This window comes from Python bivittatus, unplaced genomic scaffold (genome assembly GCF_059951505.1).
Source record: "Python bivittatus isolate LINGU-HERP-01145 unplaced genomic scaffold, Pbiv_v1 ctg000350_np1212, whole genome shotgun sequence".
In the NCBI taxonomy this organism is placed as follows: Eukaryota; Metazoa; Chordata; class Lepidosauria; order Squamata; family Pythonidae; genus Python; species Python bivittatus.
Window position 1 is genome coordinate 22,257,078 of NW_028277074.1, and position 134,428 is coordinate 22,391,505.

General features: G+C 37.6%; 3 protein-coding genes across 6 annotated transcripts; all 3 read right to left on the reverse strand.

Annotated features, from left to right (window-relative positions):
- Window positions 1–4,480: 4,480 nt before the first annotated feature.
- Window positions 4,481–58,913, reverse strand: PRDM15 (PR/SET domain 15). Of its 4 annotated transcripts, none has more exons than XM_088144700.1 (24): window positions 58,827–58,913; window positions 48,146–48,182; window positions 44,620–44,713; window positions 40,358–40,511; window positions 39,125–39,371; window positions 37,180–37,293; window positions 36,357–36,584; window positions 34,957–35,101; window positions 34,380–34,558; window positions 33,803–33,897; window positions 33,087–33,174; window positions 31,596–31,763; window positions 29,844–29,938; window positions 26,670–26,801; window positions 24,959–25,093; window positions 23,358–23,521; window positions 22,355–22,434; window positions 19,505–19,624; window positions 14,185–14,316; window positions 11,634–11,717; window positions 10,937–11,112; window positions 10,015–10,095; window positions 8,693–8,902; window positions 4,481–6,890 (listed from the first exon to the last, which is right to left on the reverse strand). In XM_088144700.1, the coding sequence occupies exons 2-24, from the start codon at window positions 48,171–48,173 to the stop codon at window positions 6,411–6,413; spliced, it is 3,429 nt and encodes a 1,142-aa protein (XP_088000826.1). In that variant the 5' UTR covers window positions 48,174–48,182; window positions 58,827–58,913; the 3' UTR covers window positions 4,481–6,410. The 4 variants fall into 4 exon arrangements, with proteins under 4 accessions (XP_088000826.1, XP_015743913.2, XP_088000827.1 ...); XM_015888427.3 differs by having other exon boundaries at window positions 11,634–11,720; XM_088144701.1 differs by lacking the exon at window positions 58,827–58,913 and adding an exon at window positions 58,310–58,538 and having other exon boundaries at window positions 11,634–11,720.
- Window positions 58,914–66,821: 7,908 nt separating this feature from the next.
- C2CD2 (C2 calcium dependent domain containing 2) lies at window positions 66,822–101,473 on the reverse strand. The gene is made up of 14 exons (XM_007430234.4): window positions 100,974–101,473; window positions 97,664–97,762; window positions 92,526–92,645; window positions 90,837–90,941; window positions 85,321–85,443; window positions 84,966–85,086; window positions 82,990–83,098; window positions 79,466–79,527; window positions 77,649–77,776; window positions 77,188–77,359; window positions 74,513–74,626; window positions 72,989–73,116; window positions 71,565–71,877; window positions 66,822–67,840 (listed from the first exon to the last, which is right to left on the reverse strand). The coding sequence occupies exons 1-14, from the start codon at window positions 101,253–101,255 to the stop codon at window positions 67,620–67,622; spliced, it is 2,097 nt and encodes a 698-aa protein (XP_007430296.1). The 5' UTR covers window positions 101,256–101,473; the 3' UTR covers window positions 66,822–67,619.
- A 4,190-nt stretch (window positions 101,474–105,663) lies between these two features.
- ZBTB21 (zinc finger and BTB domain containing 21) lies at window positions 105,664–124,942 on the reverse strand. The gene is made up of 3 exons (XM_007430235.4): window positions 124,285–124,942; window positions 120,441–120,553; window positions 105,664–118,073 (listed from the first exon to the last, which is right to left on the reverse strand). The coding sequence occupies exon 3, from the start codon at window positions 118,059–118,061 to the stop codon at window positions 114,882–114,884; it is 3,180 nt and encodes a 1,059-aa protein (XP_007430297.1). The 5' UTR covers window positions 118,062–118,073; window positions 120,441–120,553; window positions 124,285–124,942; the 3' UTR covers window positions 105,664–114,881.
- Window positions 124,943–134,428: the final 9,486 nt, after the last annotated feature.

Sequence of the window (134,428 nt, forward strand, 5' to 3'; positions counted from 1 at the left end):
AAAGAGAAGGAAAGGCAGATACTGTAATATGTGTTGCTTTTCACATTTGCTAAATATGGTGTAGGAATGGGGCCCCAGAAGTTCCTGAAATCATCCCAGAATATATTGAAATTAAATCCAAATTTATTCTTGTTGAACAACTAACACAATATCTTGCTGACTTTTAGTAGGAAGCTAATAAGGAAACATGTAATGTATCAGGGATGCTAAAAACACCTACACCACCTTAAGCCATTAGAAACTACAACATTCCCAAGCAAACCTTTGGCCTCTAGCTGCTGAAAGTTTGGCTGCTCTGATACAGTGCAGCAAATACTTGTTTCAGGATAACTGTTTGTATTGTTCTGACACTCACAAATGAGGAACAGCTAATTTTTTGGGAAATGGCATTTAGTCATAAAGATCCATGCAATCTGTATGGGCAGGAGCCCATCATAACAAAGGCAGGTGTCATTGTGAGAAGTGCATTGTTAGTGATAACTTTGAAAGATGCCTCTTTGTGTACCAAAGGAATCTGAACTCATAAAAAGGCTGATGTTATATACTAAGTTGCAAAATATGTGTAAGTTATTTCTCTGCCTTATTCAAGGCCAAAGCAGCTTTTACAAAATGCTGAAGAAATGTTTCTTAGTCCTTTTTGCAGGGACAAGACCAGGGCAGCACCAAGATCTTTAAAATATTCCATTTTCAGAAACAAGAGTTCTTAATATTTTTAAATATTTCAGTGTGGTTTGGGTGAAGTCAGCTTTTCCTGGGGAATTAAATATTCTTTGGAACTGTTTTATAAGACAGAATTTTTATAAATGAATAACATGGAGATAATCCTTGCAATGGAAAAGATTCTTCATTCCTCTCTGATGCTGAACCGGAATGGCTCTCTGATATTCAGTGGCTAAATTCTAGGGGATTAGATGCATTCCATATTTTTGATAGATTTTTCATAGTTGCTGAAGTAGGTTTGGTTTAATATTTTCGTAAGTAATTGTTATTTAAATAATGGAATATTTAAAACAACAAGTGGCCACATTCATTTTCTTGAATGTCATAAAGATCCATGCAGTCAGTATGGGCAAGAGCCCATCAGAACAAATGGCGAGTGACATTGTGAGAAGTGCCTTGTTAATGGTAACTTTGATGAGCCAATGCTGATAAATTTAGATCAAATCAGAATTCAGCGTAAACTGCAGAGCCCTCATCCATGAAATGTAGGACTTCTAAAACAGCATCTGGCTGAACCTTGCTTGGTGACAAAATTGTAACTTACTTACGCTGCATGCCCCTTAGAGATTCTCGCTCTGTCCCTTGTAGTGAAAAGCCTTGTGGCATTCACAGGAATATCTTGGTCTCTGCTCCCAGCTATCTCCTGGTGCATTATAATTTTATTGTCGCATACATGTGTACATAGACATACCCATCCATCTTTCTATTCCATCTTATGGTAAGCAATTTGTGCAGAATGAAAGAAATAAGAAGTAAGCAATTTGTGCAGAAAGAAGTAAGATATGGACCTATATATATTAGCTTTACTACTCATTGTAGCTTTGATCAATCAAGGCTTTTATATAATTTTGTTTTAGTAAGATAGAAAAGGTGCAGCCTAGGTTACTATCTTTACCTGTACCATATGCAGTATTTCCTGTTAACCCTAAGAACTGTATTGGTCAATTCTGCCACATTTTGACCACTATGACATAAGTGCAACCAAAGCCCAGCTGTACTCCAAGCTTATGCTAATTTATGCCAGCTAAGACCTCTAATGTAGAGACTACCTTGCAAGCCAGCAGACTGTTGCCCACATCCCATTGACCAGGACTATACGCAGTGTACTGCCACATATGCAGGATGCTTTATTGCAGCTTTTTTCAGCACTTTTGGAAAGGTGTTGCAGGTAGTTAAAACTTTGTGATAGCCCAGTTTCTACTAAGAAATTAATGTAATGTATAATTTTCCTAATCATACAATGGAATCATTAATTGAGAAGCAGCCATTTAGGAACCAGATCCAACCTCTGCTCAGTACAGGAAACAAAATAAATAAAGCAGACCTGACCGACTGAAGTTCAGCCCTGCTTTAACATATCCAGCAAGGGGGAGCATCCTATCTCCCTTGGTAATTGAATTGTTTTTATTGATAGGAAGTCTTTCTTATATGCCTTCCTGTAACATGCTGTACAACTATTATTGCCATGTTCTGCAACATGTGTCCTTCTATCATGTTATAACCTTTTGAGTGGTGGAAGAATGCTATCTTGCATCTTCCCTGCTCAGTCTGATTTTCTCACCGTGAAATATTCTCAGTTCCTTGTCTTGCTTTATAAAATTTGATTTCTAGACCTTTGATCACCTTTGTTACTATTCTCTATGCCTGTTCCAGTTTTTCTGAATCTTTCTTAAAATGTAGTATCTGGGAATGGATGCAGTACTGAGGTTTGACTGAGGAAGAATATGGTAGAACTCTTACTTCCCATGATTTGGGAACTGTATTTCTGTTAGTTTAAAATTACATTTGCCTTTTTAGCACCCATGATACAGTTCTGATTCATATTTGCCATTCCTACAATTCCAAGATGCTTTTCACACATGCTAAATCCAGTGGTCCCCATCCTTTGCTTCTGCATTTGATTTTGTATTGTAAGTAAAATAAAATGCATTTGTCTGTGTTAAACTTCATTCTGCTATTTGACATATTTCTCTAACATGTCACAATCATTTTGCATCCTGTCTTTTAGGTATCCAATCCAGATGGTGATGTCTGCAAAATTGATATGGGTTCCCTCTACTTCTTTCAAGTAATTAATGGAAAAATTAAAGCATATTGATCCCCGAAATCTAATTGCACTTCACTTGATACTTCACACCAGTCTGATAAGGATCTATTGAACATTCTTTGAATACAGTTTCCAAGCCAACTGTGGATGCACCTAATAGACATACTTAAATAACTTGCTAATAAGGCTGTCATGAGATGCTTTGTCAGAAGCTTTGCCTTCAATGTTCCCAATGCCTTTCCTTCCCTTCGCTCTTTCCTGACACCACCACTGATGTTCCAATGCAGGATTCCCTAATGGCTTGCCTGCCCCAATCTTCCCAGCACTTTTACTCCCTCCCATCACTCACTCCCAATCCCTGCCAATTGCCATCACCAAGGAAACCTCTCAGCCTTCCATTTTTCTTGCTCTTACTGCCTAGTAGTGGTCAGCAGCATCTGCACTGAAACTGATTTTTTCTTTTTGCATACCTATTTCACATACTGTAGCTATATAATCCTATTATGGAATGAGATGGAAAATCTTTTGTTCATATTAATTTTGATCCTTTTCTGTATACCTTCCATAGGCTCTTTGATGACAGCTTTGGAGAACACTATTGGTTGCATGCATGCATGCGTGAAATGGTCTGTAAGGTATGTGCTGCCATTTTTGAAAATGGTTTCCACAGACTTATGCCAACATTATGTCTACTCATTCTTCCTTCCCTATTCCAAAACAGCTTTTATATGTCAACCAAGTGAAAATTGCCACTCACAACTACTTTCCTATTATTAAAGGAATAATTATTGTAAAGTATAATTATTTGAGACTCGATTGTCAGGTGATTGCTGTTATGTAACTATTTGATAAGGCAGTCATCTGTATAGCACATCATTTGCGTGCTAGGTAATTAAAGTTATAGCTGATTGGATTATCAACTGGTTATAAACAAAGTTCTTTGTATGCAAAGTACCACAGGGGATTAACTGATGGCAGTCATGTTCCAAATAAAATTAGCAATTAAGAATATGTGGTGTATATACATTGTTATGTTATCTATAAAAATTTGGATTGGATATGCATTTTCCAGATGTCTTTAGACACACTGGCATAGTACAGTTCTAAGAAACACAGAGTTGGAAGGGTCATTCCAGCTACTGAGTCCAAAATATATGCATTATAAAGATTGTAAGAATATTTTCATTTAGAAACTATAAATTTCTAAACTCTAGAAATATTTCAGGAGAAAACAGTGATCTGCATGGTTTGTGTGTTAAATAAATGCTGGATATAATTGTACAATGTGAGCTTGATTTTAATATCTTTTTATGTGAAATGTGAAACAGTCAGCCACCGTATCAAGAATCTGAGAGACTAGTGAGCTAATTAACTCTGTGATTTCCTGGCCTCAAGAAGGTCAGACAGTGGCTTGGAGGCAGGGTAGATAAAGAGAATTTGGAGCCCTGAGATGGAACACTGCTCCCGCTTCTAAGGTAGATCCGTATAGAGAATAAGGAAGGTAACCTTGATGGAGATCATATTAAGATCCGTTACCAAAACACTGAAGGGAAAAATATATCTCAAGTCCAAAACAAGCAGAAAGTATACGGAAGCAGCTCAGACAGATACCTCTGTAATTCACATGGGTATAAGAAGAGGAGGAGGTACAGCACAATCAGACTTACAAGATTCTGTTATTATAGCCAACCTCAATAAAAGTAGTCTTAGCCTTCCTGTGGAGTTGCCTCCTGGTCTGCTCTACCTGGTGGGTCTGCCATTAAGTGCTAAATATCAAGATCGTTGTCTACCCTGGAATGTGCATATTAGGAATAGCGAGCAAAGAAAATCTGGATGGGAAGTTGGAAAAGGAGAGGGGACACAACTTGAATTCTCTGACAATAACAAAACATTTTATATACTAGTACCAAATTTATTTTCCATGTATTGATTCTTTTGTAGCCAAAATGGCAGAAGAGGAAGGTATCAGTAGGCTTGGAGGAACTCCACATTTTTAGAATTTAAAAAAGAACGGGCAGGTAAAATTACTGGGCATAGAATAATGGAAGTAGAGTGGGGCAAGATAGAATGGAGTAAAAACAGGTATCACTGCTTAGTATTCTGAAGAGATTATTCCACACTATAATATTTAGCTGCCAGTTTCACTTGTATTTCCTTAGCATTGATTCTTAATTTTTATAATCCAGACATTTAACTAATGTACTAGGTTAGAAAATATTGTCAATAGCAAAATCCATTTATCAGAAATAGCTTTAAGAAAACCACTGGTCAACATATGGACAATAGTTCAAACATATGTTCCTCACCAACTGCCTAGAAAGAAGTGCTGTTCACAGATGCAAAGCCAAGATTTGTTCATTTTTTCCCATCAACCATTGGGCTACTCTCCTTTATTTTATGAGCATACACAGACAATATAGACTGAACTGGGATTTAACAACAATATGTCAGGCAGATACAACATGTAAGGGCTCAGAAATGTTCCCTTTAGTTTGAGTAGATAACACAAGTTTTCTACAAGTTTTCTACCATTTTTTGCTCAGGACAAATGTTATCTTTAGCATTAGTTCAGTCTGCCTCCTTGTGGTCAACATCACTTGTAATGGATATTATACTCTTACTTGCATCTGAGTAGTAAGCTGCTATGCATTTTTTTTTTTCCTGAAGCAGAACCCACATATCAGTTATTACAAATGATACAAGTGGATATGTGATGTCAGTTTAGAAAAGGTCCCTCAATTTGCAAATATCTGCCAGGAACACAGAATGAGGTACAAAGGGTATTATGGAAAAATGACCTTTCACCCACCCAGACCCAAATATTTATGACATGATAGAACAGATAAATTGGTGAATTAATGACCAACTGGCAAATCAATTTCAATGGGAAGAACTGCTTTCCATCTATTCGATAAGCATTATATTTAATCAGCAAGCAGTTTTATAAATATCTTATTACGGATTTAGATCACAACAAGATGGATTCAGGTTTTAATTTTACTAGGTAAGAGACCATAAATGTTGCTTTAACATCAGACTATCTAATTTCAGGTAACACCCCATGTTGCCTTATGCGTAGAATGGTTTCTCCGTCACTATAATGGAAATGATTCATGAAACGAGGCACATTTCACATCACAGACTATCCCCATCCTACTGCCACCCACTTTGTTCCATTAGATACAATGGATTGGTCTACGGAAGCAAAAACAAAACTTTTTAAAATCTTTTTTTTGCTCAATTAGGCTCTTGTACCCCCTGTCAGGCAGGCATATCCTAGCTTTATATTGAAGCATTCTTACTCTGCATTTTTAAAAACAATGTAATTGCATTTAACTATTTATTACCCTCACTTCTTTGTTAATTGATCTCAACTCTCCTGAAATCTGCCTCACATTTATTTCCTGTAGCTAATTAACAGCTGATAGTACCCATATTTTGCTGAAGTAGCAATGATTTCTCTAAGAGTATGAAATTCTCAAGGCCTCGGTATTTCCAGTTGCTGGGTTAATATCAGCATACATTTCATAGTGTAAGCCTTTTATTCCCCATATGTTTGGTTTCCAGCAATTGATTTAGGTTTAGTGTCCAATGGGCTTCTGCAAACCCATTCAGAGGTTGGTTGTCTTCTTTCAAGTATAAGTTAGTAGCTGTACATTTGCTGCTGCTGTTCAGGTTGAACCTGCTGCTGCCCTGTCTGTGGTTGGGATGGCTGGGCCTGAGTCTGCAGGACATCAGTTTGAGGCACTGCCCTCCATGTTAAGGGATGTTGTTCTGCTATTTGGCTCCCTAATGGAGCAATGGAGTTCACCAAAGTTGTTAGGTTTATAAAATGGGCTACTGATTGGGGGTTGGTTGCCTCAGGCTGTGACTGTATCTGGATATCATTTTGGCGGTTACCATGCAACATGGCAGAACCGGTGACTGTATCAAAGGTCACTGTGAGAATAGAATTGTCTAGCTGTAATTGGCGTTCAGGAGTGGCAAGGTGACCTACAGCCACAGGTTGTAGATTTGTAAATTGGGTTCCGGCAGCAGTAGTGATCGGAGTAACACTAATATTGGTCAGACCAACGGAGCTAGAAGGAGCTGACACATTCGGATCTCCAAGTGTCACCACCACCTGAAAAAAGAGAGATGAAAATTAGTACTGATAGGGCTGCAATTATCAATGTGATAATTAGAACCAGAAATATATGCCATAAACAGTATATCTTAGAATGGAATAATTTAATCCAGTGCTAAATTGGATTGTGTAAGTATGGTTACACAAGATCTTCTTTCTGACCTTTATTTATCACTACACTAAGGGCTGAAGGCATTATTGATTACTCAGTATGCTTCATTCTAATAAAATGTAGATTTAAAATGAATTTGCTTGGGAAGTATTCATCCTGTTAGCAGTTCATAAATGGACTCAGTCAAGTTTCCATAAAACTGAAGGCAAAATTCATGCTGATTATAATAGATTAAATAGGATCTTCTTCCCATTTCCCAAGTTCTCCTCTGACTGCAGCTGAAATGTAAACACTTTTCCACCCAGAATAATCTGATTATTTCTGGGTCAAGGTAACTTTATAAGTATGACATAAAATTACAATTACACTATAAGACAGTATGGCATTACCTTTAATTAACTATAAGTGTTAGAGAATGGATTAACACATCACATACAATGACAATGTGGCTTGTTTGATTTTGGATTAATATATTCTATGAACCCAACCACTATGCCTCCAGACAATGACAAAGTGCTTAGAAAGTTGTGTGAACTCACCTAATTGGGGTTTATTCAGCAAGTCATGGTTCCACAAACCATGGCTAAGTGCAATGAATAAACCCAGCTAGGAAGGAAGGAAGGAAGGAAGGAAGGAAGGAAGGAAGGAAGGAAGGAAGGAAGGAAGGAAGGAAGGAAGGAAGGAAGGAAGGAAGGAAGGAAGGAAGGCTTCCTAAGACTCAGCCCAATACTGGCATCCAAACTGAGGTGGATCCAATCAATTTTGTCTGCAAAGAATAATGAAAATTGCTCACAGCAAGACTCGGACTGTTCTGGCTCTCCTCCCCCCACATTATGATGGAAGTGATGCCTGGGTAAACATCACTAGCCTGTTCTGTGCAGAAACAATGAGAACAGAGAAATAAGCCCGCTTCTCTGCACCAACTGCCATGGAGGAGGGTTTCAAAGAGGTCTGAAAAAGAGCCTCATTCTGTTTTTGATTCAATTTGTTACGTGAGTTCTTCCATTTGCACTCCAATCCTCTCCTTATCCACTTCAACACCCAATAAACAAAAGTGCTGACTGAACTCTGCAAGGGGAAAGAGGTCATTTTGGTGCAGTAGTGTCAACCATCTGGCCTATTTCTGTATTCCAAACACTACCCAGAGCTTCAGCAGCATCACTGATAAAGTGGAAAAAAACCTAAGTGCATTAATAAAACCTGATCAGGTACCTGGTCAGCACCATTTTCAACAACCCTCCACCCCTGTAGAGATTTATGGCAGCTGCCAGTCTAAAACTTACTAGTGAGAGAACTGTCTGTGGCAACAGAATTACAGAAATCTTCTTTCATGTCAATACACAAACACCAGCTGAACAGTATATCAAATCCAGCATGTGTCCTACTGCATCTGCTGGTGACTATTTCAGCAGAGGGCGAGCTTTTTTCCTCCCAAAAAGAAGTATTATTTGCTCTGATTGGAGTGAATTCATCCACTGAGGGAGCTTATACGCAGTGACATCATACAATCCTAACATTCAATAATTTCCCCTTCCTCTCTCTCACGTACAATATGCACATTTTACAAATCCATTCATAAATTCTTAAACATCATTGTGCAAATGCCATGCATTAAAATATTTGATACCAGTCTCTATATTTTTAAGCACATTCCTATCACATTTTTTGGTTTGCAAACGCCACTCACTTGTTGAATGCTTTGCACTGCTGAATTAGTTTCATCTCCTACATTTCCTGTAAATTCCACTTCTTTTTCTGTATATTCAGTGAAGGCAGAATCCTCAGGCACTTGTGTTTCCTCGTCTTCACCAGGCTTGTGCTTCTGTTTATGACCTCGTTTATGAGCTTTTGTATGCTTCCCTTCTGGTAATTCACTCTGTTCCAGCGCTAGATCTGGCTATAGGAAGACATTTTAATGACATTCAATATCATCTTTCTCATTTACTTCAATACATTTATTTCAATTAATGAATGTCATGATAAACTCTAATTTGAAATGGGTAGATTAGAAAATTATAAATAATGTTGATTCTTCTTGTTTAGGACTCAACCAAGACATTTCTCATACTGAAACAGCACAAAAGCTAAGATCGTATTCTTGCTAACTACCTCTGCTATAAATGATCAGTGTATGTATCTTGCATATGTTTGAAATTGAATAGAAATATCTAGCAAATGTAATCATAGAAATCTAATAGAAAGAGAGCCAATGTGATGTAGTAGCTCAAGTGATGGACTAGGACCAAGCTAGAGTCCATCCTCAGCTAGAGAACCTCTACCTTCCAGGGTGGTGGTGGTTGTGGGGAAAATTTGGAGGGAGTGCTATGACTACCGCTTTGAACTCCTGAAGGGAAGGTGGAATATAAATCTAAGAAATAAACAAAAATAAAACAAATGACACCTCTTGCTTTTCCTACCCTTCTGCCCCCATTGTTTAGATTTTTTTCTTTGTTTAAATTAGCATTTGTGTGTATCTGCTAACCAAGGGAAATATTTAATGCATATGATAAAATATGCTCTAATCCTTGAACTATTACAAGAAAACTGTTGATGTTTGAGATACGACAGATTTGTGGTTTTCCTGTGACTGAATTCCATATGAATCTCATCGAAGACATGACTAAAATGTCTCTCATCTAAAACTGAAGTGATGTGAGAGTCTACATCTCTAGCAATCCTAGATCCATGGGCCTTAATTTAAATGTTGTTCATGTGCTGTATTAATATACAGGTATTCATATTCAACAAATAGTAAAACTGTATGCCATCAATACACAACTTGTATTGTATAAAACTAACGCATTTTGTTTTTGCTACTGAATTTTCAAAATCTCTATCCATAAGCTAAAAATCTGTGTTCTGAAATACATTCCTGATTAGGCTTCTGACAATCCCCAAGCATGCATGCTCGGCCAGTTCTTTTTGTAAACTATGGGCTTTTCCTTTGTAATACAATATGAAAATATGAGATTGAATACAACTTCCTATCTGGCTATGTGTGAACTTTACCTGCACAATTCCTATAGATGAAGCATCAACAGTTGTGGTCTCTGACAGTTGCTCCAAGTCATCAATCCTAACTGAAAGGACCTGGAAATAAAACACAACCAAAGCAGCATTATTCTGCAGTTATGTACAAAGGATAGTTACTCAATATGTAAGAATACCATGGAGATACAGGAAAGGTAGAAAAGCAGGACCAAATCTATTTTTCAACTGAAACCAATAGCCATGATTTCTTCTTTCTTCTAACATCTAGTAATAGCCATACCACTGTTCTGTAGCAAAGAAAGAAAGGGAAGGGTCTTTCCACTGGTCAACACAGCTATTTTTGAGGCCCTGTCCTCCCAGAACTGCTTCCATCCAAGCTGGCTGTAGAAGTCTAAGTAGATGCCTGTAGAAAAGTGTTCTATCTTTTGGCGCATTTGTTGCTGGAGCTTATGGATGAGGGCAGTGAAAATGCAAAGGAGAAAAAAAACCCTGCTCTAAGTTGGTTCTTTTTATGTATATATCTTAAATATTTTGTACATCCACCAGAGTATTGATTCTTTCTCTTCTTGTTAAAAAGTGACCTAAGACAAAATTTAAAATACTAGAATATTTAGACAAAAGAGCCCCAAATAAGGGTCTTCAAATACTGTATCAGGAAAAGTTAACTTTCTATTTTAAGTTAACTTGCTAATATTAGGAATTAGTCCTTTCCATTTCTGCCAAAATAGAAACCATGATCCATGTGGTCTTTAACCATGGACAGAGTACACTGCCTTAGGAATTAGCATTATTAAGATGAAAAGAGCAGATGTAAGCATCATAGGAAAACAAGCAAGTTATGGGACTGCTATTAGTGCCCCAGAACAAGAATCTATATTTGTTATGTATCTCATAGGAAGTCAGCAAAAATTCTTATCTGTTAACCTGTCACTATACTCACCTCTGGGTGTTTTCTTCTCATGTGACGACTCATTGAAGCTCTAGTAGAAACCTTTGTCCCACAGAGTTGACAATTCTGGGCTTCTACTTTATCATGAGTCAGCTGGATGTGCTTCTGAAGCATGTAATCTGTGACATACTTTTTATCACACACTGAGCATGTCCACTGCTTCCCCACTAGTAAAACAAAACATTTAACATTAATATTTAAGCACACTTCTTAACACTTAATTTCTGGGGACTTCAATTTCAGCATTTTTTAAAAGAGTTTCATGGTGAAAAAATGGAAGAGGGAACCTATGGCCCTGTAAACTATTCTGAACTACAAATTCTAGAAGCTTCGACTAGGATGGCAGTGATTAGTGATGCTGGGAATATTAATTTAACAACATCTGGAAAGCTATGGGTTTCCCATTCTTGGTGCAGAATAGCTTTCTCAACCTGGTATTTGCCTGATATTTGGGGACTAAATTTGCAGGACTCCTAGACAGAATAATCAACAGCAAAGCTGAACATTGCAGTACAACACTTCCCAAAAGCACCAGTTCAGGGAAGAAGGATGTAGAATGTAGACAAAACATGTTATATTTACACAAGAAGCAGGCATTTATCAACTGAAATCAAAAAAGACAGAAGAAGTAAAAGTAAAAGATGAGGAAGACCTACTTTGATTTTAGGATTAATATTCTAGTATTTACCTGTGTGAATTAGTTTATGGGTCTCCATTGTGTTCCTCTCACTAAAGGTCTTTCCGCAGAGCTCACACATGAAATCTTTGATCCCTGCTAATTAGAAACCTTGGTAAGTACCAAAATAATGATCTCTTTTAGCACTGTATATCAAATATTAAATCATATGTAACAAAAGATATGCCTTTCTTTAGTATTGAAAGAATTATGCAATTGTTTGCAAAGTAGCATTGTCAATGGTAACTGAGGAGGGAGGGAAGACACAAGAGTTCAGGGATGCAGTGCTGGTGAACAAGGTTGCTTGGGACTTGGGGTAAGCTGCTCTCAGTACCATACTAATGACATCCTGCTTTTGTTCTGTCATTGGCTTCAGGAGGAGCAAGTGTCACGACTGAACTGGAAATGTTAAATTTATATGATTAAGGACAATAAACCCAAACTCCAACTTGATAGGGTAGGAGTTTCTGCAGATAAGCAGCTTGTCTTTTGGACTGGAACTCTCCAAAGGAAGGATGGACAACCTTTTGTTGGCAGGGGAGCACATTTAACATTTTTGGGGAGGATTTGTGTCACTAGAAAGGACAGAGGGATAGTCCTATTTAGTTTAGTTTTAAGAGCATTGTGTCTGTTTTAAGAATTAATTACTTTTTATGTTTCCTTGCTCAAAATTACAGAAACCATCCTGGCAAGTTTTTGAAATTGTGGAAAAAAGAATTGGGGTGGGGAAGGACACAAAAAGGGGCTTCAGGAAGGCCATGCAAGCTTATCGCTGAAAGTCCAGATAGCCCATCAGGCTTTTGGCAGCTCCCTCAAATGAAACTAATTTTTCTCCAAGCACAAATTCACAGAATTCTCTTTAAGCAAGATGTATTAAGGTGAAAGAGTAATAGGACAAAATTCCAACAGAGCTAGGGTAGAGATTGTCTGGGACTTCTCATTGCCTTATAGGGGGGGAGGGAGCTTTCTTCACTGACAAGGGGAAATCTGCAGCTGGTTGGCTATACGACAGCTGCTTGAATCTTGATCTGTGAGAACCAACTGTTGCACAAAGCACTAATATCTAGGATGTATCCCCCTTGGGTCTGCCTGCCTCTAAGGGCTATTTTAAAAAATCCATTAAGTTGAAATTACACCTGCTGAGCTGATAACTGAGAGTATCAGCAAGAATATATCTTGCTGGTACTGAAACTTGCCATGCTTGTGATTTTTTCTGAGCACATTTCACAAGTGGCAGCCTTTCATTTAAATTCCCATACTTTCTACAGTAACTCTGATAAACAACCTGCTTATGAACTGAAAGCATCTTTCTAGGTACACCATTTGAGGTAAAATGGGGGCAACTAGATAGTGAGAGCAAGAGACCTTTATTAACAATGGCATTCCATTTACAGAACTCCTTCCTCAAAGCTGTATAACAGATACGTTATTATTGGTGTCAGGCAGATACATGGTTATCCCATAAAGCTTTTAAAGATATTTTAATATGTTTTCCATGTTAATATTGTTATACTCTAAGTATGATCTTGTTTTTGTAAACTACAGTGGAACCTCACCTGAAGGGAGAGCCAAATATTTTTAAACAAATAAACAGACGATATTGGAGTGAAAGCAAAGAATGAGAAACTCCAAAAAGAGACATCTACGTTCATGTGCATGCAAATCTTCTTCAAGCTGAGCCCAGTTCCTAGAAACTGTATGAGCATGTCCATGTTGCTTTCTTAGAAATAATATGAAAGTTTTTATTACTTCCAAGACATGTTTTCAAATTCCCAGTATAGCTTAAACCCTGGGATTTCTGGGTTTTCCATCCAAGGACAACCTGTTTTTAGGACGCCTTAAAGATTAAAATGTGAAGCCCATAAATCAGAGATAAGACAAATGAAATTTACTGACCAAGTGTTATTTTTCACTGCTTCACAGGGTGAAGACTTTGGTCTTCATCCTATTAGGCCATAGAATTCTCTTACATGTTTCAAAAATCCAAATATCATCCTTCAGCTTCTTCTCATTATCAATTGTTCCATTTATCTTAGCAATCCTTTTCACTCCTTCTTTCAATTTATTCTCTGGAGTTTAAAAAATATGCTAAAATGTATTGCTTTAAACTGGCTTTTATGTTATTGTTCTTCTGTTATCATTTATTGTGTTTTAGTGTGAATATATTATATATATTGTTAAATATTTCGATGCATCACTTTGCTGGCTGTATAGCAGGAAGATGGTATAGGAAAAATAATATTTATCTCCAGGAAGATGAAATATGTTAGGTAAAATTACTTTATATTTGGTTAAAGAATGCTAACCATAACCTTTACACCCTGTATAGATGTGTATATAGCAATATCAAAAATATAGCAATGTAAAATACAAAAGCTCAAACTCTTTGGACATTTCCTAGGAACAATTGTGTATACAGTTGTACCTATTTACTCCTAAAGATACATGGAGTATAAGTGCCATAAGAAAGAAGTGATATCACTTTAATTTAAAACTCAACAACCTCCAGGCAATTTGACTCACTCTGCGCAAGGTCCATTAAACTCCTATCAATGGGGCTCACCTGTGTGCCTTTTATAATGTTTAAGCATGTTGACTTTCTGTGCAAACTTCCGATGGCATTCCATGCATTCATACTCCTTTATCCCTTTATGAAGCTTCATGTGGTGCCGCAATGCATGCTTTGTTTTCATGCCTGCAAGGAATAAACTCTATGCTAAAACATGGTGGGCAAGCCATTTTAAGCTCCTTATTTAGTTGTGTTTAATTTATTGTTAGATTTATATCTTGCCTTCCTCCAGGAGCTCAAGATAGCATACACAGGACCCTCTCCTCCATTTTTTCCCACAGCAAACCTGGGAAGTAGGTCAGGCTGAGAATGAGTGATTGCCCCAAAGTTACCTAGTGAGCCTCTATTGCTGAGGATGGGTTTGACCCTGGGCCTCCCTGGTCTAGTTTAACACCTTAACCACTATGCCATACTGGCTCTCTTCATTCAAGAACATGCAAGAGAAACAGTAGTTGGACTTACCATGAACTGCCTTTCTGGTCACCAAAAGATGAACCTGATAGGAAAGGTTCAATTCCACCTCTTCTAGCTAGAAGGCATGGTTTAATGCTTCTTCCTGTATGTGGAAGAAACCCCTTTCCTTCATTCATGCACTGACTTCATCTTTTTTATTGTGTACTCCATTCTAACAACAAACTTGCAGCTGGTAAGACACACGGGAATGGAAGAACAATGGATAACAGCACTTGCATCTCTATCCTTGGGCCACCTGGATACTCTCTTAATCTATTTCCCCTTCTGAATAGGGTGGGACTGCTGGGCCCATCTTCTGAAGACCAGAAAGGTACTCCACAGTAGATTTAGTTACAGTTCTCACTCACTGGAGATGGAGCTGACAAGAAAGAGATCTACTAGAGCAGTATTCATGGGATGTATCTATCCCATACATTTATAGCACTCTGTGACCCAATGCAGCCAAAGTCTGTGTCTGAAGAAGCAAACTAAACTATTTTATAATGTTTTATAAAAGTGGTTTTAACCCAGAGTCACTCTATAAGTATCTATTAGCAGTAGACTGCCAGTAAGGCTCCTGACATAGTTGCCCTTCTATAGAGAATGCTGTGAAGCAGGAAATGGGAATGTGGCATCTTGCTAGTTGTGAATGCCAGGATAATGTATTTTCTAACCCATCTGTAAATTGTTGAATGGGAAATTCATCTCTCCTGACTTCTTGTTTGTAGTAATATGCATAGATCCCTCTGAGAATTCCCCAACTCTCCCACTATCAAAGATGAAAATAGGACTATCAGAGGCTGGTTTCTAGGAAAGAATGTGGGGGAGGGACACTTAGGGACTTCTGCTACTGGTGCCACAAATTTCTTCCCTTTTGCAGCACCATTCAAAGGTGTACCAAGTCAAGTGATAGATCTTGGTGGTGACTCGTCACTCAAAAAGGTCTCTACTACTGAAACTGTAAGATCCATGTAAGATCATTGTACAGTATGTATGCATGAATGTATGTAGGTATGACAAATGCTTTTATGCCTCTTCAACTTTATGACTCCAAATGGCTTACAGCATAACATACAATACATGTAATACATTACAAATACATAAAAAAATCACAATTATCAGACATGTTAAGAAAAATAGGAAGAATAAACCCTACTGTATTGGCATGAATTCAACCTAATTATAATCACCCTGCCTCAAGCAGTTTACCTTATGTAGCACCTTGGACAGCAATGGAAAAGATGAAAAGGGGTCAGAGCCATCCTTTTGCCCAGAGTACCACAAACATAACAATCCCCTCTGCTCTGTTGTCTTGGAACTAAGAGAAACTCACTGTCATGAGCAAGGTAACAGAAGGACATTGTTTTGTTGAGGTTTCATGAAAATCCTCCAGATGGAGAACCCATTCTGTAACAGATGTTGGTGATTTAGCTAGTCTGGAGGTGTGGTAAGCAATGCCTTTTGTATATTTCACGGATATGGACACTGAAGGCCCTTTGACTGAATTCATCCTAATTATTTCAATGGGTTTTAGTTGTAATGTTACCATTTTGCATCAGTTGGTGGTACCTATTCACCTGGCCCAATCCCACTTTTAGGATTAGGGTACTGCCCTCCACTCCAGTTGGGCAATCAGCAGTACTGACTCATAACAGGGGTTTGTTCCATGCCCAGCCCTGTTTTGTAAGTGGGCTGCCCACCCTACTAGACTGGCATATATGGCCACTTTCTATTCTCTAACTGGCCTCCTAACTGGCATTTCCTGTGCCAAATTGACTAGGGCTAACCAGCAGCACAGACTTTAAATTACCTTACTTGGCTTCATTATACACAACTGGGTTCTGCTACGAATCTGAACCTGAAACAGGAAAGGGAGCCATCTGCAATCTGCAGCAGAGGCAGGTCAATGGGACCAAGTCCAAAGTTATAAAAATCATGGCCTGCAAACTTGCCAGCTTCATAAGGACAACCTTCTGAATGCTAGGAATTCTTTCCTATTTTGAGAGTTTGTTCCTGGAACAGAAACAGCTTCCTTTCTTGTATGTCTATGGTGACTCAACTGTCAGAGTTTTCAACAAGAGGAGGGCAGATTTTGCAGAATCGACTTTAGTGGTGCCAGTGTGCTCTTGGATGTTGTTTAGCTTTCCTGTGAATTCTACCTAACTTTTGTGAAGTGTAGTATGTATCTCTGCTGGGCTATCTGTCCAACACTCCTATTCTGACAGATGCGCTTTGTGGTATGCCAGAATTTTTGCAGTTTGCATTGCCCACCTGGAAGACAATGCATCTTTCTGAGATGGTTGGGTTTTGCCTCAATAGCTTGGTTGTAGGGCAGGTTCTTTGGCTATTAAGGCTGAAAGATCCAGAAATGAGGATCCCTATGTGTTTCCTTGTCTGCTTTCTGTCCAAAAGAAGGTGGGAATTTTGGTCTCTGCTATGGAAAGACAATGTGGGACTTTTCTTCTGTTTTCTTCCTTCTTGTGGCTATAGGCAAGGATTTCTTTTTATCCAACCTGATTGCTTCTCCTACTGATATACTGATCAGCTGGTACACAGCTGCCAGGTGGCACTTTCATGTGACAGAGGGTGCACCGGTTTTCTTCTATGATTTTTTTTTAAAATCTTGACTCCTAAGACAGAGTTGATGAAAAGCCATTGGTTCATCTAGAACAATGCTTTTCTTTTCCCATTGACTCTATTTCTGCAGACTGAGAACAAGAATGTACTGTCCAAGGAACAGTTCCAAGGAAAAGAGTAAGACTACTGGAAGAATTGACTAAAAGTGAGAAAATAATTCTTACCAAAGTTAAAGAAAACCCATGAAAGTAAGCTCTGAAAGACTCAGCAACAGGCCTTTAAAACTGAATTGCAAAGCTTATCATGTACTTGCAATTGTGTTATTGAAAGAATTCTGGCCATTCAGCTGCTGTTTGAAAACACAATCTAGGATCAATAAGTTATTCATAATGTTCAATATCGTTCTACAGAATTCAAGGGAAGCAGGAAACAATATGACAATGGAGGTTAAGGCCTAACCTTAAGGGGCCCTTCAGAGTCACTCATGCCCTGATCATCTCACGGCTTGACTACTGCAATGTGCTCTACATGGGACTGCCCTTGAAGACCACTCAGAAGCTTCAGCTGGTCCAGAATGCAGTGGTGAAGACAGTGATGGGCATGCTTTGGTATGCCCATGTAACACCTCTGCTTTGCAAGTTGTTCTGGTTGCCAGTTTCTTTCTGGGTGCAATTCAAGCTGCTGGTCCCTACCTATGAAGCCCTACATAGCATAGGGCCTGGTTACTTGAGGGACTGCCTGTCTCCTATGGTATCTGCCTGGCCAGTTTGATCTGGTAGGGTTAGCATGCTCTGGGTTCCATCAATTAAAGAATGCCATCTATTGGGACCTCAAAAGCTTGCCTTCTCTGTAGCAGTGCCTGCCCTCTGGAATAAGGTTCCCCCTGAGATTTGAACAGCCTCTACCTTACTGGTATTTTGAAGGGCCCTGAAAATGTGGCTCTTCACCCAGGCCTTTGATGAAGATGGCCTTTTCTTCCTTTTCTTTGTGTTTTTTTGTATTGCTACTTGTTTTTGAATGTTTTAACAATTTGTAAACCACCCAGAGTCGCTGGGAGTCAGGCGGCATATAAATTTAATAAATTAAATTAAACAATACTGCAAAGTTGGAACCTACATATTTTAACTAAGACAATCAATGCTAAAATAGAGATGGAGATAGAGATAATAAAGACAGAGTAAATAGGTCTGTCCAGCAAATAGAAAACTCAAGGAATCAAGCTCATATCCTGGATGCAAATTACCAAAACATGTAAGTAGATAGAGAGAGATAACTCTCTTTAGCCTACGTCTTATCAGAATACTTAGTTATCTTTGGTACAATTCTTATGTGCAGTTTCTAAAAACCAATAGTATCATATATCTTGGCTGTGTAACTAAAATATCTGGAAGCCAAAATCAATGAGGCTTCCTCTGAAATAAATAGGAAGTGTTAAAAATGTTTAGGCCTCATACTGAAAACTAAATAATCAGTACATTATTGTTTGGATAATTTATGTTTCATCCAATGAGCTCTAGGTGATGAACAGTGTTCTTTACCCTGCTTTTATTTTTACAAATATCTTGAAGAGTGGGTTAGCCTAAATCATGAGGGCAACTATATTATAGAAGTAATGTATTTCTATAGCCCAAAATGCTCACAGATCCTGGCTGATACTAGTGATTTTATGTCAGACCTGTTCAGGGCCAACAAAATATTTTAATATTTAAGGTGCAGCAGCAATTAGTTTACCTCCATGTCCAAAACTGGCCATGTTATTTTATCCTCCACAGCAGAAAAATTCACAAATACCCATCTTTCTCCCAACTGCTAAAACACTAAATACAATATATGTATTAACAATCAGTAATGTTTTAATTATTAATAGCAATACTATTAATAGTAATTAATATTTCTCAATATTATTATTAATAATTATTTATTGATCATAACAATTAACAGTTGGCACTTTTTCATAATACCTAATGTCAGCTTTCTGAAGTGGCTACATCACTCTGTCTAATGGTAAGGCCAACTGTGTGGCTGAGATTCCAATAAGAGAAGGCCTGAACCATGAATGCATCAACATCAGCAGCCATAATACCTTAATCCATTTCAGAATCAGTAAGAATGTGCTTAGGACAACACATACAAACCCAACAGAAATGAGGCAGAATGTTACAGCATATGATCACATTTTCATATAAAATTAAATGCCTGATTCTAGTATTTTATGAGAAATTTAATTTAATTTAAATAGCCATAGAAATTCATATTTTCATGCCTTACAGATAAGATACTATACCTTTACCACATTCTGCACACAGATATTCTCGGATGTTATCATGGACTCTCATGTGTTCTTTTAACATGTCCTTCCTTGCAAATGACTTACCACATTGTTCACAGGCATGACTTTTCACACCTTCACCCAAAAAAAAAAAAAAGTTATTTAAACAGAAGAAAATATATATTTCAGACGCAAGTTAAAAAAAAAAAAAAGCAAACAAAAATATCCCCCTAAATAAAAAAACCTGAATGACTGAAGCAAATAATAAGATATTTTAAAACGCTGAATTATACTAAGTTGGAGGACAAAAAAGTGACCACAACAAGTTTCTACTCTAGATGGAATCCAGATGGAATATCCAACTAAAACAGGAGTTAGGGAAGGGAAAGCCAATTCTTCTCAGTTGTCCAGCTACAGTGGTTTCTCTCTGGACTGTTGTGAAACCATCTCACCACTCCACCTTGCAAGGATGAATTGAACAGAACAGAAGCAAGAACTGTGGGGAAATATTACCAATTTCAAACAAAATATTCAGCAAAATGTGAACCACCCCTCTGTTGTAATCTTTATAGGCTTTATCTAATAAATAAATATCCTTCTAATCACACCTCCAAAATGCAGGCATTTGGAAGATTTTCAGCAAAAAAACAAAACAAAACAAAATTAACTATTCATTGGTTTTTCTCAACTACAGAATTCTCAACTACATATATAGACCACAAAAGCTAGAATTATAGTGAATGGTGATCTAAAACCACTAAGCGACATTCAAAAAGGAACGAGACAAGGATGCCCTTTGTCTCCACTCCTATTTACATTGGTTCTGGAAGTTCTGAACATATAAGAAAAGAAGATGGGATAAAAGGAATTAAGATAAAAAGTGTGATACGTAAACTAAGAGCATTTGCTGATGATGTGGTATTGATGACACAAGACTTGCTGAAAGGAGCAGAGATATTAATGAATAAATTAAAGGAATTTGGCTCATTGGCGGGCTTCAGAGTTAATAAACATAGAACAAAAATGTTAACAAAAAATATAGGATCGCAAGACCAAACTGAACTGATGACTAAAACCAGTTTTAACATAGATTAAAAAGTGAAATATTTAGGTATTACAAATATGAATTGGATGTTGTATCAGAACAATTATGTAAAAACATGGAATGAAGTGAAAAAAGACCTTGTTAGATGGGAAAAATTACATCTATCTTTATTGGGGAGAACTGCTGTGGTAAAAATGAACATCCTACCAAGAATGTTATTCCAAACAATACCGGTACTAACCACAGAACTACTGTTTAAACAGTGGCAGCAGGAGATATCAAAATTTATTTGGCAAGGGAAAAAACCTAGAGTAAATTTAAAATTCTGTGTGATGCAAAAGAGAGGGGAGGTTCAGCCCTACTGAACTTAAAATTATATTTTGCAGCATCTTGCTTAGTTCAGGCAAAAAAATGGTTAACATCAAGAGACACAAGATTATTAAACTTAGAAGGCCATGACTTGAGATTTGGTGGCATACCTATCTGTGTTATAATATGGTTAAGACCAATGCGGACTTCAGAAATCATTATATTGGATGGGCCATCCTAAGAATATGGAATAAATATAAATCTAGAATATGTCCCAAGTATGGTTATCTCCACAAGAAACATATCATAGAACAGAGATGATGGGGAATTACAACTGGACAAAATATAAGGATTTGTTGGAATATCATCAATATTAGATTGAAAACTAGAGAAGATTTGACCTCATTAAGCTTCGAATGCCACTGGTTTTTATATATGCAATTATCAGAAAGATTCAAAGTTGATAAGAAATTATATGAATTCAAAAGTGATAAAACTATATTTGAGACTGAATTATGTTTAAATGATGATCATCTTATAACTAAAATGTATGAATTATTGTTAACTTTGGAAACAGAAGAAGAATTAGGAAAAGATTGTATGATAAAATGGGCAAAAGATTTCCAATATAATATCCAGATTGAACAATGGGAAAATATGTGGTTAAAGGGTCTAAAATTCAGAGTATGCTATAATCTTAAAGAAAATTTTTACAAGATGATATATAGATGGTATTTGACATCAGATAAACTCTTCAAAATGTACAAAGGAATATCGAATGCTTGTTGGAAATGCAAAAGACAGGAAGGAACCTTTATCATCTTTGGTGGTCCTGTAAAAAAGTAAAATAATATTGGGTGGATATACATACAGTCATGCAAAAAGTTTTGAAAATGGACATCCATTTGAAACCAGAAATCTTTTTATTGGGGATGATGGATACATATTTAGAAAAAGAACATGGGACTCTAATTCTTTACATGACAATGGCTAAGAGAATGCTTCTGGCTCAATACTGGAAAGATCAGGCATTATCTACAGTAGAAGAGTGGATAGTTAAGTTGTCAGAACTCGTGGCGATGGCAAAATTGACAGTGATCATAAAGAAAGAAACACTGAAAAAATCTAAGAAGGACTGGAAGCCTTTTACTGATTTCTTCTACGAAACTGACCATAATCAAATAGTGACATATGGGTTTGATGATTTGTTATAATAATAGACTATTGGGAAAAGTAGAAGTCTTATTATAAAGTTAAACAAGGTTGTATGAAAAGTTTTTTGTATATATCTTTCGCAAAGGAAGTCAGAAGTAATTTTGTTAAATGTTTGTATATGTATTACTTCTTCTATTGTTTTTCTTCAACTCTTTTAATCTTTGCCTTTTTTTCTTTTTCTTTTTTTCAATTTGTACATTATGAAAAATAAAAATAATTGGAACACAGAATTCATTTACAGAATTAAGATGAGCAAAATCTTTCTTATTCAGAAAGCAGAAATAGGAGAAGTTTACCTGTATGAATAAGTTTATGTCGTTCTAAATTCCCTATGCTGTTAAAAATCCTTCCACAGATTTCACAAGGATGGATATATCTAAAACAGGAAATAAAGATCAACTTGTAAGATTCTTTTTGTGATAATCTGAATCCCTATAATCTCAGGTATGAATTTTGAGAAAAATATTGGAAACAGCTTATTATAACAGTACCATAGCACCTGGAACTGTGGAAAAGCCTACTTGTACATTTCAGTACATATTTGCCTATCTAGCTCAGTCTTCCTTAACATAGTATTTGTTGGGATCTCAGTTCTTAGATTTTTCAAACAACATGACCTTCAGGAGTTGCAATCCCATCATATCTATCAAGATGTCAAACAGGAAAAGGTTGGTTTGATACTTTCAAGAATATACTTTCTGCATGGATTACTGCCCTGGAAGGTACACTCTAGTCACAATATCTTGATAGAATCAGTGAAGAAGCACTTTTAAACTTCTTTTGCTGCTATTGTTATGATTTTTTTGGGGGGGTGCCTTTGAGTTAGTGTTGACTGGACTAATCCCTGCAGTTTTCTTAGCAAGGTTTCAGAAGCAGTTGCCTCCTTCCTAGGGTTGAGAGAGAGTGACTGGCCCAAGGTCACGCAGCTGGCTTTGTACCTAAGGAGGGACTAGGGCTTAGTCTCCCAGTTTCTAGCCTAGTGCCTTGACCACTACACCAAACTGGCTCACATGATGATTTACTACCTTTAAAAACTATATCCTTTTCTATGACAAGGAAAATGGTTGCAACCAGGACAGCACACGTGCAAAATTCTTTTCCAGAGATAAATTCACTTTAAGTACTTTAAGTAAAAATAAAACCAGACCAGTTTCACAGTCCATCATTCCCCTCAAATTGTTTTACCTTGCTAAGGTTTCACCATTAAGATTATGAAACAGCTTGCATAGTTTCTCATGCAACATTTGCCCATGCATAACTGTTAAGAGTGTACTTAATGCGGCTTTATTTTTCACTTACTTCTGCACATTGGGATCTGGTAGGTTCTCCCGATGTATGACCATATGAGCATGGTAAGTTGCCTTCAAAGCAAAGCGTCTATTGCAGATGCTACAACCATAACCCTTCTCTTTGTGAACTTCCATGATGTGTTTCAAGTACTCTTTACCTCGGCCAAATGTCAGCTGAAAAATGAAACAGCAGTGAATACACAACACTGAAGGGAAGGGGATGATCCTTTAAAAATATATGTATCATTATCAGCTATGGATTCTAATTACTATGATAAAAACCAATCTCACGTCTAACTCATTTAGTTTGTTTTTTGGGTTGTTGTTGCAAAAACTCTTCCACAAAAATAAACATATTTTAAAAATATAGCAGAATATAACCAGAGTGGAATATATACAGACAGTCCTCACTTAACGACCATTTGTTCAGTGACTGAAGTTACGATGATGGTAGTTACGACCAGTCTTTGAAATTATGGCCATTGCACTGCCCCCGCCCTTGGCCACAGGGTCAAAATTTGGGTGCTTGGCAGTCCACCTGCATTTACAACTGTGGAAATGTCACAGAGATGACGCAAGGTGTCATGAAAGCTTTGCGGAGGCATTGCAGAGGCATTGCAAAGGCATTGTGGAGGCATTGTGAGGCCTTGCAGAGGCCTCGCAAAAGCTTCGTGGAGGTGTCATGGAAAGCCAGCAGCTGCCTTGCCCAGGCGCACCTCGTCAGCAGTAGAAGAAGACAGCGAAGGTCAGCAGGGAGCAGCAGGGGTAGGTGGTGGCGATGGAGCGCAGGGCAGCCAAAAGTGCAGGGATGGAGGGGAGACAGGCTGGTGGGGGGAATTTATGCAGAGGCAAGCATGGCAGGGCGGCACAGCCTCATCTGCCAAAGTGAGCTCACTGGGCCTGGCCAGGGAGTGGGCAGCAGATGGAGCTGGCAATTTGCACAGGGCAGGAGAAGCACAAGGTCCTCACCTGATGACAGCACGGTCTTCACCTAACAATCGCAACCAGGACTACTGGAACTGCCATCACCAAGTGGTATGGTCATGTGATATTTTGCCTAATGACCACTTCACTTAGTGAGGAAATTCCAGTTCCAATTAGGGTCATTAAGCAAGGACTATCTGTATTTAAGAGTGAATTGCTGTTGATTTGAGAACAGGAATTTTTAAAATAATGCAAGTTTAGTGACATAGTACACATTGAGCTAAAACTACTCATAATCTACTTAGGTTTGAGAAACAATTTGGAGTACTATCAGAGAACTTATGATCTACACTAAGGGTTATTGGCTATCTACTGGTCAACTCTGTTGATCTGCCACCAGATACAAAGATTCCAGTGATTTCTTAATTCAATGACTGCAATATATGCATAAAGATTTCCTGTTTACAGTATCTTCTCTTTTTATTTTAATAGAGGCAAAATGTATCCTTTTTGCATGCAAAGATCCATCATTATTGAAAAGAAAAAGCTTGCATGTGCAAGAAATCTGTATGTGTCCAATAAAACACAGATCAGGGCAGATGTTGAAATATTTTTTCACTACCTTCAACAATTTTCATGGCACTTCCAACCAATCCCACCTCAAAATGTTGAAAGGAGTAAAACTACCTGGCACCTTTTGCAGCTATACTTGTGAGGCTCAGAATCCACACTTCCATCTGAGTTGTCATCATTTTCTTCTGAAGAGATTCCAATTTTGCCAATAAACTCTTCTCTCTGGTGGTCATCCATTATTGCTATGTCCTGTATACAGGATGGTTCAAATAAAATATCTTATTCAACCAAAAAGGAAGCTGATGCTACTGTAATTACACTCCGTAATATTTTAATAAAATCTCTGAAAAAAACAGCCTACCTGTCTCAGTTATCTCTATTGAGATAACTTTATTACCTCATCTATTTTTCTCCTGTTGCTAAGCTTCTCTCTGATTATAAATGTATAGTTGTCTTAGAGAAAGTGGATCATCTGGACCCTTTTCAGTCAGGGTTTAGGCCTGGTTTCGGGATGGAGACAGCATTGGCCACTGTCCTGGATGACCTGTATCAGGACCTGGATGGAGTAATCCTTAGATCACTTGATGGCTTTTGATACCATTGACCGTGGTATCATTTTGGACCACCTGCAAGGGTTGGGAGCTTCTGTAGTGGGAGATTCCAATCTGTATCGGTGGGGAAGGAAAGATTGTCCCAGTAGTCCCTGACTTGAGGGATGCTGCAGGAGTCAGTTTTGTCTCCCTTGCTTTTCAATATAAATTGGATAAATAAACAAACTAACAAACATCTGTATCAAGCTGCTTAGAGGTGCCATTCAATCCTTTGGAGTGCAGTATCATCATATACTGATGATACCCAATTGTGCATCTTCACCCTGGGCCTTGGGGAGATGCTATTGACTCCCTTTCTTGGTGCCTGGAGGTTGTCAGGGCCTGGATGAGAAAGAACAGACTGAAGCTGAACCTGGCAAGTTGGGATTGCTGCTGATGCATCAGGGTCCTAGTCTCCAGCTAGAAGACAGTAATGGTCTCTATTTGAGTGGCCCTTAAAAAAATATTTGAAAACTGCAGTTGGTTCAAAATGTGGTGGCCCACATACTTTCGAGCTCCTGATGTTAGAAACACAGAACACCAGTTTGCAGACTCTGCATTGGTTGCCAATTGGTTGCCAACTGAAGGTGCCAACGTTGATCTATAAAGCCCTTCATGGATTGGCATCTGGATATCTTCAGGACTGCTTTCTCCAGCCAGCTTTCAGCCCAACCAGTTAGATCTACCAGGGAAAAACTACTGCAAGTTGCACACTTTCAGTAGGTTGGGGGGCTGAGGCAAAGAGACACTGTTCTTCTGTTGCAGTGCCATTATTGTGGAGCCTTCCTATGGGGATCAGGCTGCCTTCCTATTAGTTGGTTTTCTGCAAGCTTCTACTGACAGCTTTTGGGGGGAGCCTTCTCCTAATTTACTTTCTATTTTTGTAGTGTTGTTGTATTTTTAATTTTTATATGAGGTTTGTTTTATATTGGAATTTTTCATGATCCACTGAGTTATTTTTGATTGCAGCAGCATGCAAATATGTTGATAAATAAATAAAATAATAACATGAATATTTATTATTTTATATGATGTTTGGCTGCAAGATGAAACATCAAGGCCATGCAACTTCAAAACTGGCCTTCAGATTTCAGTTGTTGCTAAACAATCCAGGCAATGGTTATTCTAGCATTCTCGCTTTCAGTGTTTTCTCAGTTCTTCTGAGTAACTTCTTCCTACTCCTGCTGAACTTCAGGCTGGCATAAAACTCTATTAAACACAGCTAAACATTGTACCTTAAAATGAACATGAATATGATCTCTCAGAACATCGACTCTGAAAAATTTACGGCCACAAATCTCACATGTATATTTCTTATCTCCGTGGGTCAAAAGGTGCTTATTCATATTGCTCCTGCAGGAAAAAATCTGGAGAAGAAAAATGTTGATAGATTAATTTCTTTTTTCCTATTACAGAAATATTATAGAACAAGCTATATTTGCTTCTTCTTTAAACTGATGTCATTTAAGTAAGTTTATTTTCCCCTGATTAACTCATGTAATGGGATCTTTTTAAATAGTAATTAATATGAAATTAGTCACATCTTCCCAATTCATTTCAATGATTTCATTTATAAATTGTTACACAAAATTCAGTAGAATTGATTTTATAAAATCGATCTCCTTATTTACCTTTTAAAAACATACTGCAATGGGTTTTATCCTAACAACCGTATGATGTAAATATGGCTATTAAGCCTCTTTTAAGAATGAAAAAGGCTGGAAGAAACAGCTTTCTTGCTCAGATTATTTCTTTGTGCCTATTATCTCAATAAGGACCAAATATAGCACTGCAATCTTACAAATGCATGAAAGTAAATGGGACTTTCACTACAACCAACATGGATAGAACTGTACTTCAGGCTCCAGCATCCATTACAAGCTACAATACCATTAAAATGACATGCACATCATAACATCCTCATATACTCTAAGTGATGAAATGATGTAACTGTGTCATAATATTTGATACATGCACGTAAATGGTGCCATGAAATCATGACGCATGCATTGCCACTGCCTCTTCTTGCTCATTCCTCCCCCCACAAATGTCCGTGATTGCAGGAGCTTAATTATGGGTCTAGTACTTCCTCCTCGGATATACTTTTACTCAACATGACATGGTAGTAACAGAGGTCACTTTTGTCCATAGGGAATGACTCCCTATTTAAAATGTCCTTCCAACTCAAGCTTTGCAAATGCTTAGCAGATTTAATAAAGGAAATGTTCATTTCACTACACCTTTACTGGCTGGCAGTTGATAAAGTTGGGCTATAATTTTAATAAACAAATGGCTGCACGTTAGGCGGGAAATCCATGCACTTCTCAATTAGTTCTGTATGCTCAAAGGGACTCTAGGCTGGTGGTGCTTAAATCACAGTTATCCGAAAAAAATTGTTTTAAGACTTTGCAAAAACTTGTTAGTCTGGAGGTCTCCCACACCTCAGTGGATTGCCTGAGGTGTCAGGGCTGCTATTGAATTGCTTTTTCTCTTGGGGCCAATTCTACAAATCTCACATAGGAGGGAATCCTAAACATCTCCACTAACAGGATGGGTAGATTCTAGTCAGAGGAGACGGTCTTGAAGATAGCCAGGGCCAAGCACTGCAAGGCTTTATAGATTAAAATTGGTACTGTGAATTATATCGCAAAATCTGTTGGTGACCCGTGCAGTGATTGTGGTACCAGGGTTAAGTTACTAAAGTGACATCGGTACGACAAACACCGCACCCACTAGCAGTCAGGCCACTACATTTCAGGATCACCTGTAGTTTCTAGGTATTCTTTGTAGGTGGCCCCAAGTAGATAGTGGGAAGTTGACTCCTTGGGTGCTCTGCTGCGGGATGCCACAAAGCTTGATCCTTTCCCTGCTACTATTCAACATCTACATGAAACCACTGACCAAGGTCAACCAGGAGCAAAGAATGAACAAATGATACCCAGCTGTTTATCACCATCCTGGGCTAAGAGGAGATGCAGCTGATCCTTGAGGCTTAGCAACTGTTTGAATCTGATGGAGAAAACAGGCTTAAGATTAATCCCAGAAAGATGGAGTGACTTTGGAAACCAGGCCAATGCTGAAGTTAGTCTAAACCTAATCCTTAGATCTGGTAGTACTCTCCCAGATGGAGTTAGTTTGCAATCTGGGAGTTCTCTTGGACACATGATTCAGAACAGAATAACAGGTGAAGGCCATGGTCAAGAGGTTTTTGCACAACTACATATGGTATACCAATTGCAACCAATCATGGTACAAAAGGTTTTGCTTATGGTAAGTTGTGCCTATGTCACCTCATGTTTGGATTACTACAACTTGCTCTATTATTTAAAAGTTGGTTCAGTATATGGCAGCCCAGGAAGTAAAGGGTGAGCTGAGGTTTGCCTACATAACACCTCTACTATAGGAGCTGCACTGGCTGCCAATTCATTTCTGGGTATAATTCAAGGTTTTAGTTATATCCTTAAAACCCTACATGGCTCAGGGCTTGGGTAGGTCAGACGCTGCTTGCTCTGAATATAATCTGTCTGCCCAATAAGATCAAGCAGAGAAAACACTTTAAAAGTCTTCTTGGTAATGGTGCCACTCCTTTGGAATAATCTCCCCCCAAATACAAGGACTGCCCCCTCCCTGTTAAGTTTTTGAAAAACTTTGAAGACCCTTCTTTTCTGCAGGGCATCTGGAGAAGAGATGGAATGTTGATCTCTTCCCCAAAGTCTGTTCTGTTGTTTTGGCTATAACTCTCAAAGGCAGAAACTATGAGGGAGCCTTCTCAGTATAAAATTGGCAGTCAGACATCCCAGATAACCCAAAATAGCTTTTCCCAACCTGTTGCCCTTGAAATGTTTTGTTTTGCTTTTTATCCATTTAATTGTGTCTGATTCTCGGAGACTGCCTGGACAAGTCCCTGCAGTTTTCTTGGCAAGGTTTTTCAGAAGTGAGTTGCCACTGCCTCCTTCCTAGGGCTGAGAGAAAGTGACTGGCCCAAGGTCACCTAACTGGCTTTGTGCCTAGGTGGGACTAGAACTCACGGTCTCCCAGTTTCTAGTCTGATGCCGTAACCACTACACCAAACTGGCTCTCTAATATTTGAAATGCTTTGCACTCCACTTCTAACTGCCACACTGACAACATTTTTGCTATGGATGATGGGAGTTATTGCCAAAACACCTGGACAGCAACAAGTTGGAGAAGCTGGCCAAGCAAAACAATAACTAAGTTGCCTGAAGTATACACAACATCCATGGGTTCATTGGTTATGCAATTTAGCAGGATTTGTCCAGCTGTCCTATGGCTTTTGAAGATCATAAACATTGGATCAGTGCAACAAAGCTGTTATACTACCTTGCATGACCATCTCTCTAAAACCTGAAACAACCCCACCCCCAATCATGGCCAATGGGAAATCCTACCTTTCCACACACTGGGCATCTAGAAGGCTCTTTCTTGTAGCGAACCATGTTCTCTGCATTGTGCTCAAATTCCTCTCTTTTTACACGTCTCACTCCTTAAGATAACAATTCCCACCAAAAGAAGAACACAGAACCATGATTTCTACTTCTCTCTTTAACATTCTACATATTAATAATCCCAACAATAAAAGGCATAAAAATAACAAAATAACACACTTTACATAATTGATTTAGCTTTAGCTGTATGTCTGTGCACCAACATACAGACTGGCAAAGGTAATGCCTTGCCTAAGACTTTATGCTCAAATGTTATGGTTTAATGTTTGTCTGTCATATGCAATTCTGACTCTTTATTCATTGCAGTACATTGGTTCAACTCTTGTACAACTTCCTAGATCAACAGAACCTTATTAATTTCCTGATTTGAACACAACTTCTAGCAGCCTTATCCAAAGAAGCCAGTGCTAAGAGATGCTACAAATTGCTGGAGGAGAACCAGTTCTCCACCCTGATCTGCATTGTCATAACTCTGTATATTAGAACAATGAATTACTTACATAATTACATATATACTGAAAACAGCTCTCAGCTAAAGCAAGCATTACACAATTATTGTAGAAGCTATAATACCAATACACACTTAAACCATTCTGATTTTATTAACTAAAACTATTAACAGATTTTCTGTTTTTCCCCTTTGGTTATAACTTTCAGAATAAGTAGAAGATAGTCATCCAAGCTTTTACACAGGAGAACAAATTGTAGAGAAGATGTTGTAAACAAGGGTTATATTTATATCAAATCCTTTTAAAGTGCAACAGTTTATTTCCAACACTGATTCCAGGAGAAAAGTAGCTCTCTTCTGAATTGGTTTCATAATCACTTTTTACATTAATATAAAAAATGATGTAGGAACTCCTCCAGGCTCTTGCACTGAATCAAGCATGGGAGACCAAGATGTGGTCCCCAAGACCCACCCAGAATGGGTAGGCAAATCATTTTTGGGTAGCAGAAGCAAAATGGTGCCTTGCAATACACATTTTGCTGCCAAGAGGCTTCTGTTAGCATTCAACAAATTACTCTTGTTTTAATATCAAGCAAAGAAGAAAGTTGTTTCCAGACATCAATGATGTCTTTTATTTGCTTACAGACTAATAATTTTACATTATGAAATTATCATAGCACAAGCTTTTGTGAAGCTGATTAACTAGACTACAATCTGTAGTCCATAAGATCCTTGTTTTGCTAACATTGCTACCTCTCTGGAAACAGTTTCCAAACAGATGAATCCTTGTGCTAAATCAAAAGACACTTTGAAGCTACTGTGTCTTTCCTTCCTCATGGAATTTTGTATTCAGAAAAAAAGAAGTTATACATGTCTGCAGGGATGACAATATGTGTGATTTCATCATGCAAATGTTGCAACATACAGTTTGGGTGCTTCCAGCACAATAAAAATAGGAAACACTTTCCAAAAAACTTTTAAGTTCAATCACAGGTAAAAATTACAATGTCAAGAAAGTTTTCATGAACAATCTTTAAGCTCAAACAACAAATTAGTAATTTTGATAATAACTTTAGAAAATAGCTATGCTTGAATGGTTCAAAGCTTGTTTGTAATCTATTACGGTAGATCATTACCACATCAAGAACTACCAGCCATTTGAGTAATTGCCAACCCAACTGACAACCACCAGTCCCAATCAACTCAAGCACAAGGTCCAAGAAGACATTAATCACAAATGTACTTACCTTCCAGATGTCGCCTCTGATGATCCAACATCACATCCTTCCGGTAGAATAGTTTGTTGCAGATCTCACAGGCAAATTTTTTGTCCCCGTGTTTCTTTTTGTGTTTTGAAAGGTTGCTGTTTGTAGAAAAGAATCTGAAACACATCTCGCATTGAAATGTCTTATCATCTGCAAGAAAAGGAGAAGATTAACTATTCTAAATGTAATTTATGTCATTTACTTGCTTTAAGAAATAAGCTAACCTATCCACATACACAAGTTAACAGGGGCAATTTCTTAAAATGAGGAAGCAACTTTCTCTGCCTTATGCTGTAAAACAACTTGATTCAAAGTGATTAATCACTGGGATTGCTTCAAAAATATCCTATGCTTGTGCAACCTATATTAGCTTTCCCAAAGAACAACAGTAGGAGGTTCTAGCTGACATGTACTTTCAGAAATACCATCTAGATGAATCAAGACTACAACTCCCAGGAATTCCCAGCCAGCATGCTCAACAGAAATTATGAAAACTGTAGATTCAACATATTCAGAAATCAACAGGTGTACCAAAATGAATATAATTTTAATGTAAGTATTTATAGTTCATCTTTCTCAAGGGTATCCACTCCTAGTGACAACCAATGCACAAATGCTATCCTGTTGTAAAATTAAAGAAAACAACAACACAACATATAATTTAGCCAGTACAAAAAAAGAGACAGAACAAGTGCATAACCAATAGAACATATCATCTGATATCTCACTTGGGTGAAATTGTCTGTGGATTATTCCCACCTTAGCTGGCTATGAAAATTAAGACATACAGGAAGTCCTTGGTTAATGACCACTTGTTCAGTGACTGTTCAAAGTTCTGACTGCACTGAACGAGTGTTGGTTACGAAGTTCTAGCTGTCCCAGGACCCCAGTGGTCATGTGATCACAATCTAAGTGCTTGGCAACCGGCTTACACAACAGTTGCAGCATCCCACAGTCACATGATCACAATTTGCGACCTTCCCTGCCAGCTTCCCACAAGCTAAGTCAATAGGGAAGTCAGCAGGGAAGGTCACAAGTTGCTCAGGTAAGTCTCCCCCACCCACGCATCCTCCCTGAGCCTTGCTGTACTTGCACCGTGCCTCCCCAACCACTCGCACCCCAGCAGTAGCCACTTACCTGCCTGCCAGCCTGCTTGCAAACCATCTGGAACTTGCAATTTCTTTATGGATTCCCCACTGACTTTAGCTGTTGGAAGCCGGCAGGAAGTTGGAAAGAGATGTTTGCTTAATGACCCACGATCCTCACTTAACAATGGTAATGGGGACTGCAGGGATTACCACCACTAAGCACTTTACAACTGCATTGCTTAGCGGCAGAAATTCCAGTCCCAATTGGCATCGTAACTCAAGGACTACCTGTATCTACTTCTCAATTTTATTTGTCTTTCCATACCAGAGAATTAAAATTCAATACCATTTCATATAAATTAGAGTTACCTGATTGTTAGCATACCTGTCCTACAGTTGTGGAATTCTAATGCGCTTTCTATCCGAAAAGCTTTTTCACATGTAGCACACCTGTACCTATATTCACTGTTAACCTAGTGGAGGCACAAAAAATATGTCATAATTTGTCCTTTTAAAATACTGGTTTTAATTTGTTTCCATAATAGAACTTTTCCCAAAAATAATCTCAAAGAAAATCAGACACTTTTAAATCACAGGGAAGTCTTGCACAAGGATTTCTGAGGCTCTTAAGCTTTTAGAAAAGTAGAGGTACCAGATTTACGTGGAGGCAAAGTAACTATGGAGATAGTCTATGGTCCTTGGGAGGACATCACAGTTGGACAATAAAATGGAACTCCCTGTCAACAGAGAGGGAGGGTGAAAAGCAGAGAAGATGAAGAATCCATCTTCACAAGCTTCCCATATGCAATAATGAGAATGCCTATGTCTGTTGCTTCTCAACTGTTAGAATGTTAGTGAGAAAAAGAGAGGCATTTAATTTATTTCCCTCCCATTAAGAGCAACAAGAAGGAAACTGTTTGAAAAAAGGAAAAACACAAAAACTAATTTTAAAAGAACTCAGCTATTTTTCTGCCTTGCCAGCAAAGCTTGGGAAGTGACTATTTTTTGCAACTTATCTTCCTCCTTGACTGCATGATGTTGACCAACGTCTATGCACAATCCATTTCTGTCCCTTAAATAATGATGAAGAACCATACCAACCTCATTCTTACTGTGTTTGTATGAAACATGTTGCTTCAAACTCTCTTTTCGACTAAAAAGCTTAGCACATTCCTCACATTTGAAGAGTTTGTCACCTAAAGGACGGATGAAAAAAACTCATTATTTTTAGAAAGCTGGAAAAATTAGGAAAAATTAAGAACACTTAAAACAAAGATTTAAAAATTTAGGACAGTCTATTCTTAGCCTAATATATCTGAGATGCCCTTAATTATGAACAGATCATGCTTTTGTAAACTGTTTTTAAAAATCAGATTAACACTAGTATATTTCCTGATTACTTAAGGGAGTAGAAATTGGGGGATTGCTGACATTAGAAAATCCACACAAGCATTGCAAATTCTTTTGCCCAATTTCTCTGAAACAGACAAATGCTCTTCCTGGGCTGTTGACAAATTATTTTACCAGTCCTTTATCTTAAGCCATGAATACATGCAGTTGATCTATTTAATTACTGCTTCAGCTTCCAAATGTTTTTTGCTTGTCTGCTGGATTAAAGAGTTCTCTTCCACCAATAATTAGCTTTCAAAGAGGAGAATCCAGCTAAATTGAAATTTACCATGAGACCGGATGTGTCGGCTGAGATTGCTACTGTTTTGGAACATTTTACTGCAGATGCTACACTGATACACCCGCTTGTGTTCCCCAAGCTGCTTGATCAGCTTGCGTCGAATCCCATGTCGGCTGGAAAGGATTAAACTTCTCTTGAGGGATACAGAGCTCTGATGATGAGGAAATCTACCAGATTAGAAAGAAAGCAGTAATGAGCAAAAATTTCAGCACGCTATGCAAAAAAAATCTCAGCACTCATTACTGACTGGAACCTCTGAGACTTTCATTTCCAATATATCTGCAGGGTGCCACACTGAGGAAAGCTACTAGGTTTCATTGTGAATATGCCATTATCACAAATCTAACTTGGTGTTTATATATGCAAATAGCCAATCTATTCATTGTCATTACAGGTAACAAGATTTTTATTTATTTTTATGTTCCATTATGGTAAAATATCCTTTTTTCCCATAAGCTTTTTCCATATGTCTTCTTGATCATCATAAGGGATCAATATCTAGAAGACTTATTATGAGAAAGCAGGGCATACAGCCATTTCTCTTTCCTTTTCTGGGAAAACTTACTTTGTTAAGGAATTCATATTGCTTGCAGTACTGGGTAGCTTTGCTAGCATCAGCTCCATAATTCGTTCTTCTGCAGCCGAAGGAAGATCTGTGTCATCAGGTGGGACCTCAGTGATGATTTCAGCCACATGGTCTGCTGAGTTTACTGATTCCAAGAAAAGATCAGTGAATTATGAACTTTAAATATAAGGATACTATTTAAAAAAAAAAAAGATTGAATTTGTTCATCTATACCTCAGTTAAATCAAAGATGATTCCCAGACATGTTTACTCAGAAAATAAGTGTATGCATGATTATAATTTTAATGTCATTTTGTCTATTGTACTCAGTGGTATTTAACTAGTTTAAATTCATATTGTAACTGGTACACAGACAAGGTGTATTCAAATACTCAGAAATGTAGGGACTGCTTTTAATGATACTTTGCTGATCTGACTGTAAATTATATTAGCCCTTTAATTACTGACACTTCCATTACTGCAATGTGAATAGTAAATATGTGACAACAAGATATAGCACAAAGCCATTTTTGGAATATTCATTTTTGTTGGCTAAGTTATCCATACTGTAATTTTATACTACGCAGTAAAAAAAGTGAGCAAACTGGCAAACGTTCTGTGAGAGAAGAGGGAATTAAAATAATGCAATTTAAGAATTGCTGAACTACACCTTCCAGCAACCTTCACCACCAGCCATGCTGGTGGTGGGAGTTGGAATATAGCACATGGGAATGCCAGAGTTTTGGAAACAATTTAGGTTTTGAGAAATGTAACTTAATGCCAACCCCTGACACCACTTACTGTAAAATCAATTTCAGAATCCCTAAAGCAGCTTTGAATTGGGGAAAAAAAGAAAAAAATCCCAACAAGTTCAAATTATGGAACTTGCATATAACATCTGCTTCATATAGTGAAGTGAAAAAAAAAAGTAACAGGACAACTAATCATAGATTGCCAGTGTCGTGCCTGTTCTGGTAAAGATGTTTGCTCTGACCAACACTCTAGAAGGCCAAAATCTACTGGAAAAGATAATCCTGGGGTTGGTGGAGCAATTACCAGACCTATATTAAGGCAGCTGCATTTATCCACAAGTTATGTTATACAGGTAATCCTTGACCTACAACCATTTGGTCAGAGACTGTTCCAAGTTACAACGGCACTGAACAAATAGTGGTTATGACCGCATCACTTAGCAACAGAAATTCCGATCCCAAATGCCATCGTAAGTTGAGGACTACCTCCACTGAGTTCCTCAATGCAATTACATCATAAGGTAGAAGATGAAGCTCTCCCTGCCCCACTCCTTCATCAATACACTTGGCATTCTAGAATAATTCTTTCATTATTACTGTATCAAACAAAAAGTATGGAGATTACTTTTAACAATTTCCTAGTCTCACCAGTAGAATCTTTATCATCCACAATTACAAGAGTTGTTTCTATTTTTGCTCCTTTGGGTTTCCTGCCCCGTCGAGGTTTTCTCTTCATATCTACTTGGGAATTGGCACTTTCACAGATAGTGACTGGCTGATCAGTATGTGGAACTTCCACAGCCTTCTCTAGATGAACATCATTTTTATTGCTCTGTGGAGCTATTTTAGCTTGCTCCAATCGACCCTGTCCATGTTCTGCAAAAAAAACCCAACAACAATAGGGTCTGCATCACAGGGATAAGTGGCTGGTTGAACCTTAGAAGCTAACTAAAAATCTATAATTTAATTTAATATCCCCCTCTGAAGTCAACAGTATTATACATTCACCCTCTGCAAAAAGCTGAGACAAAATCAATACCACCAAGACACAAAAGTCCAGGAATGCTATCACCTCCAACCATTACATACAAAACACTATAAACTTCAAGTCTTATTCACTATCATATAGAGAGGAGGATTTTTTTTAAAAAAAAAGGCATGATGGCCATTATATGATCATCTTTTAAATCATACACACCAGTTCTCTGAAATTTAATGAAATTGTCAATAATTGGCCTCAAAATAATATCAAATTCTGCTGAAATCCCAGAGAAAAAAGGCTGAGAGTTGAATGACTTATCTTCATTATTTTTAAATACAGAACTGAAAAAAAAATCACCAGAAAGCAATTTATATTTGATGCCTCTTGTTATCATATTTGCAATTTTGCTTTGTGAAGTAAACTATACACAACTATAAGATATTCCAAATATATAGTACATATACAACAGAGACTAAAACATGTTGATACCTGAAGGATCAGTTCTGGCAGACTGGTCATTCTTGGCTAATTTCTTGAGTTTCTCGAGAGAAAAGGCACCAGGATAAGTACTTTTGTTTCGTTCTTGGTCACATTCCATCACAGCTAAATATATATTAAAGAGACCATGTTTTAATTAACTTGTTTTCCCACTTACCAAATTGCTATAACAATGCTAAGAGTCAAACACATCGATAAATAGTTCTTAACGGATGTCCAAATTCATCTTCATTCTGATAATTTTTCACTTATTACTCTAACAAATGTTTGCTACAATTCAAGAAATCTAAGGGCAAGGTGTACATTCCTTCTACCTAATTTAGCAATATTTTTCAAGGCATGTACAAAAAGTGAAAGGAAAAAAGAATCAGTTATAATCATTTATTTCAAAGGGTTGTGGGATATTTGAAATTTCTGTTGTAATTCAGTAGTTGCATCATAAGCTGATGATACTGCAATACATATGAAACAATTAGACAAGCCAGGAATTCAGATAATTAAAAAGTATTACATTGAAAGAAATTATACTCTAACATAGTCCATAGTTCACTATTTATACACAGAGGCTAACTTTTGTTTTTCAGATGTTAAGTGGGAGGGGATCATCCCTCATCTAACACACCCATTTTGACTTAAGTGTGAACCAGTTAGGTAGGGGTTGTTCAATAAACCAAGTTTTAAAGAATTCTGGGTTAGCATTATGTACAAACATAGCATAGAAGCCCAGGGCTGGAGTATATAACATGTGCATCATATGTATTTTTCTCTTATTTTTTTTTTTCTTAATGGAACATAGAGTGATAAACAAGGTTTCAACAGTAGCATCCTTCCTCTATTCTCCATGTGTTTCTGTTGAAACACAAATCCTATGAAGCTTTGTGTTTAAAAAAAAAAAAATCAGTTGAAGGCTACATAAGGCTGTATCATATCCACCCTGGGTTCCTCCTCCATGGAGGAAGGGGAGATGTCAGGGAACAAGAATATGGATCCTGAGTTGCTGTTTTTTTTGCTTTTTCTTTAGAGCTCAGATAATGGTGTGGAGGCTAAGGAAGCTCCAACTCTGTGGCATCTACAAACTCTGAAGCTGTGATCCTGATCCACGACCTATGAGTCTAAAACAACTCCAACATCAAAGTCAATTTCAGAGTCAAACTGTTTGGAAGTCAGAATCCTAATGATTGACTGATTATGTGCTGTCCGGTGATTTTCGACCTCTAGCGGCCACATAGACAGATTTAAGATAGACCACATAGAATCCTAATGAGTGCCGGTTAAATTGAGGTGAGTCTGGGAGGGGAAAATGTGTAAAGCAGTACCAGAGTCTGAGATCACTACTGGAGTTAAGTTTGTTTAGCCATCTAATGCTCAGAATCTGGAGCATGAATTGCTTAGTTTAACATGCTTTTATCTCCATGATTCTTGGATGTGGTTGCTGACTTACACATCGGTTGTGGATAACTCTTAGCAACTAGCATCTCTGTGGCACTGATTTATTAACTCTTGAACTCTTATTCTCTTTTTCATTTCCTATGTCTCTGTGGAACAGAACAGGCTGCACATAACAGCTTGGATCCAAACGTATTTTGAATTAATAGAAAGGCACTTTTGCCTGCACAAGGTAATTCTGCTACCACATTGTTTTCAGTCTCCCATTTGCTGAAATCCTTGGATCAATCACATTCTGTTCCAGAGGGTCTCTTGAACCTCATCAGAGGCATGGAAGTGTGAAGCAGAGCTCAATTTGTGTACCTCTGGATCCAGCTTAGCAGCCTGACCTTCAAATAACGTGTGAATCAGAGAAAAGAATGTATCAATTAATTTTGATGTGGAGAACATGACTGCATGAGTATGTCCACCACAGGAAAATATCAACAATAACAGTCAGAGAAAATGCTATATGGTAGTAAAGAACTTCCCCACAAACAACCAAACATACCATTGACAATGCATTGCTTTAGAACTGGCTTTTCCATTTTTTTGGCGTAGAAAGCTGCATACCATACTCTTAACTCAGTTCCCGGTGGGATGTCCCGAGAAGTAGTGAAGTAAATATCATTATCATGTTGAAAAGCAGTCAGGTTTTGATGTTCATATAGACTGGCTGGTCTCACCATCATCATCCAGTTACAGTCATCTTCATTAGACGTATCAAAATACACTGGAGACCCCTCCTTCTGAAAAACCTATACAATACCCATGTAGATCTTTAATACAAACTTGCTCCTAATGATCATTTGATAAAATAACAAACTATACAATGACACATTTATTTTATTAGAGCTATTTTCTCTAGCAGAAATATGAAGGTGCCCCCAGCATTTTTCATCTGGCCATGTCCATATATCACACTATTTTATGGTTGCATATCATGACACTTTTTAAAAATGCAAAATGTGCCCAAGGTCCCCTCAAACTGGGGAACCCCTAGAGTAGAGGATGACCAGATTCCAATGGGTTCCCTACGTCTAGATATTTCTGTAATGATATGGAAGAAAAAAAACAACTAGGTTTCATGCTCCTGTGATGAGGAAAATAATAACCTGAATTGCTCTGACTCTTCCCATCTTAAAAGCATCTTGGCTTTCATTCCTATTCCTGGTCTGGGCTATCTGAATTATGCTTGGTAGCTACTTATACATTATTGCCATTCATTTACTAATGTATTTAACATGACTTTACTTTGTCTTACTTGTGCCATTTTTTCATTATTCTTCAAAGATCTGCTCAAATCTTTCCTTTACTTTCACATATCTGACAGTTAGTGCTAATTGTCCCCAATACAAATACAAGACCTGCTGTGATATCAGACTGAAAAATCTACCCAGTCCAATATTCCCTCAGGAAACTCAAAGGCAAGCTATGGAGACACCTGTTATAATAATCAAAGCTTTGTGTCACTGTAGGAAGGCTTTTGAACTCAGTAGTTCTACGTTGATTATGAGAATCAAATGTGTCCAACAGCCATAAATAACTTTGTCTTGATTCTCCACTTGTTATCAGAAAGTTACATATGAACAGCTAGTTGTGTTGGACTGTAATTCACAACAAGCACAGCAATGCTCATTTAGAAATTCTATACCCACAGTTCTGAAAGGTACCAGATGAGCAAAAGCTAGCCATATTTTCAATGTCTTTATATTTGATTAACCTAAATGTAGAGTCACTATACCTTCAGTGGAAATGTTAATTCCTTTTCCAGTTTGGCAACTCTCTTGGATTCAAAGGGACCAAACTGGGTACGTTTCACGAGCTGAGTTATTGCAAAAATACCTTCGGTCCCATCTTCAAGCTGTCTGATCTCCAAGTTGGAGGGAAGGGATGATCTAAAAAGTGAATATTTTGATGCTAAAACATATTTGCCAGTAGTTATGAGAGGAAGAATTCAATCCTTATAGAATGAACCCAACATCTTAACATGGATAAGGATAGATTCTCTACAAAAATGTCCTAGAGCAAAATAGTAATATAAAAGAAAAACCACATTATATTCTTTGACCTTACTGTATGGTAATGAACAGGAGTCCCCTATATCTCCTGCTATCTGACCATTTAAAATGAAAATACCAAGGACTGAAGCTGAGAAAACATGTTTTCTATCCCATAGCCAAAGCTGCTCTATAAAAAGCAAGTTATGGGAAACAATTTTATGACCAAGCATTTTAAAGACCAAACAATTTAAGCACCAAGGACTCCACAAACAATCTAATGCAGGGAAAGGCTTGAAAAACTTTTGAAGGAATTATATATTTTCACACTTTTTTCTGTATTATTCTTTCTCTATAGATAATCTATAATCAGTTGTGATTCAAGTTGCACATTTATAACACATTGCTGTGACAGAGACAAAAACTGAAAAGCACCTGACACACTGCAAATTATATCTGGTAATAATAGTAATAATTAAAAATAATAATAAATAAAAACAATAATATAAACATAATAATAGTAATAACTCACAAACAACTAGATGATTTATTAAACACATCTCCACCCCAAGTTACATTTATTGACAATTTAGTATTATTATCTCTGACAAGAGAAAACTAATCTTAGTGACAAATACTTTGTCTTTGCCCAAACAGAGGCATTTGTTTCCCTTCTCAGAACATACTGGCACTTCAGAATAGGATTTACAAATGTGGACTTCTGAGGACAGCATGGTGGACTGAAGACAGCTCTGCTTTTGTGAAGCTGACGACTGTGAGGAAGAAAGGAGCTGATGAATGGATTGGCTCCTCAGAATCCCCCTCAAGATTAAGGAGAGAACAAGGATAGCCCATAAGTTTGCTCCGTACAGAATCTCCCTGCAAAGAGATAGCAAAATAGCCATCTCCAGCAGGTTTGAGAGTTCTGGGAGCCAGGGGAAAACCATCCTGCCTAAGCCGTGGTTCGGTGCCTTTCAAAGAGACACTGGATTCGCCTACTTCCTCTCTTAATTACTTTAGGAAGCTGCTTTTTACTGATTTATTAGAAGTTAAGAAACTTCTAAAGGGCAAGTTTTATTACACCAGGAGAATCTCCTTCAATCCTGGATGAAAGAGGCTTTATGTAAGTGTAAGGATTAAAAAAAAGATTTACTTTTTGGAAACAGCAAAAGGAAGATGAGAATGTGGATTCTGGTTAGATAAGGGGCTAAATGGACTTGAAATAATATTTCCTGTGGGGTGTTTAAAAACTTATGAAAGAATATATGAAGTTTCTGAAATTAATGAGAAATCCTCCCATGGGAAAGTTTGGTTGACTGAAAAATAAACAGATGATAAGAAGGGACTTGAAAGTTGTCTAGAGGGAACCAAAGAGAACAAACGATTACAATTAAAGGAGAAGAGACCCATTAATACAATGGAGCAATACTATTTGACTATAGAAGAAATTAAGGCTGTTTGGGAACAACGTACTCAGATATTACTTACAAGATTGTCTGATACTATAACAAAGGATATAGAAGAACAAAAGATTTTATTGGACAAAACAGAGATTGAGGCTGATTTGAATGTGGATTTGGAGTTTAAAAAAATGCTGGATTACACAAGTAATATGGAAAAAGATGCTGTGGATTTGAAAATGGATTTTAAAATGTCAGAGTATAAAAATGATATGGAAAAAGATGTCAAAATGGATTTACAAATGAAATCAGCTGATGTTATAATAATTAAAGGGGTTATACAAATAACAAAACAGAAGAGTGACTTGGAAAGCCTTCTTATTTTGGATTTACAAAAGGAATGTGTTAAAGCAATGAAGCTGTTTCTGAGAGGAGACAAACTACTGAAGTTGTTCCTGAAAGGAGACAGAGAAAATGATAAAAAATCAACCTGTGGGACACTATTTGACAGGATTAAAGATCCAGCTTTTAAAAAGTAAATAGATGGTTTACAAAGTGAACTTATTTGACTATGGTTAAAATAAATATGTTGTGGTTTCTGGTAGCAATCAATGGGATTTATTTTTTACCATGACTGAGTGACAAAGTTTTAAGGATTTGTCTACAAGTACGGAGAGATTTCTTTTGCTTTATTTCTTAGAGAAAGTGATAAATTGGATTATAAAACAGATTTTTTTTATTAAGGTTAAAATACATATTATTTTTGATAGCTCTTAATAGACTTTTGCTGATTAGGACTGAATGATGAGCTTTTATACTTTGATTATTGATAAGGAATGAGTTATGGGAAGAAGAGATCTTTCTTTTTATGGAAATACTAGAGAAGGTATTAAGTTACGGAAATTGTTTATATTTGCCTGGAGGGAGGGTGATTCATCTTTTATATATTCTCTTTTTCTTTTCTTTTTTCTTTTCTTCTTTCTATCCCTTTGCACTACTATTTCTCTTTTCTTTACTTTTTATATTTTCTTTAGTTTGTATTAGTCTTTTACCTTTGTATTTGTAAACTCTAATAAATTATTAAAAAAAAATGGGATTTACAAATGTATACAGGTAGTCCTCATTTAGCGACCACAATTGGGACTGGCAACTCAGTCATTAAGCAAAGCAGTCGCTAAGTGAAACCACAACTGTGCTTACGATCTTACTTCAGCTTTCCTTTGCTTTACAGCCTGCAAAGGTTGCAAATGCAAGGATTGGTCGCAAAGTTACTTTTTCATCACTGTTGTAACTGCAAATGGTCACTGTCCAAGGCAGTCGCTAAACCAGAACTCCCTGTACTCTTTACATAAGCAAGGCTTCTTTTGCTCCCATTTTATGCTACCAATATAGTGTAATTTCCATGAACTTCTTACACTGCTTTTTGTAGTAAATCCTAGAAAGCTACTATCTCTCTGAGGCTTCCCTATCCTGATAATCTCCTGAAATGAGAGACTACAACTTCTAGAATAACAGAGCTCATGCTGTGTTCTGTAGCCCTCAGCACATTTGGAGGCCATCAAATTGGGAAGCTTCTCTAACCCTATGAAAAGGTAATTAACAATGATGCATTGGCCATGAATTTCCACTCAGCTGAAACTAGTTCATACACTATTACTTGGCTTCTTGGTATTCAAAAACTCCAAAAGCTAACTTAAAGTAGCAGATGGTCATGATGACTATCTATTAGATTTCCATGCTACCTTTCCTTTAGGAGTTCAATGTGGCTTAACTACCTTATGAGGTACTCCAGGTTGAGAGAAAGTGACTGGCCCAAAGCCACCCAGTGAATTTTGATGACTGAGGGTGGACTTAAACATGTGTCTCCCCAGTCCTCGTTCAACTCTTTAACCACTACACGCACTAGCTCATTTCAGTTGACATTTAGAATTACAGTGGTACCTCGGGTCACGAACTTAATTCGTTCCGTGACTCTGGTCGCGACCCAAATTGGTCGCGACCCGAATCAAATTTTCCCATAAGGTTCGATGTAAATACGGTTAATCCGTTCTGACCCCTACGAATTTGGTCACCAACCGATTTTGGTTGCCAATCGAATCAAATTTTCCCATCAGGTTCAGGGTAAATACGGTTAATCCGTTCTGAACCATATGTATTTTTTTTTAAACCACAAAAATATGACACAAAGTACAGTACAGTACACTATGAAGAGAGAGAACACTAACCTTGCTTGAGGCGTGGAGGACAGGAAGGCGGGTGGGGAGGCGGTTATTGTTTGGAGGGAGAGTCCCCCTCCCTACAGGAAGCCATGACCACGTGTCATGGCGGGGAAAATGGCCGTGGATCCTGTTCGTCACCTGATGCGGAGTTTGCGAACGGAAGCAAAATTTTGCGAACGGTGCTGTTCGTGACCTGAATTGGTCGTGAATGGAAGCGTTCGTGACCCGAGGTACCACTGTATATACAATCAACCCAAGACCTAGAGTATTCTCCATCTATAATGCAATATCCAAAGCAAAATTCAGGTTCACTGAGAAGCTTCTCTTTTGAAACATTGCCAAACAGGCTTGGTTTATTTCAAAAACATGCAATGCTGCAAAAATTACCTTGCCCTGCTTAACACAAAGGAGTCTTTGACTGTCACCACAGGACCCAGCTCTGGACATTCTGAATCATGATACTGATTGCAATCTTCACACCCTGGAAACAGACAAGAAGAAAAGTACCCTTTTCTCATACCTTGCCAAGTAGCTATAAAGAACATTCAAGTCTTTTCATACTATTTCAAACAATTGTGGTATTTAATAGCCCAGTGGGTATATAACCAATTGTAACAACAACATATTTCAACTGATTTCAAGGAGACACTGGGTGAAATTACACTGAATTTATAAACTACAGCCATATTATTTATAAAAATACATTTCAAATAAATGTGTAACAAATGAACCTTATTAAGAATATCCTAAAGCATGGAAAAGAAACATGTTACATTCAAACTAGAAAATAATTTTAGAATACTCTGATCAATGGGGTTCCATCAGAATTCAGATGTGTGAACGGGGCTGACAAAAATGCTAGTCAGGAATCCTTGGGAATCCTGCTAAAAGAGATGGATTGTGGTATGTATGAAAACCATAAATCAGACATGGATGGATTCCTTAGGACAACTCTACTCACAGGTCTTTTAATTTGACTTTTGGAGTATCCCCTTTTTGCTGGAATCATAGCCTAGCTGTTTGTGTGTTACTTTTAGGGGTTGTGGTAAGGAAGAGCAGGGATGCCTACCAGCCCAATTGCTTACACCAAAATTTGGAAACAATGTCATGTATTCTTCCCAATGTTACAAACTTGCAGCACAAATACATTATGTTATATTTATAACCTATGATGTTTTCCATTATTGCTATTAAAAACAATTAAAGAACAACTAACATCAGTGTGCAGGCAAAACTACCACTGCAGCCTAGTAGTATAGACTTTAATTTTGAATCAGCAGCTGAGACAAAGATATATATTTGAAAATTTTGTTCTCTTTTTTCAGACCTGGACTATTGTGTCTGACAGTTCTATTCCCTAATAACATATCCTAGAGTCTTGTCATTTATGAATTATATCTTAAGCACATCTACTTACCTTGCTAATAAAATGCAAAATTCTGAAAAAAGCTTTCCAGCTATTGAAATTTATTTAAAAAAAAAGTATTCTAGCTATCAGTAATACAGAATCAGTAGCTGAACAGTATACAGGTCATCCTCATTTAGCAACTGCCTCATTTAGCAACTGTTGGCAGTTACATCAGTGATGAAAAAGTAACATTATGACCAATCCTTGCATTTATGACCTTTCAGGTCTATAAAGCAAAGGAAAGCTGAAGTCAGATGGTAAGCACAATTGCGGTTTCACTTAGTGACCACTTCACCTAACAACCAAGTTGCCGGTGGTCCCAATTGTGTCACCAAACGAGGACTATCTGTAGTGAGATCCTCGATGCCTTGGGCAATCCATGAAGCTAGCAGCTATGCTCTCAATATTTATTTGTTGTGAAGTTGTATAAAAAACCAGCAAACCACATGCTTATAATAAAGTATATATGGTAGTCCTTCGGGTTCGAAGAAGACACACAGTTATGCAGTTCATCTGTGGACACCCAAGTGGCTCTACAGTCCTAGTCTGGAAGTGCAGAGCCTAGCACAATGGGGGCACTGGAAGTCCACTGTTGTAGTAACTGTGGGTGTTATTCTGTGAGTCCACTCATGGTTTTCTATCAGTTTTTGGCAGTGCCTGTCTTCAAAACTGGTGGAGGCTTCATAGCACAGGGCTTGACAGTGGGTTCTGTCAGCAGCTGAAGTTTCTAGTTCCCTTGGCTGGATGTCACAATGGCATAGGGTTTCTTTTATAACGTCTTTGTAGCACTTGCGTGGTCGACCTCGAGGTCTCTTCCCAGACTCCAGTACACTATAGAGCAACTGGGAAGGCATGACGTGTCCCATCCATGGAACCTGGGCTCTGATAATCAGGGATTCAATGCTGGTGGACTCTGCGCAATCCAAGACCTCCAGCTTGGAGACACGGTCTTGCCAACAAATGTCAAGGATGGAGCAGAGAGCGCAGGTGTGAAATTTTTCCAGTTGTTTGATGTGCCTTCAGTAGAGTCCAGGACTCACATCCATATAGGAGAGAAGGGATAACTACAGCTCTGTAGACTTCAGCTTTATGGAGATACCGATGTTGTGTTGATTGAGCACTCTAGTACGCAGCCGCCCCAGTGCCTGGCTGGCCTTGCTGATCCTGGAGTCAATTTCTTTGTCCAAAAACCCATCGCTCGAGACGATGCTTCCCAAGTATTTGAAGCTGTTTACACTTGTCAGCTGGATGTCATCAACAGTGATTTTTGGTTCTACGGGGTTGGTATTTGACACAGTCTGGTAAAGTACTTCAGTCTTGTTCAGGCTGATAGGCTGAAGAGTATAGCAGTGTTTGAGAATTGTTCAGCATCAACTGTAGATCATTGTCTTTGTGTGCCAGGAGCGCACAAACTATAAGAGTAGTTCAGAAGGTGATATATGAGGCTTTTTGGGGCCATAGATGATTGTGATGTCATTTGCTACAAATTAACTCTCCTAACAGACATGGCAAACTCCCATAGCAAGTACATCTATTAGGGATAAAATTATCCAAAATTATTCAAGTTCTTGAAAAAACTGAAGAGATCTGCATATACCAGATGCACGCAGTAGAAAAGCTCTAATGTTCACAGCAATTACTTGTCTCTGGCACATCCTCAATCTCCCGTTACCTTTAATATTCCTTTATTATGTGGTTGGAAGCAAAAGTACACATTATTTCTGGACTACCATACATCACTCCTGCTCTTACGTACTAGAGTCAGCACATGGGAATAATATCTGGAAGTATGTAATGACATACTATCTAAATGCCTACGCTCAGAGTACATAATAGTGATATGCAAATCAAATCTGTGAACTAACTGTACAAATTGAACCTAGGTACCTTTTATAAAAGTATGTACATAAGACGTATATAAGAGACCTCACTTCCACTAAATTCTTCTGTAAATTCTATGCACTTAAATGCAAATCTAAATACCTACACCTGTAGGTATGCTGTAAACATTGGTCTCTTATTTCTTCTTCTTTCCCCTTTCCTTGACACCTTTTGTAAGCTGTTTGGGGCACAGGTCTGTTGGCTTGTGTATAATATAGAACTATTTAAATAACTATGGGAATGAGAGAAACCTGAGACTGAATATCCCATTCAAAGGAGCTGTTAATAATAGCATTCCTGCCAGGACACTGCATTCTTCTTTCTAGAACATAAATACTAAATAAAAATAATGCTGAAAGAAGCGAGACCATCCAATTAGGCAGAGCAGGGTCTTTCATTTATCTACATGAAAGAAAAAACTACTTACCAAAAAAACTGAACTAGCACCTATGTAAAATAGCATCAGTACAATACAAAAATAACAAGCTAAAATCTTCATTTTGTTCCGGCAGAAGTATCCTTCCTATATTTAAATGACTAATACAGAGGTACAGAATGACAAATTCAGTTTTAACAGGGCAAAAAGTCATAGTGATGATTTATTCTCCTTCCTTGAGCACTTACATATAAAGTCGCTGCCTTCTTCAGCCATTTCTGATATCTGCCAAAATAAAAAGGACAGAGATATCAGTCAGATCACTAGACTGTTTCCCATAAAATTAAACCAACTTAAAACACATATTTTCTTGCCTTCAAAACAATGTGTGCCATGAGGAAAATGAAGTATCTGCAATGATATATCATGGTTTATAATATATAACCTCTGATCTTATTTTCTATTACCTAGAGGTTTATACTAAGGAGTGTCTTTGAATTACATAAGAAGAATTTCAAAAGAAACACTGTTTCCAGAAAGGAAACTATATGTATATCACTATGTGTAATGAATGTACCAATGCCTATTTTATTTCTTGTTGATATGATGGAAAGCTCAATTCCGTATATGTGACTCTACCAGCTATGCTACCCCAACATTGGTTAAAAATCATATATAGTTGTGAAATTCCTTATGGGTGTAAAGAAATAAGAAGCAATTGTAAATTGCCCAGGCTTCCAATGTCGCCCAATGTCTTGTTTCACCTGATTTCTAAGACTTGTGATGCAATCTACCAGTCTTTGAGCTGGCAGAAAAGTATGCTGGCATAACATTTGCTCTCCTAATGGCTGAGTGGTAATGCTCTAGTAATGAAGTCAACCCCCCCCCCCCGCCAACCCTTGTGCTTTCCTTACAGTTTTAATGCACAGCAAGTTAAAGAAAGCAATTGATAGTTTTTCCTGCCTTCATCTCAGCAAGTGCCATGTGCCAGCAGTAAAAGCAATAACAACTTGCAGATGCTCTGAACAGAGAGCTTAGCTGTTTGCAGCCTGTCAAGTTGTCCAACATGTTGCAAACAGGGTAAGGGTAAGGGTAAGGGGTGAGGAATGTCACCAGGTTATTTCTGGATTCAGATTTAGCACCCGGAGTGTTTGATCCATGTTCAGAAACAGCATTTCTGTTTTATGGGTACAGAGGAGAGGTTGTGGGGAACATCATGAGCACTTCAACCCATGCTCTTCCTCTGTACCGTTGATCATCAGTCAGTCTAGCAGGCATGGAGGAAAGCATAGAACCAGGTGTCCAATCTTTTCTGCAACCCAAACCCAACATGGTAATGGAGAGCAGTGCCCAGTAACTGGAGGGGAGGATGTGTACCCATAGCAGCCTGAAGTGGAGAGAAGCAGCTGAACAGATGCTTGTCCTGAACACATCATCAACCATATTGTTGATGATATGTGCTGGATTGTGTCCATGGTAAAAACTGTGTTTGGAGAAGAGGGAAAACACTACTTTAAAACTGAAACAGTTGAAGATGGCTGCCTCAGTCATGGACTGAGATTGTTATTGTATGTCTATGTTCCTGCCTATCTCTTCCTCTCTCAAAAAGACTGTAAGGATACTAAAACAAGGGTCACAGGAAAAATATTCAATTTGGCAACCTTACAGAGGTTTAAAGAAGCATCTTTTCACTTTGGGAAAAGTAACAACATTTGGCAATGCTCCTGAGAAATATATCCATCATAGAGAAAAGGTCAACAACAGGGAACCTGGCTGAAAAGCACATCCTTTCTGCCCCATAAAGCTGCAAGAACATTTCCTAAAACCCATTTCATAGTATTTAAAACCATATTATTTAAAAGGAAAATGGAAGCAATATGTTTCACAATATTGTATAAAACAAAGGCTTGGGTGTAACTTCTACCTCTGCTGCAACAAAAGGACATTCCTTGAACCACACCTATTCCCAAAGTGACCAAAAAAGCAGAATCACTTATTTAACAGCCAAATGGCTAAAATGGCACAATCACCAGATTGGCAGAAATGTGCACCCTGCCAAGAAACCATTCTTTTACAGTGCAGGCCAATTCAAAGTATTCAATCAAATAAAATTTATATTTTAACAAAATATACATGTACATTTATTTTAAAAACTCATACGAAGAAAAATGATTTAATGCAGAAAATAAGGGAAGGAAAGGAATGAATCATAAAACCCTGGTGCTTATTAAGAAACTGTTTTTTTATTTATTAGATTTATACCCCACCTTTTGTACAGGAGCTCAACCAGTGTATACAGTACACCCTGCTCCTATTTATCCCCATAACAGCAACTCTGAGATAGGTTGGGGTGACAGAGAGTGACTAGCCTAACATTGCCCGGTGAACTTCTGTGGCTGAGGGTGGACTGCAACATGGGTCTCCCTCAATAGGGACTCTTTCCTAGTCCGACACCTTAAACACACCACACTTTTTAAACAAATGTAGCTGTGCAAAGAAACAATTTAGACCTGGAAACAGTTCCACATTTCACTTATTTTTAGAAATAAATTTAAACTTCTTTAAATACTCTAAGTTTACCTCTACTATATTTATGTATCTTGATAAAGAAGACATTTAGTTTATCTTAATCTAGAACAAACTGGTTAATAGAGCTGTTCACCAGCCTTTTTTCTCCAAATTATTATATGGATTGCAAAAGATAAAAGATTGCTTCAAAATGTTATGTGACAATAAGAAGTGTTTCCCACTGCATGTATGCCCTGCTGACATATTGTTAAATGGTATTAAATACTACTAAACTATTTCAGACTATGTATTACTAAAAGCCAGGTTGAAAAGATGGGTCTTTTCAGATTTTTGAAGACTTCTAAAGAAGATACACTCAGGAATGCCTTCCCAAACTAAAAGCACCCAAAGATTAACCTGTTCTTCATTTTAATAGAAGAAAGATAACACAGGCCTAGGATACTGATGGCATTAAACATGATAATCAGTACTTTTAATACTGCCTAGAAACCTACAAGCAGCCTGTGTAACTATCTAATAGCAAGATTAAGGGACAAAGTTTTTAAAAAACCAATGCATTGTGAACATACAGCAAGAGGAGCAAAAGGGAAACCAAAATTGTCTGAAGTTAGAGGAGAAACACTGAAAAAGAACTAGCCAAAGCAAGAAATCTCTCAGATCAATGTGGGGATGTGGATCAGTAAATAAGGTATTAATTTAAGGATGGTCAAGAGCCTAAGAGATTTCTTGCACTGGAAACCATTTAACTTTTCATACTCTCTTATGACCTCCAAGTAAATGGACTCAATTTCCTTGCCTTTATATTGGATGGGAAGAGCACGATTATAATTTTATTTTTTAATATCCACTATTTTTAAAGTCCACCTCAAGTCCTGCTGTGCTGCTTCATTTTGGCAGGGAGTTGTTCCTGGTAGGGGTGAGCGAAGAACACCAGAAATGTATGCCAAGAGTATATATTCGCAGCAAGGTCACCCAAAGCATGAAGGTCACCCCAGATGCCCAGCTAAAACAGACAGACACCTACAGTGGGCAGCTGCGATATAAGAAAATGTTGCGGGAAGATGGTCACTTTAGTGACTATGGCAAAGGCATCAATTCATACTGTGTGGAAGAAGGCAATGGTAAACCACTCCTGTATTTTTACCAAGAAAACCATGTCAATAGAAGATATAAAATGATTGATGATATAGTGCAGGATAATGGGACCCTCAGGTTGGATGAAACTCAACATGCTATTGAGGAAGAGCTGAGGATCTTTCAGAGTACTAATGATGTTTATGATGTGGCTAGATTAAAGCCTTCAGGATGTCTAGTTGCTGATATTGCCACACAGGAAAAGAAAATCCAAAGCTGCAAAAACAGAGTTACAGTGGGAACATGAAACATAAGAAACCTGAACATGGGAAAGCTCAACACATGAAAGATGAAATAAAATGATTACAAATTGACATCTGAGGCACCAGCTGATTTGGATGGACTGGGATTGGATACTTTCAGTCAGAAGATCACACTGTTTACTACTCAGGACATGAAAAGCAAAGAAAGAAAGGTGTTGCTTTTATACTTAGGAAGGGTATAGCAAGTACAGTACTTGGCTACAATGCAATCAACAACCAAATAATATCAATTAGACTTTTTGGACAACCTTTAATGATGATCGTCCAAGTTTATGCTGCAACTACTGATGCAGAAGAAAAGGGGTCAATGAGTTTTATGATCGAGTTCAATTTGAAACTGACAGAATAAGTGTAATGGAAGGTGAGAATGACCTTAGCAGACTGGGGAAGAGATGCTGCCTGGGGAATGATCAGATTAAAGGGGGAGGAGCCTGCAACTGAGTAACGGGCAGAAAAATAAACTTAGAAAGGATCCTCCCTAACTAATCAGGCAGTAAATAGGGACAGCGGGAGATCCGTACTTTCAGACTTGCAAGATTCTGTTAATGTAGCCTAACAATAAAGTAGAAGTAGCTCATCTGGTCATGTTTCCTGTCTTGTTTACCTGGGAGGACTGACAATAAGACACGAGATGCTTGTGACTGGAGACTGGAATGCCAACGTTAGAAACATTAAGGAAAATCTAGTTGGATTGCATGGCTTAGGAAACCGAAATGAAGCAAAAGAATGACTTACAACCAAAACAACACCTATATACTTGGACATGACCAGATAGAGTACATAGAAATAAAATTGACTATATTATTAGTACAAGGAGGTGGAGGAGCTCAGTTATAACATCAAAGACATCAAAGAGAGCCAGTTTGGTCTAGAGGTTAAGGCACCAGGCTAGAAGCCAGGAGACTTGAGTTCTAGTCCTACTTTAGGCATGAAAGCCAGCTGGGTGACTTTGGACCAGTCACTCTCTCTCAGCCCAACTCACCTCACAGGGTTGTTGTTGTGGGGCAAACAGGAGGAGGAAGGAGTATTAGGTATGTTTGCTGCCTTGAGTTATTTATAAAAATAATAAAGGTGGGATTAAAAAAGTCTAAAAAAAAAAAAAGACATGGCCAGGTGCTAACTGTGGAATTGATCACAAACTGCTCAAGTGCTAGTTCCAAGTTAAGCTAAAGAAGAAAAAACCCAGAGTTTCCACAATATGATCTTGAGCATATACCCACCATTTTCAAGGAGAACACTGGGAATTACTTTGAAGTCCTCAATCTCATTGATAAAAAACCAGAGGAACAAATGAAATGGAATGAAATCAAAGAAATTGTTAAGGACAAATGTGAAAAGAGATGGCCAAGGATGAAGAAACAGAAGAAAGCAAACTGGATGTCAGAACAAGCTGCAGAAATTGCCAAGAAGAGAACCCAAAGCCAAGAAAGACAAAAATCTCAGGAAGGAACTTAACAAAGAGTTTCAGAGAGCTGTTAGAAAAGACAAGCAGCAGCATTACAACAACTTCTATACAAGATGAGAAAGATAGAAATAGACATGGAAAAACAAAGAATGTCTTCCAAAAGATCTCTGAACTCAAAAGAAAGTTCCAAGTTCAAATTGGTAAGCTAAAGACACCAACGGACAGATAGTAACTGATTCAAAGATCAAACAAAGATACATTTTAACAGTAAAGATGTCAAAATCCAAGATACCTTAGAACAGATTCTCTAGTGTTAGGGAACTTCTAGTACTGGAAGATGAAATTAGGTCAGTTTTCCAGACATTATTGCATTATTGCTGATTCATGCTAGATAATTGAGAAAGCCAAAGAATACAAAAAGGAAGTCAATATGTGCTTCATTGATTATAGAAGAGCCTTTGATTGTGTCAATCATGTCAAGTGTGGAATGTGCTTAGAAAAATGGGAATCCTAGAACATCTCATTGTTCTCATGAGAAACTTATAAACAGGTCAGGAAGCAACAGTATGGACAGAACATGGTGAAACAGACTGGCTCCAGGTTGGCAAAGGATAAGACAAGGCTCCCCTTATTTATTCAACCTATATGCTGAATATATATTAAGGAAAACTGGATTGGAAGAAGATGAGCATTTTTGATGGCCAAAAATGTAAAGGATCTATTTACAAGCTCTAGTAATAAAGTCAAGGAGCAGAGTGAAAAAATGGAGCTAAAATGAAATATAAAGAACATCAAACTAATGAGAACAGGTACACCAACCAGCCATGGAACTGATGATGAAGATATCAAAGTGGTAGATAGCTTCTGCCTTCTAGGATCAATCATCAACAGTAAAGGAACAAGCAGGCAAGAAATACGCCACTTGGTAGAGTAGCCACGAAGACCTTGGAAAAGATATTCAAATGGTGTGATTGGTCTATTTCTCCAAAGATCAGAATATTACAGAATGTTATTTCCTGTAACACAAGGAAGTGAAAGTTGGACTTTGAAGAAGCAGGATAGGAAGAGTATTGATGTTTTTGAACTTTGGTTTGGAGAAGACTCCTGAGAATAGTGTGGACAGCCAAGAAAACAAACAAATGGATCATCGAACAAATCAACCCAGACTTTTTACTGGGGGCACAAATGGCCAGACTCAAATTATCCTACTTTGAATATATTATGTGAAGACCTGATTCTCTAGAGAAAGCTCTAATGCTGGAAAAGGTAGAAGGAAAGAGAACAGCCAGCAGCAAGGTGGATGGACTCAGTCACAGTGGCAATGGGTGCACCATTGGAAGAACTGAAGCACCAGTTTAGGGTGCATCATGGAGAAAATTGATGTGGTCACTAAGAGTTGATACTGACTTGATGGCATATAATTGATCAAATTTTTAAAGTAAACTTGGCAAAGTATCTCACAGAGCTGATCTCTGAAGTTATATTATTTTGCCACAATGTCTAATCTTTATACCAACATAAAAACATTTTACTCTGTTAAAATAATATTGCTATTGCTAACAGACACTGGTGTATACTGCATAAGACCTTTTTGATGCAGAATTTTTTTTTTGGTTATATAACTTAAATTTTTCCCCAACTTTATTTCAAGAATTTGATTATTGTAGAATTTTTCTTCTTTTTTCAAACAGTAGATAATTCTACATACAACAGCTCATTGGAAGACAAGTTACACAATATACTCACACAATGTGACACTAGACAATCTCTTTCCTTAATCTCTGCATGTGCTACAAAAATACATTAGTCTATCAATCTTGCAGAAAGATTTAGTTTGGATGAAGGAGACATTAAGAATCTGTTTAGCTGGGGGGGGGGGGTGTCTGTATTTACCAATAACGATTCTGCAAGATGGAACCCACTTTCAATCCCTGGTGCTATGAGATTTAAGCGCCTGGAATCTAATTCTGAAATAGAGGATATACCTTCCTTCCAGTGCATAGTATATATGATTTTCTTTTTCTTTGAGAAGGATTTAAGGATTTAAAAATCTGTTATATAGTAAACCTCTACAGAATTCTGCTATTTCAGCAGGGCTCATTCCCAGGCAAGTTTTATAGTATTATAAATATAATTCTAATCACATTTTTCTGAATAAACATATGTATGGCTGTGTTGCTTGATTTTTAGAGTTTTCATAGTGCAATCCTATACATATGACATGTTTCAACTCAATTGAAACATTCACTGAATTCAAGGAAGCTTGCTTATCAATAATAGGATGACAGCTGCGTTCTCTTACTGTCTTACATAGTGTTACTTTGCTGCCTTTGGCAATCATGATGTGCTTTCGCTGGGGAAAGGATATGGGGTGAGAGAGCTATGAGGATCTCTTATCTAGTTCTTACAGTTTTAAAAGTCCTTTTTATAGTCAGAAGAGCACTCTCTGAATTGCATAAAACCATGATACCTGAATGTAAGCTTTATACTCAGGAATAAATCTCGGACTGCAACGATAGAGTTAACTGTATGGAAGGCTTCAACCAGTAGAATTGCAAAAAGAATGCTGGACTGCAGTTTCAAAACAAGCCTCCTTAATTCTTAGTCTGCTATTAGCTTTAGAAGAGAGGCAAGCAAGGGATCAAACTTACTCTGATACTCACTAGTTCTCTACTCAAGAACTTCTGGTGTTACATCACGTGCACAGTTTTGTAGTGATATGTTTCCTTTTTCTCTCTTTGACAACAAACAAGATTCTCATTTGAACCAAAATAAGCACAAATCCTGCTTATTTCATAGCAGAAATTGTGAGAATGAAGGGGAGAGAAATACTGTTCAATCTTATTAGGTCACGCATGAACAAAATGACAAAAGCAAGATTAATATATTTACATTGAGCTGCAGTATTTCTATAAAAATCCTAACCCCTTATGTTTCTATTAATTAAATGGTTCTCTGCCACCTTTTAAAAACTATTTTCAGAGACCAAAGGCCAAATTCCAATTTGCTATAAAAAGTAATGATAGTCACTGCACTGCTGTGGTTCAGCAACGATATATATGAATTGTGACATCAAGACACCACAACTGAAGAAATAGCACCAGATGGGTGAAAATAGTTCATAACTGCGCTAATCTGTTCAGTGGTACATTATTCTTCAGACTAAATGAGACTGAAATCTAATAAATATAAAAAACACAATCAGAAGAGTTATATCTTTACGTCATGAGTGTGTGTTAAGGAAAAGGATGGCCATCTGAGCAAACAGTTTAACATCAACCCTAAACAATGCAAGATTCAGTAGATATAAACATATAAAACTATTTGCACAATCAACACATTTATTGATTCATTGACATTAAAAATAAGGTGGAATGTGGATGAGAGATGACAAATAGATTAACAAATGAACTCAAACTTGAGTTGACTCCCTCCTCGAATCCACTTCATGTGTTATAGTACTCTCTTCCAGTATTTAAGGTTGCCTTAAGTGTAAGCCTGAAATATGTGCTTTAAAATGTTAAGAGCTCTTGGTTGTTTATATAAATGTGACACAACTGACCCCTACTGGCTCCAGATATTGTTACTGGACTAAAATTGTGTTATTCATTCATATTGCAGTAAAATGCAATATATTTTTGACAACAGTGCTTCACTGATAAAAATGTCATCCCATTTATAACTGATACTAAGGGTACAGTAGGTGGAATTTATCAGTGCAGCTGAGTGGAAGAAAGAAAATAAAGACTATCTATACTCACTTACCTGGAAGTAAATCTCAGTTTACAAATTTAGTTCTAAGGAGACATTTACACAATAGTAATTATGTGATGTTTTAGCAGGGGATTAGTATTTTAGAGATTTGATACAAATGATGTGGTGCCATAAAATGAATTGTAAGGAAAAATTCTGATTTCCATAGATAATTTAGGATATTATCTTACACATTTTAGGATGAGAATGTGTCACTGCAAATCCCAACAGAAAACCTTTCACAACAGTTTGAAATAAAAGCACATATCCTATTAAAATATCACATAACTATATTTAAAAGCGTCCCTGTCTAAATTTCATTCTTCTGGTTCCTCCAAATTACTTGTAATGCAGCATATGTATTAACAGTTTTGTCAAAAATCAATGAAGTATGGCCTTGTATGTCCAAGAAGTACAGCCCCTTGGAAATACTTCTACTCATCTTTCATTACTTTTGTTTTCAAACACAATCAGTGAGATTAATAGTGGAATCCTATATATATTCAGATGTTCCACTGAATAGGCAAAACTTGTCTCAACATGCCATTTAGACACTGTTTATCCATATGCCTTGCTAATAAATCTGTATCACTAACTCCATTATAGAGAAAGAAATGTTTCCTAATACTGTGGAAGAATAGGAGATGCAAAAGATGATTTCAGCATGTTTAATATTAACCACACCTTAAGAGCCACCAAGTCACTAGTGATCAATATAGTATTCTACTTCTTACTCTGCAATCATATGAATGAAAGGACGGTAAAAATATGTGCTTTGCTTAAGGTTTAAAGTATTCTTTCCATGGTTTTGGTTATCCATGCAATAGGCGCCCGGAGTTACTTTGCATACTGCGCTTATAGGAAGGAGACATGTTTGCTTGATCAAATTCCTTCAAATGAAGTTCGAGAGTAAGCTTTGGCATAAAAGGGCCAAAGAGGTGGTCCCTTCGTCCCGTAGCCGAGAAAAAGCCCTTCATGGGATTCTGGCAAAGGTTGCCGCAGAACTGAACAGGTGAGCTTTGCAGCAGTTAACTCAGATCACTGCATTCCAGATGTGCTGCGTTCCTGTTCTTATCTGCAGGAGCGAGTCCTGATGCCTGCGAGAGGACAAACGCTGTCGTCCGACCCAGCCAGACTAGCGAGCGCCTGGCTTTTCCTTTGCCGGCGACTCGGGGCTCAAGTCCGGGCGAAGGAAGGAAGGAAGGAAGGAAGGAAGGAAGGAAGGAAGGATCCGAGACGGCTCCGTCCTCCTCCTCCTCCTCCTCCTCCTCCTCCTCCCGCAGAGGCCAAACCCTTTGCGTTTACTAGGCTGGCGAGCGGTTACTCACAAAGGCCGAGCCCATCGCCGCTCGCCGGACGGCTCGTTTTGCGCCCCATTCTCGCTCTCACGGTACCCCACCCGGTTCTGGCGCGGGTTTGGGGGAAAAAGAAAGGGAGGATGAGTGGAGGAGCCTCGGCAGCGCAGCGCAGGGCGGCGGCGGCGGCGGCAGGCAAGCCCATCCGCTCCACGCAGGGAGGCAGCGGACTGCCTGGGTCGGGCCGGGCCGGGGATCCGGGAGCGGCTCCGCCGGGTTTTGCCTCGGACCCGCCTCACCCTTTCACAGTGCGTGCGGCCGCCGCCGGCTCCTGCCTGTAACAAAGAACAGGCGGCGTGGAGGAGACGAGCGGGACGGAGGGGAGGGAGGAGCAGGCGGCAGCACGGGCGGACGAGAGACCCCACCGCGCCGCCGTGGACAACTCTACGGGTGGAAGAGGGCTCACCGGCACTGGGTCCCGCACACGGGGCAAAGAGCAGTTCCTGGCAATAAGGGAAAGACGCGGAGCAAGGCGGGGGCTTGGCATTACCTGTTTTTGGAATGTTGATGCCCGGATCGAGTCCGGACTCCAGGTTCCGATCCGAGCCGGAAGCACGCGCCACCGGAAGCTAATGGGTGACGTGGCGCAAAGCACCATGGGAATTGTAGTTTAGAGTGGGGTAAGGTCCCGGGGAGCGGCGGTGGCGGGGAGGAAATGCTGAGAATGCAGTGTTTGGGTTGCTCGAACTAGATAGATGGAAAAGCTGACAGCTGTCAGCCGAATGATTGGCAGCACAGAAGGGAAGGGGGCGAATTTCTGCCATAGTAGCCGCTGTATGGACATTAAATAATGGTTCGCTTACAGCCATTCCATATTGGAGCCCGGGAGAAATTAACAGAGTACGAAGGCACAGACTTGGTAATAGATGTGGATTACCTAAAAGCAGTAGAATGAATAAAATCTGATTACATCCAACTTTTGAACAAGCACATTAATGCGGTGCAGCTGGCCTGTGTCAAGACAGCTCCTTCGGATTACCAGCGAACGTCAACTGTCACCGGTGACTTGATTTTTAAAATACTAGAGTACGTCTTGAGTGGCATTCAGAATGGAGCTGTAGTAGAACTTGATTAGGTATGGCTTTCGGTTACATTTCTGTACTTAAGATATAAATCAAATGAATAAAGAAACTCCAGTAAAACTTACTACACGAATGCGTTGGGTGTCTCAGTGTGACCCTGGGGCAGTATTTCACTTCCATATTGAGGGCTCATCTTTATCACTGCCAACCATAGGACAAAGGCATCCCACTATTTTTAGGGGACCTGTCCTCAGTAAGGCAACTTTTTATCCCCAGTCCATTGTGGAGGCAGCCTTGTCTATAGCTGTTCCCGTTTGAAAGCAGACTTTTCTGTTTTCTCCCAACACAAGCCTTGATGTATGAACAAACACCTACAATACAGTACACCTGATACACAATCTTGGTGATGGTCAGGGGCTGGTATCTGATGAGTTCCTACTGGCCAGTTGAGGCTACTGGGGGGGAGCTCCCCTCTGATCACTGAGGTCCATCTTCTGTGTCCATTTCAACTTGGAGGCTGCAGGAGAAACAACATCTGGCTTCCACAGAAGCATCTGCCCCGTAATATTTGATCTGCACTTCATCATTCTGCTCCTTATATACACCAGCACACACCAATCTTCTGGAAGGCCATCAAATCTGTTATTAAATGTGTCCAATGATCTTTGGAAAGACTAACCCTTCTATCAAAAAATAAATGTTTTAAAAAAGGATTTATGACTGAATTTGGTTGGTTTAAATTCAATTTATGGTTGAATTTAAACTGGAGAGAGCTCTATTGCTGGTTCTGTCTGAAATTAGCAAGTTTTTCTTCCAACAAAGAGTTTTGCAGAGCTGTGTTTTGTACTGTTTTTATTACTTTGAGAAGAAGAACACCATTTTACATATTCTATGGGCTATTTCCAGGTGCTGCAGATTGGCCATTCATAGTCAGCACCATCACACTCTTGCAGGGCTTACCAGTCTGGTATATTTGGGATCTGAGATGAAATTGTCAAGAATTCTGCCAGTTCTCCTGCTAGCCCAAGAATGGTAAACCCCTACCCAAAAATAGCCCAACTGACAGTGTGATAGGGTGGAGGACAGGCTAGGATGAAGTGAGAGGTACCTCTCTGTCAGCCTTACCAGGTAGACCAGACAGAAAACATGAGATAAACTAATTCTACTTTATTGTAAAACTACATTAACAGAATCTTGCAAGTCTGAAAGTACAATTCTCCTGCCTTCACCTATACAGCCCGAGAACTGTAAGTTCCCTTCTGAGCCTCTTGATCCATCCACTATGCAGCTGCGGGCCATGCTGTCTCTTATCTAACCATTCCCTAAGCAGCATCTCTTCCCCCCACCCCTCAAGGTCTTTTCTACATACCATTACACTCTCACAATGTGTCATGCCAGCTTCCTCCTGCTTCACCCCAGCTCATCCTCTGCTCTGCCATTTGGTCAAAGACCAGTTACTTTTAAACCCATGTTCAGAAAAAAAGACTTGGCATGGATTAATGGCATGGAGCATTTTCACACTTGTGACCTATCACTCGGCTTTAAGAAAAGCAATTTTTCTCCCCCTGCTTGCTGGTGACGCTAGGTAGATAGAGAAATAAAGCTAGGAGAATCTACCAATCATTGTCCTTAAATTGCCCCTCAGCAAAACTGTAAAGAGGAGACCATCCACAAGCCTCATTACTGCAGCAGATTACAGCATGTCCATCAGAGCAGCTCATATCATGCTGGCAAATTTTTCTGCCAGCTCAGGTCGTGGAGGAATGAATGCAGTCATGAGGAAGAACCCTGGACTATCTTTGAATAGGCTGATCTGGCTGACTGAGTATGTTTTGGTGTAGGAACATCCCAAGAGGATATTGTAATATTATAAAAGCTGTTACATAGTTACAGCCTAATAATTCTCTCTTTACAAAAACCTACAAAGTTTTCTGTTGCTGTTACAGAGGAAAATTGTCGGGAGAGGCTTCACTGCAATCCTTTCAAACTTGGCATCTGCTAAATGCACTAGATTAGAACTCCCCTTATTCCCAATCAAGCCCTGCCAATTGGGGCCCCTGCCCATTCCTTAAGCCAAACTGCTTGTTCTATTTTTATTGATACATAGATCGCTATTTACAAAATTTGATATTTCAGACACGCCACATTAGACTTTCCAATACTAGTTTCAGATCCTATCCTGTAGGGGAAAGATACATTAAGAAAATAATCTGCAGGAATTAAAACAATTTTATTAATATTCTTTGATCAGGTCTAAATTTTCATTGCCTTTCTTTAACCTTGTGAGACTTAAACATTTCACTCTGGGGATCTTCCACAGAAGCACTCTGCATCCATTTAAAAGCAACTTTGGCCCAGCCTGATACCACAATAGCTGACCTGTTTTATTTTGGGCTTAGATGAGATTTATTTGAAAACAGTAAGACTCACATTTTTGTTGAAATGTTGCCATTCTGTACAGTTTACAGACAGCTCTTTCCCTATTTATGGGAACTCCTATCTACTCTCCCAACTACTACTTTCTGCACAGGACCAGACAAATACCTAGAGCTTAAAATAGGGATGTGCATAGCCTTGGGCAGGGGGTGGGGGGTGGAATCATTTCCTTTTGAGTGGAATGAGGGAATCTTTGTTCTCCCACAAAAGAGAGGGAACGATTCTTTCACCTTTAGCATTTCTATATTAGAAGAGAAAGCAATTGCAGATTGTTTTCCAACTAGGGTGGTGCACATGCTGAAAATAATTTGAAATAAATACTTTGGACTTCATGCTAGTGTAGCACCTCTCTGCTATCATAATGATCTTTTTGAATATCCTTGAGAAACAGGAGGATGAGCCACAGACTAGGCAATGGTCAGATAAGAGGCAGCTCAGCCCACGGAAGGAATGGGACCATGGCAAACGTCTCAGAATGGACCCTCCCTAGTTTCTTGGACTGTAAAGGTGGGGGGGGGGGAGAGAGAGATGTACATTCAGACTTGCACGATTCTGTTATTGCAACCTTACAATAAAGGTAGTGTTAATACTCATGGTTGGTGCTTCTTGTCTGGACTACCTTGTAGGACTGACAGCTATTCATTAAAGCATGCACATCTTTTTTTTCAGGCTTCTGCGCTTGCCTGAAAAAAAGTGCTCTACTTTAAGAGCCATATTAAGATTAATGAATGAATTCCTTAAAGCAGCAACTTTTTTTTTTCTGACACCCACAGAAGTCTGAAAGATTTGGCCTGTTTAATATATAGCAAACAACTGAAGCAAGCATGCATGGCCCTACTTCCAGCTGCTTTTAAGAAATAATGTAAAAGCAGAAGTTTTCAATAAAATAGCATTATTTAAAATAATATACAATGTTTCCCACATTAGGGATTACCAACAGTGGTGTACTTAAAATATTTGCAGCAGTGATTAAATCTCCAAATCTTATCAAAGAATCAATGTTACCGGAAACAATATAAAGTTCTTTGTCAATAGGCTAGTTTCCTGGTATAAATGCTAAGCTTCTCTTAGATATGAAAAGGAGACTTTCCAATTATCGTCCATGCTCAGCCTAAAAACTGTTGGAGGGCAGAATGTAAATCAGGAAAATAGTAAATGTGGAATCTGGCATACAGTATTCCTACTTCTCTCTCAGCATTTAAATCAAATGCCAAATTCTTCATAGCTGTTTTAAAGGACAAAGGTAAACACAGGTAAATTAACAAATCATCAAACCTGCTTAATCTATTTCAGATCCCATTGCAAAAATATTCAGTGGTTGCTTCCTTTCTTCTGAGTTGATGATTCACCAAGTAAATAACAGTTTCCATTATATATGTTTTTTTTATAAAATCCAGCTTTTAGTGCATATCCTTTGCATCCTTCTAACAGTGTAGAAACAGTAGGGCCACAGGACAATAGATGCAAATGCCACTGCATTTAAACTGAGCCCTTTACCCTGTGGAAGGATCTTTCCTCCATCAGTTCTAATATGGTCCTTACCACTTAGTACCTCCAACTCTTCAACTTGACTTTCCCTCCGTGGTATCATACAGGTAGTCCTTGGGTTACAACAGCAATTGGGACTGGGATTGCCATTGCTAAGCAATACGGTCGTAAAGCGCAACATCATGTGATCATATCGCTTAGCGATGACAATCCCGGCAAGACACATAGGTCATTAAGTGGGAAGCGGCGGGAGTCCCAGGAGCACAGGAATGCTGGGGAGAAGCCCTGAGAGAGCTGGAACAGGCTACATGTGAGTTGGGGGAAGCCGGGGGAGGGCTTGGGAGAGCTGCTGCAGGTCGTGTATGAGCACAGGAAGCTTGGGGGGGTGGATGGTCCAGTGCAAGTGCAGGAAGCCCAGCGGGACTTACCAGAGTGACTTGCAACCTTGCCTGCCAGCTTCCCCACTGATTTTGCTTGAGCAAAGGCAGCAGGGAAGGTCACAAATGGAATTAAGTGTGAGCTGGTTGCCAAGTGCCCAAATTGTGACCACATGACCGCAGGGGAGCTGTGATGGCCACAACTTTGAGGACAGGTTATAAGTACCACTCGTTCAGCACCATTGCAACTTTGAACGGTCACTGAATGAGTGGTGGTAAGCGAGGATTACCTGTATTGTATCTGAGACAGAAGAAAAAAATCATTCTTCTTACAGATTTCCTTCAAGGTTAGATAGCTGATGCACATTTTAGGATAACTTATAAGGTTATGTAGGTCTTCCCCTTTCTCAATTTTGCTTAAAGTACAACCAATATCAAGTCAGCTTTTCACAAAATAAAAATCCTACTTCTAAAGGAATACGGATGCTTAAAATGGTAGAATGAAAAATATATTGGAATATATTGATATATCATGCAATACAGATTTTCTTCTTTAACAATTGCAATGAAATGACTCCTAGCTTCTACTGCTGAAATGGAGAGCTTGGAGTTAGTAGGATTTTGTAGCGAAAGACTGAGCCAGATTTAGTTCCAATATGCAAAATAAATTATTTTAAATTCTAAGCATAATGCCTCTTTGCATCATGATACTACTATAGATGAGATTCTAAGATTAATAATAACACAAAAATAGATTTCAGAAGTCTGGTTTCTTCTTATTCTTAATCTAAAACACCCATCACTGAATGAATTCAACTACTATAGATGCACCCCACAATTTTAGGGTTTATCTTTGAAATCAGACCATAATCATATCATCATAGTTAATGGGAGAGAAGATGTGCTGCTATAGAATGTTGCTCGATTTCATGCTGCATTGAAAAAGTAGCTTTATCAATAATAAATGTTAATAAGTAGAGTGATTAATATTCTATTGCATGTGTTGCAATAGTATGTTCCCCATGTGTAAAGTTAGAAGACTTTAAACTTCTGACTCTATTCCAGGGTGCCTATGCTATGGTTATGATCCATATAAATCTCATAAAAGCATTCAAAAATCTAACCAGGAGACATGTGGAAAGAAGAGAATTGCACTTTGCCTGAGTGCCATAAAAAATCCTACATTTTCTTTCCATGCATGCAACTTGAAGTGTCACCTTACACCACCTATTGACTGAAGTAATCTCGAAAAGCATTCAGTTTCTCTGAACACTACTAATTAATAATTGCAATAGTTGTGTTGGACATATTTGGGTAAGCTAAATGTTAAAAAAGGAAGACAACGATATTAATCTAATCCTTTTTAGGCAATTAAGTAACCCATGTGTCATCAAGTGATATGAGGCAAAATCAGAGTTTTTGCAAAGCTTCTCTTTTCTATTGAAATGGGACATAAATATTCAGTTCATTTCAGTAGAATATGAGCAAGATGTTTCCAATGATTTACATCTTAACTATATTTTAGATTTTATGAAGCAACTTGTCTCTTTCTTATATAATCATTTTGCTTTGAAAAGAAATAATGTTGGTCAGTACATCATTCCACTGCAGTATCAGGATGCTACACATTTCTATTAAAGTGCTTAAGGTAAAAAATACAAACCACAGGCCAGACCTTTGGTTCCTTTCTTTAAAATCCAGTAACATCGTTTTGAGTAATTCAAATAACAGTTTTAAATGCCTTCAAGTATTTGTAAGAGATACAGCAGCAAGTCCTTTTGTTTTTAATTTGGCATTTCAATCTGCTTATGTGCCATCATAAAGCTATACAATTAAAACAAAAAGACATGACTGAATGTCATGCAAACCAACCCTAAATCCAGGTACTTGGAAGCAGGTCCTATGATAATCACAGGGTTTACTTCCAAGGAAATGTGTTTAAGATAATCATAGCACAGGCAGTCCTCACTTAACGACCAGTCATTCAGCGACCTTTTGAAGTTACGACGCCACTAAACAAATGGTAGCTATGACCAGTCCTTGAAGTTATAGCAGTTGCAGCACTCCACAGTCACGTGATTAAAATTTGGGCACTTGGCACCCTGCCTGCATTTAGGACCACAGTGTATGCTTCAACTCCCGCAACCCACCTATCTCCCCTCCCATCTCTGCCCTTTTGGCCACTCTGCTGCTGCCTCTCACCCGCTGTCCCCCACCTCTCCCTGCTGACCTTTGCTATCTTCTTCCTCCCACTGGATGTTTGCCTAATGACTGCTTCACTTAGTGATGCAAATTCTGGTCCCAATTAGGGTAGTTAAGCAAGGACTACCTGTACTTACTATGGGAATAAAGTATTTCATATAGGTAATTCTCTAGCAGTCTGTCTATAATATGCATTCATTACACAAATTAGAACTTGTACAACTTTCCAGAAATTGCTGTTTCATTTCAGTAATATTATTTTGTATGTTTACCTTCAAAAGGTTGTATTCTTAATACCATTATGCAGTTTATGCAAATCACCAATCCACAGGAGGAACCACCTTATTTTAATGAACCCTCTTCATTTATTGATTTAAACCACAGTGATGGAACTGGCACCAGATTCTCCCTGAATAAAAGTAATAGAACTTGATTCTATAATCTACAATCAAGCCACATATACCAAAATTATTGGTAATATATTTGTCAGAATACTTAATATTTGGTAAAATACACAACATCACTAAGGAATGTATTTTTTAAAAAAATATCAATTAATAAGGAAGAATATCCAATATAAAGAAATGGGGAACACTTCCCCTTGTTTTTTTCTAAGAAGCAATCTGTGTCAAAGCAGAAATACGACTGTGGGAATTTAAAAAGACTCAGCATGCTTTACTCAATGTTACCCCTCCGTATGCTGCTATTAAATTATTTATATACTGTATCTTAGGCTTCCAAGGCACATTGCAATATTGGCAATGCTGTTTCCAAGTATTGTGGAAGTAAGAAAATTAAGCTTCAATTAATTTGTGGGCACTTTATCCTAGATTAAAAGGATATCTACAGAACAACAAAATTAGATTCCTAATAAGTAATTATATAAATTACCAGCTTGTATTACTAGCATCTATCAAAAGCAATACCATTTTACATGTGTTTATCAACTACTGTATCAGGTTTCCTGATTCAATATTTTATTTTCCCTCCAGAAACATCTTAAGGCTGCAATACTATGCATTTTTATCTGGCATTAAGCCCCACTGCTTAATTGTTAACAGTTAATAGGAATTGTTCCTATACACATACATACATGTGTGCACAAACATAAACACAGTTGCAAAGTAAAACATTTCTCAGATCATTAATCAGAAGGAATCTGGTAGCACCTTTTCAGACTTCACTAAAGGCTATATACTTGCATGAGCTGCAGCTTGTTTCATCAGTCTCTGAAAGTGTATAGCTTTTAATAAAATGTGTTAGTCTGCAAAGGTGATCCCAGACCCCTTCTGATTTCTGGATATCATAGACTAATACAGATTTCTCCTACAATTTTCTTAAATCATTTAATGTTGACGACAATTTCTTGTTCTTTCCATTTTCCCACTGATATGACAGCCCATTTAAAATTTGTATCGTGGCTCTTTTAAAACGCAACCACTGCAGATATGTATTAATGCAATAGTTTTTCATTGCAATTCTCAGATATTCTTGAATTTCAAGCAAAAACACATTTTAAACCTGATTTCTAGAAATAATATTTTAGACTAAGGCCTGCTGAATTAAATTAGCTTATTTCCAAATAAAGTTATTCTCTACCATTTAGTAACCATAGTTCTAATTCCAATAATTCTCTAGCCATGCTTTGGTGTCTTCCGTGAACCACTTTGTTAGTGAACCTCATTAAGCATATGGTAGTTTATTTTTCTGTAAACAATTGGTCATGTGCAGCTGATACAATTTGGCAGGTTCTAGAATTTATGTATACGATCCAACTGATGATCCATTCAGTTTGGTTTTGCTCTTGAAAGTAATTTTCTTGTTTAGAATTCGTGTTAAGGTTCCTCCTTTTTTCTGAGTACCATCAGATCTGGGTTGCTGTAGGTAGGAGAGATCATTATGGGACTGGCTCATTCCTGGGTCTTTTTTATGGTGTCGTCGAAGAAAAAATAACTTCGCACTCTTTTTTAATATTCCACCTGCAACAATGAAAATATATTGTTAACTGATTTTTTTCACAAATCAGCTTTATCTGAAACACTGAAGTTCCCTAAACTAGAGCAACTGAATGCTCCACAGCTGTACTGGATCACAGTTCCTATCATTTTCATAAATGCTGGCCATGGATGGTGTACGCTGTAATCCAGGGATTCAGATTTTTTTTTCTCTCTCTCTAAATAATTCCTTAATGTTTCTGAGGACCACCGCAAAAGGCAAGAGCTGCCGACATGGTACATGCCTTCTCTAGATGGTGTCTGCGGTACCCTCAAATTTTAAAAAAGTTGAAATGGCCAAAATCTCAGGAGATTTTAGACTCCCACCTAAAATCTGATAAGATTTTGAGCTGAAAATGACAAATCTCATAAGAATATATACATTTTACCATAACATAAATATTTTGGATACCAAAATGCCAGGAACAACCCTCATTACCCTTGCAGACCACCAGTGGTTCCTGAACAACAAGCATTAATCCCAGAGGAAGATGAGCTGAGACTGAAATGGTGGTGTTCTTAAGTCCACTAGTTATATCACCATAACATTTCATGTGCCTGTGGACCTTGCTCAGAACTAACAAACTGAAACGTATCAAGAGCAGCTTCTCTGGCTCTAAGTGTATTTGATATACTGATTCAAGTGCATCAAATGACTCAACATTTCTGACAGCTGGGCATGTTTTGAAAGAAAACAACTGAGACAATGAAACACAAGACTAGACATTATATATTGGTCATCACTTCATACAAGCATCACTTTTGTGCTAAAAAAAAGTTAGCCATCTCTTACTAGGAATGACTAGACAGAACAAGAAAGAGGCTTTCCATAGGAAGTTTCCTTGACTTAGACAAAGTACGTGTTCAAATAGATTTCTTAGTTATCCGTCAGGAAACAAACAACATGGACTTGCTGAATCAGCGACTAAAAAAACATGGATAAAGTCCAGCTAAAAGAAAACACTTTGAACTCGCTCCAGTTTCAAAAAAGAGGTTAAAGCATATATTTATCTCTCTTGATTGGGACAGTAAACCAGCTTAACTGAATGAGTAGGTTTTATTTCAAACCCGCTCATCAAGTTTTGTTGCTATTATAAATGCAACTCAGGCTCCTTTTTAATAGCTTTTTTTTTTTTTTTTACCAATTAGTCCTTTTAAATTAAACCTCAAATAGTACTTCAGTAGCAATTAAGTCTAGAAATAATATTTTTCAGATTTTTTTTTTTAGGTCTACAATGTATTCAAATACATTTAATCTTTTGGGGATAAATAGGGAGTACAAAGGAGAAATAAAAAGAAACTGGATTATCCAACTGGAAGAAGGAATGAGACATCGAATGTTCCTATTATTATATGACTTTTGCATGATAGTACAAATATGGTAGATATCCAACTAAAATAAAGCTGTCATTTTAAATTAAACATTGCCTTAGTTTGGCATGTTATGGCTATATGCAGATATATTTCTCAATATTTCTATTGAGTAGGCTTTTCTTCAAATTTCTGTATTTTAAAAAATCAGAATTAATATTATAAGGAAAACCAATACCAGCTTTGTTTAGCTTTATTACCTCAAAGAAAAACTCCTGTAAAAGAGCTTACAATATTTGCATATTTTGAACAACATAGAATTTTTTTTTCAAAAATATGCCAAGAATTACAGAAGTTTGGGAGAAGTAAATACATAGTCAACTTGATTTCAGACAAGAAAGTTTACTTTAATGTATGCTTTTCCTTTAGAAAAGCTTCCAGGCTGGCTGTGGGAAGCTTTTCCTTTATTTCTAGATTCCAGGCTGGCTGTGGGAAAAGGACTTTGAGGAAAATGGGTCAAAAAAGGTTCAAACTTTTTTTCTGCACTTCGTTTCAACCTCTCTTTAGCACTTTAGGAGACAATGAGCAGAGATACAACTTTGAGGGGCTGTGTTCTTGAGTGAAATAAAAGGTTCTATACTTCAAAAACAGGACAAGCCAGTACAAAAATAAAATTTATTATTTTTAGCTGATAAGTAGAAGCTGAGCATAAGAGAGATAGCATAAGTTCTCATAACTTTCACACAAGAAAGGGGGCCTACTGCTAATTGGAAAGGAGGAGACTTCAAACAAAACTTCTGGGGAGGAGAAAGAAGAAGTGGAAATGGTAAACCAAGATGAATTTAGACTGCGTTCGCTGTGAAAATTTGATTTTTCCAGGAGAGCCTGGTCAAGGCTCCTGAAGTGATCATACATGGGAAAGAGTCTAAAGATCCACTGAAGGAACAAAAAAAGACTGCTGTGGAATAAATCTACACATTGTAGATAGCTTTCATGAAAAGCTTAAGAGAGAGAGAAAGGAGACATCTGTAGAGAGAAGGCCAGCTCAAGAGAGTGAAAGTCAGTCAGCACAATTACACCTTACTTATTTCTAAGTAGGGACAGAATATAGGAGAAACAATATTCATATTTAGCCAACCTTCTAGACTGCATACAGAACAATGTAGACTATTAGATGTAGGGAATTTTACTCTGCCAGTAGAGAACTCATTTGGCATGAGTATGCTTGGGTAGTCACTTCTAACTCAAGCTGCTGCTGATTGCTTTATGGCCAATGTTATCTGTGCCAGGAAGCTGAGAGAGTAGGAAGAAAGGAATATTCCCTAGAATCAAATCTAAAGGCTCGTGCTGCTTTGCTGTGCAAAAGAGAAAAAAAATCACAAGTGGTGCCTGATATGCTATGTCTTAGATTGAAATCCCAAGAATCCACAAAAGAGTCTCTTTATTCACTTCTTGTTTTTTTTTAGGACTGCTTCACATGTAAAGCTGTACAACTTCATACCCTCACTTGCAATTGGTGTCATGGGGATTTTCTAGACTGCTTGTCCGTATGGTGAGAAATTCTAATTAGTTCTAGGTAAATGTGGCATGTAAACCTGATCCAGAAGAATTGCATAATACTCTCAAATGTTACAGGGTACCCTCCCAGTACATGCTGTATATATATGAAGTTACCACTAGTTTTGAGTTCTCTAAAAGTGCCAATAGCTTAATGAAAAGGGCTTGAATATGCTTGTTCACATCACTACATAATGATCTGTTACATAGGTGAGAAAACAAAGATTTCAATTCAAAAGACAAATAAGTGGATTTTCACAGGAACAATTCATTCTAGAATAACACATAAATGTTAAGGAATCACAAAGATAGGCTTTGCTGTACACACACATAATTTTTGTTTATGTCATTTGTTTTTCTTTTTAATTTCTGTACTTTTTAAGTGTGTGTTTGGTTTTTTCCAAAGACATAGTTTAAAAATAAAACAAAATAGCAACATGGTAGCTCTGTTTAGAAGACTCTTCCAAAGAATTGCCAGGAAAAAGTAGAGTAGAACAGGAAGTGGCAAGAAGTATTGGCAGCTTATCCTCCAGTAAATGGTCTTCTGAGACTAGTCATTCCCACCATAGGATCCCTTTTGTAAATGTGCAAGTCCAGCTTCCCTTAACCCCATTCACAACTCCTTTTGGGGGACCCCCAGTGATATGCTATAAAAGTTCTAGGTGTGCCCCTAGGCTCAGTGATATTGCCTTCCATGGTTTAAATAGAAGACTGATTACAGCAGCTTCCCACATTTTGGCCCTATAAAAAGGTTTGGACTGCAATTCCAAGAATGCCTAGAAAATGCCTGGCTGGAGAAGGCCGCACTGTTGATACCCCTTTAAGAAGAAAAGGATCATACCTTTGGATTTCTTCACAGTTTCAGATTCTGAGATGCTTACAGAGCTCCCAGATATCTTATCACAGTCTTGGTCTAGTAGTGCGTTGTGCCATTGACGGCTACTGTCATCTAAAGTCCAGGCACCATGGCTGTGTTCCTGGGGTTCTTCGAGGGCAGATATTGTTTGGGAGGCAGACAGTGATAATTTTTCATCAGAAGGGGATTGTGCAAGACACCCTTCAACACATGAAGTATCATCGTGTTTACAGGAGCCATCCATGGCTGCTGCATAGTCCATCATGAGTGCAGTTTTGCTGTCCTGAGATAAATTAGTCTAGAACATGAAAATCAAATACAGAAGCCAAAACACTATTAGTTTGGAATAACAATAAGGATCAAAAATAATTTTAAGGTATGCCTAGATATTTGTGGAATTGTTCCACCATGCACACTTGGACAGCGCAATGGATGTATAAAATGGGCTTCCTTTAATTTCACAACCATGCTCACTTTCCCCTATTTTATTCTTACAGTTTAAAATAACTTTTAAAATAAAAGTTAATAAAAATACTTCTTTTATAAAATGAGTAGCTGTAGATAATGAAAGAGGGAGCCTGTCTGGAAATACAAGCCCGCAGATCCTTAGTTATTGGGCTAGAACAACAGGAATGGATAAAATTTGCAAGATGTCATTCTTTTACAAAACCATCCAATGGTGCAGCATCTCTTAGGAATTGGACCTCGCCTCCTTAGCCATTTTTTGCCTGTTCTTTTCCTTCTCATCAGTGGCACATGACCCCTCTTGCCCAAGGGCTTATGTAAAGTTTTGCCCAGACTCCCTTCTCCTCCCTTTCTTCAACTGCCAGTTTCTTCTGCCCACCTTTTTGGCATACATATTTATTTCTGAGCTCATTAATGTACTCACAGCATCATTCTCTTAACAGACGGGATATTTTTGACAGTACCAGCCAACGATTGCCAGGAGTGTCTTTAATACCACCAAACCACCGTGGATATTGCAACATAGGTTTCAGTAACAAAATTAGAAGTGGTCTTGTGCAAGCATGAAGAAAAGTACTTTCTCTTCACTTCTGGACAAAATTTAATTAATTAATTAATTAACTCATTAAATTTATACACTGCCTGAGTCCCAGTGGTGGTAGTTTTTACCCTGAGTGTCATACAGGGAAGCACAAATGATTGCTCTCTGTTTTTACTGCATTATATGAAAAGCTCTAGCAACAGTTACTACAATATTTCTGATGCTTGCAATATTCAGGAGGAATGTCTTTTCTTCTCTGGGAAATCATGTATGTTTTAGTCTAGAAATGCAGCTGCAAAATGCAAAATAAATCCAGTGGGGTTTTTTAAGAAATTCTAATAGAAAAAAGATGAAAACTGATCTTGCATTCATTAAATAAAAAACAATCACGATTATTTTGTACCTTTGAAATCCCTGATATTATGATGGTGCTTTTTTTTCTGGGAGATTTGAGCTTTTGCTTTGCAGACTCACTGAGCTGTCGAATGGCTACTTCAGCCACAGGATCTGTGCCATTCAACACCAGTAACTCTGCCAAAATAAATACATAAATAAGAGAATAACTAGATAAAATAACCAAGTGCACAATACAGAATCAATGCTTTAGTAGAAATGTAATGTTTTACATAAATTAAAATTCAATACCTTACATACTAAGCCAATATTTTTCCATTGCTCTGCACTCCATCAAACAGCTCTGAGAATTTTGCTTGCGTTTTATCAACAGAGATAGTTCAAAGTTTAAGTATACTCTACATGTACTCAAAATACAATATTTGAACAGCAGCAGGTTATGTAAGGAACTGTTTCATATCAAATTAGCCCTAAACTCTTTAGAAGCAGATCTGCTTTTCAATTTCTATCGACCAGTTTCTTATAATTAAATACCAGTGATTAGAAGCAGCACTCATTAAAATGGAATGCATATTTTTCTCCGGTTTTTCCTTTTGGTTCCTTTTCAAAAATGTTGACAGAGAAGGGTAGCTATAATGGCTGTATTCACTATTACTCCCTGACTTGAGTGTGGATAGTATCTCAAAAGATGTAAGAAATAATTAGAAATAGGGGCAGAAATTCCTGTCTCTATGACATATCGTAATCTGCTTATAAGAAAGAAAAAAAAAACCCTCCATTAGCATGACAAATTCTGGAGAAATCCCACAGAATCTCTACAGCTAGAAGCAGGCTGGAGTAGTTTTTTTTTTTTTAATGAGTTCAATCATGCCCAATTCTTGGAGACTGCCTGGACAAGTCCCTGCAGTTTTCTTAGCAAGGTGTTCCCCCCCGACCCCAGAAGTGGTTTGCCATTGCCTTCTTCCTAGGGCTAAGAGAAAGTGACTGGTCCAAGGTCACCCAGCTGGCTTTGTGCCTAGGCAGGACTAGAACTCACATCTCCTGGTTTCTAGCCTGACGCCAAACTGGCTCTCCCAGATTGGAGTACTAGTACTTTATAAATACTACATAGAAGCAGCCTATGTCATACTTCATATCTCCTTTGGCATTATCATAACTATAACTCTCTTAGTGGAAGATTATGATGTGGTAGAAAATGCAGCGAACATGTAGCATGTTTTCTTCATAAAAGCAAGAATGAGGCACTAGGTATCAACAGAAACGTTTTGCTTTCCAATTCAAAATGTTCAATTTCTGTGACTCTGTTAAGTTTAGATATTATTATTCAACTTGGCATATATGGCATATATGGAAATTAGGCTCATCATTATTCTGTGTGAAGTTGGCCACAGTACTGAACAGGCATTTAGGGGAAAAAAATAACATAACCCGGTATCTTCCAATTCAAAAGTAGTCATGCAAACGGGCCCTAAAAAACCATCAGATGCAAGCTGAATGTTTGCTGGCTATGAGTTTATTAGTGTACACTGTCTGAAAAATGTCCCACGCACCTCTAAAGAAAGCCCAAACTCACCAGTATCTGAAGAAGATAAAGCCTTGCTCACTGAAACATTCTGACAATGGATTGCTTGAATGGATAAATCCTTTTCAATCCCTTTCAGTTTAGCAGGACTTTGCACTGGTGAATCTATTAGATTAAACAGCTTGAGTATTCTTTCATTTATACATTACAACGGACAAACACAACAAAACATTCACCTTCTGCAAATGGATAGGAATTTAAATACATAGATCTACGATCTGATCTTCAGACACTTAAAAAAAAAACTTTTACTATACTAAGCCATATTGTTGATTGTTTGCTTTTGAATTAGCTTAAAGCAGTGTATGAATCCATCTATTGAAGTATATAAAGCATGATGTATATTAGTATATCATATTAATGCAGCCAATGGCAGTTCATTCAATAAACCGTAATTAAGCAAACTATTGATTATTGCAATGTATGATTCCAATCTATTCTCTATTTCATTTCAATCTTTTTTTTAAAAAAGTCTGCTTTATAGGACATGAACATAAGCTGTCTAGAAGTTCAAGAGAACCATTCATAAGAGAGTCAAACTAGATAGTTGCTGTTTGTGATTCTCTCTCTCAGCACCGAATTTTCACTCTTATTTTTGTTTTGAAGTGACATTCACAGTACAACACACAACATCTATATGTTCTCTACAACATAGTTAATTTAGTATCATGCTCGGAAGGGATTTTAAACAGATCTTCAAAACAGACTCATAAGTCAGTAGTAATAACTAACTTATTACTACTAACTAACTACTACTAAAAGAAAATAATGTATTTTATTCATTGCTGCAATATAATTTTACCTACACAGCCAGTCATTAGCATATGTCTACACCCTAACACACACAGAGTCTGTGATCTTAAGAAAATAGGTGGTTCTATGATTTAATGCATTACAGTTTAATCTTCCCAGTAGAATGTCCATCCAAAGAAAGAATATACTGTATTCCACCGTGCTCTTAAGTTCTCTGATGGCAGCTTGCCATTTCATTTGGTCCCCAATGTTCTTCTCCCTTTTCCCTTTCTTAATAAAATGTGCTTGGTAAACCTTGGCAAGTTATTCATTCACAACAAGAAAAAGTTAAAATTTGTGCAAGTTCTCACATCAACTTCTTTTTAATTAGTAGAATCCAACTCAATCTTCCTGTTCAGTGGATGAAGCAGGAAGGGGAATCTTTCTCCCTTCTGCAGTCCTCCATGTACCTTCAAGATTTGCCTGAGGAGCTGGGCAACTCTCCCAAACAGAACTGGGGACCCATGCATCAGCAGAAAAGCTGCATGATGTTGGGTTTTGCTTCATCTTTTGAAACCTGTTTTTCCAATGTTTATCACCTTGCAAGAGTATGCAAAAAGACGCACAATTTGTCTTCCATTTATACTACTTCTGAAAACTGTATAATATTATTTTACTATTTGACACCGAATTAAAAAACATTTTAAACATTTAATGTGGCAGTAGTACTAAAATGACTACTATGGATCATTTTACAGTTCTACTAAAGCTTGCTACAGAAGGCACTGTAGCTATTGGGACACCTTATTCGGCTTTATGTAAAATAATCAAGACAATCCAGTGCTTTGGTTCTATGGGAACAGAGCTGAATAGGTATCATGTTAAAAAAAAAAAAAAGTCACTGATTACCTGGTTCCTTGGCAACTGAGAATTTGGGCAACTGCCTGAGGGAAAATTTGGTGGCTTTTTAAAAATCATTATTTTTAAAAGTGCTTTTCTTGCATCAATAAAGGACTTCCTATCCCAACACAGAGAAATAAAATGGCTGCCGCTTTTAAATTTGCAGTCTGTTGAAGCAAGGAAAGTACCCTTGAGGTAAAATCCAAAACATAAAGGGAAAGAAGACATACACCAGCACTACAGAGTGAACAATCACATTTTGGGATTGGAAAGTCCCCTGGGCATCCTAACCTACATTTTGTTGGTGCATACCTTTAATCAAGTTAACCATGTAGTCCAACTACGTCAGTAGGTGAGGATATCTGCAGCACCATTTTATAGCACCTATATGGTTATACTGTAGTTTACTCTCTTACAACATTTTCCTCAAAGTACAGTTTGGGGGTTTAAAATCCATCTGCTAATTAATCAAGTCAGTTTACTAATCCATGAATATGAAAGCTAACTTAATTTTTGACTCCTAAATGGAACAAAAAAAATAATGAACTTTCACTAAATTATTTTGAAATTATGTGTACAAAGCATTCAGTGCTAATGATTCTTCCCTTTTGTTCACTGCATTTATGTGAAACAGGATTTTCACGCTGCATGAAAGAAGCAAGTACAGAAGCCAAAACACTAATCCCATTAAAGATCTTTTGTGCAAAGAAAGGGGTAATTAACCACTTCTTTTATATACAGAGTTGAAGTGGTTGTTACAAGGTAAAGTGTAAGGTTGAGGTTCATTACTACTACTTTTCATTGATTCAAAGGTTGAACATTTTTAAGTTTATATATTTTTTAAAAGATCACTTTTTTCAATATAAAAAAACCTTTTTAAGAAATAGCATGCATATTATGTGTCAATGTCTTCAGTCTCAGAATGTTCCGCAGCCAAATAAGCCATCCTGTCTTTCATCTTACCCTTTAGCATACAAAACTGTCTTAAAAAGTTAAGCTCTTGGAACAATGAAGGCTTCCACTTGGATTCTCACCTGAATGCAGAACAGATGATCTCCCTTCTACTAAAGTCTTGGCTTTCACAGCAGTAACAGTAGTGACCACAGTCCCACAAGGCATCACAGTTCGATCCTTTTCTACTTTTGCAACAGGAAGCTTCGTAGGAACTTGCAGTGATTTGGATTCTGAAGGTTCTATATACAAGAACTAAAGAAAGAGAAATCTACTTGGCATCTTAAAATAAAGATAGCTGAAAATATATCTGGCTTGTGTAGGAAAAAGGAATGGGTCAAATCATTTTAAAAACCTGTAAGAGACAATACACCAATTTTTTTTGAAATCATGTACAAGCAGATGACCTCTGGTGGGCCTGGGACAGGGGCAATTTTACTGTACTCTTATGTCTACATTTCACCATTGTATGCATTATGAGTCAAATGAGTTGGGTCAGGATATATTCAAGTAAAGAAAATGCAGGTAGTTTAAAACTTTTTACCTCTGCAGAGACAGATCCTACTGCAGAGGTATTATTGCTGACTTGGCTGTTCAGTGCAAAACTTTGCAATCCAGAAGGCTGTTTCCTGAATAAATCCAAAGGAACTTTAGCAGAAATGGAAGAGTCACCTGAATAAAACAAAAGCAGTTTATTAAATTGTTCAGTACTGTAATATTTTGGTATTAAAATTTCCAAGCTTTAAATATTCTGGGACATATCACATTAAAACTATAATTACCTTGGAAATAAAGCAGAAGAAAAGGTACTATTTCCAATGTACAGTTTGTGACTTTATAAGGAAGACACTGAGGAAGTAGACAGGGCCACTGGGGCTCTGAGTCCTGTCACATATGTTTTTTACCCATGTCTCTCCTGATTGGTTAAGGCCTCCTTGGAGACATGTTCCGCCTGCTTTAAAGAAAGTGGTGGTTCATCCTCTCCTCAAGAGGCTATTGCTGGGTTCAACAGTACTGGACAATTTTTGTCCAGTCTCTAACCTTCTCTTTTTAGAGGTGGTTACTGAGATGGTGGTAGGCTTGCAGCTCCAAAGGGGCATGGAAGAAACAGATTTCCTGGGCTCTCTGCAGTTGAGTTTGAAGCCATATTATCAGTGACACTGAGATGGCATTGACTGCACTTATGGATGATCTCTGCAGGCTTGGGATGGGGGCAATGTATCTGCCCTAAGCCTCCTTGGTCTCTCAACAACCTTCAGTATCATTGAACACTCTGAACTGGCTTAGGGATCTGGGAGTGCAGGGCAGAGTTTCATGATGGTTCTCCTCCTTTAAAATTGGTTCCAGTTCTGGTTGATGGGGGAAGAGAGGTCCAGCCCTAATCCTGTTTTGCAGAGTGCCCCAGGGCTCATCTCTAATTTAACATCTATATGAAACTGTTGGGTAAGGCAATTTGTTGGCACAGGGCTAAGAATCATCAGTATGCTGATGATACTCAGTTATACATATCTGCCCATGTTCCATGTAGGTTTCTGGGTGCAATTCAAAATGCTGTTTGTCATTTTCAAAGCCCTGCATTGCACAGGGTCAAGTTACTTGTGGGACCACTGACCCTACTGGTCTTTGCCCATCCCTCCTCAGCTGGCAGGGTAGGCATGCTCTGGGTCCCCTTTGTGAAACAATGCTATTTAGTAGGACCAAGGCAGCATGCCTCCTCTGTCATTATGCTTGGCCCATGGAATAGCTTCCTCCCTGAAATCCAGATGGCCCTGATCCTGTTGACCTTCTGGAAAGCCTTGAAGGCTTTTTCCTCAGGCACTGGGGCCAGGATGATAGTGGAGTGCAGCATATGTGTTTTGTTTTTATACTGTTAATCATACTTGTGAGAAACCTCATAAATTTTTTAATTTGGTGTTGCCTTGTGGCTTTTGCGGGGTAATTTTATTATATTTTTATAAGCTGCCCGGAGTTACCTCATTAAGATTGGCAGCCACATAAATTTGCTAAATAACTAAACCAGTCATGACATGTGGTACTTAATGGCTGGCTGATTCTCTTTACTCTGAAGCTAAATGAGTTTATTTTATTTTATTTTATTTATATTTCAAATTTGTCACTGCCCATCTCACTGCAGAGTGACTCGGAGTTAGTCAATACATGCTTTAAAAAGATCTTGGATTTCAGCATGTGCTTAGAGTTCATTGAAGAAAGAATGGTTGGAGAAAGAACATCTGGGCTTCTATGTTCATCAGTCTCTCCTGCTGCTCTCTTCCTCCCATTGAGCATTCTCCTCAGTTTTGCAAATACAGAAGATAAGTTAAAGCATCTCTTTGGAGAGAATGAGTTGCCTGCAGTACTTACCATCTGACTCCCCATTTTCTACAATGTTGATTTGTAGATCTTTTGATTTGGCATTTAATTCACTGTGAACAAACCAAACTTGTAGTTTAACAAAGCATTCAGATATATATATTCCCATATTTTTATATTTTAAAACACAGTCTCTTAACTGCATCGTGGAATTTTTGCTTGCCAATGTAATTGTTAAAAGCAGAAGAACCTGCTGGAGAGAAAAAAAAATCCCAAATACTGGCAAGGACATACTTTATTTTGTTAGAGCAAATGTAATCAACTTTATCAAAAATTAATCATTGGTAAGCTCACTGAAATACTGGAACTTAATGCTAGCATTAGGTTTCAGTAATTCAGTAAGCTTACCAATGATTAATTTGCAATATCTGAATTAAGTTGATTAACTACAAAGAAAATGTAGCTTTGTATTTAACTGTTTTTATTTCTATGGTTGGAATCTGCAATCATATTCTCGCTCACCCAGGAATAAGCTTCACTGAACTCAGTGGGACTTACTTCTGAGTAGGTATGCATAAGATTGCACTGATGTGAACTACTGAAAGAGTCTTCAGTCAAACAGAAGTACATAGAAAGAAGCAGCATATTCCTTCCATCTAAAAATCAGCCATAATTTCATTATGCTTACAGCTATTATTCTAACCCCTTCCCAAAATCCAATATAGATTCCAGATAGCAGCAGTAAAGTAGACTTGGTTATCTTCTAGTAAAAGCAATTTGTCCCTTACCCAGCAAACTACTGCACAGAATGACAGGAGAAAAAGAATGACCCTGCTCATTTTTTATGCTGCCCCCAAGAAATAACCCCCAAGGGAACATCACAGGTACTCCATATAAAAAGAAGAGAAAAGTTCCCCTCCCTATTAGGCTGCTTTGACAGACAGACAGAAACTTTATTTCAGCCACTGACCAATAAAAATACATTCTATAAAACAAACAAAGCAAAATTATCTCCTAACATCAATAACTGTTAGCAACCATTTGTGGGCAAAGCTTACAATGCTACAATAATGTAGCAGAATTTTGTTACTTTTAGGGAAATACATTTATCTTAGTTGTTTAAGAGGTAATGCAAATAAAACTTATCAGAGTGCCCTGGAAATTTAAATAAAAAGGGAGGTAATCCAGGTTAGGGTTAACAGTGAAAGGAGGGACAGAGCAGAACAAGTTCAGTATCTCCAGCAGGACATATGGTCAAAGTAGAATAAGCTGAAAGTGTAGCCATGTTGTTAAAGGAAGCAAATGGTCAAATGAAGCAGAAAGCTGAACATTATCTCAAGAGACCCTCTGACTGGTCCATATCTCATGCTAACCAAAATGTACAGTTGTGTGAAAAAGAAAGTACACCCTCCTTGAGTTCTATCGTTTGAGAAAGTATACCCTCTTTGAGTTCTATGGTTGAGTTCTAAGTATACCCTTACTGCTTCTATAGGTATGAAGAGGCTAGATAGCAGCCAGGTGCTGCTAATCAAATGCCCTTGATCAATTGATCATCAGCAAGTGTGACTAGCTCTATAAAAGCCGAAGTTTTAGGAGTCTGCTGGTCTTGAGCATTGAGGTGTGTGTTAACACAATGCCAGAAAGTAAAGATATCAGCAGTGATCTTAGACAAGCAATTGTTGCTGCCCATCAATCTGGGAAGGGTTATAAGGCCATTCCTAAATGCTTGAAAGTCCATTACTCTACAGTGAGGAAGTTTATTTACAAGTGGAAAACATTCAGGACAGTTGCCAGTCTTCCCAGGAATGGACGTCCAGCAAATTTACCCTAAGGTCAGACCGTGCAATGCTCAGAGAAATTGCAAAAAATCCAAGAGTTACATCTCAGACTCTTCAGGCCTCAGTTAGCATGTTAAATGTTAAAGTTCATGACAGTACAAGTAGAAAAAGACTGAACAAGTATGGTTTGTTTGGAAGGGTTGCCAGGAGAAAGCCTCTTCTCTCTAAAAAGAACATGGCAACATGGCTTAGGTTTGCAAAGTTGCATCTGAACAAATCACAAGACTTCTGGAACACTGTCCTTTGGACAGATGAGACCAAAGTGAAAAAGCTTGGCCATAATGCACAGTGCCATGTTTGGTGAAAACCAAACACAGCATATCACAGCAAACATCTCATACCAACCGTCAAGCACGGTGGTGGAGGGATGATGATTTGGGCTTGTTTTGCAGCCACAGGACCTGGGCACCTTGCAGTCATTGAGTCGACCATGAACTCCTCTGTATACCAAAGTATTCTAGAGTCAAATGTGAGGCCATCTGTCCAACAGCTAAAGCTTGGCCGACATTGGGTCATGCAACAGGACAATGATCCCAAGCACACCAGCAAATCTACAACAGAATGGCTGAAAAAGAAAAGAATCAAGGTGTTGCAATGGCCCAGTCACAGTCCAGACCTCAACCCGATTGAAATGCTGTGGTAGGACCTCAAAAGAGCTATGCATAAACAAATGCCTGCAAACCTCAATGAACTGAAGCAATGTTGTAAAGAAGAGTGGGCCGGAATTCCTCCACAAGGATGTGAGAGACTGATAAAGTCATACAAAAACAATTACTTCAGGTTAGTGCTGCTAAAGCTGGTTCTACAAGCTATTGAATCATAAGGTGTATTTAGTTTTTCACATATGGCTTCTCCATTTTGGCTTTCTTTTTGGAAAATAAATGATGACATGGTGTAATATGTCATGTGTTGTTGTTCACCTGAGGTTGCATTTATTTACTTTTGAGAACTGCTAAGGACCAGATGATTTTTATTATGTCCTGATACGTAAAACCATAGAATTCAAAGAGGGTGTACTTTTTTTTTCACACAACTGTACTTTATTTACCTCTGGCTCAGCGTCTTGTGTGAATCAAGCTGTTGCTGTTTGGTAAATAAAACATGGGGTAATGTAATGTTTGAACCTAGCAGGTTTCTTGTCCTCTAGCTATGTTATGTCCAATGAGTGCTGGAACCACCCTAATTTTTAAATACATTGCTAAATTGCTTCCTTGCGGCATTTTATAACACAGGTGAACTCATCCAAGAAATGTTCAAAGGTTCAAATAGCATATGACCAAAACAAAAAAAGCCACCCTACCTCTGTGCTACAACATTTGCCAGTGTGTATCCTGGGCATAACTGACACTCCAGAATGATCAACAATAAGGTTGCCATTGTGTTCCTTATTCTCCACTGTAATGCTATGTTATGTACTATGCAGGCTTTCAAAGACATCTCTTTCCCTCCCTCCCTCCCTCCCTCCCTCCCTCCCTCCCTCCCTCCCTCCCTTCCTTCCTTCTTCTTTCTTTCCCTTTCCCTCTTTTGTTTTATAATTTTTAATTCCATGCATTGGGCTGAAAAAATAGCCTCCCCCAGCCTGGTATCCTTTAGATATGATGGCACTGCCGTTGCAATAATTTCCAAACAGCCTGGGTAAAAACTGTACTAAGCAAATAAGATTTTTCCCACTAGGAGGATAAAAAATAATGTGCTGTTTTCTACCACATTTGTAAAAGTATTACAAGGAATACTTACAAAACAAACTCCTCATTCCAAGAGAGGTCCATGGGATAATTGGCAAAAGAGCTATAAAACTTCTGTAAAGGGTCATTGAGCTGAACTACACACATAGGGTTAACGATACCTGTAATGAGGGAAATAGAGAACAACTTAAATAAAACAAGAGTTTCTTATTTTGTGTGCAATTACATAAAGAAATGGTTTTTTTATGCATTTCACATTAGTGGGCTACTGAAAAGTAACCCATACAAGGTTACTTTTTGTTGTTCTTGGGAGATTTTAAATAAAGAATCTAAACATGTACCAATACATATGCATTGTAATATTTACTATCCATGTGAAGACCAAATAAAAGTAAACTGATGGAGATATCAAAAGTTTGAGATGTCTCTTATGCAAAAGATTGATTTATTCTACCATGGTCAGGGAAGTGCTTTGATGGATAAAACCTTAATGACAAGAAATGTGAACTGAAAAAATACAGCTCAATATTTTGGAATTATTTAAGGAGTCAAAGTCCCCATTAGCCAGTCATTTACATCTTCATTAAGAAAAATGTAGCCAAACTATAATTTAAACCAACCAAAAACCCCAGAAACTGTTAATAAGTATACTGTTCAAAAACTAATTCAATGAATACAGGGCCAAAGTTTAGAAAGCAGGAGGAAAACACAGTAAAGAATATACGAGCAATGCAGGTGGAAAAATTGTTTTCCTTAATGCTCATCTTCCCTGAATTTCCTGAAGGAAGTATGCAAGTGCAGGCTCGTAAAGGCTTACAAAACCTGATGGACAAGTTATCTACTCACCACTTTAAACACATACTGCATGAATTAGTACTTCATGTTATGACCACTCTGGATTTTTGACTGTCCAAATCATGTAAGCTGTGTTCAAGATAGCACTTGGCTAGCAGAACTGTCTCACCTATTGACACTCAGTATATTCTTTATGCTTATAATCCTATTTAAATCACAAAATCCCATTGAGAAATTTGCACACACAAAGATCCATAAGTGTTCATATGAATTACCAAGCCTCAATATATAATGATTAGAACAGAACAGCCAAGATGTTATTGTAGATCTGCACATCATACTAGCTGTCACATGCCAATTCTAATAAAAAAGATGGGGAGAAAGAATATGAAAAGATTATATCATACAAGAATAGATGGCCTTGAACCTTTTCCTTTCCCCCCTCCTGTAAACATTAAGAACTGGTTAAAAAGTTCTTCTTTTGCACTTGGATTGCAATGATGTTAAATTCTTCATAATAAGAATCCACAGCCAACTGATTTGAATGCAGATTACCTTGTTTTGAATAAAACGTTTGAAACAGTCCACTTTAGACTCAAAAGAATGATTTCATATTTGAGACAGAGGCATTTTGCACTTGAAACAGGGTGCTTTGCATTCAAAATATTTTGCACATTCTAATTCTCAATAAGGCTAGTAAAGTAACTGTGCTAAGTATAGAGATCTCTGGATGTGCATTCTCCACCACTTCTCCATGGAAACTGGGCCACACAATGCTGTAGAGCAGGGTTCCTCAACCTTGGCAACTTTAAGACAGCCTTGCTGGCTGGGGAATTCTGGAAGTTGAAGTCCACCCATCTTAAAGTTGCCAAGGTTGAGGAACCCTGCTGTAGAGGGCGAGCACTAAATCCTGAAACAATGGACCTCTGGGGATGAATTTGAACATCCCACAAAGGCCAATGGTTCCAGTATGGAACCATAAGAAAAAGAGGATATATGTCTGGTGCTGACCTGGAATAAAAAAAAAAAGACTTCCTTGTAAAAAATCTTGATACCAGAAAGAGGATAGGGAACAGAAATCAAAACCAGCTAAGAAAGTTATGCATTACTGATGAAAAGGTCTCCTTTTCTTTGTTTATAGCATATACTTTAATCTACTTATTGCAGTTAAGCCAGAATAAATGTTATACAATTCAGAAGGGTACAGAGAGAGCAAAATATAAATTATTATACCTGCAGTATTATGATTGGTGAGTGTTGCGTTGATGTTTTTCATGAGCAGTTTTAGTTCATGAGCCCTTGGGGGCTTAGGAGGACTAGTACCCTGAGGGATAGCCCCTGTATTCTGTACATTCTGTTAACAGGAAGCAAAAAATAAATAGAGCCATTAGGAATAAATGTGTAATAAATTTTGCTGCTTTCATACATTAAATGTTAACAGTCATTTTATATTAAGCATTATACAGGCATATGAATAACTTATGTAGACTCAGCCAAGGCATTAAATTATGAAAACCTTTCAACAGGAAGTATGAAGAAGAAGCCAAAGCAGCAGTGAGCAAAACCATTAAATTAAATAAAACTATACCTGAGCTCCTTTTATATCAGTAGATCTTGTACTCAGAATCACAACAGGAGATGTGCAACTGAGGAGATTCTGCAACACGCTTTTAAATGTTTCTGATACTGTGCATGTCCCAAGAGTCTGATCCTATAAAGAGAAGAATGGTGACATTGTTTGTAAACTCTTGAAGAAGCATATCTGAGAAAGTCTTGTGTTCACCATGCTGCTTGGCTCATTGATTCAAACCACAACATCATCTGCTCTGCAAGTTCTTCATTGCAAAATCACATTATCCTCTTCTTCAGTTCTAATAGAAGAATGCGCTTGGATTAAAACAAGTAATACATCTGGTAGACAGAGAAATGTATACAGGTGTGAGATCCCCTGGTGTATTGTGTTTAATTCATGCATAAAGCAATGGAGAAATGAGAATTGTGACATGGAACATATAAGCAGGCATAACAGAAAGTGATAATGCATTTCAGTGACAATACACCAAACATAATAGTACTGTATAAAAGTCAGACAGCAAAAAGTCAAAAAGCAAATGAATAAAGACTATAAATGGCAAATAAATAGTTAAAATCACAGTATCATGCTCTATCAACAATTATTTATTATAAACATTTTTCTTGCATTAAACCTATTTAATAGTATGATTGAACATCTCTTAGGAAAGACTACAAGTATTATAACTAAAATGGAATTTGAATATTGCCAATGCAATTCAACCTCTTAGAATTGCTTAAGAGTATCAACTAGCATGTCTATCGGAATAATCCAGTAGAAGTTCTATACTTGGAATTTATCAAAAGTTTTTAACAAAGCCTCTAACCAAAACCTTCTGAGCTAACTCTATCATATTTGCTTTTTGTGGTTTGAAGACAAGAAACAGGGAAAAACAATAAATGGCTAGTATCCTGCTTTTTTTTAAGAGACTGCTGCTTTTTAATGTATTCAGTAATAATCTAGAGGTAATGATGGACAACAAGGTGGGCAAGTTTGCAGCTGATATCTAGTTAAACACGTTAAAACAAAACAAAAAAAGTTATCTAAAAGGATCTCTCAAAAGTATGTGAATAAACATTAAACTGATGCATGTCTGAAATAATACTAAAACAATGCACATTGAGGCAAGCTTCCATCCCCACCTTTAAGCACTGGGAATGCCTTTAGGGCAAAAGTCGGGACTTAATTAGTTGAAATAAATATACCTACACTTTTTTTTATGTGTATGTATCTTTGAGTCAGTGTTGACTCCTGGCAATAGCCAGGATGAGTCCCTGCAGGACTAGGATGGACTAGAACTCACAGTCTCCCATATACATACATACTGATGGGAATTTAGCTGGTAGTGGTTAGCAGGATAGATTGTGGAGTATCAGTAGGACCTGTACTAAAATGAGAGCTCAGGGTATAGCATATTTGAAAAAGGTGAATTCTCTGAAAGAATTTTCATTAGGAAAAGGGGGGTGGGGTGGGAGAAGACAGTTATATAGCAATGTCTTGTTCAGTTCTGATTCCTGCCCCTGAGCAAGGAAATTGTAGAGCTGGAAAGTTGAAGAAAAGACCAACAAAGTCATCAAGAGTCTGTTCAATTTATATACAAAAAAAGGTAACAATAGGTGTTTTTTTTTCATTTAGAAAGTGTGTGGTATGGAGAAAGTAGATAAAGAAAAGCCTTCTCTGCTTTCAGAATCCAGAATTATCAAATGAATCTGAATTACGGGAAATTCATTATAGACAACAGGAAGAACTTCTTACAGCTTGGCTGAACCACTTTATCATTTTGCTCATCTTCTCAGGCTACATCAACAAAAGCATTCATATAATTAGATCAAAGAATGCTATGGATACATCCATAGGAATTGTATAAAACTGTATAAAGTTGCAAATATAAGGAACTTTATTTTCAAACTAATTTGCAAACTTGTGACAGCAGTTTCTGAGGATTCTACTAATTTCCTTGAAGCCAGATTTAATAGTCCATTTGCCACCTCTAAAAAGCTCTCCTAGATGACTATTCAAAAATACAACTAAGATAAAGAAATACAAATATTTCACCACTGTCATTGCCACAAAGAAGATATAGCAATATACCTGAAAATTGCTGAAAATTTATGGAAAGGAGGATGCCTAGGCTGGTGGTTTTTATCATATCATCTATGATCTATGTCATCAGCATCCTTGTTATTCTCTTGAAAACCTGCATAACCCTATAAAGCAGAGTTAACTGGACTTGACAATGTCACTGAGGATGCTGGGAAATGATTGTGTTTATAGTCTAGTTAATGTTGTCAATCAATAGGAAGACTGGGACTTCTATAAGAGCCATCAAATTTTGTACCCCATGGTATTTAACTTATATCTGAATATTGGGAGAGTAACTGAGATATTGAATGGTCACTAATATGTAGATATTTTTTTTTCTGCGCTCAGTCGTTACCGACTCTGCAGTGGTTACTCCCAACTGTATTTTTCCTTTCCATTCCATTTTTCATTCTAGAATGGTCACCAAGGCCTGGAACCATTATCTGGAGATGCAAATATCTTAATATGAATTAACAAATTGAAATGGAACCTATTCAAGAAATAGTAGCTCTTATTCAGAAATATGGGCTCAATTTATATCACTTCTCTTCAAGATGCTGGTTTGTGGTTCTCTTGATCTTGGGTATCCAAATTTCATCTGTATCTAGGAATATTTTTACCCATCTGATTCTCTGTATTAGTTATGCACATCTTTGCATAACTTTTATTTTTTGTCAGTTTGGCTAAGGTGACATATGCCTCACTTACATTGTACCTGGATTGCTCCAATGCATTTTATTTAGGATGGCCTTTGAAGAGTGCTTGGAAACTCTAACAGGTCCATGGTGTAGCAGCCTGATTGTTAACAGGGAACTCCTCCATGAGGGTCCCTTATTGAAGCAACTATACTTTATACCTGCATCTAATTCAAACTGCTAGTGATAATTTTTAAAATCTAGTATTCCTGAAAAACTGCTTTTTTCTTATGTCTGCCTATTACCTCTTTGAGGGCTTGGTATGCCCTTAACAGCCCAGTTAATACTCTCTAGAGCCTACTTTAAGGCATAAAATTAAATTTTCTTCTGCAGTTTTTAGTCTGTCTTTCTAAAACATATTTAGAATGTTGCATTATGCTTTCATGCTTAGTGTTCATCTTAGAAACTAAAGGGCTGATTTTGTTTAAAAATTCTTGCTATTAGTTGCCTAAGAGGAAAAGCACAGTAACTTTATTACATAAAATAAAATTCCATCACTACTGAGAATATGAAAGGAAAGAAGCAAAATATGGAATGGGAAGGACAAGAAACCTTTCAGCTCTACTGCTGCAGGAAACAAGACAACCACATAGGCCATGGATAACCTATAGCAAGGCTCTTCTTATGAGCTTATCACAGATATGGTAATGGGCAGTAAGGAACTGGCATTTTCTGTTGCAGTTCTCCAATTATATAATGCTGTGTTCACACAGACTTATCTGGAGATGTGCTTCAGCATTTTAGTGCATTCTGAAGTTTTTTATTCTTCCTGGAATTTTAAAAGACACATTACCTTCAGTGTCTAGTTTTTAAGCTGTTCTCTTTGTTTGTAAATTATGTTGTGCTTTTATTTCCATTTTTAACTAATAAAATAGATTAAAAACAAATATTTAAACCAGCACATTTTTTACTGGCTTTGAAACCCACTCTGGGTACACTGCCTCATTTTGGTAGCACAATTGCCAAAAAACAGCTGTACTAGTTCATACATTTTTTAAAAAAATATACAAATTATAGGCTGCCCAAATCCCAATGATTCTGGGTGACAGAGTTTAAGTTAGAACCATGTGAAAAATGTAGTCTAAGATTTGATACATTTAAAAAAAAATGGAAAACCAAAATGTTAGGAGTTGTATATGAAAAAAAAAAAGCCTGGCCTAGTCCACACGTGTGATAGGACCTCGCCTACATTGCACCATCACACCCATTGCAACTCACTTCCCCTTCCCTAATTAACTTGTCCTACTCATCCCCTTCTCCAGTTTGCTTACTCCTGATTTGCACTGACACAGATTCTATCTTGCTGCTCCCCGGTGAGACAGAGAAAAATATTGGGTAAATATTTCAACTCATAAGTATTATGGGCAACATCTATTATTGCAACTGGATTTTTGTTTCACAATGAAATTGTCATTCCCTCCCTTCTAGAAAACATTTCAGGGGAAGTAAAAAGTGACTGCAGGAAGAAGAGAGAATCCATTCTCTTGATAGGTATCATTAGGGGAAAGAGGCTTGGGGGTTTACTGGCTTCATGACATTAATTTTAAAGAATGCTCTGAGGAAATAGATTCAATTAATCCAGCAGTTTTTCAAAAGTCAGCTCAGAAAACAAGTAATGTACATTAACCAAAATTCATTGAAGTTACACTGGCTGGCAAGTCTCCGTATGACTTTAAAAGTGCTGATCCACACAGTTTACTAAGATTGAAATTATCTGTTGATGTTTAAACAATGTAACACTTCTTTGCTTTGGTTTTTTTAAACAAAGGTCAAAATCTTATGCAATATTTAGCTATGGATAATGAATATTTAATCAGAAAATTTAACTACAGAATATTATCCTCGAGCAAATAGAATACATTTCAGCATTATCAATCCCCATATAAATGCTATTCATTCAGTCTGGCATTGGGCCATCTGTATCCATCTATACTGGTCTTCCTCAAGTTGGTGCCCCCTCCAGCTATGAATTCAGGGAGTTGTAATCTCAGTGAATGTGGAGATGGCCACTGTGTTGAACAAGGTTGTTCTGATCCCTTTTTTATTCTTAAATGTTATACTGTAGCAAACGCCATAGGTCTTTCATGGCCCTATGTTGTTTTAATTGTTGAACATTCAGCAGGACATACAGTAGCTCTCTTGAATTCATGATTCATGACGGGTGCTCCTGATGCACAAAGCCTCTGAACCTTAAGAATGGATTTTTTTTTTAGAGGGAGCTTATTAAAACTTCCCTCTAGGAGCAGAGACCACCCGCAATATTTTGAATTCTGTCCAATAAACAGTTGGAGACAAAAAACAGCCTTTCTTGTTACAGCCCAAATAGCTTTCAAAATGCCTACATTTACAGGCAGCTGTTTATGTGGTGAAAATGCTAATCTCCAAGGAGATGATAGTAAAGTAGTACACCAGAGTTAGCTGTTGTTGTCTGTCTCTGTGGCAAATATTGAAAGGCTTTGTAGACTATTATTGCCATTGTTTTCAGAAGTATGGCATATAATTACTCTTGCAAAACTTACAGCAGTCTGTAATTGTAATCCTTTAAAAGGCTTCACAGCCACACTAGTGGATGCTAGAGACTGCAGCTCTGTATCTTGCTCCTAATTATATTTACTGAGAAGCCAGTCCTTTGGAATGTAGAATCAGGGTGCTAGTGGTTTAGAGGATAGGCAAATGTTTAGAAGGTATTGCAAATATGAATTTAAATTTGTCATTCTGATGTAGTTACATACAAGAAAATGGCAACATATTTACCTTTTGCACATTAGTAGGCTTGACTTCAATATTTGTTTCGGAGGAGTAAATGCAAGACCATTTGATCTGGATGTCTTCCTCTTTAGATTTTGCTGAAAGTTTCAGCTGTTGATGATAGTTTATTAAGGATTGTTATTTCTGTTTTGTAAATGTAAGCAGATGTTAATACAAGTTGTAGTTTTATACATGTTGCAGTTTATCTTGTGGTACAGGATCTTCCTTCCGTTAAATCTTTAAATTATCTTTGGGCTTCAATTCTTAGCAATCCCAGGCAGCATGGCAGTAGTAAACAATTATGCAAGTTGTAGTTAAAAAAATTTGAAGAACAACAGATTGATCATCCTAGTTGTATATATTCACCCTCTATAAGCAAAATGGAACCTAATTCAGGTGCACAAAATGGACAGTTCAGTGAACTACAACCACTTTCCATATTGGTTAGTCTTCAATTTTCATAACTGATCATACTGACTAGACTACCTTTGGCCACACTGACCAGAAATTCTGGGAATTGTGATCCTAGCATCTCTGGAGAATACTAGACTGGGAAAGCTACAAACTTCATTTATAATTGGTGTAGGATTTCATTTATAATTGGTGTAGGACAAACTGATCAGTTTATGGTTAGCATTTACATTTTAAATTTGCTACACCCTAATGCATAGCCATCATAAATTGTGTCATTCATGATTTATACTTAACTGAATATTTTATTGAGTACTACCAATTTTAAGTTCCTGTTTCTATCTTCAGTACTGATTAGGAATTCTAAATTAAAAAAGAGTTTCCCTTTCTAAGATTTTAAGTCCAAACACACAAAAGTTACAGACACCCACATATACTATAACTGCTTCACTCTTCTCTTCATGCAAGGAATAAAACAAACCAGAAGCTACAGTTAAACATATCCTCCTATTATATCCAAACTGGGAAACATGTGTCTAAATAAATCATAATATGAAATTGTGGTTTAAATTTGGCTTCTATATCCTGATTTGTTTAGAAGGCATTAAGTATATTTCCTTGTTTGGGTCAAACAGGAACTTACAATTAAATGCAGTTTCCTTAACTGCAAAACGGGATTATAAAGAGATTCCATGTAGGCCTTTCAATACAGTATCCAAACTGGACCATAATGTAGTAAACCCAGTGAACAATGTAAGGAAAGAAGAAATGGCTGACTTTATGGCTGGCAACAATATTGAACTTAAGGAATCCATTTACATAAAGGGTACAACTGACACTTATGATTCCATAAAGCACTGAAAGCCTTAGGTATAACCCCAAAAGACCTTCAAAGTTTGTTAAAAAAAATAGTAATTTTTAATAAAAAATAAGGGGAAAGTAATTAATAGATCACTAGTTTGCAAAAGTATCAACTATATTAATTCAACGTAAATGTAAAGAAAATTAGATCAAATTTAGTTTTCATCCAGACCATACTCACTATTTTTAAGGAGTGCCCCCCCACCCAACAAATCGCGTAAAGACTAGGTATGTCCTCTGCCAAAGGAAGTTGTGTTGACTTACAAGAATGTGCAATATAATCAAAGAAAGAAAGAAAGAAAGAAAGAAAGAAAGAAAGAAAGAAAGAAAGAAAGAAAGAAAGAAAGAAAGAAAGAAAGAAAGAAAGAGTATAAAATGCCAGACCTTACTGCAAGATTTGTTAATAAAAATTCAAAACGTTACCTGCAAATGAAGTGGAGATAGTTTTACACTGTAAGACTGACATTCTCCAACAAGAGGTGAAGTTTGGGATACACTGACAAGAAAATGGAAGGAATTTCCACTTACATTACAGGAAACCACCTAAAATAAAAATAAAATATAGCTTTTATCATCAGCTGTGTTTATAGAGAAAGCATCCTGAGCATTTATTTAAATGTTAAGTGACTGCCATTTGTTGAGATCAGAATTCACATCTTGGCAGTTGCATTGGTCCAAGATACAGAAAGATAGGTTGTTCCTTGCCTCTTAGGTGAATTAAGCTTGTATATAATCTTGTCCACTGGAAATAAAGCTCATTGATGTGATTCAGCTGCTGTTATTTTAAAGCCAAAATAAAATGAGCAAGCAGAAACCTGTAGTGAAATGTTGCAAGATCGCCTTTCAAGCTTTATGTTATCCAGAGCATTCTCACGACCCTTTGTAGATTCCACATCAGCATGGTATCTGAAGAAAGCACTTGCCTTTACAGCTGTATGCATAATATTTTCCACACAAATCAGAATGCTGCATTAGCAGGATCCTGTCTCATATGGAAGCCAATGCATGTATAACTGCATGTATTTTGGTATCTCAAGGAGACCAATATCATTTGAGTGATATTGGCAGAGACAGATTCAGTCTCAGGATTGAGTAACATCATAAAAAGACGGAACCATTCCCAGCCTTCAAAAGAAATTTTCCCACTGGGTTCTAAATAGTTTAAAACAGAAGCATTTCTGTCGTATGTGGAGCTCAGTGGCAGGTTAGTGAGCAGGGAACTATTATTTTCCCCACTCCTTACTTCTATAGACCCTATCTACATATTTAGCTCTTGGATAAATGACTGCCTTACTGCAATATTTCAGCTTTATTAAGAAAGAAGGTTGATTTTTTTCACCTTCCTCCTCCTAAAACTTTCCCCATGAGTTCAACCACATGCATACTCCCTCTGTTAGGGATACTTAATTATACTTAGTTAAGGAATACTTAAGTTTTAGCTTGAACTGCCCTTTTTCCCAACCCCAATATCTGTACATCACATTGCGACACTTCAGGCCCTTATATTACATACCTGGTTTTAGACCAAATTTATCAGATCAGGATATGTTTATCCTTCTCTTAAAAGATACAAATATTTTACTTGTTATTTAGGAATTTAAGGTTTAATTCAAGACTATCAAGCAATCAGAGAAAAATCCTGTCATCTTTATCAGCTTTGCTCCTGCTGAAGTGTACTTTAAGTCTTCTCAGATCAAAGGAAGCCTTTAGGCTTACCTGGGGGGATGGAAGAAAACCCTTTCCCACAACCTTTGAAAATGCTAATGATAGAGTTTACTGTAATATCATACTTCTGCTTCTCAGTCTTAAGATATCTTCTTTGAGAACAAGTTTGTCTACTGATTCACACTTGGTATCGCTTTAGTTTCAAATGTGGGTAAGTGTGACTCTCTGGCTTTTGACACAGAAACATTCATACTATTATTCAGGCAGCACTTTGTAAATATTTTGCTACTTCTTAAGTTGGTGTAACAAAGGGAAGTAGCCCATGAACAGGCATTTAAATAAGCAAAGGAATCAGTCCTGTGCTAATTTCATTACCAATTTCAGAACCAAATGCCTATTGTGCAGTTGAATAACCAATGCAATCAAACTTTCGTTTGAACTTACACAAGTAGTAGAGTGAGCAATTTTTAGAAAGAAACAAAGAAAAATTCTGCATACTTCTATGCAACATATCAGCTACTAAGAGTGATTTCTCTACTATGTATACAATAAAATATATACAGTAACACATATTATGTGAATGTCAATTGTAAAAAAAGAAAGGGATCAGTATCTTGGACCGCACATTAAATGAATGATCTATTGGGATCCTTATCAACATATAACAACATATTTCATGTGCAGTTAGAATTCACAAATTACATATAATATACCCTTTATTTGAATTCACAGTACATTTGAGATCTGCATATGTGGATCTGATCAAAGTAAATTGTAGGGGTGATACAGAAATATGATTTGCAACTTTTTTCTTTTTTAATTTTAATTCTAATTTGTTTCTCTTATCCTATTTTTAATATATGGTCTCATTAATGTCTTATGTTTTATATGTTTTATATTCTGTATCCTGATATGGTCTAATGGCTAATCAATAATAAACTGAAACTGAAACAATAAAATATATAGGAATCTCAGTTATCATACAAATTAAACATTTATTTGATTATATTGTTTGTTCTTACCAAGTTGCAAATTTAAGTTCTGTTATTATACATTTGTAAAACTGAAAATAAAACCTATTTCAATTAGGGTAACTCACAATGCTTTCCAAAATAACTTACTTAATTTTAAATGTAGTATGATGAATAGAGAACAAAACAGATTCACCACTCTGATGAAATGTCAGTGTCCTTGCTAACCACCATGATCTTCTAGCAGTTCACAAGCTCATATTTATCACTGTAGTGCCCGGGGGGAGGGGAGGGGGCAGTCAAGTGTCATGATAGACAAATTTACAATATTCCCTTTTGGTCTGTTCTTCACATAAAAACTGCACACACACTCTCTCTTTTTTCTTTTTTGCTTAAGGCTGGAAACATATTTAGGTAACTACAAAGTAGGCAGCCTTCAAATGTTCCTTTGTCCTAATAATTAGGTACAAGATGTACAGCACCTATGGGAGCCTAAATTAAATAAAATCTGCAATTCTTTCTAAATGTCAGGACCAATGAAAGTTTTATTGCTCCCTCAATGCTGTCAATTTCTTTCTTCCTCTACATTCACATCTAACTGATGAGGGCATAATCCTGACAATTAGGTTGTCTGAATCAGTTTAATTTCTAAGGTGATCAAAATCTGGACCACCACTGGATGGCAGCAAAGAATTAGCATCTAATGGTTGTCCAGATTTTTGCAACTTATATGTGGTAGCCATATTTTAGCTCTCTAAATTGATTAACCTAGCTTATAAAGCTTAGAAAAAGAGTGTTATGAGGTGAAGACTGCCATACACTTAAACATTCTGAGGTTCAAAGATTGCAAAGAACAAGTTGGAGAAAAGAGCTAGAAATAGCTATAAAAATTTAGAGACTGAACATAACTGAAACCAGACTAAGTGCCTTAAAAACATACCTTTGTACACTAATCAGATAAAGGATTTTCTTGTTTTCCTTTATCCTCATAAACATTTTGGACTTTAATCAGAAAGAGTTAGTCTGCTGCAGTTAGAAAGTGATTTAAATCAAAACACAATTGCATGCTGTTGCCAGTTGATGTTCATGTAGGAATCAGCTATGTGGAAGCAAAACTGTAACTTCCCATAGATACCTAAGTAAAGATACTGATTATCTGACAAAGGAGTGACTGCTGATTGCCCTGCCAATTCCACTGTAAAAGCCATGTATCTTCACAACTGCAATTCACAAGTAATCAGTATCTTTGTTAACAGCCAGAAATCAAAACTTCATGTACAGTAATACTGAGCAACTTTTTGTGATACTTTTGGCTGGATGTTAAAGAAAGCAAAAGGAGGAAAATGGAAGGAAAAAAAGCTTCTTTGATCTTGAAACTTTACCCTGTGTGCTTAGTTACATTCTTAAAATGGAATGTGGGAAGGAATGGCAAGTTTGAATATATTATGATACCTAATAGGAAATACAGCTTTCAGGTTGAACTCAGAAGAAGTAGACAGTACACAATTGACTAAATCCAGATTTTTTTCCCAACCTTGGAACAATTCTAAAGTTTTCTTGGTAGGTTATAATAGAAGCACTAAAGAACTTGTCAGTTTTTATATTTGCTGGAAATTAATCTTCTGTTGTGTTAGGTAAACAGTCGAGATAGGCCAAATGAGAAGCTGAGTAATCAGACATAATGTTGTTTTCAAAATAAACTAAGTCTGCCTATCCCTCTCTAATTATTGAATCCTGCCCCATATTCCTAAATTCATGTTTCTTCTAAGTTTCTGATTATCAAGAAAAAAAACTGTTAACATATTTTAATGGTTTTAACATATTTTGTCTTATTTATAAAGACTCATATAGAGCTAGTTGGGTGTACCACTAAGGGCTTGAAATGCAGCAATAATTATTAACATTTTGATTTGTAGTCTGTGCTGATTTTTTTACAATTGATACTTTATTAACATAAACATATGATTAACAAAACTGAAATGTGCCCACTGCTAGATAGAAAATATGTATTTAATAATGTAATGAAAGCAATATGAACTTTATTCAAGGTGTGCCACAATGCAAGAAAAGCAAAAACATTTTACATAAAGAAGCTTACAAATACAAAGGCTTGTTTGCCAACTGATCTCACCCTACTCTTATTTACACAGGATTAAGTTGTACTTCTGTATTTACTCCATAAACTCCTTTACTCTGTTTATTCATAACTATACTTTCATTTTTTAGTATAATAATAATTTTGATGTCAGAAAGACTAAGTGGTCATCTCTGCTTTTTATGGGGCACTGGTATACCAATATGCTTCCAGTATTCTTGGCCTTTTATTTATTGTATAAGAAAACAGCAATCATTGTAGATAATTTCCAACAAGTCTGAAAAGCATTGTCTGCAAGCAGCTCCAAAACATACCATCAGTTAAATCATATATTTTGTTTAGATTGGATTCTGCCATGCAACCAAGTTTATTAGCACATTTACTAAAGAAAAGGTTTTTAATGTATCCATTTTATTATTTTGCCAATTCTATACAACTCTATTTTTCTATACACTATAACTATTCTATTAACTAAATCCCAATCCACTGAATCTACCCTAAATTAATACTTTACAACTAAGCATTAATTCCTAACACACACATACTTTTTTGTGTAAGGATTACTACACCACAGATAACAGTCCATATTTACCTAACAGAATTGAAGAGCAAACAACTAACAACATAAGTTCAAATGAGATTATGAAGGGCATACTCCAGTTTGAAATATTTTCCCTTTTTCCTGTACATGCTAATGACATTAATAAGAAGAGGAGGCATGAGAGCATGCATCAGCCCCCAGGGTAAGGAAATATTTAAGCAGCTGACCAGTTTTATACATGGTGCTCCACCTCATAAACTAAAGAACAGCCAAGAAAAGAAAAGCTCACCTTTTCTTCAGCAGATTTTACCAGACTTACTGCTCCTTGTACCATAAGTTCTTGATTCTGATGAGCTGAATCTTCATCAAATGTTAACAAGCAGGTGTTCTGGAAAAGGAGGGATAGAAAGAAAGAGAAAAAAAGTGACATACTCAAAGCTGTTATAAAGGCCTGAATGTTACTGAAATGGAAATAGTGAAACAGCCAAAGGCTGGAGAAGTCTATACCAGTGAAAGTTGTGCTTGTGCTTGAAATAATGTCTATTAACAAGATATATGGCAGTATGCGTTCTGTACTATCCCTCAATTTTCCTTGAACACAATGCTTGAGCTTTTGCCAAACTAAAACTATTTATACAATAGCAGAATATCATGCTATATAGATACATATACTGTAGTGCTGATGAGTAAAGAACCCAATCTTCAACTAAATGCTGCTTCATTATAAGTCCAGAGTTCTGCCATTTCAAAGTTTTGTTAATGTATTTAATTATGAGAGTCCCTGGTAACCACCTGCATGATGTTGCCAGCCTATTGCTTAGTGCAATCAGTTCAAAATCATTCTTATCATCAGTGAAGATTCACAGTGTTTTAAAAATGAGTTTGAAGTGTACACCCCTAATTCTTTATTGTATTACCTATAGTCATCCTATATTAAGGAATGTTATGAAAAAGCAACAGCACTGAATGGAATTAAATCTTGTGAACCAAAATAAGGTGGGGTAACCCAATAATTAAATGGATTGGTATGGACATATTCAATTCTTTACTGAGGCTGTTCGTTCTGTTCAGTTTCAAACTTCCATAGGAATAAAGAACTGGGAATTGTAGCTAACTACAACTTGTTTTGTGAAAAGGTTTCGTGAGAGCATAAACTCATTTGCATGTGCTCTCACAAAACCTTTTCTGCAGGCTGCTCGATGTCTAACTTCCTTCCAAAATTCCTCCATTTTTGCCATCAAGTTTATAAAAATCTTTCTGGGGCCTATAAAAAGCCAGCCCATCTGTGTGGCTGGTTTTCTTGATACAAATGCTACAGATTTGCCCACTATAATATCTTTAGCCATCTTCTGAAGAGCTCTCTCTTTGCCCAGGCCTTACTGATACAAATGTTTTTGGTGTTGGTGTTGGTGTTGTTTTCCTTTCCTTTGCTCTTCCCTCACCTCTTTAATGATTATATATTTCATTTTGTTTTAATTTATTTTTATATTATCATATTTAATATTTTATTGTAATCTGCTTTGAAATGTGACTGTACTATAAATGCTATAGAAATATATTAAATATAACATCATCCCAAGCATGAATGCAATAAGTTTCATCTCCAGATAACTCTAAGTCCTACACAGAATCCACTAAACCATTTTTAAACTGTATTTCATTGAATAAACTACAAGTAACTGGCTCCATAGATTGTACTAAGCCATAAATCAAGGTTTATATATCACAGTGCTTTGGTTCAGAAAACACACTAACTCCGAATTAAACACATTGCATAGAGGTTTCATGTTATGTGTGAATCCAGTATGTGTTACAGGACAAGTATTGATTATCCCAGAATGAGTTCATGAGTAAGCTCTGCTCATTGTCATGAAACATATTATCCATTATGACCTCTAGCTGTACAATATTATATAAGGCTATGATTTGAGCCCCATGATTTGAGCCACCAAAGCATCAAACTGGCTCAGAAGCTGCTGCTATGTACAACTTTACTCAGTCAGTGTATTTGAATAGCGTTCTATTACCCTTCACCAGTTCTGCAGTTGGAATGTTGACTAAGGATAGTGGAAGTTGGGTCCAATCTAGAGAGCATCAGATTGGAGAAAGCAGCACAGCAAGCAAAGCCACCTCATCTTTTCTTACCAATCCTTAAGCGACTTCACTGGCTGCCCCACCATTTCTGCATCTAGTGCAAAAGCCCAAACCAAATGGTTTAATTCATGCTTTGAATGTGTTCCTGGCTAAAGGCAGTAGTCAAGCACATAGAAATACTACCTTATCATACAGTCAGACCTAATTTCACAGACTGTGGTATACCTAACATATATTCATACTATAACATAAATATAAATCTTTAAGATATCACAGAACTCTTAGCTGTTTAGCAATAAAATGGATTGATACATTTACGACTCTGAACTCGGTTTTCTTCACATTTCCAGATGTATTTAAATATGTGAAATCATTTTAATGGAATACAATATGAAGGGTGGGGGGGTAAACATGTTAAATATCTAATGGAGAACAGAGGTGTCATCTATAATGCCAAAGACACCAGCAGTTCCAAAATTAGTATCTTAATGTAAACCATGGAATTTATTAGGGTGTAGTGAAGTTAGACATAATAAAGTATGTATCAACTTTGTGAAGAATTCCCTTTATTCCAAGGCTTGTTTGTTATGGTGGCGAAGCAGCAAAAACAAATGTTGTTTCCTAATGACAACATTGTTTTGAGTTGGAAGGCTCAGCGAGGAAGCTGAAACACTTTGTGCTGCCAGGCAGTGAGCTGAAAAGAAGAGGATGCTGTTGCTTTCTTGGAAAGGATGTACGCAGGCCAGGCGAGGTATTGTTAATTTCCTATCAGATTTTCTACAGTAAGTTTGCTTCCTACTCTTTGACCCCCTTCCCCAAATTACTGTTTAATTTGCTGTTTTAAAAGTTATTACTGGAACACATACAAGAGCAGACTGGAGAGTCAGCTAAGTAGGAGAAATGGATTATCTCAGCCATTCTTCAATGTAGAGTAAGAAAAAGCAGGGGGAAATTAAGGATCGTTTTATCCTATTTACTATTACTATCTAGAAACTTTGGAGAGTCACCGTGTCTGTTCCTGCAAATACTTTGGAGGGATCAGGAAGAAGAGATCATCACCATTTTTTTTCCCTGACATGGAAAGAGCCCCCGCTGAATTCAAGGTCATTTCCGTTTACGGCTGAACAATTACTAAGCACGTTCTGTTGAAATTAAAACAAAAAACAAAAGCCGCCTTCCCACACAAAACAGAGGATTGCGTAACAAGACAAAACACTACACGTCGCCAGGTCAGTGCAAACCTTAACACGCCACAGTCAATGCACACTTTTTAGCTGCAGAAGCTCCCCAGTACAACGATTATCACTAATGCGCTGCCTGAGCGTTACGTTCCAGTTTATCTGGGTGGGTTAGTTACGTCTGATGCTAAAACGCCTGGCTAAAAGTACTTTGGCGATTATGAACTTGGTGGCCTAAGTTAACACAATCTCAGGGATGTCTCATAAAAAAAACCCTGCCGGATCGGTGTCCAAACGGCCAGTGCAAACCTCCGGGCTTTCACTCACCTCCCGCAGTTCGGCTTCCTTGTTCAGCGCTGCGATCCAGGCTTTCTGCCATTCGCTCCTCCAGCTCTTCAGAGACAGCAGCCAGGTGAAAAGGGAGCCCTCCTCGTCCTCTTGCCGAAGTCCGGGAGGCGACGGCCGCAGAGGCGGCTTCCCACCGCCTTGCCGCAGGACGCTCAGGCCATACTGCACCAGGTAGATGGTCAGGACGGCCAAAGCAGCCGTAAACAAGGAGAGCAGCGAGAACCGCTGGAGTTCATCCAGCCAGCAAGCCAGCCACGACATGACTGACCATAATTACCGGGCCGGCTCTCCTCCTCTCAAGAGCAGGGAAGCCCTTCGCATGGCAAGACGCCTTCCCTCCGCAGCAAACTCCGGGCATGCGTCCCTGCGGTCCCCCAGAGAATCCTCTCCTTCGCCGAGTCCAACGCGGTCGGTCGGAGCGAAGGCGCGCGGATGACGAAAGGGATCAGGCAAGGTGTTCGCCTTCCGCCTCGGCCGAGCGGGCGCGCTTGAGAGGTCGGAGGCGCAGCCAGCAGGATGCGCGAGGAGGAGAGGCAACGTCACGGGAGCGGCCCCGCGCCGCTGAGCCTTCAAAGGACTGACACGCCGCACACCCGCCTGCGGGCGCCGGCCGGGAGGAGCAGTCAAGCGGGTCACCAAAGGAAAACATTCCCAACCCAGAAAGGGAAAAGCGGAGGCGGCGCCGTTTTCGCCCTCTTCTTTACCAGGATCCGGGCGGGAATTTCTCCCGCTACCAGCTACGTCCTGCTCTTGGCCCAGCGCTCCTTTTTTCGGTTCTTCAGGCCCGAAGCTTACATGGTGAGCGGTAGGGAAACAAGGGCGACGCAGGGAGCTGCTGAGGGGCAAGGCTGGTCCACTGCACTGCTCCAGGACCTTCGCCCCAGCCCTAGAGCCCTTTGAGTGTTCTGTCCCCAATCCCTGCGCTGGGACAAAGGCTCTTTCCCCACACCTTTGGCTTGGGGCTTTCCCACTGCCCACTAGAGGGGAGGAAAGTGGGCAACGCTGCACCAACAGCTGTCCTTTTGCTGTGTCTTGAAAATAAGGCCAACCAAGTTGTGCCTACTACGAAGGTAGGGTTGGTGGTTTCTGCAGTTGCAAAGAGCAAGGGAAAGTCTCTTCTGCTCCCCACCCCCTTGTCTGGGATCACCACTGCCACTCCCGTGACACTGGGAGGCAGCCACAGTGCTCTTTGGCGATGGTGGTGGTTAAGGGCCAAGATCATGGTGGAAGACAGTCGGTGGCATCTGCAGGATTCTGCTGCTTTTACAAGAATGGCAAAAGCAGTGTCATGCCACAAGCTCTATCCCCTTTGCATGTGGGCAGCATCACAACACAGATAGAAAGGGGGCAGTGTTGAGTTGCAAAGCTGCAACACTGCTTTCACTGGGCTTTCATCTCCCCCACCCCTGCAGATGCACTGGAGGTGGCAGGTAGGAATACTGACCTCAAGGAATATCTTCCACAATGTTAGCTTTCCAGTGGAGCCAAAAAGAGAATAGAAAACTTTGGCTGCCTAGCAAGGCTCTGCTCTCTTCAGCAGCCAAAGGAGAAATGGCTATGGAGACCCATCTGTGGCCAGATGGCAGGGGATGGTCCTTCAGCTACTTCTCCCTGTGAATCCAAATGTTGGCACAGAGGACCTGAACTGATTTCCCATGGAAACTACTACTTTCCTTCTGGATCTCTTTGACCCAGCCTCCACCTGCTTCAGTGGCAGACTGGACCTCAGATGAAGGCTCTGGGGTGAGGACATGTCATCAACTGCAAGCAAGCCATCTTGGAGCTGAGCTTTACTGTACTTCAGCAACATCTCAATTGCAGGACAGTTTCAGGGCAATGGCTGGTAGATTTGCTTCTGTCTTTCCCCACTGATCCAGCATTATGTACCAATGGGGAAAAAAAATCACCAGTGTCTCTTCTGAATTAATGGCAAGGAAGAATGCCAGAAGTTCCCTGCCCTTCATTCCTTTTACGCTCTGTCAGTCCGACTATTTCTTAGGAGTGTTTTTTTTTCTTTTTACTTGTTAGCATTAATATCAATTGATAGTCTTGGGAATATCCATTTTCTCAGGATATGGAGGATCAAGGGATTGATATTCCCCTGGCAAAAATAGTCTGTACTTTTCGAAGCCACTGCCCTGAAGGCCCCCACCAAGCCATACCTAACCCTGTTATTACCCTCTTCTCCACTTGATCTTCCCAACTCTAAACAAAACAGATTCTTCAGATTTCAGCAAAACAAGGAAGCCACCATCATTTTTATTTTCTAAGAAAGCTTATAAGGTCCATTTCTGGTTCAGAAGCATTCTTAGAAGTAAAGATTTTGCTTTGCAGCATACCAGCTCCCCATCTTTCCAATTAAAATATCTTTTTTTCAAAAGATAAAGAGGGGAGGCAGGGAATTTGGAGGCCACTAAAAGTGCTATCTGCAGGCACATTAGCACTCCGGTATGCCTTACTGGGGCCAGACTATAATGTGTAATTCAACAGAAGGAAACACTCAATTTCTTACGATAAATTCAGTGTAGCCTTCAGACCAGAGGATTCATAAATGGAAGGAATGGATCCATGAGTTTTGCAATGAAAATTGTGGTCACAATCTACAAGTAAAATAGGATCCGTGTTCTTACATTTTATGAAAGCCTAGCATGGACAGCTACAATGGATGAAGTTATGTACATTCACAAAATGGCTACCATAATGAGCACTGCCAGTAAAAACACACACAACTCAAAACGGCAATTTGAGTTCAAGAAGGTTCAGATTAGAAATATTTTGTGTACTTATACTTTGTGTACTATACCTGATGCTATAAGCATCAAGAGATGTGCTATAGAGCAATAGGTTGTCTGCATTTGCTGTAAGTTGTAGCTCCAATAGAGGTGAATATGTGTAACTCAGGGTCAAGGCCCAAGGACTCCATAGTATAAGTTGTAGCTGTTGGCAAATTCCAGTACTATTCTGATTGCTTTTTCCCACTCAGTAAATCCAACAAGAGAGATTAGGGCTCTAATTTTTGTCTCCTTATGAAAGATTTGATAGCCATTGTTCATGAATAATGCATGTCATATTTCAAAGCAATGTTTTTATATGCATCAATGTAATGTAGTACAAACATACTTTGTAACATAAATGTAACCACGATGGAAACTGGTCCAGTGGCTTTACCAGGACTTGTGATCTTCAGATGTGTGGAAAATATTTGCAGAATTCCTAGCCAACATGGAAATTCTTAGCACATCTGGATTCAGAAGTCTGCATTAAGACAATACATAGCCTGGAACTATAATTTAAGTAAAACATGCCTTAGATCTCTATTTGGAGTGCTTTTAAAAAGCATGTTGCATATTCCCAACCACAGAGGTCAGACTAATAACGGTTAATATTAGGGGCTCTGCATTGGTTATGTAACCACTTTTATTGCTTGCTTGTTTACTTCTCTCTCTATTAAGAACCTTGCATTTGAATCTTTGTGCTTTTCTTCAGTTGGGCTATGGAGAATCACATATTTTGAGAAACTGTATGCACACTATTTAAATTCAAGTTGATGTACAACATCAAGTTTTGGAAAAAAATTGAACATAGTAATTAGCCAGGATTACAAATTGAATTAAATTTAAAATCACTGTCTGCAAGTAACATTTTAACTTGATACAGAATAATGGTCAAAACAATGAACAGTGAATTAGAAAGTCAATGTAGCTGATTTTACAATAATTTTATCAAAAGCTCACTCTGGGGTGATGGATCTAATTTCAATCTAATTAGATGTAATCTAATTTCAAGAATAAATTCTGATTAGAGATTCTGATTGAATTGAGTCCAGTCCTTCAGTTCCCTCCCCTGGCTGTGGCCTTTACTTCCCACATCCTCTCTAGTTCCTCCTTCAGGCCCTGGTACTTCTCCAGCTTCTCATACTCCTTCTTCCTGATGTTGCTGTCACTTGGCATCACTACATCTATCACCACCGGTGTCTTCTGGTCCTTGTCTACTACCACGATATCTGGTTGATTGGCCAGTACCTGCCTGTCCGTCTGGATCTGGAAGTCCCACAGGATCTTAGCCCTGTTATTCTCCATGACCACCTGTGGAATCTCCCATCTGGACTTGGGAGGGTCTAGCCCATACACTGTGCAGATGTTCCTGTACACAATGCCAGCTACTTGGTTGTGCCATTCAGTATATGGTGTTCCTGCCTGCATCTTACACCCTGCCACTATGTGTTGGACTGTCTCTGAGGCCTCTCTGCACAGTCTGCACCTGCATATATATAGTTTAGGATGGATGGATGGAGCAGCAGCAGCAGCAGCAGCAAGGCTATTTGCAACATTCCAGAACCACAGACTGGGACCAGAACTTTTTGGGTGCACACACACACACACACATATACATACATACATATATACAGACAGACACATACACAAAGACTGACAATATCGTCAACAGCATTGTGTAACAATGTATTTCATCCTACACATCTTTTACTGCTCTGGAATATGCTTTTTCATTTTAGAACTGCATTTTAATGTTTTAATTCATAATTTAATTCATAATTATTAAACTGATTGGTGGTACAAATTCTGAAATTATGAATTAAAACATTAAAATGCAGTTCTAAAATGAAAAAGCATATTCCAGAGCAGTAAAAGATGTGCAGGATGAAATACATTGTTGTTAATTAATGAAATTAATGAAATACATTAATTAATTAATTAAGAGTTTAAAGCAGTGTACTGAAAGGAAAACAAGAAACAGAACTACAAATTATTTAGATATCAGTTACCAGCTATTGGAGACTATATTTACACAATATGCTAAGCCTCTCTGGATGATTCCTGGAAATTTGTGTAATACTTTACACAACATGTCCTTGTGGAACATCCTGCATGGTTCCATATCCACAGTTAGTAGCTTTCCTATTGTCTGAATAAAGAATGGCCATTTCTGGTTAGCACCAACAAAACTGAAACCATGATTGTTGCTTTCAAATTCTAGTTAGTGCTCATCAGAAATGGTGATATGCTTATTTATAAACAACTTATCCATGGTGAAGTTGCTGCATGTGGTCTCATCCAACAGCTGAGAGAAAATCATGTCAAGAGAAATTGTGTTGCCCTTGCAGGGTGTTTTTAACATTCATGTGAAGTAGGGCCATGCTGTGTATAACACTGTAAGGGCAGTTATTGGCAATTTTCCCTGGCAAAAATTGTAACTGTGGGAAATGTACCATCAATTGCCAGGAGTACGTGTGAGAAAAATCCTCAGCTGTGCACTGTTGGATTCGCCCACTTAATTTCTCCAGAATGATTGATTGGTTGACCAGTATCAATATTGACCAATAGATGGCAGCAATGAGTCTTGGCTAAAATCTGGTGGTCGTTTAAATTTGTGCAGTCAAGTTGCAGCCACTCCTAAGGGTTGGAGAACTGAAGTTTGAGCAATAGCTTTCAGATTCTTGTGTCACAGCATAAATATAGCTTTGATAATCCAAAAGGGTAGTAGTGGAACAATATGTAGTATGATTATGAAGCACTGTTTGGAAGGGTATAATTAAAGTGTGCCACTTCTCATTTAACTATCAATTCAGGATATATGAAAAATTGCTAAATAGCTTCTGATTCTGTATTTATTTGAAAGGATCTATGTTTACCAGGATTTATTCAGGTAAATGTGCATGGTCTTTAAGCTTCAATCCTATATTTGTGTGTGGGAGATTAAGCCTAATATTTGTGAGTACACGTAACTGAACTCATTAGGGTTTATATGTGAGCAGCTTGAATAAAATGTAGCTGTTACCATGCAGTTAAGGGCTTACCCCAAGTAAACACATCTTGGACAAGGTGATGTATGATGACACTAAGTCATAATGCCATTTGGTTGGCTTTGGCATAACATCTTACATGAACCCAGCCATTGTGGTTTGTAAATTATTTCTTTATGGCTCGGTATGGTATGTTAATTGATCTGATTGTAGTTTATTGAATAAAGCATGGTAGAGCAAATCATGACTGATGATATGAACCTGATCTGTAGACAAGTGCTAAGTCACACTTAAATAACAAGGACTTTCTTTTGTATATTAAGAACTGGAATTACATTTAATATGAGACAGAATCACTCTAGAGAACAAGTTTATTTTACTCCAAATTTTCTTGATAAAGAACTATTTAATGGAAACATACAGTAGAAAAGTAATACAAAGCAGCAACATTACATTAAAAGAATTCTGAAACTAGGAATTTTCAATCCTAAAAAAGTTAGATTTCTACTTAAAATTTAACATAGATATTAAACTAATGTATAATGTATACAAGATATACATAATTATAAAAACAGACCTTTTAGATTTATTTTATATATCTTTAGTTTAAAATCAGAAAAAACTCAAATAGAACTTAAATTATATTCCTGGTTATTTATTGGACATGATTACTCCAGGTGCTTTTGTAACACAACTCCCCAAAATTAGACAGCAATACTATAAAAAATTAGGATTTTTCTCAATTTTTTTAAGCCTATTTTTTCAAGCCATTTAGATTTCACGTTTTGGCTATACAGAATTGCCATTTTACAGACACTCAAAAGGAAACCAGTTGTGTGTGTAATCATCTAAAAGCAATGAAGTGCAAAATACTACAAAACAAAAAACTCAACAGAAATATAAACTTCATGCAATCAACACAATAATTCATATTCAAGAACTATCAACAATCTGGAAATGTTCATATCTCAGCAGCTTACCATGCAAGTGCTAAAACTGTCATTAGGGTAATATTTGGATCTACTCAATTCAATGGCTCTTTTTATAAAAAAAAATTACTAAAATCAACCTTGGAAAGTCATATTTCAGATATCTTTTTCAGTATATGAAGTGTTAATAAGTTCGGGACCTTAAGGAGTGCTTATCTTCCTTTATTACTGGGAAACATAAGTTAACCCAGGTATCCCATTATAAATGACCCCACTGTTGCATTAGTGGCCAGCTCTATAGTTGGTTTTAATACTGATTAAATAATTGCCATTGCAGGAGAAAGAAAATTAATGTACTTTAATTGTATCCAACATTCAGGCAATAAAATGTAAACAGTATTCTTTTAACATAACAAAAACAAGCTAAGAGATTAAGGCTAAATTAATCTTAATTAAAGATTAATAATCAACTGATTTATCGATTTAAGACAATATTACTACGGCAGCCTCTAAAAAACCTGGTTTGGTATAACTTGTATTTTCAAAATTCAATTTAACTACATATGACTGTGGAACAATCATTAACACCCCCCTCCCCCCCATTTCTGTCTAATATAATCCAAGAGGTACAGCATTCAAAGAAAGCAAAAGAGCAAGATCTTGATTATGATAAAATAATAATTAAAAGGGCATGATATAGTGCACAATCAAAGATACTGGCTCTCTTGGTTTTGACTATACTGACGGGTAGAATTAGTTAGCATTTGCCAAGCCTGATGGCTGTTTTGAGTTTATGAGGATTATTGGATATATTCAGCTCTTTTACAGTGACCAAGGCAGCAGTGGCTTCTCCTACAAAACTCGAACATCGCTGCCATAATTGAGAAGAGATGGTAGAAGCTGTACAACTTTAGAAAAATGGGGTGTGTATGATTTTCAGTATGCAGTTATTGGAAGATGATACAGAACTACCTTCCACTTAAATTACATCAGTGAACCAAATGGTACTCTGAGTAAATAGTGGCATCTGGAAGGAAAAAAATAATCTAAGTTAAAAACCTACTTACACTTACCTGGAAATAACTTTAACTGGGACACATATCCAAACAGAATGCAGTGGAATGTTCTATTAAGTATCCAGTATCCACAATTAAGTAATTGAGAAGGCCATGTTTCTGAACCTCTTGGACTACATTTATTCATTCCACTTTATAAAAGCAAAACCACGTTTTTAAAAAATGCTACAACTTTTATATCTGTTTGCTATTTAGGTATACAGCTTTAAAAAGAATTATTCCTTTTAGAATTTTCTATTTATTTCATACCTTTTTAGAAAGATTAATTTACAAACAGGGTTTAGCATAGCACTTGTTTTAAATAAACATTTAAGTTGTATTGATTTTTAGGAACTTATGTTCATACATAGACACTGATAAAACCTTGCTAGGGTAGAATTCCAGTTATTTAATGAACTTTAATTTCAAGTGTCATTTTTGTTAATATGGTATGAATTTGTAACATCAATTACTAGATTTTATTCATGTTACAACTAAAATAGTAATTGTGATATGTATCTTAATATACGTACCATAACAGTAATATTTTTAATTCTGGATGTTAATCTCATGTTAAGCCCTAAATTATTGAGTTCTTGAGAATGTATGGACTATATTTGATAAAATATAGATCTGAGCAATAAAGGAATGCCCTTATTCTTTGTACAATGGCAAAATTTTCATTATACTGTTGCAAATTAAAGTTGAATTTTCTTTCATCACAAACAAAATATATTTCTTAAATAACATTTAGATAGAAGAGCTTTCATAGTTTATCAATTTATTGTAATTTTAAAACATATATTATTCATTAAATGGAAGTTTATTTCATGCCCACCAAAATATACAGTCTCAGGATTAAAAAAATATTGATGAGGGAAACTGCTGTTTAAATACTTAGGGGGGAAATCTTTGAGAACAGTTCCCCACTCAATAAGAAACAATAATTCATTTGAGAGAAGCACATACACAAACACCCCAACTTTACTGCTAGAGGAAAATATTTACAGTAGAAATTCCTCTGTTGATGATGTAAGAGAAAAGCTGTTTCTTAAAAGACATAGCATGGTTTTTAAAATCTAGTATCTGTTGTTTCCTCTTTTACTGTATCCTAAACAAGTCTATGTCACTGGTCCTGTTAAAATGTCTAGGTGTAAGCCATCCTGCTAGAAACACATCTTTCACTGTGAGGGAGGGACATGTTCTGGCATAATTTATAGACAGAGATTCAATCGTTGAAGCTTTTCTAACAGAAGCCATACTAAAATAAAATATAGTTAACTGGTTAAAAAGAATGGGAGCGCCAATTTATAAAAGTCAACCTAAATTCTGTTAGTGTCCTTAATAAGGTTCAGAAGTGCTGCACCCATTTTGAATAAATGAAATCAACAATGTAAGCGGTGTCTTAATGGGAATGATGAGAAAAACGTGTGCACAGACCAGTGAGAAATCATCAGAGCTGGTTCACACATTCTCCCTATATAGGAGTAGCAAAAGCTGCTTTCAAGCACATAGCACAGTCCCAGGGTTAAGAATGTCTGACTTATGGACACCTCATAGTTACAAATGGGCTGCCTATTAGTAAAAATGGTGGATGGTGTTCACCTTCCTCGAGCTGACAAACCATTGAAGCCACACATTTTTAATATACACCCTGTTTTTGGCAGTTCATGAAAATGTGTGCGGCTTCAGCGGTCCTTCAGCTCAAGGAAGGAGAATGCTGTTTGCCATTTTTACTAATAGGCAGCCTGTTTGTAAGTACAAGTTCCAATTTACATACAAATTTGAGTTAAAGATAGACTTAGGAACAGAACTCACTCTTAACCCAGGGACTGCCTTCTGAAAAATCTGTTAAAATCTAACTCCAAAGGGAAAGAGGCAAAGGCAGCATAGATTTGTTTTAATGCAATAGATGGAAAGAGCTTCTCCCTGGACTATCTGGTTCACAAGTTTTCCATGCAGGTGCTATCACAGGATGAGTTGAAATGCGGAACTGAGGAAAGATTCTAGAGAGCCTTTTAGGTATGCAAGGTTTTGCATTAAAAATAGCAATGGTTCCATTCAGTTTAAACAAGCAGAAGAATGTAAATTGGTTTTTTTTATCAAGAATTCATTTACACTTAAGTTAAATGGAAACATTAACTATTAGTTTTAGCTGCCGTGTCTTGCAGAATTAGATACAATAAGCTGTAATTGTTCAAAGACTCTGTTCTAAAGGTACCAGCCTTTTATACATTCATTTATATTTTCAAAACAAGAATAAAATACCTGCTTAAGTATAGTTTGGGAATGAAAATATATTTTATTTGTAAACTATTCTGCTAAGTTATTGCTTTTTCCTTATAGCATGAGGTCTTTGAAGTCAGATGTTTCCTTTTTTTAAAAAAAAAAAGGCAATACAAAAGCATGCTAACTCTGACCATACTTAGTTCTGAATTTCTTTAATAATGTAAAAATTGCTTCTGAATAAACCTTTATGGAACTGAACTATAAAGAGCCTTATTAAACTTCTAAATCATAGGCATACAACTTGAGGCCCCACATCATAAGAAGCCCCTGAAAACCTTGTCTGCAGACCCCAAAGATTACTGTATTCAAATACTTTCGCCAAATTGTAATTCTTTATCTGACAGCAGGGCAAAAAGAAGAAGATTTGTATGAAAATGTTTAAAATAAATGACTGGATAGTAATAATTTCACTACATTTAATATAATTAAATATAAATCAATCAACTCTAGTTTTTGTCCAGGCCCCAGTACTACTTCTTGGAATATAGCCTCCATCATGCCACTCAAAGGTCAAGAATGGCCTTTGGTTGAGAAAAGTTATTTGTCCATCACATTAGAGGTAGGATCCACAAAAGCTTTGTTCTCACAACACACTGTACTATTCACTGGAAAGTAATGATCTTGAGTTGAACTTGGCAACTACATGGCTATAACTACAGTATATAGCTTTCTTGCAATGGCATGTAAGTGTTTTGCAAGTGCCTTTCTCTGAACCACTCACTAACTAATCACATTGTAGCCTAGTGTGGTGTGAGAATTCAGCTATATGGTCTTGGTAACTCAGGAACTAGGTTGAGTAAACTGTGGTTCATTTAACTATGGATAACGTATGCAAACATAACTAGACTTCTCAATCATCGGCATAAACAGGTGATCCTCAATAAAGCCCAGGCACAGGATGTCAATAGTGGTATTGTAGTAGCTGCTCCAAGCAGCTGTTGATGCCCAGAAATATCCTATGGCTCCCACAATAAAGTGTGATCTGACCAGAAGCTGGAGGCAAGCGCTTCAATGTTTGCTATACAGTTGCTAGTGTCTTGGCCACATTCACTCCCCAGTAAGCCTTGGACTTGCTAAAATAAGTTTTGTTGATAAGAGGGCATTTCAATAAATAACAAAGTTGCTTGCCATGTCCTTGATTCTCAACAGGTCTCACTCTTTCCATTAAAGCTCGGTAGTGCCTTACATGAAACCCATTTCATGCCTCTCTCACATTGTTTACTAATATTTGGATCATGGACTAATGATGAATTTTCAAGAGTTTACATGGCTGATCAAAAAGTGGTTTTCAACAACCCAGATTTTCTAAAGCAGCTTTTGATCAGCAGACTACAGTGCTGTTCTTTGGAAAATAAATTTTAAAAAATCCAGTAAACATTATATGACACTTACTAGATCATAAATATTATTTTACAGATCTTATTTTTAACTTAAAAATATCAGAATGTTAAGTTGCTTGACATGACTGAAAATGACATTTTATTGACAATTCATATTTCAAATTGATAAGATTCTAGTATTAGTGTCCCGTTCTTTTTTGTCCTCCAGAAACTCAACAAGCTTCATGTTTTTAAATAGCATGAATCTTGCAATTACTCTAGCTTAAAAAACATTTTCTTATACCACAATCCAAAATGCTAATTGATACATCTACAGCATTTTACATTCTTATCATTCATTCTAATATACGCTCGTTAGATCAAGCTTAAAATAAGCCAGTTTTAAATGTGAATTCCTGAGCAGGAAATAAAACTCCAACTGCTTGGCAGACTTCCATATTAATTATTCTATTGTCATATATGGATAAAAGCATGCCACAACTCATCATCCCACTGTATCAGTCCATTTCAACTGTAAAACTACTGATACATGAAGCTTGTCTACTACAATGGTTGTGTTTTATCAAGAGAAGAAATCAATGAACAAGAACCCTTATGTGTGCCGGAGATGCTGCATTACAAATGATGAATACACGTGGATATTTGGAAAAGTTGTATTACAGATTCTGCAGCTGTCTATGGTGAATGTATATGTGTATAAATAAACAAAACATGCATTAAAATGAACTGCTTGAAACATTCCTAACACAAACCATGATTTAGTTCAACCTGATCCTCTGGATGCATTGGCCATGATTGCTGGGGAATCATGAGAGTTGAAGAACACCACATTTGGAAACACTATTTTAACTACAACTGAATGTACACTTAGGCATTTTGGCCAAGGGAAATCAGTGGGCTTAAATTTGCACTGGATTATGGCTCAATATTTTAATGTCTCTTAAAGGAACAAAACAAAAAGATGTCCAAAATATGATACTGGATAGAAACATTCAGTTCATTGTGGATTTTGCATTTATGAAATACATTTTTTTTGGTGTTGCATTTTCCCCTGCACTTTCAACTAAGCATAGTTAATATAAGTTTTCTATTCATTTTTCATTTATACATATATAATTATTTACATTTGACCTTTTTTCCAAAAATGTTTTTTTGCAGCTTGCTGACTGGAAACCCCTTACAGACTTTTTGCATGAAATAGAAAAAAAATGAACTTACGATTTATGGTTTTGATGATTAAACAGAATAGATTATAGAGAGAAGACAGGTATGTTGTAACCATAGAGCAAGAGGTAAGCTTATAATTATACTTATAACTGCTGTAAAGAAAATCGGAAGCTACTTCTTTGTATCTTTTTTCTTTCTTTCCTATTCTTCCTTTATTTTTTTCCTTTCTTGCACTTTTAGCTTTCTCTTTGATTGCTTTCTCTTTCTTTTCTTACTTTATATTAGTTTGTATTAGTTTTTATTTTCTTTTTAAAAATCTTTAATAACGTTATATTAAAAAAACCAAAAACGTTTTTGCAGTCTTGGTCAGGCTCACTACTACCCACTAATGAAAATGAATTTTTTCATTTTTAAAATGTTCATATTCATACATTCCACTATAATGAAACATAAGCACCAATACGGATCAGAAGCAAAGCAGAACTTAAATTCTGATATCCATTAAATGTTATTTCATTCAAAAACTAAACAGTTTGTATTGGAATATCAGCTTGCTGCTGCTTCTTACATTAATTCTGTGTATTAAAATGTAAGGCTATGAGCCTCTGAGGATCAAATAAGCACTGTATCTTTGTTCCAACACTCAAAATCGTTTTTAAAGTAGCCAAAGGAAAGCTGGCACCTACTGTATATGTATAAAAATCCAAATACTCACATATTGCTAATCTTCAATTATATCTTGTACAATATCTATTCAGAAAATTCCAGTAATGAAATAATTCCAAGATAAGCAATGTTTTTCAATAAGGGTCAAGTTAATTCAATTGAGGTTTTATTTGTTATTGCTAACGTTCAACAGGATCAAGGCCAACACAGCAAAGCACTCAATCCACTTCTTCCCTTAACATCAAATGAATGACTAATATATGGAGCTCATGAGTTATTCTCTGTATAAACAACTAGTTGGAAGTTTTCCTGCACTCTGAATGTTTCAGTCATTGATTCTTCTTCTTACATGAATCCATGTTTACCAGCATAACATCATGAGAAATATATACTCAGATTTAATGAATGCAATTATTCTATAACTAGGAAATCTGAAACGACAATATCAAAAAGTTTGAGCAATTTTCTCTAGTAAGGATAAATTTAGTTTACCTTCATTTCTATATCCAAAACACAGCATCACAAATTTCAAGTTTAATTTTGAGGGTTCTTGACCCTTTGCATGTGTATGCCATATATTATATAATATATATAATCTACTTTCAATGATGCAATTTCAGAAACATCAGAGAAATTAAACAGATTTTTGAAACTTTCTGTAGGCACTCTTAAACGTTTCTTTAATTGTGTGTCTGTTCATGGCTCCAAAGACTAAATGCGGTTTTGAATGTCCTGTGGCAAAGTTTGCACATATACTGTCTTTTGAATGTGATAGCTGACAGTGGTGGAGCATGATAAAAAAGTGTGTCAGACTTCTGTGGAACAAATAATTTCTCACTACCTGAAGGGGTTTCCGACAGGCTTGTAGGACTATCAGGTTCCAAGGGCTGTATTTTGGGAAGTGGAGGGGGTGGAGGCAAAGGTGGTGGTGAGGGAGAGTTAGCAGAAGAGCACATCTCAGATTCTTTTCGCAAAGGTTCCTCTGAAGCTTGTGCCATATGGGACTGGAAATGACTCCACAGACGGAAATTGGTTCGGAAAGCCTTGTTACACACATGGCAAATGAAGGGTTTCACTGAGCATAAAAGCTCTTGATGACGCTCTAGTTGCTTGTGTATGGTGAAAATTTTCCCACACTTTTCACAGGGCCACAAACCTGTCTCCTTATTAGCAATGCTTTCCTTTGGTTCCCGACTGCTTTCAGAGATCTCCTCTTCTACATCATCCACAGGTTCTTCTTTGATTTGAACTTTCAGCTGTTTAGAAACACTAAGATCTTCAGGGAGGCATGAGGAATCTTCTGAATCAAAATTAATTTGCTCTGAGGAATCACTAAATACACCATCTTCTTTAGCTGCAACAAAGCTGCTCATTTTGTTAGGCTCTGCTTGATAATGTGATCTTGAAGCATTACTTACTTCACCATTGTGTTCCAGAACTGGTAAAGAAAAATTCTCTGTTGGAGCCATAGTATTTTGATTGTGAACTTCAACTTGATGACGCCAAATACTGAAGGAGGATTTAAAAGTGCGCATACACTCCAAGCAAGTGAGCTTCTTGTATTCGCATGTGATTTCATGGTCATGCTTCAGTTCTGGAGAAGAAAACAGAAGACTGCAGTAAGCACAAACTGTTGCTTTTCGGCAGAGCCGCTCATGATTTCCTTGTTCAGTAAGAGAGGAAAGTTTAGCATTACAAATACGACATTGATAAACCTTTTTGTTTTCCACTGGGTTTTCAATACGACTATCTTCTTTTGGTTTAAGAGTTTTATTTCCTCCAACTGGTTTTTCCCCTGGGTGCATTTTTATATGCTGTTTAAACTGTGATAAGAAGCGATATGCTTTCCCACAGTAGGTACAAATGTAAGCTCCTCTATTTCTTGACCTCAGATTCCTTTTGATGACTTGTTGTGCTTGTGAACTAGCTTGTCCCTGAAACCCTGGTTTGCCACGTCTTAGTTTAACAATCAAAGCCTTTTTAATCTCCCGTTCTCTTACAATGTCAATTAATTTCCTCTGAAATTTTTCATCTAAGACAGCATGTGAACTGGAAGCGGGTGAGGGGTTCTTTACAATTCCATGCTGTGTCTGGCAGTGGGTCCAAACTTTGAAGTTTGTGTGAAATCTCTTATGACAAATATCACAAGCATATGGTTTCTCTGGGTTATGGTACATATTGACATGACGATGTAGGCCTGCTGTTGACCTGAAAATCTTAAGACAGTGTTTGCACTTAAACTTTTTGTTAGGCTTTGTTTCCTCCAATTCACCACAATCATCTCTACTAACATCAGAATCTGGGAAATCAGCAAAGGGTACAGGATTCAAATTTTCTTCAAAATTGTCCTCTGACTCAGGGGAAACATGTTGGTCTACCTTAATTTTTTTGAGTGGTAGCCTTCTGTCTGCTTGAAATCTTCTTTTAGCTGGAAGTCTATTGAGCTCCCTATGGTCATCTTCTGCTTTAAAAGAGTTACTGAGTTCCCTGTGGTCATCCTCAGTTTTAAAGGAATCACTTTTGTTGACAGATGATAAAGTATCTCCCACTGTAATTCTTATAATTTCAGATGGATCTGAAAGTGGACTGCTAGGTTCAGTTTTAATCTGTACTTCTTGAGAACTTATATTCCTGTCTGTTGATTGAGAAGCACTGAAGGATCTAAGACGATGTGGATGCATTATCTGTGTCTTATCATCAGAAGCTGCTATTTCTGAAGTATCTTTCATGGGTGACTTTTGTGATATTACATTTAACATTATTCCTTGTGCACTGTTCCCCACTGAAGATCCTTGGGAAAGCTTTAAGTCAATAGAAGATGAAGAAATAGGAACTTGGCTATCCATTGACAATGACCTTCGAAGAAGACTTTTTACAAGTGGTCCACTCCTGTCAGTACTTTGGCTTTCAGAACCAGCTATCCTAGATGGGATTACTAATCCTAACTTTGAATAGTATAGCAAATTCCTGTCTTCACCTGGACTAGTTCCTTTTTCTCTTTCATTCAACAAAAATGTGGATTCTGATGAACTGCATATGGATTCAACTTGTGGGCAAGATTGTTTCAAGGGCATTTCTTCTGTCTTTCCTCTTAATAGTTGATCACTTTCTCCTAGTTCATCAGCTACCAGTTCCTTCTCTGCAAAAGGTTTCTGTGACAATATTGCATTTCTTTTCATTCTACTTTGATCATCCACTGTAACTGATGATTCATGGGACTTGGAGTATCTTAAAGAACTATCTTTCAACCATCTCTTTTCATTTAGGGATAGGCTATGTTGAAATTCAGTTGATTGTTGAGACCACTTAGTTTTGATACCAACTGATGACAAAAAATTAGAACTATGGCTTATATCATGTAAGGTTTGACCAACATTTTCCCCTTGTGTTTCATTTTTGCTCTGGCAAACAATTACACTTCTTTTCTGGGAGCCACTTTCATCATCTTCTTGGAACAATATTTTCTTAATTGGACATGCAGGCAAAGGAACTTGAGGACTTCTAGATACAATGTTAGTAAGAAAGGAAATTCCAAGACTGTACCCTACTTCTTGCACACCAGCAAGACTGCTTTTCTCAACAAACAAAGATGATGAATAAATGTAGTTTAATACATTGTCAAAGGTATCTGGTTCACAGAAATCAAGTTGAAATACTGACTGAGACTCATTTTCTTTTTTAGTGAATAGAGATTGAAAGTATTCACTGCTGGCAGCTAGAACATTTTTATGAGCTCGAAATTTTTGATCTCCTACTATGAGAACAACATCACAAAGTTGTCCTTTCAGACGTTGCTCATTTAAAGCACTTAGAAGAGAAATAGCATGTGCGGGATTTATATAATGCAAGAGTCCCTCCATGATTAGGTTTATCTGAAAGACAAAAAAGACAGACTCACACTCACAAAATAATTTAGATGGAATAAAAATAAGTAAAAGAAAGCTTTTAAAAAAATAATATATCCAAAGCACTAATATGGTATTAATATATTTTGTTTAATATATTACCATCTGTGTAACATACTGTATCAACTTAAATTAACATAGCATATGTAGATATATGTGTAAAATGTAGTATAGTGTACAACCAGCCTAATGGACAATCAAGGAGGAAAAGTCCATTTTGATTCTATTTGCATATATAATAATTATATAATTTAACTAAACAGATAGCAAATAAAACAGTTTCAGTTTTTCATTGCACCTCTGTAAAACCTGACAAAAATAAAGACTGAATTGAAAGTAAAACTGGTTAAATGTTTAAAGGCTTATATTGAATCCATGTTAAATTCTAAATACAAAGGGAATAAGCCCAGTTTAATAAAGTGGCACAAATAGTATTATACACCCATGCTAAGTGGGTTGGATCAACTAAGTTATGCAGGGTTATAAGTGAAATCTATATTTAAAAAATTAGTTATAGCTTGTCACAAGCATCACTGAGAACTGAGTACAACTTAGTCAAGACCTAACCAAATATGTCAGGAGAACTGAGATTCTTGCTCTTCAATGTATACACTAAGACACATGTAAACAACCTTTTTAGTTGCAAAAGCCATAAATGAAAATGGGTAATGATTTGGAGCCATATGCTAGGAGGGGAGCAAGTACATGATTTGCAGTAATGAAGTTTGTATGCAGGGCTGCCCAGGGTTGTATCTCCTCATGTGCCATTTTCTCCATACTTCTGACATGGTTTAAGTGGGAAATCAAAATGATTTAATAGAGAATTATTCCTGTACAATAATTTCCCTTTAAATTGTGGCACCAGTATGGGGACAGTTGATGGAACTCATTATAGGTCAAAACACACACAGTAGGGTACACAGAAGGTCTTTGAGAATCACATATAGTCCTCATGTGACCCATGTGCTCTGAGGCAATTATTGTCAATTTCTTTTTTTCTGAGGGCCTTTGGAGGATATATTCAGCATGCTTATTATATGCAAAATTTTCTATTAACCTTCCCCAATTTGGCATCCCTGATGCATGGATGCCATCTTCTAGAAATCCCCAGCAAACATAAACACCACCAAGAATTCTGGGAGTTGAAATCTATGCATCCAGAGGCTAGACAGATTGGAGATAGCTGCTTTAAATGATCAGAGAATATAGATAAAGCAGGTCATAACCTATATATAATCCCTTGTATAATTCATTGACAATCAATCTAGTATTTTATTCTAGACCTAGAAAGAAAAAGATTTATAAACCTTCTCAAAAATTTTCTCAAAAATTTAAAATAATACACTATTTTGCTAGAACACTTACAGGGTAAACAGATTCTAAAATCACTTTAGGTCAATCTTAAACAAGTTGGAAATAAATCCCACTGGATTCAGTGGGGATATGCCTCTGTGAGATTGAATGTTAGACCTAAGCTGGCTCAAGTGCACAAGGTTGCTTTAACACTAGAGAGATCAAGATTGTACACTGATAATCCCAATCTCACATTTGGGTGATTATAGCATTGTCAGAGGCTTAATCCTGTTTCTAGCACCTTCTTTGCTGTATCAAAGGTGAAAATACTGCTTATCTATCTGGATAATGATCTGGTAGACAGACCTTCAGAGAACATTTTTCTGCCAGTCACTGCCTGAAATGCTTATATGAGATCCAACATTCATCTTTATTTTAATATCCTATTTTCTGCCTTTCATTGTGATTACTAAGTTGTTTCATGATGCCATTTTACTGGATATGTAGAGCATATTTATTTGCATTATGTGAAGAGCATGGAACAATTTATGCAAATGTATTTGACCTGATATAAGTGTAATACTAGAACACTGTTTCTCAACCTTAGCAATTTCTAGATGTGTGGACTTCAAACCAGCATGGCCATTGATATAATTATAGTACTATAACAAGTTTAGCATTATGTGAATGAAAGCAGCAAGTATCGTCTCATATCCTTCCTATTTCCTCTCTTCTCTGCTGTAGCCAGGAGAAAATCCCAAGTCTCTATTTTCTGCTCCAAATTTGTTAGAATCTTCCTCCCCAATTTTCAAATGTAATGAGGAATCTAAATAATTTAAAGTAGGAAATGGCTGCATCTACTTTAGGACTAGGCTGAAGAGAAAACTGGAGCTAGGCTCTCTGCTCTTTTTTCCTGTAATGCTCAAATATGGTTCACTTTTACATCTGTAAGAGATCTTATCCTTTAACATCTGAAATACCAAAGGAAATCTCAAGAAATTTAATCCTAAATCCACACTACTAAAAATAAATAGAACGTACCAGAAAAGCTTTTTTCCTCTTCTTGAAAAAACTTCAAATGAGAGAAATCTTAGATTCAGGACTGCATTTACTCCTTAATTGGCAATGACTTTGAAGTCTTTATGTCATGTAGTCTGTTGTGGGGAAAAAAGAAATTATGTCTACTGTAAAACAACATTAACATCCAAAAGAATTTTCTGACTTCACACTAATTTCTGCTGCTTGAACATGTAAGAATAGCCATACTAAAAATAGTTTTCTTGAGGACTTCTCTTTTCAGAATGCAATTTCCTTTTTACAAGTTTCAATGACAAACAATTTGTTTTGGGGACCAGTTCAAGTCAGCTGGTTATGCTGGTTATGACTTTTAAAACTCTTCAAGGCATGTAACTAGGCTCATTCTCAGATATGAGTCTGATTGTATTTTAAGAACCTCCAAAAAACCTCCCCTTTTTCTGTCCTATTCTTGGTACAGTACATTTCTGAGGACCCTGAAAGGGATCTTTCCAGGGGTTGCGTCTAGATTTTGGAACTCTTTTCTAAAGAAAGACAAATTAATTCAATAGTTGATGTTCCTCTTCCTGCAAACAAATATGGTGTTAATCAGACAACTTTTGGACTTGATGTAACGTCTCAGTTTTGTCCAAAAGAAATGTGAATTGATAAGCACAGAATACTGCTTAATAGAACTATTGTCTTAACTGATTTTATTTCATTTTTTGATTGAATTTTCCTGTGATTAACTACACTGACAACCCCCTCCCCCACTCCTGCTGTGATGCCTCATTGTGGCAGGGTAAGTGTATGATCTTGGGAGGGATGAACATGAGCAAAGAATGCCGGGAGTGTATGCCAAAAGTATATATTCCCTTCATGAAGGTTATCCCAGATGCCCAGCTAAAGCAAGAAGGCACCTATATTGGGCATCAGTGATATAGGAAAATGCTGGAGGCAGATGATCACTTTAGTGACAATGACAAAAGCATCAATTAATATTGCACAAGAGAAGGCAATGGTAAACCATTCCTGTATTTTTACCAAGAAAAACACAGGATAGAAAATATAAAATGATAGACAATTAAATCTATTATGTGGTTGCTAAGAGCTGACACTGACTTGATGGCACATGATCAATAAAAAAAACCCCCTACAATGAACACAACTGGTGATGAAAAAGTAGAATACAGATTTAGTTTCCAAACTGTAGTCAACTTTTTGATATGCAGCATCAAAGCCATCTGGATACAATGGTAAGACAAACTCTGATCACGTATTAGGTACCCTGAGTGCTCAATACATACCCACTACAAATAATCCACCTACTGCAAATAATTGCTCTTGTGATGCCCAGGTTCAGCATGGAAACCTATATACAAATGGTTGTATGCACCTAGGCTTTCCCTTGACAGATAGCTGGGCTAAATCAGCAATTGTCTATGTTATTTGAGTGACATCTGAGAGGGAGTCTTAATTGGACCACCCACATTATGTGAACTTGTTTGTGAATCCCAGAATGGAACTACCTTGGTTGGATTCACTTCCAACTTTGTCCCTAATGTTTGAGCTAGCCAGGTACGTGAATTCCAATTCAAACCTTCTATCTGTACTTCCGAAAGAAACAACATTGACAGACTTCATTACTACCGTGAGTCACAGTGCTCTACCCAACATAGTTTCCCTCTCTTCCTTGGAACTCCCTCTTATTTGCTAGCCTCTCCTCAATTTTCCTTAGGAACTAGGAAATTCCTAGGAATTTCTATTCCTAAGTATCCTTAGGAATACTTCAAGCAGGGGGATGGCTAGCCCCATAGTGGCCAGCTGTCCACAGCCTGATTTTCCATCTTCTTGGATTTTCCTTTTTTAGTATTGTTTTAATGCTGGATGCTTTTTTAGTATTGTTTTAATGCTGGATGTATTTGTGTTTTAGATATATTTAAGTCGCCCAGAGTCCCCTATTGTGGGGGAGATGGGCGGGGGAGAAATCCAACAAATAAATAAACTAAATCTGATAGGTAGTTGTGCAAGTCTTCTGAAAATAAATTATAAGAACTGCTTAATTCTTTGCCTTGGATTAAATATCTGAGGTTTATTGTCCAATATATGTGGATATATTTTGCTTCTTTGTGTATGTGAATAATGGTACCTTATGTGGTTTTTCAAACTATCTTAGTATCAACTTAGTGCAACTGAGGCATTAAAGGTAAAGTTGCTAATTGCAAATGTAGGTTGGGATCACAACAGGCAGAAACACTTTAAGAAGTTCGTATTCATAAGTGCAAAACAGATGAGCCAGTCAGGAGCCCATCTAATACAATTTTGTAGTGGATCTTATTTTCCTCAATTTGCCTTTGCGCAATGGGTTGCTGCTGGAGGCTAGAGGAGAAATGTTTGAGCTGAAGGAAGAGTCCTCCAGATAATTTGAACTGCAGTACTCATGATCCTGAGGCAGCAACATCAGTGGCAAGGGATTGTGGAAATTATAGTTGCAGATTCCTGGACAGATGCAGACTTCCTATCCCTGGCCTACTGTGATTCATGGCTCTGCCCTCTGTACTGTACATATATGAATCTCCCCCGTACCTTTCTGCTCCGCCCTCCTTCCCACCAATGTCAATATCAGTCACTGATAGTGAGATGGGTGGTGTATAAATTTGATTTTGTCTCCTCTGTATTTGATCCAGTGGGCTTCTACATAAACACACATTGGCTGATGATATAAATATGGAAAGAATTTTTACACTCAGCTGCAACTAATAAGTTCTTATTAGTACTGACACTAGGAAGATAGCTAATCAGTTATCAGCCATGAAATTCAAAAGCCTCTACTGCAGATTGATTTTTAACAGGAGCCAAACTTCCTTTTCAAAAGTCTTTAATGAAACGTGCAATCCTTCTAGTCATGTGTGGTTTCTCAGTACACTTCAGTGTGAAAAGAACTAGCCCGTATACAGTACAAGCAGATTTAAAGCAGCCTTCCATGTGATGCCCTCCTGATGTATAGGACATCAGCTCCCATAATTCCCAACTATTACAGTACAAGTTAAACATAGTTTGAGGACATTAGTTACAGAAGACAAATTTAAAGCAAGTATTTGTACAGGCTGCATCCCCAGGCCTCCTAGTTCAAATCCTGGCTAAATTCAAATCCTGGCTAAAATCTCTGGCTAAAACAACTTTCCCAAATTATAACTGTCCTTCAGATATTTTGGCCTTTAACTCTCATAACTTCCACCCTGCTTGGGAATTATGGGAGCCGAACCTCAACATTTGAGGGAACAGAGATGGTTGCACTGATAGGAGTAAGAAGCATAAAACATCAATAAACTCTGAAACTTAAGACATCACCACCCACCCTTCCTTTCCGCGGAGAACGAGCCCGGCCCAATTATGTCTTGCCCAAAATGACATCATACGATTCAAAAGCCCATTACATCCATTTTCTGCGCATGCTCACAGCGCCCAATTATACCCCACCCAAAACATTATTCCTAAACTAACCGTGTAGGCGGTTAACTCTAGCGTATATGGGCAAAGCGCAGGCGCAACACAGAAAAGAAAGCACCCATGAGCTAAAAGTGGGCAACAGACATGCGCGCTAGGCAGCTAATAAAAAGCAACGACATGAATATATGCCACAGCGTGAACGCGTCTATTAGAGTCCACGCATGCGCTGTGGAGGGGTAAGAACTCGTTTTGTAACTGGCGCAGGCGCACACAGGGGCTTAAGACCGCAGCCCTACTCGGTAGGGGAAAAATATACCTCAGAGTTACGTCAGGAAAAGACGCCTTTGTGCACGGGGAAACCCGAGCCTTTGTCCAGAGGAGTCCCGCCTTAAAGGAGCAACAACTGGGGTCTCTTACTCACCTTCCGCGCACCCCCTTTCCTTCCCCCTTCGGCCGTCTCCTTTTACGATTCACCCGCGCGCGCTGCCGCCACCGCCGTGATTCCATCCATCTTGAATTTGACGTCATCCCACACCAGGGATGAAGTCATCGTTGGGAACGCTTGTCACGTGCGCATCTTTTCGATTGGTCGAGGTTAGCCGGATGGAGGAGGGGGAACGCGCCCGATTCTCAGACGGGGGAGGGGGCCATGTTACAGCGAAGGGTCCTGAGGGGAGATTCCCCTCCCGCGCGCTGGCTCCCTTCGTCTCCACCCCTTGGGAAGCGTCGCCGGGTCTTACTAAGAACGAGGCAACGAAGTGGGTCGCGGGAGAGGGGGGTCTTCGGCCGCCCGGGAGGCTGCGGGGTGCTGGAGCGGCGCGGAGCGACCGCCGCCGTCGAGGCTAGCAGAACCGGGGCAGGCAGTCCTGGGAGGGCGGTCCCGGGAGTCATGGTCGGAAGAACGACTTCGAGAGGACGAAGCTGTTTCGGGCTAACGTTGCAAAAGCAAGTTTCAAGCACACCGTTTCCGGCTGCAGGACGGCCGATTTCACCGAAAGAGGCAGGCCAAGCCGAGGATCTTCCAAGACCAGGCCTTCAAATTGGGGGAAAGGGAGCTTTGAGACAGCCCTCGGCCTCTTCCGGAATGCTACGTTAAAAAAAAAAAAAGTTTATGGCTTGTCTGAATAAGCAGAATAAATCCAATTAAGAACTTGGCAAGCTGTCCTTGAGCTAAAACAAAGTAGATTCAACCCACAGTCCTCAAAGCAGTCAGAAGCCTAGTTTACTTCTTCAGCTCTATCTCCATTTGAAAGGTAGCAGAGCTGCTGAATTAGATCTGCATTTTGAGAGAGCCATGCTGCAGTATTTTTTCTGCAATAATAGTAGATTGCTTTAATGATCTGACTCCCTACTAGTAATTTCCAGCCAATGTTAATTTGTCTCTGTTTTTTTAAAAGAGATACAAGTCCTTGAGCTTTATTTCATAAGTGCTCTGAACCAGCCACAATATGTAGAATTCAGCATTGAATTTCTCATGATATATCATGCATATAAGTTAAATAAAGTGATACTATACCATTTTGGTGCATTCCTTTCCCAGTTTTCAATCATATGCAGTATTTGCTTTAGATTTCGTTTCAAATTGTTGCTTTTGGTTCATAGCATGAATTCTTTAAAAGGCAGATGTGGTGTGCTACACCGATGTTTAAAAGGCTGTCCACAATTTGTTTTGGCCTATGCAGTCAAAAGCCTTTGTATAATCAATAAAGCAAAGTCTTTTTGAAGCTTTCTTGCCTTTTCAGTTATCTATTGCACATTAGCAATGTGATCCGAAGTTTCTATTGAACACAAATTGTACATTTGGCAGTTCTTGTTCCATGTTCTGTAGAAGTCTGGATTGTAAAATCTTGACTATTATTGTGAGGTAGCACTGCACTTCTCTGGTATCGGAGTATGAATTTTTCCAGTCTTTTAGCCACTGCTATTTTCCTTAATTGCTTACAAATGGCAAATTGCTCTATAACTCATCTTGCAAAGTTTTGAATACTTTGGACATTCATCAGCTGAAGTTTTGTATTTAACAATATTCAATATTCTTACACAGAAATTATTGTAATTTTTATTATGATTTATAATTTAAAATTTAAGGCATACTGGTTATAGTTACCATTTGCACAATAACCTGATTTTAATAGTGACTTAAAACTATAACTTGATATGAGATATGTAATATGTAGATTTAATGTAAATTTTTAAAGTTAATTTTACAGTGATTGTAAATCTAATTTTTGTTCCTTCTATTTTTTCCTTGTTTTTCATTTGTACCTGTAAATCTAATAAACAATAAAAAATAAAATTACAGAATTCAAAGGAATCTTTTATGCAAAGACAGGTGCCATGAAAGAGAGAAAGCAAAGAACTGTACCCCCATAAAAAGCAAAACCAAAGTGATGATGCAAAGGCTTGTTCACTGAATTAGACCTAGGCATCCTGGAAATTAAAAGATACATGGTGCCTAAAAATGTCCCTAAATGGAATATTAATTTTTAATTAAAAATAGAAAAGAGTTCATTCCATGGAAAGCCCTCCATATATGCATAGTTCAAAATTATTTACATTCCTTCAGGTCTCCCACTTGTTAATACATGTTTTATAGGAATGTGCAAAAGTTCTTGGGAGAGAGAGGCCAGAAGATCTAAAGGATGATTATCTCGCTAATCATTTTGTGGATAAAATTGCTCATACTTGCTCCAGATTAGCAGCCAGGTGGACAGGACCGGATGAGATGATAACATCTTTTGATGTTACCTGAGAAGTTTTTGAGCCTGTGGAACCTGAGCTAGCAGACAAAGTTCTCTGGATCCTAACTGCCGTTTGTGTGCTTGACCCCTATCCCTTATGGTTAAAAGCAAATGGGAAGGAGTTGTGGAGATGGATCCAGGCAACAGTCAATGCCGTTTCGTTAGATGGGGAAGTTCCAGCAGCATCAAGAGAGGCGCTACCCTTCTCAAGGGACCTGCTTTGGTTCCGTTATTAGTAGATAGGTGAGCATAGTGCAGAACAAGCTGACCTTGCAACAAATACTAAGATCAACAACTACTGTGCTATATCCATTGTCCTCTTTGTGGGGAAGGTGGTACATAGAACTCTGGAAGAAGTGATTCATCTAAATCCTTGGCAATCAGAATTCACTGAAACTCCTTTGATTGCCTTCAAGAATGACTTGTGGCAGGACCGGAGTGAAGAAAGCATGGCCATCTTCTTCCGCTGGACTTCCTAGTGTCCACAGTATCCTGGCTTGTCTATGAAGGCTGGGGGTGAAAGAAGCTTTTTGCAGCAGTTATGCTCTTCCCTGAGTGGATCCAGTCAGTAGTTTTGAGAGGAGGGAGAAGTGTGGCCTACAGGTATTCCATTATCATATGCCTCAGAGTTTGGTCCTCTCCCCCAAACTTGTTTAACAACTATATGAAACCATTGGGAAAGGTCATCCAACATAAGATATTATTATATGAATATTTGTTATTGTATTTTATAGCAAGATTACAAAAAAAATAGTACAAAAATACAAAAGATAATGAAAGAAACAATGAAAGACTAAAGATGATTAATAACAACAAAAGAAACAACTGAACCAAGAAACAGAAGAAAAAGAAGCCCCCATTTTTTTTAAAACCCACCCAAATGAAATAGTAGCAATACCAAACATCTAAAAATATATATTATCAGTATTGTGCTCCCCTATGGAAAGCAGGTTCATAGTTTGGAGGTCCTCTTTAACTCATGGCCCCTGCAGATGGAAGCCGTGGCCAGGAGGGCCAGTGCCCAATTTCATCTGTGCATCAGCTGTGGTTTTACAGACAACGGGGCACTGAAGATGATCGTTCATGTCACTTCACATGTAGATTATTGTAATTTTAGGGCTGCCTTTGAAGACCACCCAGAAACTTCAACTAATATAAAACACAGAGTCCCATTTGCTTATGAGACAGTACTGTGATTGCCATGTAACCATTTTGCTGCAGGAGCTGTTCTAGCTTCTGGTTTGTTTCTGAGTGCAATTCAAGGTGCTATAAAACCCTCCATGGTTCAGGGTGGGTGGCCAAGGAATCTACAAGACCTCATATCCCAAACAGATTCTACCTACCAAATCTGAGTGAACAGAGGGTGCCTGCTGAAGGTCCCCACCTACCAAGAGGTAAGGCAGGAGTTCTGGAATAGTTTGCCACCTAAGAAAAGAGTAGCTCCCACTCTCATTGCCTTCCAAAGGCTGGCTGTTCTGGAAGGCTATTGGGACTTGGGGAGTAGAGTTATTAGTGCAAGATGTATAAAGTTAATAATGATGTAACATCATGTAATGTAATTTTAGATTATTGGGTTTTATGTATCGAATTGGCTCCTTGTTGCCTTTTAAGCACTGCTTAAAAGATTGAAGCAGATCCATAAATTGATAATTAATAAATACCATGTCCTTGTATTTTTAAACAAATACAAGACATAATAGGTGGTTCAGGGGCTTTCCATAAATTTATATAATTTCTGGTACATTTGAAAAAGGCATCTTTAATTTTGTTTTTGTAATAATTGTTTATGTGATGTATTTTAACTGAAAGCAGGAAGCTAGAAACAATAAACAAGTTAATAAGGTGCTGTGGGAGTTGCTCAGGATAAGGCTTATTACAGGCAGAGCCTTAAATGGTCAGAAGATGATTCAAAAGATTTAACTAGGGTGGCTATGTGCATTTTGCCAAAACAGAAAAAGGACTGCCCAACTCAAAAAATCGTGACAGAGAAGAGGTCACAGATTTGCGCATGAGTTTGAGCATGTAGGTAGGTAGGTAGGTAGGTAGGTAGGTAGGTAGATAGATAGATAGATAGATAGATAGATAGATAGATAGATAGATAGATAGATATAAAAATGCACACACAAATACACACCCATGGACACACATACTCTGCAACACCACACCACACCATGACCTAAGGAAGATGACCAGATATATAGTGTGAACCTACTTAATCTGATCTCCAAGTGCTACCTTTTGATGGGGAATTTCTTTGCTCTCCAGTCTTATATTTAAATCAGAGTAGAAGGTAGCCAAAGAGAGTATTATCCTCTGTAAAATGGGACAATGGTTGTCCTAAGATTTATAGAAATTCATATGTATTCACCATAACACTGAGGTATCCAAGATGAGACTTTGTTTTCCATTTTTTCACAATGTCAGCCTATTTTTATCTCCACCAACCTAATCACTGAATATATTAACATATTTGAGATATAGATATATAGATACTGTTTTCCAAAACCTGTTTTGAATTCCCCAATGGAATACTCTTGATTTGTTTCCATGGCACTGGTGCATGATTCACTATGGTTACCATAGCAATAAAATACACAATACCCTCTAGGGATATGAAAACTATTTTTAAATGCAACCAATAAGATTGCTTTAAAGATTTATTTTATCTCTTAATTAAAATCATTTTACAAGACTGAATTTGTATATGTATTCAAAACAGAATGGGAACAGTCAAAGAAAAGAAAAGCAGAGTTTCTATTGATTTTTCCTGAGTGCATTATTAGATTAACAAGAAAAATGGAAGGATTAACAATGTCAAATCAGGACTATCTGTAACTGAAATCCAAAACATTTCTTGTAAATGTTGTCTCAGGTGCTCCTTAGATGCTCACTTTCTACTTAATTTCATATATTGTACACTTTTATAGTCATGGGAAAGACAGCAGAGAGGAAATGTTTGATAAAATATGTGATCCCCAAAGACCTTTCTCAAAAATACAGTCCCAAGTGGAAAATATTTACATAGATTTCTAAAGACTTGAAGCCACCGAGATCATGGCCACACATAAAATAGTAGCAGAACCATCTCATTCCTTAAGGCTACAATCCTAGGGAGAAAGTGCCATTCAGCATAGAGAAACTAACTTCCTTCAAATCAAATCATTCTGTTAATGATCTTAGATCAGAAGTGGTCCTTTAAACTGCACTACATTAAAGTTTTTCTAGATTGTGTTGAAGCAGTTGTAAACAGTTGGTACATATTACCATCTTTAGAGGCAATGCTTATTTGGTTACTAATTTTAAGACAGAGATGGCCATATTGTTTGTTCTCTCTCTTGACATAAACATGGTGCAATACAAGAAATTAATTTAATTTTTCTAGTTAGTTGCCAGATTTACTATAGCAAAGCACTGAAAAATCAAAGTACATCTTTAGTCCAATGCATATCAAGATGAAAAGAGGTTGTGAAAAACTTTCATATGCAGTCTAGCACTTATGGATGCCTATGAGAGAATGGATTGACATTATGTCTATCTGCCACTTCTTTTATGGCTCTTCTTGAAATCATGATTGCTGAAAATTTGTAAAGCAATGTCCTATCATTTCAATGCAAAAATTACAGGAATATAAAAACTCCTAACTCTTTCCCTCAAACTTGGGAAAAATCATAATCACTTTGCATTGCTGCCTAATCAGCTGGAACCTTTTCCCCTTTCTAAAATGTTGTGCAATACCTAACCTCTTTCATATTTTTATTTTTAATCTTAGTCTTTCACTTTTTCAGTATTTTATTTCTTCCTCTCCTGCTCAGTTCAGTCTAGATTTTCCCCCCATTTACAAGTCCTCCCTCAAAAGGAAGGGGTGCTGCTATCCTCCAATCCACTGAACCAATATAGTGTAGTGTAGTGATGAAGATACTGGATTTGGAGAGACCCTCGTTCAAGTCCCTACTCAGTCATATAGCTTGCTGAGTGAATCTGGGCCCCTCACTTTTTCAGCCTAATTTGTCTCATAGATTGCTATTATGGGGATAAAATAAAGACCCCAAATTCTACTACCTTGAGTTCTCAGAGAAAATGCAATTTATTTAATTTAATAAGCCAACCTTCCTTCTTTTGTTTCTCTCCCAAACTCATTCTCTTGTTTTTAAGTCCAAGTAAGAGTGTTTTCATCAGGTTGTTATTCTGTACATGAGTATAACAGGTTGCTGAGGACCAGGATGGGTAATTTAGATGCAGGCAGTCCTTAGGGAAAGCATTAATGAACCCATGCAAGCAAGATACTGGCTGAATTCTCTCTTTGTTCCAGGGCCAATGTATACCTGTATACAAAGGAGAAAAGCAGTGAATGTTTTCCTTTATTTCCTAATAACTGGATGTAATACTACCAGCTCTTTTGTTTCCAGGGAACAGAGACGATAAAAAATGATGAGGAGCTCCTATATTTCACTGACTAGCATCTTAGTAGCTTTTGTTTTCATCCTGTGCATCACTTCAGCACAGAGTGCAAGCAACACCTTTACAGGTGAGTCACAATGCTGTAATTCTAATGGTACTATATTGGCCCTACTTCAGGTAAAATTTTAATTTAGAACCATGAATTATGCTTGTTAAATAATATACTTGTACCTTACAGTCCATTTACTTTAAAACAACTGGTCACTCATCCTAAGCCCCAGTGCCAATCATGAATTTAATAATACTTTGGTGTCAGTGACAATATCTTCCTAATGATGCTCTGTAAAAGAGACATGAACACCCTTTGTCTCACAGCCTTTATCTTCTTCCCGGAACTTGGAGGGTCTTTGTTTCATCTAAATTTGTGTAGAATTTCTAGGTATACTGTGTAAATCTTGGAGAGGATTTCTTTTGTACTGGTGAAACCTCAGTATATATCATGCAGGAATCCCCAACCTTTTTGAGCCAATGGATATATTTAGAGTTTTGAGAGCATGTTATCTCACAAAATCTCACATCTCACAAAATGGCTGCCAAGATGAGAATTCCAGTTACTAATCACCAATCTAACCAGAGGCAAACGGCTGAGCTTGCTCTCAGCCACCTCTTTTAGCCTTCCAGGTTATTCTTTATGACCAGTTTACATCTGTTTTTGTTTTGTTTTCTGGTGGACACACTTTCAAACAGGGCATTAGGCTGTACTTCCTTTAATCATTAAAGATTGTTTTGTAATTGTGTATGTATAAACTAAATAAGTAAATTAAAAAAGGCTGTACCTCCTGTTATTTTAATTTTTGGAGACTGGGATATATGCAGGACCTAAAAGTATTCTTGGAAATAAAAATCATGCTTGAGATTCATGTTTTGCTTTGCAGCATGCTAGTTTCTCATTTAATCTGTTTTAAGTTAAAAGAATCAAACAAATCAAATTAGGATGCCTGGAGGATGGTAAAGGACATATCTCCTGATACATGAAAGCCTGGAGTGCCCTGTTTGGGATTCTGGATATAAAGTTTTGCCTGTTCTGTTTCTAGTTCTAGAATCTTATTAGCACATTATCAGTTCATAGAACTGTCTTAGGCAACAGAATGAACAAGGCAATTCTGGTGGAGTGCCTGGTTTTAAGAAAGAAGGGACCTGGGTATTGATTGCATCTTCTTTCTCTTCAATGCTTGAATTGTCTTATTTGCTGTAAATTAACCTTTCCCACCTATTAGTTGCTCTAGGAGGTAAGCATTTCAGCCTTTTTTCCTAATTTGTTCCATCAAGATAGGTGCAAAGAAGCTATGAGATATGGAGCTGTAGAAGTCTATTCCCAGCTGGGCCTAAGATTCTTTTCCCTGGATGCTTTAGCAGTTATACAGTATATTTTCTCCACTGTTTTTTCTCTGTTAATGATTGCGTGAAAAGGACTGTGTAATGAAATCCAAAATATCGAAATAATCATTGGGGTTGTATATTATATTTATTATACTGAATCAGTTATTGGGATTGTATTTCATTTTTACTGCCTCCAATTAAATCCATGGAGTCATCTGATCATTTAACATATTCACCCCTATTTTGGATGGGATTTCTTCTATGTATGAGGACTGGGAAATGTGCCTCTCCTAAAAACACCCTTGATTCCCAGATTTTCTAAAATAATCTTCTAAATATTGGCCTTTGTTATAACAATGACAATGAAGAAAAATAGGTAGTTTGCAACGGGCTGCCACAATATGCTGTATATTGTGCATATATATATTTTTTTTTTTGTCTGCGCTCAGTCATTGCTGACCCTGCAGTGACTGCTTGGACGAGTCCTTGCAGTTTTCAAGGCAATTGTTTTTCGGAAGTGGTTTGCCAGAGCCTCCTTCCTAGAGCAGAGCCCAGCTGGCGAGTGCAGGAGGCGGGGTTTCTGTTGCTTTGCGCCCTTTTTTTTTCGGGCGCGCACAGTTTTTCGCGCTTACCGGCAACTGCTCCCAACTCCTTTTTGCAAGGCGCCGCCAGCATTTTTCCTCCCACCGGAGTGAGAGTCCCCATTTATCTACTCACGTGAGTTTTCGACCTGTTGGGTTGACAGGAACTGGGGAGGAAACAGGAGCTCACCCTGTTTAACGCGAAGGCTGGACTCGAACCGCTGAAGCGTCAACCATTTCTGGCCGGCAACTTTCAGCATCATTAAGCCGCTGCGCCACTGCGTCCCCATATTGTGCATATAGTATATTCCAAAAGTAATTTAACTGTAGTTTTCCACTGTGTGTTTTAATTAAGAAAAATCTTAAAACTATAAGTTACTTGAGCAATAAACTTTGCTACTAGGTACAATGAGTGTAAAGTACCAATCTTTTTAAGCAGCAGTATTTGTCTGGATTATCAGTGTCATAATATCTCTGCTACAGAAACTTCTAGTGCAAACTTGCAACATTTCTGCTATTCCTAGCTGGTAAACTAGGCTGGTAAGGTGATAATTAGCCAATAATTATAATCTTTGTAAATATCCAATAAATTGTAGTGGAAAATTCAGCTCATAGTTGAAGGACATATATGCCACATGCCCCATACCAAAGCACATTTTAAATTAGCTTAATGGCAACCTAAACCTTGTGACTGAGAGCTATAGAGCTGAAAATGCTAATTTGTAAATAAATTTTGCTTAGCAACTCTGCCCAGGGGAACAGTAGTTGGGCCCTAACCTCTACACTGTATCTTCAGTGCTGGGTTTTGTTGCTGGATCCTACCTGATGCCAGCAGGACTGTAGGCTGCAATTAGATTAGATTCTTCATTTGTTCAGAAGTAAAAGTGTCTCAGAACAGATAGCATTTGGATCAAAGCAAATTTGTTTTGTAAACTAAAACTGGCTTGAACAATGCTGCTTCCAATCAGGATAGACAGAATAAACAGCGTATCAATAGTAAATAACATTTAATAATGAGCAAGCCTAAGTTATCTCTCATGAAAGATTCAGGAGTACCAGACACGCCAGCATCAAAAAGAATAATGCCATGGAACTTTTTCACGTGTGTGAAAGCAATCCCTAAGATTCTCAGTTGTGTGAAAAAAAAACCCCACCCAAATTATCTGTTTCAGGAGGTTACTGTATTCTGCTTAATGGTTGGGCCAGTTCTGGGCTGGCTTGCTTTATGTATGTATGTATGTATGTATGTATGTATGTATGTATGTATGTATGTAGTTACATACTTATTTACTTTATTTTATGCTGCCCATACCCGAAGGCTCTCAGTGGTTTTTGGATAATTTCTTCTTATGTTTACCATTTGTTGACCTTCAGAGCATTCTCAAAACCATTAAAATAGTGACTTAAAGATTATATGCCATCAAGTCGGTATCAACTCTTGATGACCACATAGATGAATTTTCTT

Excerpts from the sequence above, each read along its gene's own strand:
- ZBTB21 (XM_007430235.4), bottom strand. The coding sequence starts at position 118,061 with ATGGAGGGACTCTTGCATTATATAAATCCCGCACATGCTATTTCTCTT.
- PRDM15 (XM_088144701.1), bottom strand. Across the intron at positions 36,585-37,179 it reads TGCCAGAACTGATCCTTCAG|AACATGGACAGGGTCGATTG; the intron begins GTATCAACATGT and ends TTTTTTTTGCAG. Across the intron at positions 8,903-10,014 it reads CATCTATAGGAATTGTGCAG|CCAGATCTAGCGCTGGAACA; the intron begins GTAAAGTTCACA and ends GTCTTCCTATAG.
- C2CD2 (XM_007430234.4), bottom strand. The coding sequence starts at position 101,255 with ATGTCGTGGCTGGCTTGCTGGCTGGATGAACTCCAGCGGTTCTCGCTG. Across the intron at positions 85,444-90,836 it reads AGCCTACTAATGTGCAAAAG|GATCAGACTCTTGGGACATG; the intron begins GTAAATATGTTG and ends TTCTCTTTATAG. Across the intron at positions 83,099-84,965 it reads CACCAATCATAATACTGCAG|GTATCGTTAACCCTATGTGT; the intron begins GTATAATAATTT and ends CCCTCATTACAG.